The sequence below is a fragment of the Epinephelus lanceolatus genome, chromosome 19, assembly GCF_041903045.1.
Source record: "Epinephelus lanceolatus isolate andai-2023 chromosome 19, ASM4190304v1, whole genome shotgun sequence".
In the NCBI taxonomy this organism is placed as follows: Eukaryota; Metazoa; Chordata; class Actinopteri; order Perciformes; family Serranidae; genus Epinephelus; species Epinephelus lanceolatus.
Genome location: NC_135752.1, coordinates 15,504,827 through 15,649,005, shown reverse-complemented (window position 1 = coordinate 15,649,005; position 144,179 = coordinate 15,504,827). Strand labels below are relative to the sequence as shown.

The window sequence follows — 144,179 nt, the reverse complement described above, 5'->3', positions numbered from 1 at the left end:
TAGTGTAGTACACAACCGTAAACACCAAATTAAACTCAACTTTACCTCCTGGGCTTTACCTAAAAGAATATTTTTTTTAATCTGTAGAAACAACAGTGTGGAAACTAAACAACGGTTCGGTGGCTCCCCTTCTTCAAAGGCACATGTTTGGTTTTAATATTTAACTGGGGAGATTATTTTAGCCCCTCAGTGAAAAGCAATTTAATCCCACAGGGAACAACCAGGTGCTTCAGGGAATTTCTATTGGATTTTCAAATACAGCATGTGCCTGTCACCCAGTCGATCGGGTCGGTCATGTCAGCCGTGGTTTCAAGGAAAGACGCTCAGAAAATGGGTTCTTAAGATAAAAGAAAAAGGACATCTTTAAATAAACCATACAGGGAATAGGCAATGATGTCATGGCACATTGCATCTATACTTTAGGATACGCTTCTTTAACGAGGACAGAAAAAACAAGTATGGACTGGTCAAAGTGCAAGTGCAACATTCCCTGAGAGAGAAGCTGAACAAGGAAGCAAAGGAGCGCTACTTTGCAAAAATAAAGGAAATAAACAGCCCCATCCTTACAAACTAGTGACATGGTCAGGCAGTTTGGGTAAGCTTGTTAGAAAATATAACGGGTTTAGAGCGGGCAGGTCATAAAGTGACAAGCATCTCTCTGTCCACACTGAATTTGTTAAATACAATCAACAGCCTAGTGTGCTGGTACCAGGTTGGACCCCTTTTGCCATCAGAACTGCCTTAATTCTTCGAGGCATAGATTCAACAAGGTGCTGGGAACATTCCTCACAGATTTTGGTCCATATTGACATGATAGCATCACACAGTTGCTGCAGATTTGTCGGCTGCACATCCATGATGTGAATCTCCCGTTCCACCACATCCCAAAGGTGCTCTATTGGATTGAGATCTGGTGACTGTGGAGGCCATCGGAGTACAGTGAACTCTGTCATGTTCAAGAAACCAGTTTGAGATGATTTGAGCTTTGTGACATGGCGCGTTATCCTGCTGGAAGTAGCCATTAGAAGATGGGTACACTGTGGTCATAAAGGGATGGACACAGTCAGCAACAATACTCAGGTAGGCTGTGGTGTTTAAACCATGCTCAGTTGGTACTAAGGGGCCCAAAGTGTGCCAAGAAAATATCCCCCACACCATTACTCCACCACCACCAGCCTGAACCACTGATACAAGGCAGGATGGATCCATGCTTTCATATTGTTTACGCCAAATTCTGACCCTACCATCTGAATGTAGCAGCAGAAAACGAGACTCATCAGACTAGGCAACATTTTTCCAATCTTCTATTGTCCAGTTTTGGTGAGTCAGTGCAAACTGTAGCCTCAGTTTCCTGTTGTTAGCTGACAGGAGTGGCACCTGGTGTGGTCTTCTGCTGCTGTAGCCCATCTGCTTCAAGGGTTGACATGTTGTTCGGTCAGAGATGGTCTTCTGTATATCTTGGTTGTAACGAGTGGTTATTTCAGTTACTGCTGCCTTTCTATCAGGCGCGCTGGATTCATTTCAGAAGTGGGGGGGCCAAAAAGTACTGTGCGTCTGGGGTTTGTCACCGTGTGGGCGTGGCTACCTGTGTAATGTCCAGTTAATAATAGGGACTAGTTAAAGGTGCATAGTGATCAGGGAAGTACAGCCTGAGTTGAGTGTGAGCTTACGCAACAGCGGCAGCAGTGTGTTTTAGCAAAAGCAGCAGTATCTTGCAGCAAGTTACACGCTCGTCCTCTCTCATTAAAAAGATGGTGAAGAAAGACAAAGAGTCAGGTAATGTATTTAATCACGAACTTTATCTTGGGAGGAAAAAAGCAAACAGTTTATTTCTTAACAGTGTTGGCATGAAACCTGAACACTCTGAACCCTTTATGGATAGGGCTGTACCCAAATATTTGGATATTCGAATATTCGTTTCTATGGGTAGGTATTCCTTATGAAAATTTAGTATTCGATATATATTTTTTTTTACATATTTTTATATAGCTGTTTTTTCGTTATCTTTTGAATTTAATATGAATTATGGAACCGTTTTTGTCAGCGTTTGTTTCCCCTGTTTTGTACAATAAATTATTGTTTAAAGTTTCAACAAGTTTCTGGAGTGCGTGACACAAGTGTGTTTTGAAAACGACCGCGGACTGTCACCTGCTCAACACATCAGTACCTTCAGATGCCGTGACAGTAATAGCCTAATGATTATAATAATAATAATAATAATAATAATGTTAAACTATCATTTACAGACCGATTTAACAGACGATCACTGCTGCCCGACCCGCAGGTCCATTTGCGGGTCCCGCAGGTTACGGGTCGAGTGCACAACACTGCTGATTAACCATTTTATTGCAGCACAGAGTGTCTGCCAGCAACCAATTACTTGCAGAGGCTTCCTACAACTTGTTTCAACGGTTCCGATTTAATCAGAAGACAAATTGAACAGGATGACTAGCCAATGTGAAAATCAAAAGAAAGCATAGAATAATGTACTGAAGAAGACTGTTGTGCCATCACATTTTTTTGTGGTTTGAGAGCAAAGATCTGGTCGCCACTGTGCAAAACTCCGCAATACAATTCTCAAACTTGACTGAAAATCAATTTCGGAGTGGGGCTGGTTCGGAACGGTGGTGTTTTGGAATGGAGGGCTGTCCCTGTTGGAACATTGTGCATGCACAGCCCTTCACCACCTGGATCCTAAAATAAACACCTGTTTTATTACATAATCATGCTTCCGTGTTGCGGATCCTATATTTCTGTCATTCAAATAACAAGAATTGTGGTTTAATACTCTTAATTATAACAGCCAACTTATTAAATAAAATTACAGGTTTAAATCATAATTTAAATCCCGTCCCTGACATAACGTGCACGGGCTCGGGCCGGGTCGGGCTGGATTTTTTGGGACCGATCTAAGCTCTATTAGCCGCTCTCGTTTCCCCTGAGCCGCCTCAAGAAGTGCCTGCTCTCGCCCTGCAGCTACACGGAGTCCCTCCTGATCAAAACACAGCTCCACCTCTGAGCGCAGCAGGTCCAGGGCCTCTGTAGCCTATGTTGTCAGGCAGACTGCATATTACATCAAAAGCATAGATCTATGCATTCATGATATGAAAGAGATAAATGTACGTCAGACAAATAGAGTTTAAATTCAGATTATTTATTGTTTGTTTTATGTTTGTGTACTACGGAGCCATTGAGAAAAAAATAAAACACACCAGTGCTAGAAATGTTTGATTGCGAACCAGATAGGCCTACAATTTGGCTTGCTTTTTGATTTATTTCTATTTTTTATAACTGGGGAGTTGTTACAATACAATGCCAGGGTTAGTGGGGATTACTGCTAGGTGCTGTTGGATAGAGCCAGACGGCTGAGATTCTACCCGGAGCCTGCCAAGTACGCTCGAGGCTTTACCAGGCTGGTGAGGCAGTAACAGGCAGGAAGGAGTCCGTGCGCACAATTGAGTGCCTGCTGGAGGCTGTATCTTTCTCTCTATGGCCCCTCTCTGTATTTTACCTAACGTATGAGTGGAAGTGAAGAGTGAAAGTCTTTTTCACCGTAAGTAATGTAATATAATATAGGGACCTTTGATTTGGCTTAAAAATAATGTGGCAGGAGGGTAAAAGTGGGCGGGCCAATGGCCCCCTGGCCCCCCCACTTTCCGGCGCCATTGCTTTCTATCATCTTGAGCCAATCTGGCCATTCTCCTCTGACCTCTTAAGCTGAAAATCCAGATGCCCTGTTCCTAGCAAATTCGAATTTGCTCTGCACGGGGATCTGGCCCCGACGAGCAGAGCCCAGTGAATCGCCATCGGACCAATCAGATCAGTCTATCTGACAGAGGCGGACTCTGGGCGGGCGTAACATGATGAGGACAGCGCTGCGCCATAGGAGTCTAAAAGTAAACAGCCAAGATGGCAGCTGACGAAGGACCGCGTCCATTCAATTTAGCTTAGGAAGAAACACTAAGCCAACTACACTTATCTTTTTCCTTGAGAGAGGAACAGAAGACTGCCCTAGAAGCCTTCGTTTCCAGGAATGATGTTTTTGCCGGTTTGCCAACGGGATACTGCAAAAGCATAATAAATCAGTTAGCCCCACTGGTTGGCAAACCAATGGGGATAGTGTAATGAATACGTCATCTTGTTTTTTGCTCTGATTGGCTATTGTGCTACCCAATTGCGTGTGGCTGCATTTAATATGCCTCAGTTAGTGCCGCCCCTTGTGTAGGAAGGGTGTATCAGTGAGGGCCAGACTCAAAATCTTTCTAGATTTGAGTCTGGATTTGCAGGCTACTGACCTCTGGCAACAACAAGGCATTTTCACCCAGAGAACTGCTGCTCACTGGATATTTTCTCTTTTTCAGATCATCCTCTGTAAACCCTTGAAATGGTTGTGCGTGAAAATCCCAGTAGATCAGCAGTTTCTGAAATACTAAGACCAGCCAGTCTGGCACCAACAACCATGCCACATTCATTCTCCCCCATTCTGATGCTCAGTTTGAACTTCAGCAGGTCGTCTTGACCATGTCTACATGCCTAAATGCAATGAGATACTGCCACGTGATTGGCTGGTTAGCTATTTGCGTTAACCAGCAGTTGAACAGGTGTACCTAATAAAGTGGCCAGTGAGTGTAAGCACAACTGTGTCATCATGTAGATAAAACCACGTAGGTTATAAGTTGTGTAACAGGGATTATACTTAAGGTGTAACCACCTCAAAGACTGGTGAGTATTTGCCGTCTTCCCACATTGGTACTTTTTTAAACAGAAAACTCATTTTATATTGTGATATTTACTGAATATGACATTCAATATAACCAAGTAGGTTGTCAGTGATGGTCATTACAAGAAACTTTCAGCTCCAGTTTCTCTATTCTCTATAGTCTTGCTAAAGGAAAGTCTCCCATAAAAGGATACTTTTACGACATAACTACTTTTTGTTTTTTAATTCAGATCCATTAATGTGGTTTTTACTTCCTGAAATGCAACTTCTGAAGACACGAAATATTGATCCTAATAATAGAGAAGAGTGCTAGTCTGCTCAGCTAGCTGCTAGGCTGCCCACTCATCTTTTACCCTCACACATGCGCACACACACACACACTCACTCACACCTCCACAGTCTCCTCTGCTTCCTGTTCTCTCACAGGCTGTCGCCCTCACAAGTTGTGGCGTAGAGAGGGGGAGGTGACATGGACACACCCGCACACACACTCACCACTTCATTTCTCACCAGGCTTTTTCTGTCGCTCCCACACCATCACCACCTCCTCCTCTTCCTCCTCCTCCTCCTCCTCCTCCTCTTGTCTCTCACACTCTCAGTCACACTCAGGGTTCAGTTGTGGGTTAGCTGGCACAGTCTCCACATATTGGATTTCATGTTGACTGTCCGCCTGATTTCTCCATTTGTTTTCATCAGCGTTGGCATATTTCGTTAGAGTTTCACATGATGTAAGAAGCAAACACCGTATCATTTTTCAACAGGCCTCTTCTTCGTGTACAGATAATGCCTGTTGCACACTAAAGGATTTTCAAGTTTTAAAGTCCCCCTCCAGACATGTTTTAAAAATTAGGGCTGTAGTCTCCTGGTCGACTAGTCGATTATTTGGTCGCTATGCTCTCGTCCGACCAAATTCTCATTAGTCGAATAATCGCCGTGTTACTTTCATAAGGAGAAAAGTGCTACATCAACAGCTTTCCAGGATTAATCCATTATTTCATGCGGCGAGGGGACAGGCTAAGTTACCTGTGAAAATGGGGGTGAAAGTAGGACTCACCCGCCCTCATGCTCAGCGTCGCGGTGACGCAGACCTCCTGTCTGTTTCTGTAAGCTGAAACCATTTCCCTCAGTGGAAACAAAGCTTGTATTTACTTATATTTCACAGATAAGAAATCTCTGCTGGTCGCTAGGCTAATGTATACCATGTAAAATGCCATAGGCGGGCGCTAATAACATTAGCATGTTGTATTCGCTTGGAAAACGTGTTTAGTATAAGAGAGTTGTTTTGTCAGTGAATTTTGTGAGTTGTAATGGAGCAAAATTATGTACCGTTACCTTTGTTACATGTTGCTGTTGTCCCTGGTTTTATATGAGACAAGGGAAAGATCGCTAGACACTAGGCTAATTTATACAATATAAAACGCCATAGACTTGTGCTAATAACGTTAGCATGTTGTATTGGTGGGGGAAATGTGTCCAGATAAAGACAAGTGTTTGTCTGTCAGTTCTGCGATTCATAGTGAACAAGGGGGGGGGGGGGGGCATATCTCGTCTTTCTCCCTCATTGAGAAATTCTGGATCTGTCCTCTGCCCCGCCCACCGCCGCTGCTTGCTGTAGTTCCCACTTTCTGCTTTCTCTTGCACTAAAGCGAAGTGTGGAGATAATCCTGGCTATGTTAGACTGCTAAGTTGACCAGTGACAGAGCAGTGCACATTAAGATGGCAAGCATTTGAGGAAACATCAGAGAGATTCAGCCATACATGTGAGAGCCTCAGTCAGAGCCCCATAGATATGTGTTTCTTGTATTAGAGAGCAATTGGCTTTCATATAAGTGACGTACCTAATCTATCTTGGCCAGAGTACATTTGAATCTCAGATTTTGGGTAATGGAATGTGATAACACCTCTCTAGCAATAAACTTTGCACAGATACAAGTCAGTTTAGTCAAGGTCAGACATTTTAGGGGACGTAAACATAGAAAATGAGTGAAAGGGGACATTCACTGATTTAAAAAATGTGGGAGATCACAGACATAACAGATTTAACCAGTTTTTAATATTTTAATTGTAAGAATGCACTCACCAGACAATCAGTTGGGTACACACACTTAATATTTATACTAAATTATTTCAGAGTGGCGATTCCAGGGATTGGGATCTCAAATATCTCGCGTGAACAAATGTGACTTCAGAAAAAAATAAAAAAACATGGAGGCGGACTGTCATCAGCTGGTTGCACTTGTTAATGCTACGTTTTGCACTGAAAAACAAATAAAGAGCAAAAAACTGTAGATAAAGTCATGGCGGCAAAGACAGAATCAGTTGGAAATAAAGTTTTATTCTTCATCTCAAACGGGGCCAGTACGCAACATCTGGTTGGTAACACTTCCTGGTTAGCGCGCTCTGATTGGCTATTGCAGGTTTCTGCTCATATTCCATCACTGTTCCTTTCACACAGCAGGAATATCTGCATAAATATCAAAAATGTTTGATATTTAGGATTTGAAATGAGGAAAACTTCAATCCAGTTGGTCAGATTTTGTCTGAACCCCTCTCACTCCAGGTTCATTTAGGCAGATAATCTGTTCAGACCAGCCTCAAATTGGCAACACCTCCACAGTTGTCAGGAGAGGTGAATCAGACACAAAATTTACCCATTTTATAAATAAATGCTAATTTTTGTCTCTTTCACAAACAAAAACCGATGGAGTGAAAAGACCTTGCATCAATGAAGTGATAATGATTCCCCATCTGCACCTTTTTTTATAATTTCATGGCTCCTCTTAACATCTTTTGTGCCAAAATGATCAGCGAGGACACATGAGACGAGTGAAGGTACCAATCAGTGTCGTTTTGGCACAAACACAGCCTTTGCTCCTCCAACTATTCAAACCCAGTCTCAGCACAGACAGTCAGAAATGCTGTGAAAACAGCTTTCCTTAGCAAAGACACTCCCACATACAGCTCTCCAAAAAACACATCAATGCTTCCCTTTGTCAGTATGACATAAATTCTTCAACCAGTAGACACGACTCCATACACATCAGTAGGTGATTAAGGCCATAACGCCAGTGAGGCTGAGTCTGTTCTATGGTCGAGAGGTATCTGTCATCCACAGCTGTTTGTATGCTGTGTGAGACTCATCACTTTCAGGTGATTAAATCCCCACAGTCATCTTATCTGAAGGCAGCAGGACAGGTAAGTGCACTCCACTGGCAGCCGTTTATTTGAGGGATGTGCTGCACATTTTCAAAGAGCCGCCTCAATTATACACACCACTTCCTGTGTGGGTGATTTGGTTAAATGTTGCAGAACCAGACTTAACTTAACTCTACTGTTGTCTACACTACCCTGGTTGTCTTGGGTCTGCACACCTTACAATTTACAGATATAGTGCAAAATATGATTTCTGTGGATACTCAAATTCACATGGAAGCCAAATGGAGTGCTTCTATACCCACACTTTCGATCCTGAACCCTTAGAAACAAGTTGTGAACACAACACTGACATATTATTACCTTTTAAAAAACATTTTGTGTTTTTTGGGGTTTTTTTGCATTACTATATCTATTCTGTTCCCTCAAAGGTTAGCATTGACAAGATTGCCTCCTATTGATCAATGGTTACTTCATTAAAATATCACAAAAGGCTTTCTTTACATTGCAAAGAAAACAAACCAACCACCACAATAAAGACTCATTTTCACCAAGGAAACCAGTTCAGTTCAGTTTGCTACACATTAAAATGCTCATTTTTGAGTTTTCATTGGGAAAAGTTGAGGATGGTACAAGTAGAACCACTCCATTCTGTCCCTTTTTTTCGTTAGCATTGAGGTACCTAGCACACTGATCCAATACTAAAGTGTGTAGCTGGAAACACTGCAATCATTTGGTTATGAAACAGTTTTGCTTTACAAGGATTCTATACATAAACTGCAAACCCTCTATTTTTAAAAAACCCACAGATTGCGACACAGACTCTAAAGACTGTTCTGTTCTTTTTGTTCTGACGATGTCATCATGCCACCCTTTTCAATGGACGATCAAAGAGGTGCAGATGTTCCTCTGCATTGTCAGTGAAGAGGAAGTACAGCAAGAACTAGATAGAGCAGGGGGGTTTTTAACCATCCGGTAATGACCCCATTTACATTTCAGAGTAGTGTCTGCAGCGGAAACACAAAACAGATCTAGGGTTTAGGTATATTTCCGTACAGGTTACGTAACGGTTCTAAGGGTACTAACAGCTGACAGTATTTGGTGGAAACAAAGCTTGACACATCCAGCTGTCATGGAGCAACATTTTTTTTTGTTTGGTGTTTTGGCCACCTGGCGAACATGAGTTCACTATTTGCTCTCTTTTATCAATGTTTTTGGCCTTTACCAACTCCTGAGGAAAATATCTATCTGTGTCAACCAGCTGGTCACTACTATCTGCCCTTTGGTGTTAAGCAGGTAGTGTACAGTTGGGCTTTTAGAGATTTTCTTTTTTTTTTCACTGAATACAGCTGCCAGCTGTTGCCCAAAAACAACACTATTACCCCCTTTCCACCAACATGGAAGTGGTTCCGTTCCGGTTCCTGCACCTCTTCTTGAACCATTCAGAGCATTTTGACCAAAAATAAATTGGAACCCGAAAACTTTGCTGCACCTGGTTCCAAAAAATAGCAGCTTTTTCTTAACCCTGATGTCATCAGTGGGTGTGTCATATTCTACAGGTTGGAAAGAGAGGATGGAGGAGGCAACAATGGAGAAGTGAGAAATCATCAGAAAAAAAGACCTTGCAGTGGTCTCATTAATAGTTGGTCCATGCTTGTTTTTTGAATAAAAACAAATATCTGTAATAACAGAACAAAAGCCCACACGTAACCAATGTGATTTGCCATCTTGCTACTACTGTTCACTTTGGTTGTGCATTGTGCAATGCCCTCGGTCATGACACATCCTTAATTACCTTGGTTCTGCTTAAAATTGGTGGAAACGTGGTCGGTTCTGTAGACAGCACGAAGGATTCCATAATTCCTGACTGGAACCGGTTTGAGCTAATTTTGTGGAAAAGGGGCATATGAGAGCTGCGAGGGTGAACCAAAACAATCAAGTTGCATCCCAGACGGCTAATATGACAAGTCTTAACAGATGTTTTTGATTCTATTTAGCTGTCACCATTGGAATCCATTGTAACTAACATATATTTATATGGGCCAAAGTCTCTATTGGCCTAGGGTGCGTCCAACAGACACGTAAATTACCACGCAAACACTGAAAAAGAGCATGCCCAAATCAACATCAACACCTCCAAAGAAAACAAAAGAGCAGACTGCGCTAGTTGCTTAATTTCCGACATAGATGCCACACACGCCCATTTACACAGACCTGTGATCACAATAACAGAGCCACTAATGACATCCTTCATCATGCCGCGCCTATATTAACTTAAACCACAACACGACTAGCCAGAGAAAAGAAATGGAGGCTTTTGAACTGCAGCACACTCATCACCCCAGACTCAACCTCTCCCCAAGGCACAGAGCTTTGCCACTGTAATCTACTGTACTCTCCCTGGCCAGATGAGGGTATTAACAGCATGAATAATTAGGTCAGATGTCCTGTTCTGGGCCAGCAATACCCAGCTACTTCCCCAGAGTTCAATGCAGACACACAGAGGGAGTCCTCTTGAGAGGGAAGAGCAGGACGGTCAAAGGCAAAGCAAAGAGAGGTGCAGATGTGATGTCATGGCCACACAAACCACAAAATGGTGAAATATTATCAAAGAGAGGAGAAGACCTAGATATCACTGCAAGCCCCTGCAGTCATGTTTTTCAATGTCTGAACCACTTAGCGAATGAGAGAGAGCGAGACAGAAAGAGGGAGAGAGAGTGACACACACCACATCTTTCCAACACTAATGCAGCAGGGACAGCGGCAGCTCTGCTGAAAAGCACATGAAGCCCCAAGGCAGCTTTCTGGTCCTTGGTAATCTTCTTCAAATCTCATCCCTTAATGCTCACTCACACCCAAACACCCATCTGAAATGTTCCAAAAAAGGCAGACCAGCCGCCTGGATGACTGGATGGCGGGCTGGATGACTGACTGGCCGGCTAATTGACTGGGTGAGTGAAATCAATGTTGTGAACTGAATGTGCTTTTCAGCTCCACTAACAGTACACTGGTTCAGTAAGAGTTCAGCATGCCACAGTAAACGGTGGGGGATTTGTGTGTGGCTCAGCTGGTAGGACAGGAGGCAACGCAAGCCCCAGATGAACAAAAAGGAAATTCCAGTCCTGTTTTCCCATTATTAATCAGATCAACATACAAGCGGTTAAAAAGCTAAACCAGCTGGAGAGACAGCTAAGCACCGTAATTCAGTGTCTAGAGGAGTTCACTTTAATGGAGGTGTAACAGCAAGTCTTGTGTTTTTCATTCACCTCCACGCCTGTTGGAGAGTCTTATAGTGGAGACAAGGCCACTAGTCTTTGTACAGCACACACAGTAGTACACACACAGACTCAAACACTTGGCCTTGCTGCATTCAGCCTCCTCTTCCTTACGTTTCAGGGCTGCAGTGGGATTTTCTTTCACCCTATATACAAATCTATAAGCACACACTCACACACAGACTCATGCAAACATCTACACATTGAGACACACATAAACTGTTCAGGCGGGCTTCCACTCTTACGTCCAGGGCACCTCCGAGATGGGCGCGACGTTGAAATCGGTCCCCAGGAAAATTGGATCCCTTCCACTGTTTAAATTCCACAGACTTTGAGGCATGCAGTTGCTTAGCAACAGCAGAGCTGTATCCCCCTTTTAGTTTCTGCATATTCCAGCTTTGACTTAGACCCAAGTTGAGGATCTGAAATAATTCTGGTTCATGTAAATACACTTTCGAAGCATCAGACAAGCAAATAAACAACTTCATATTAAACAATTTCTTGTTATGATTTGTCATGTTTTTATTTATACTGCACTTGGAGAACATTTATACGAAATAGTTTGAATCGTAGATGGAAAGGAAGGCTATAAACAACATCTCAGAATACTTAGAGAATACCACAGAGATCTTAAAATGCACTAAAAATCTCTGATTCTAAATGTCAAGTGTAAGCTATTTTTTACAGCACCTATATAGACTCATTATATAGACTCATAATAAATCAATATTTTGATGTTGTGTCCTTCACTTGGCAAGGTTTGAAGACCTTGCAACTAGAAAAAGAGAAATAAACTATTTATTTGGAGCTTACCAGTGGGCAGACCTCCTCTGTGCCCTGCAGTGAAGTATTTTTTGTCTTGCACCTGAGTATTTTTGCCTGCATGTGCACACACTTGGTCCCTCTCCTGAACCTTTGCTTTGCTGAACATTTTGCTCCTTCCACAGTCCAACCATACACAAGAGCACAGTAAGCTGAGGACAGTGTGTTTCTGCTCTGACGGAAGTCGCTGCATGTTTTGATTTCATGTCTGATGGGACTGTAAAGCTTAAAGAAACTGTGTGTGCCCATGTGTGTGTGTGTCTACTGCACTAATCACTATAATAACTTCTGCTGAACATCACAGTCCCCAAGGGTGTTGTGTTTGTGCATGAGAGACTAGTGTAGGGTGTGGGTCATTTTCTGTTTGGAGGTCCCTGCACGTCCCTCTATCCATCCAACTGTTTTTTCTTCAATTCATCTCTCCATCGTGGTCACAGGAATCAAAGAAGCTCAGTCTGTTGTGTTGCCAAATATTTGATAAGGCTTCATACTGCCCAGATAGACCCTGGACCCGTGGACAAATTCCTCGGCTAACAAAGGGGATTTCATTACATGAACAGGATTTGCTCTGTGTGTGCACTGCGTCGAGTGAGGGACTGAATCAAGCCAAGATTGGCTGAGTAAATTCAATGTATTCTCATCCTCACCGCTCACTAATCTCACCATGTCTGCCTCTGCTGTTAAAGTTTTCATGCTCTGTTTTTGAGACGTCATCAGCTTCAGAGGTTTGCTCTTACTGTGCTCCTACCATGCCAGTGTTTCTGTCTTCCTTACAAATAGATTTCATCTGCACAGGCCTTTTTGTTCTCTATTTACAATCTTCTCCTTCAGCCTTTTCCTTCTCCATTGGATTATAGATAGCTGTAATTATGAAAGCATTCCAGTTCCTATTTGGATTGTGTCTCTATGGCCAAGGCACAAGTGTCTGTCGTGGCTTTAGACCTTTGATAGAGAAAATCCTAACCCCACATATACAGACTGAAATGGCAGAGAGACTACAGGATGCCTTTTATGTGGCGTGAACCTCTGAAAAAATGTGTGCCACGCCCATTACTGCTCAAAAGTTGTCCACCAACATGATGTAGGGAAGTTCAGAATGCTTCAACCATATGCAACCTGGAGACAACCAATCACATTCCTTCTTATTCCCTTGGGAGATGGAAGGAAATAATAGCTGTGTTCGAAACCGTCCACTCACTCACTACTCCCTATTTCGTGTTTACTATATAGTACACTACATGGGGAACGACTGAATGAGATTTCGGACACTAACTGAAATTTTCTGAACGTCTTTGTGTCAGTAGCTGCACCGCATACTCCTGTGACGCAAGTGGATGCGCCGAGCATCATGTAAACAAACCGGGTGCTTTGAGGATGATCGAACTGTATGGTGGTTGTACTTTTTGTCAATAAATTGTTGAAATGTCAATGGTGTGGTCGTTTGGTTTTGTCAGCTACGGTTGTGTGTCTGCATTGTGATCTGTAAGCCCACGATAGTGCATGAGCTACAGGCTCGTGCGAGCTAAATGGCTATTGTTAGCTCGTGAGCTAACATTACTGGCTAGCATCCTATTCGTTTCTTTTCTTTTTGTGCCATCTTTGCGGTTGTTCTTCTTCTTCTCCTCTGGCAAAAGACGACCACATTGCATTGTGGTATACGGGAGTAAAATGTAGGGTACATCGTTTGTTCACTCACATTTGCTGTGCATTGTGGGCATTTTATAGTCCACTATATAGTGAATGAAATTAACCGCGGAGAATTCGAACAACACTACAAAATGGCGAACACACTATATAGTGCACTATATCCGGTGCTCCTGGCCCGTACTCTGAATTTGTATCTGAATTCTCAGAGTTTTTATCCAGTTTAGTTCTTCAATCAGATAAAGTTATTATTGTAGGCGATTTTAACAATCATGTTGACGTTGATAATGACTCCCTGGCTACCGCGTTTATCTCATTATTAGACTCCACTGGCTTCAGTCAGGGTGTGCATGAACCCACTCACTGTTTTAACCATACCCTTGATCTAGTTCTGATATATGGAATTGAAATTGATAACCCAACAGTCTTTCCACAGAATCCCTCGCTATCGGATCATTATTTGATTACTTTTGATTTCTTTTTACTCGATTACATGCCACTCAGCAACAGTTACTATACTAGATGTTTATCAGATAGTGCTGTCGCAAAATTTAAGGAAATGATTACTCCATCGTTAAATTCAATACCGAGTCCTTCAGTAACAGAGGTTTCCCGTGCCGACTTTAACCTCTCCCGAATTGATCATCTTGTCGATAGCGCCGTAGGCTCGCTGTGAACAACACTCGACTCCGTAGCTCCTCTTAAAAAGAAGTTAACAAAGCAAAGAAAGTTCGCTCCTTGGTATAACTCTCAAACCCGTAAGTTAAAACAAATATCGCGAAAATTTGAAAGGAATTGGCGATTAACCAAACTGGAAGAATCTCGTTTAATCTGGGCAGACAGTCTCAAAACGTATAAGAGGGGCCTCCGCAATGCCAGAGCAAACTATTACTCAGCATTAATAGAAGAAAACAAGAAAAACCCCAGGTTTCTTTTCCTTTAACCCTTAGCAGTAATGATTTTATGAGCTTTTTTAATGACAAAATTCTAACTATTAGAGGCAAAATTCATGACCTCCTGTCCTCAGATAGTACCTATCTAACCTCAAACACAGCTGTAAGACCTAATATATATTTAGATTGCTTCACCCCGATTTCTCTTCAAGAATTGACCGCAGTGATTTCTTCATCTAAATCATCAACGTGTCTCTTAGACCCCATCCCAACTAGGCTACTTAAGGAGGTCTTACATTTAGTTAACACTCATATATTAGATATGATCAATACATCCTTATTAACAGGCTATGTACCACAGTCTTTTAAGGTAGCTGTAATTAAACCTCTCCTAAAAACCCCACCCTGGATCCAGAGGTGTTAGCCAACTATAGACCAATGTCTAATCTTCCCTTTCTTTCAAAGATCCTTGAGAAAGTAGTCGCAGACCAGCTGTGTGATTTTCTCCATGATAATAATTTATTTGAGGAATTTCAGCCAGGATTTAGAGTGCATCATAGCACTGAGACAGCACTAGTTAAAATTACAAATGATCTTCTGATTGCTTCAGACAAAGGACTCGTCTCTGTACTTGTTTTATTAGATCTTAGTGCGGCGTTTTACACAATTGACCATCAAATTCTGCTACAGAGACTGGAACACTTAATTGGCCTAAAAGGTTCTGCACTAAGCTGGTTTAAATCTTATTTATCTGATCGTTTTCAGTTTGTTCACGTTCATAATGAGTCATCCTTATGTACTAAAGTTTGTTTTGGAGTTCCGCAAAGTTCTGTGCTCGGACCAATCCTATTTACTCTATATATGCTTCCTTTAGGTAACATCATTAGAAATCACTCTGTAAATTTCCATTGTTATGCGGATGATACACAGTTATATTTATCTATGAAGCCAGAAGAAAGTAATCAATTAACTAAACTTCATAATTGCCTTAAAGACATAAAAACCTGGATGAGCACCAATTTCCTGATGTTAAATTTAGACAAAACTGAAGTTATTGTTCTTGGCCCGAAACAACTCAGAGACTCTTTATCTGATGACATAGTTTCTCTAGATGGCATTGCTCTGGCCTCTAGCACTACTGTAAGAAACCTCAGAGTAAAATTTGATCAAGATTTGTCTTTTAATTCTCATTTAAAACAAACCTCACAGACTGCATTTTTTCATCTGCGTAATATTGCGAAAATCAGGCCTATCCTGACCCGAAAAGATGCAGAAAAATTGGTCCACGCTTTTGTTACCTCAAGGCTGGATTACTGTAACTCTCTATTATCAGGTAGCTCTAGTAAGTCCTTAAAAACTCTCCAGCTAATTCAGAATGCAGCAGCACATGTACTAACAGTGTCTAAGAAATGAGATCATATTTCTCCTGTTTTAGCTTCTCTGCACTGGCTCCCTGTAAAATCCAGAATTGAATTTAAAATCCTACTGTTAACTTATAAAGCTCTAAATGGTCAAGCTCCGTCATATCTTAGAGAGCTCATAGTGCCATATTATCCCACCAGAACACTGCGCTCTGAGAACGCAGGGTTACTCGTGGTCCCTAAAGTCTCCAAAAGTAGATCAGGAGCCAGAGCGTTCAGCTATCAGGCTCCTCTCCTGTGGAATCATCTTCCTGTTACGGTCCGGGAGGCAGACACTGTCTCCACATTTAGGACTAGACTTAAGACTTTCCTCTTTGATAAAGCTTATAGTTAGGGCTGGCTCAGGCTTGCCTTGTACCAGCCCCTAGTTTGGCTGACTTAGGCCTAGTCTGCCGGAGGACCCCCTATAATACACCGGGCACCTTCTCTCTCTCTCTCTCTCTCATTGTGTCATACGGATTACTGTTAATTTATTATGTTGATCTGTTCTGTACGACATCTATTGCACGTCTGTCTGTCCTGGAAGAGGGATCCCTCCTCAGTTGCTCTTCCTGAGGTTTCTACCGTTTTTTTTCCCCGTTAAAAGGTTTTTTTGGGGGGGAATTTTTCCTTATCCGCTGTGAGGGTCCAAAGGACAGAGGGATGTCGTATGCTGTAAAGCCCTGTGAGGCAAATTGTGATTTGTGATATTGGACTTTATAAATAAAATTGAATTGAATTGAATTGAATAAAGCCAAAAATGTGGAGGAAAAAAAAATCAGGTTCACAAGGAAACATCATCTGGAAACCATGAATGAACAAAACATTGTGCCAGTGCATTTGGTAGACATTAAGTTATACCACTGGGTAAGTGAAAACTATGACCTACAAACTGCTATTAGATTTAAATATATATCTATAGCCTAATCAGTAAATAAAAAGGTTAGCAAACAAGACGCTCCATAAAACACAACTGGTCTTTAATGACTAGGAGTCAGCAAATTTTGGGTGATAGTTGGTACTGTGTTTTATATGTGCAGCACAGTGGTGAGAATTTAAACTCTTCACTGATGGAGCTGTTCGTATCCTCCGCTCCTCCGCTCAAAATCATTCCACTCAGATTTCATCCTGCTCCACTCAAATCATTCATAGCTCGCTCCAACAAAAGAAAAAGGGGGACTGTTAATGCTAATTTTAGCCTTAACACTAGTCGTCATCTGTTAGTTACAGGAATAGTACACCTATATAACTTCTCAGTTTCCTTTTGAAAGTACTTTGTAAACTCCATTGTCGAGCTCACAGCAGCCGATTTTTGACAGAAAATAGTGTGTGCACATTACACAGACACATTCTGGGTCGGGCATGCTTTTAACTCATGGTGTGAGCGGTACCAGAACAAAATTGGAGTGGGATGGAGTGGGAGATAAGGCAATGGTCCATCTTTTTTTTTTTTTTGCTCTGCTTTGCTTCCAAAAACCTTCTGCTTGTGCTACTGCTCCACTTACATGGTGTGGTGTGCAGCCACAGTTTATGCTACCACGTGGTCGCCATCATTCATCAACTCCTCATGTATATTCCTTTCAGACTAAACAGGGAGCAACCCGCAACACGATCAGCAACTACTGTCCCATATTCTTACAACAAAGAATTGCCATCAGTTACAGGTCAACAAGAGAACAACATTTTCAGCTCCACCACAAACAGCTCAATGAAGTTTCCATCTATTTGTCAAGTGAGTCAGCGGAACTGTCTGAGCTATTCCCCTAAAGGATGGCTCAGACAGTCCTACTGGGAGTTGGACCAAAGGATCAATATTAATTTCATATCTGTGCACACAGTTCAGAGACAGGTCTGAGAACATATTTAGCCTAGCTTAGCTCAAAGAGTGGAAGCAGTCAAAGGTTTCCTCCAACATCTCCAAAGCTCAAGTATCATCTCAGTACTGTACTTAGCACAATGTATACAAATACAGAGTTATCTAAAGGTCAACTGTGTAGGATTACAAGGTATATATTTGCAGAAATGGAATATGATATACTAAGCATTTCTTCTTATGTCTATAATCACTTGAAAATAAGAATTATTGTGTTCTGTTACCTTAGAATAAGTCATTTATATCTACATTGGAAGCAGAGATAACCATGTTGCACCATGTTTCTACAATAGCCCAGGACAGATGATACAGCCATTTGCATTTTTGCTTTTTTTGCATCAGTTTGCAACCCTCTATTCGTCCCCACATCTCCGCGAGAACTTATCTGCTTAGACAAACTTTGATTTGGAACGTGAAACTGCTTTAATCAGTGTTTTTACTGGTTCAAATCACCTGGTCTATTTCCTTTAAGGACGCATTCACACTGGCGCTATTTGTTCCACTTTAGATGAACCCTGGTCTGCTTCCACGGATAGTTTGGTCCACTTGTGTGAATGCTCATTCGAACTCTGGTCTCGGTTCACTTGCAAGCAAACTCTGGTGCGGTTTGCTTACAGTGGGAGATGCAAACGGACTATCCAACGAGCCAAAGAGAGGAAGTGAACCAAAGAGAGGAAATGAAGTAGAGCGCAGTGCATTTTGGGTAGAAAAAAAAAACAAAGCCAACAGCATGAACCGGGAGAAGCAGAGGTAAAAAAAGAAAAAGTTGGAAAATGTCTCATGGGCAGACATGGAGTAGTGAGGAGGTGCAGGCGCTTACCCCAAGATGGCATAAATTTGGCTTTGCTCCATTGTTTTTGTGGTGACCAAGCCGGTTGAAGGGGATGGATTTCCATTTTTAGTCCTGGCCAATCAATGAGCCGGGTTTTCTTCTTCCTCTGCTTTTTTTCTTCCTGGTCAGTGGTTGTTTCGGGCAATACCACCCCTAAACGAGCAGCTGTTGTTACTGCGTGACGTTGCCCAGGCGGTTTGGTCCACCTAAAAAGTGCAGTGTGAAAGTGAACCGAACCAAATGAAAGTGTGGAAGTTTTCCGCATTCCGTGCCCAATCGAACTGGGTCCCTCGGACTATCGTGGTGTGAATACGCCCTAAAATCTCTGGCTCCTCTGGAGGAGGAGACTTCTGCGGATCATTTGGTTCACAGTAAAAACCTCCTCAGCGTCTGGATCAAAAAAAAAAGGTGAGCACACATCAGCAGGTCCTGGGTGAGCGGCCAAGCTGTGACATGCTTAACAGTGTCAGAGAAACACTAATTTCTGACGTGAAACTGCTTTATTGAGTGTTTTGACCGGTTTTAATCACCTGGTCCATTTGTTTTGGAGAGGAAGAGACCACTGTGGATAACTCAGTTCTCAGTAAAAATCTCCTTGTGAGAGATCCCAACCCATGAGTTCACACTTGGCACATGTGAGAAGTTTCAGCTGTTTGCAATCGGCAGTCCTCACTGCTAGATGCCACTAAATCCTGCACACTGCTCTTTTAATTCTAAGTCGATGTGAAAACTGTTCCTAAATGGGGCTTTACCATAGGAAGTTTCTCTAAAACATCCTAAAGGATCCAGCCATTCCAAATCTATGCATCCTCCCTCTAGATATTCCAGATATTTCAGTACTTCAGTTGATGTAAAATATTATTTGACTGCCTTAAAGTTTTGCTTTTTACAGCAGACCTACTGTATGTATTTATCTTATTTGGCTTTCCAATAAAATGTCTACTTTCCCGTAACGTGAGAGCTTGTAGTAAGGAACAGTGGCAGAAAGCTGGAATGAAAAACATTTTCTCAGGCTCTCTCCACAAGGAGACCTACACATCATCATGCGTATAAAGCTTGTCAGCACACTTCTCCCTCCGTCTGTGATTGTTCTCAATAGCCCCTGTTGCCCAGATGAATAATGGCAGGTACTGGATGAAAGCCAGCATCTGCTTCACTTCAGCTAAAAGTCTCTCTCCAACATTTCATTCAGTACCGTTCAATATCAGGCATCGCTACACAAACCAAAGAGTGATGTGTAATAGAGAGAGAAAATGGTTTAAGATAAAAGAGCACGCAGTTGCTCACGTATGATTAGCTCCATCAAGTGTGACCAAGGCAATCTAAAGTGAGGCCTTTGTCAATATGCCGCTCAAAAGCAGACAAAGACTTTGAGAGTGCGTGGCAACTTCTTATGTGAGCTTCTGAAAGCAGATTCAGATTCAGAAACACTTATCTTGAACAATGATCAAAAAGGACAATGATTTTCATTTTAACTAAATGTGTCAATGCAAAACTTGCAGTGAAGCTCTGGCTGACTTGAAATTCAAGGCTGCAGCACAGTTACACAGATGCATAACACTGAAGGAGATTCTCAGGAATGAAAATCAAGTTATTCTGCTACGATTTAATATAAGAAACTTTGGGGAAACATCCATTTATTCTGCTGATAGTGTAGCTTAATATCCACCACAGTATTTCTATCTACTGTCTGTGTAGCACAGTGCATACAGCTCAGCTAAATCAAACTGTCTTTTTCTTTCTCTAGTATCTCATTTTGACAGTCTGTGCCTGGTGGACATTTTTTTTCCCCTCGTTATCTTGATCTTCTTTCTGCCAATGTATCTCCATCGGCCCCAGTGTGTTTGTTTGGAGACTACAGTTCGCCCAGTGCGACATGGAAATACGTCAGCATCGTTGGCTCGCGCTTAGAAAAAGGCAACAGGAAGAGACCACTCAGAGAGAAAGGAGACAGGAGGGGAGGTGAAGGAGAGATGAGTGAAGGGAGGAGGGAGACTGAGAGGAACAGTACAGGACATTGTTAACTTATTACATCTTAAAGCCTTTTTGTTTTGCGTTTATTGAGTGTTCCTCCAGGCCCCTCTTGAACAGACTCTGTCTCTTTTTATAAGCAGCCCACACAGTGAATGTGGGTGACCACATGTCTAAAAGACTGGTTCACCCAAATCACAGAAACATGTTTGATATTGGCCCAAAAGTCAGATGACCCTCCCTTTTCTAATACCTGTTTTCAGAAAAATACTTTTTAAAGATACTCAGATACCAGAGGTGTGGACGCGAGTCATGTGACTTGAACTTGAGTTACAAATTTGATCACTTTAGACTTGACTTGACCAAATCAAAAAAGACCTACAACCTGACCTGGACTTTAACATCAATGAGCGCGTTTACATGGACAGTTTAATTCCCTTTTCATTCGGAATGAAAGTTCATTCCTATTAAAAGTGATCTTGTAAACCTCCTAATTCGGAATGAAAATGGCCAATGCAATTGAAAATTCAATCCGATGTAAGGGGCTGGAATATTCCATTTCTAATTCCGAATGAAAGAATTTCTCACACTTGTATACACTCATTCCTCTTTAAGTTCATTCTGCGTTCATTCTGTCGATTCGCCAAAGCACAGTCTTCTATCTCCCTTCTTTGTCCTTCTACCTCTCTTCTCCTCCTCAACAGACGAAGCATTAGCAGAACAAGGTTGTTATCGTACTGCTGCTTCAAGAATATAAGCAAAACAAGCTCCAAAAAGGCACTAAGAACAGCATCGTAAAGCATCTTGTTATCCGGAGCGAGGACTACAGTGTTTTCTTCCAGTAAACGTAAACACGTAACATCCGCCCCGCCCCCTATCCAATCAGAAACATTCCCTGCCCCAAACCTTGCGCGGACCCGAATGCAGGTGATTAAAAGGCGATTAAACTGATGTCCCGTGTAAACCCTCATTCGGAATGAATATTTCCCATGTAAACTACCTGGAAAGACTTTAATTCTGAATGATTTCATTCAGATTTATTTAATTCTGAATGAGAAGCCATCATGTAACCTTTCTTTTTGACTTGAAAATACTTGATACCTTCATCCAAGCAAATTTGTGAAGAGAAAGTTCTTCGAAAATAAAATGACATAAAGACATAATTCATTCTGGTGTAATAACAATTAATAGTGCTATTATGCTATGAAAGTGCAATGTCAGCATTAGCTTTTTTCTTATTAAGTTTGGTCACACTTGTTTTTAAAATGGCATTTTTGATCAAAAGATCAAAGAGAGCATTTTGACTTGTTTGAGTTGCAAAACGACACCCGCACACTGTCTAACTTGCAATATATAATTTATTTGTGACGTTTCGGTGCTAGACCTTCATCAGGCAAAGCCTGACCTTGGCAAGACTTGTTCGAGTTGAAACTTGAAACTCAAAGTTTAGGACTTGGGACTTGATTTAAGACTTTTCAGTCTTGACTTGAGACTTGACTCTGGGCTTGAATGCAAAGATTCGACACATACTTTTGACTTGCAAATTAATGACTTGGTCCCACCTCTGGTAATTACTGAATAGATACTTTCAGAAGGTTTCCCCATGATACTGTAAGACCAAGGAGAAGACTCTTCATCCTTGAGGTCTTTTCACTTTTAGAAGTGAAACAATATAATTTCCTACTTTCATGCTGGCTAACTCTAAAAGGCATACTGTAAACAAAGTTGTAGAAACTTGCTAGCCTAGCAACATTAAGGCTACAAACGGAACTACCTCCAGGAGAAAGAGTTACACTCGCTCCATTCAGAAATAATAGCCTATCTGTTGTTGTTAATACGTATCAATTAATCTGTTTGACACATGGAATTTTCCAAGGTACAATTGCAGTGAAATGTAATTTGCCTCCTTTATTATAATGCCAGTTGTTGCTGCTTCCATTTTTCCAGACTGGCTGCAGTGTGTATGTTTATATTATCATGGATGGTTCTGGTAGTCCATGGTTTTTGGCTGTGGAATGATTTAACCACTTTTTTGGGCAAAGTTGCTTCTGTTGTTTTACAAATTAAATTCACCCAAGACTCAGTGATAATTTTATTTTTGAAGTTGCAGGCGAATCTGCTCCAGTCTGCATCATGTGTTGGAGACTGTAAAGCCGCCTTTGATTGGCCTGACCAAATCCTGACCTTCCGCATCACTGTGGGCTTGCATTTTACTTTGTTTAAATAGCTTGACCCCAGCTAGATGGCAACATGGCCACTCTCCCCAAATGCTGACAGCAACTTCGCTCTGCAGTGATCCACAATGGCGCAGAGCGAGCAGAACAGGACAGCATTCATTTATTCCTACTGTCACACCAATCCGTATTCACCATAAAGCACACGCCACCCGTTTTCTCACCAGAGTCATCCATTCTGTTAGATCGGCATTCAGAAAACAATCACCCGGTTAGATTGCATTTCCATAAAACACAGGATATTACAGTTCCTAATATCCAACTGATACAGGTACGGCAGCCATCCAGTTAATTACCCAACGCCTAAACACAATGCTTAGCCGAAAAGATCCATGTGGTCAGGATTGCATCCAGTGTTTAATTCTTCCATGCTTGCCACAGTGCCTCTGATGTTGAGATGGATGATGGATGGATGGTTTTACTTGTTTATGTGGTCTGGATCGTAGATGGTGCCCATCTTCTCCATTGTTTTCTTGATGTTTACATTTGAAAACCTCTAGCGGCCTGGTGGTAGAGTTGGCAGGAGGAGAGTGATGAGTTGATTTCCCTATCCTGAGGCATTACTCACAGGCATATGCCATCACCATCCGACGCCAATCACAAAAGCTGACACCTTCTAGAATATACAGTACAGGCCAAAAGTTTGGACACACCTTCTCATTCAATGTGTTTTCTTTATTTTCATGACTATTTACATTGTAGATTCTCACTGAAGGCATCAAAACTATGAATGAACACATGTGGAGTTATGTACTTAACAAAAAAAGGTGAAATAACTGAAAACATGTTTTATATTCTAGTTTCTTCAAAATAGCCACCCTTTGCTCTGATTACTGCTTTGCACACTCTTGGCATTCTCTCCATGAGCTTCAAGAGGTAGTCACCTGAAATGGTTTCCACTTCACAGGTGTGCCTTATCAGGGTTAATTAGTGGAATTTCTTGCTTTATCAATGGGGTTGGGACCATCAGTTGTGTTGTGCAGAAGTCAGGTTAATACACAGCCGACAGCCCTATTGGACAACTGTTAAAATTCATATTATGGCAAGAACCAATCAGCTAACTAAAGAAAAACGAGTGGCCATCATTACTTTAAGAAATGAAGGTCAGTCAGTCCGGAAAATTGCAAAAACTTTAAATGTGTCCCCAAGTGGAGTCGCAAAAACCATCAAGCGCTACAACGAAACTGGCACACATGAGGACCGACCCAGGAAAGGAAGACCAAGAGTCACCTCTGCTTCTGAGGATAAGTTCATCCGAGTCACCAGCCTCAGAAATCGCAAGTTAACAGCAGCTCAGATCAGAGACCAGATGAATGCCACACAGAGTTCTAGCAGCAGACCCATCTCTAGAACAACTGTTAAGAGGAGACTGCGCCAATCAGGCCTTCATGGTCAAATAGCTGCTAGGAAACCACTGCTAAGGAGAGGCAACAAGCAGAAGAGATTTGTTTGGGCCAAGAAACACAAGGAATGGACATTAGACCAGTGGAAATCTGTGCTTTGGTCTGATGAGTCCAAATTTGAGATCTTTGGTTCCAACCGCCGTGTCTTTGTGAAACGCAGAATAGGTGAACGAATGGATTCCACATGCCTGGTTCCCACTGTGAAGCATGGAGGAGGAGGTGTGATGGTGTGGGGGTGTTTTGCTGGTGACACTGTTGGGGATTTATTCAAAATTGAAGGCACACTGAACCAGCATGGCTACCACAGCATCCTGCAGCGACATGCCATCCCATCCGGTTTGCGTTTAGTTGGATGATCATTTGTTTTTCAACAGGACAATGACCCCAAACACACCTCCAGGCTGTGTAAGGGCTATTTGACCAAGAAGGAGAGTGATGGAGTGCTGCGGCAGATGACCTGGCCTCCACAGTCACCGGACCTGAACCCAATCGAGATGGTTTGGGGTGAGCTGGACCGCAGAGTGAAGGCAAAGGGGCCAACAAGTGCTAAACACCTCTGGGAACTCCTTCAAGACTGTTGGAAAACCATTTCAGGTGACTACCTCTTGAAGCTCATCGAGAGAATGCCAAGAGTGTGCAAAGCAGTAATCAGAGCAAAGGGTGGCTATTTTGAAGAAACTAGAATATAAAACATGTTTTCAGTTATTTCACCTTTTTTTTTGTTAAGTACATAACTCCACATGTGTTCATTCATAGTTTTGATGCCTTCAGTGAGAATCTACAATGTAAATAGTCATGAAAATAAAGAAAACGCATTGAATGAGAAGGTGTGTCCAAACTTTTGGCCTGTACTGTATATATACAACCTCCACTTTTTCAGATGTAATTTTCAGAAGAAGATATCATCTTATATTCCGGTCAGTGCTGAATATCAGTAGTATGTAGCCACGCAGACGGTTTTGATTTGGTGAGGTTCTGAGAAATCTGTCTTTGAGATTTCTGCCTTCACCCTGACACAATGAAGCTGAATGAAATGTCACTGTGGTCCTCAAGCATTTAAACATTTAAGTATTTAATTTTGAAAATTCAACCACTTTTTTCTATGCGTTCTTGTCACCCTGGATGAGCTACAGAAATCGCTCACAGTTTTCAAAGAAACTATTTTTTCTTTCTCTTCCAATGAAAACTGGTCACAGCGAGGTCTGTGGATTAGCTAAAGTATCAAGGACACTGTTTCTGGAAAGAGATGTTGCTTTTGAATTTTTTAAATGTTAAGTGTCAATAATGTGAGCCAGGGCCTCAAAAGAAAATTCATTCAGCTTCCACTGTATCGGGTTGAGGGCAGAAAGCTCAAAACCTAAACTGTCTTCATGTCTAGAACCCACAGTGGCAAGTCTGTATTGTCTGTAAAATGATGACTGAGTCAGTAGCACAAGAAAAACTGGATCGTTACCAGGCTCTCAGTTGAGTGGTAAGGATGAATAGACAGCAGTTTCTGTTTCTGTTACTTGTGTTCTTCTGGCATTGAGCGAGGAGATAATTAGAGTAAAAGCAGAAGTTAGAGCCGTCTCCACATTAATCCCAGGATGTTCATTCTTTCTCTCTCTCTTTGTATCTACTTCTCTTTATCTCTTTCTCCGGCCTGGATCAGCACTCTTGCTTTGATCTTGCTCTTCACATAACAAGGCCCCAGGGTCTACTGTACGAGACCGTAGAAAAAGTCCAAACTACAGTGTGTGTGCATGTGCCCATGCACATATGTGTATGAGTACACATACTTAAAAGTATGTGGTGAATATCTTCTTGCTTGTGTCAGACACTCTCCAAATTTTCCCTCAGGGATTAATTCTTCTCGAGGGTTTTTTTCTTTTCCTTAAACGCTCACTCCCCTTTTATTAGTGGAGGATATCGCGGTCTATTAGTGATGCTGCCTGGGTGATTTTTTTTATTTTTTTTCCTGTTCAGTTCTGTGGATCCCTAATTGGCATGAAAGTGGGATACTCTAAAGTGCCATTGCAGAAGGTGATTAATTTACTGTCATTATGTTTCTGTACATTAACTGTAGAAAAGTAACCATGATACTGGGGCGGATCTGATTATAAAAAGTGGTCATTCAGTATTTTTTGCTAATTGTCATTGCTTTGTTGTCATAATCAGCAGATTTTATAACTGTACATGACCTTTTCAGTGTTTTAAAGTTGGGGAACGTCGATTAAAGGCATGAAAGGTACAGTGTTTTTTATGAATAATGAGAAGATGCAAGGAAAGTGTAAAGTTGCAAAACAAGGACAGTATGTTCTCCAGTAATTGGAGCTAGAGCTACTGTTTCTGCTCAGATTTTGTGTTCCTCTTTTCTAGTGTAAATGACATCATAAACCCCATCTTGTTTGTATCTCTCTCTCTCTCTCTCTGGTCAGACAGGATGTTTTGAGGAGGAAGACAGCAGGGTCACGGTCTGATCCAGAAAGTATGATAAAGATCAACCATTTCCTTTGCATCATATGTGTGTGTGTGTCTGTGAGTCTGTGTGTCTGTGCGTGTGTGTTCATTCCTGTGTATATCCTCCTCAATCCAAATGTTTTTGCTTGCATAAGGCTTATTACTAATCTATAAAGCATTGATAACTGATATGTTTATGAGAGAAGAAGCACTTACTTACAAGTTATAAAGCCCTTATAATGACCACCTCATTACGAAGTGGTACTTGTCTAAATGACATTATTTAATTTACAAACAGGTAATAATGCCACATCCAGTTTATGCTCTTATCACATATAATGCAATACTTGAAAAACAAGAATCTCAGTAAAAGTTGAAGTATACAAAAAGATACTCAAGCTGGAATCATTTAATACAGCAAAGAAAAAAACACAAACCTACTTCAATTAAACTGGAAGTGACTACATTACTGGATGTGATGTTTGGACCTCTCGCTGCAAGTTATGGCAGCTTAGACATTGGCCACGCTTGCCTAGTCAGCTGTGCCACTTTTCATATTTTTCTCAACATACTCACAAAAATCATCTTGAATCATATCCAAGTGATAAAACAACAATGCTGCATTGTGCTGAGCACTAGCCTGAGTGTCAGACTGAAGCTCCCAGAACCTTCAGTCTGACATGGCTTCCACTGAAGGCGATTTACAAGGGGGAGGGAATTTGATTTTTCCCTAACCAATCAGTAGAGATCAACGACTCACCCAGAATCTGACGTCATTAGTATCCATGCCTCGGGGGTGCCGAAAACAAGCGAGCATTGCCCGTTTAAAATGTCTCCGTCGTCGTGCACGCCCAGCTGCATCGCCGTTAAATCCAGTTTAGCAGCTTCCTTAATTTGGTCCTCCATTAACGCGAGTAGTGGCGAAATACCTCAATAGCATCGTTAATGTGGTCTGTAGGATCTGTAGCGGTCGCCATTGTTGCTGTCCTTACCAGTTACCCACCTGCGTACAGCTTGACATCAGCGTGGCGCTGATTGGCTAATCGCTAGACCCCCGGCGTTCATTGGTCCATCCATCGTTTGGACGAGAAAAATCACAAATTCATTGAAGTATGGCAGACCAGAGATGCAAGCCTACTCAGTTGAGTGGGCAGGGTCTATGGTCTGGAACCAGGCTAGCTGAGAACTGCACATTTGCTGTTTTTTGCTTTTTGAGAGTTGAAAAAAATTTTCAACTATGGCTACCCATCACTGTCACTTTCTTCCTACCCGTCCGTTTACAATGGAAGAGGGGCTGGACAATACCACTAAGACCAACTGTCACATCACTGACTGACAACAACAATGGAGCAGAAATAAATACTGAATCCACACTTGGGTTCCTCCTCTCCCCCTAAAGATCCAGACATACCAAACCGACATCAAAGAAGTAGCAGCAACAGAAGCCCACTGTTGCATTGCGTCATGTTGCCTGCGTCTGGCCAAAAAGTTGCACTTGAACACACCACAAAGACCACAGCCAACAGCAAACCAGCACATTTACCTTGTACCTGCAGGAGATGAACTAACACTGCACCACGGCAGGCAGCGGCAGCCTGTATTCGTCATTAAAAAAGGGAAACTGGAAGACCAACAGGATGTACTCTAGACACTAGTTAGCCAGTTAACACCTTTACAACACAACCCAGTGTTGAAAGAACAAAGCATATTTACCGTGCACTAGTGAACAATAACACAATTACAAACCGTTTCTGCAAAAGAGCTCAATGGCTAAAAAAAAAAAAAAAAATCATACCTTACATAACAATTTTGTTTCGATCTCATGCCCTCTTGACTTCAGGCGTTTGTTTGCTTTCCTCACTTCCGTTTCTCTTCTCGTGCACTGAATTGAACTGCCAATCAGACTGATTTCATTAAATGAACCATCTCCAACACCAAGTCTACACACTGAATCGGCCAAAAACACCTGACAAGGGCCGATAGTGCAGAACCCACCGCAAAAACTAGGGCGACAGGCGCTTACCACCAGCCCACCACTGACAAACAGTCAACCACCAGCTTGGTGTGTTGAGGCCCTTGGTGCTTCAGGCTTCCCTTCACCCAGAGCAAGTATTCTACCTTGTGCTGACATATTTACTTCTGTGGACATTCTGTACCATCGCATCAGATGCAACCAAAGTGTCTCAGCTGAAGAAACACTGCGCCCCTTACTGTGTCTCATTGCCCCTCTGTATTCTGCATTTAACAATGAAAAAGTATTTGTTTTAAAACTGTGTAGTCTGTGTCATTTAAAATGCAACAATATACCTAATTATAGCCCAACAATTACCTCACTGAAAAAGCCCTACACTCATGTGGTATTACATAAGTGTAATTTGCAAAGTAGGAAAGCAGCAGGAAGTGTTATGAACTAGAACACTTTATAGGCATTGTTCTGCCCAAGCCTATGAGCAGTAACATGTCGGGCTGCGCCAACGATTATTTTCATTATCAGTTCATCTGCTGTTTATTTTCTACATTACTTGATTATCATATGACCTAATATGAAAAATATCCGTCACAACTTTCTAAAAGTTCAGGATGATGTCTTTAAATGTCTTGTTTGGCCTGAACAACAGTCCAAAACCCAGAGGTATTCAGATTAGGTATTTTTCCTTAAATGTTACAATAACAATTCATTTTTTTTAATTAGTCAAAGACTTATTTCCTTTCAAGCAGCTAATCAATTAATTTCCTAACTGTTTCAGTTTGAGAGCCTGCTTTTTAGGGGTAGTAAACACACTAAACGAAACAAGGACAAGCAGACAAAAAGGAGTTGTTTGGACTGAAGATGAGAGGCTGGACACTAAGGGCCAGGTTGGGGTTAAAGGAGGGGGGAGGTTTTAAGGTCCCAGCCAAAGTGTCTCCTGCAGGAGGTGGTCTGCCGGCATGGAGGGATTCCCGCTCCTCTGAAGTCTGGCAGTCAGTATCTGGTTACTCCTGTAGGTCTGCCATGATTACTCTCCACTCACATTCCACAGCCCTCATTTACTCCAATCCACACAGGAATCTTACAGAGTCTGCATTACAGACAGAACAAATACACACAGACACACACATAAACACAGGGACCAACAAACCCAACAGATCTCCAGTCAAACGTTCAACCGACTTTTAACTCAAAACATTCGTCTCAAATTACCACATTCGTCGCCCCCACTTCTCCAAATTTCCTCTTCCTTCTCTCTCTGTCACAAACTCTTTGTCAAATGCAACACAACTTGAGTTTAGACAATGACTTGGACTGCGGCTGAGGTTTGTGTTGCCGCCGTAGTGCTAACCTGGTTGTAAAATGCCAGAAATGCTGTAATCCACATGGAGGCGTTTGTCACCTCACACCAAACTGTGAGGGGAGCAGCGGTAATGTGGTGGTTTAGCCCTCGGCCTCCTCTGTTACCCTCCTGCTGGAAGGAATGCTGTTACAGACGGCCGACTAAACGCCAAATCAGCTGCTCATATGGCTGCATGCTGCAAAGTTCTTCTGTGATACTGCAACGGGACGTTATGTACTCTCACAGAGAGCATCCAATTTATGACATCAGTGTTTGTACACATTTCTGTGTGCTCATGTGTATGTGAGTAGGAGCAGGGATGCATGCTGCCCTGTGTGCGTAACCGTGCCTACAGCCTTGTATTTGAGAATCTTGTTGTCTCCACGCGCTGCTTCCTTCCTTTGAAAATGAATTTCCCATTGCTTTATTAAAGTCAGCTCTCTGTCAGTGAGTCTGACATCAACATTGTTCCTCCATGGGGGCTTTTGGCCTCTGGGAGGAAGGCCCAATAGGACAGAGGACAGTGCGATTCATAATCAAGAGGAAGGCAAGGAAATGGCTCTTCTTGTGTAACGTAATTGCAAAAGAAAAGCAAAAGGATATTGTAGTCATCTCCAGCTTGTCTCATGCTGATATTGCACCTATCAATCATTTTTCATAGGGTATGTTGAACGTGTTCACTGACATTTCTCTTGATTTATCATAGTAATAATACGTACTGTATGTATAAATATACAGAAAGAGAAGGGCCATCGGAGAGGGAGCTGTAGATGATGATTTAATGTGATGTGATGTGTGTGTGGGGGTGTTGAGTGTGGAATATATATAAAATAAGGGCAGAAGAATGTGGACATTCAAACACCAGTGGTTTTTTATCTAAAGACCAAGCAAGATTTAAGGCTGTAAAACCTAAAGAGGGAAAGTATTTTGATATTTGGGTGGAGTATCATTCTCTTTCATTCATAAAAGAAAGAGCCAGCTTCTGATAAAACTTAAATTGCTTTAATAAAACACAAATTATTGAGTTGGATGGGGTTGTTTATATATTAGGTTCACATATGACAGCAGCTTTACAGACTTCAAAGTCAATACTGTGGATGTTGCAGCTGCTTCAATTAACAATGAAATTTAGATATTGTATGAGGTCTCATCCTCAGGGTGATATATCTGATAAACATTTATCATTAGATGAAGACAGAAGAGAACGTCTTGTCTCTTTCAGCAGAGATATGTAAGGTTTGTGGTGCCTCAGTCTGAGCTGGCAGAGATTATCCACGTTACTAACAGTAGCAATTCTGTCACAAGTGAGTCACCTTTTGGCTGATGTACATGCTGCATAATATATCCAGCTTTTAAGGTGGAAATAGACAAGTTTTTTGCTGTGTTTCATGCTGTTTGCAATGTTGCAAAATTTGCATTTACATTTTCTTTAGACATGTACACCCTGTTTGCATTTATTTAGATATTCATCCTTTATATTTTCCAGCATTCCTTATTTAATAGTCTTTACTTTTTACTTTTAAGCAACTTCTACAAAGATAAAATAAAATGAAATGAAATAAACTGAAAATAAAAATTCTGCATCTGCACTTGTATCTGTACATTTATCTTCAATTGCATTTATGTCATCCATAGCAAAGTATTCATTACTTCTGCACTGATCTTACACACACTGCTGTGTGTTTTTATTCTTTTTACATATTTTTTCTATCTATATATGTATCTGTCTTTTTCTATCTATCCATCCATCTGTTTATGAAAATAACTTTGTGTCATATTTGCTGGAATGTTGTATTCTGAAGTAAGTACATGAAACAAAACTCATGTCCCTCCTCCCCTCCTACAGCCTCTTATGGCATTTGCTAGAATCAGACTGTGTCAGTGAGCAACAACCAGAGACAGGAGCCTCTAACACACCTGTCAATCACGACTCGTGAACTGCGGTCAAACTAGGCAGCGCTGATCAAATATGAATTAGTCATATCAATCAATATGCAATTCTGTTAGTACAATCTCCTGAGAAAAGGAGGCTCCATTTACAGCACAAAGGAGTCAACCATTGCCCATCCAAAGTTGAAAAGTTGTCTGTTTCTTCTTTAAAAAGTCACTGAAAGACGAGAGATAGAGCTGAAATGATCTGCTGATTAATCAGTCTATAGAAAAATGATAAGCAACTACTCTGAAAATGGATTAATTGTTTAAGTCATTTGTCAAGCAACTCTCTACCAGCTTCTCAGTTTGGAGGATTTGCTGCTTTTCTTCGTCTTCAGTGATAAAAAACTGAACATTTCTGTGGTTTTGACTGTTGATCGGAAAAAGGAAATTGTGATTTTTCACTATTTTCTGAAATTATACAGCCCAAACTTCGGTAGTTAAAGCCCTATCTAAATGTAAATCTGAGCTAATGACCTGTTGAAAATGACGACAACCATGTTTGTGCTCATCTCAATGTTTGTTTTTTCTAAGCAAGCTATTGTCAGTTGATCTAAAGGCAGAATGGTCACATAGTGTTAAAAGAAAGAACATCTCCATGTCTTCCTGAACTCAATAATGCATGAAATTCTACCTATATCAGTCAAAAGGTGTGGGTCCATCAACATCACCACTGACATTCTCAACTCTACACTTAGTGAGGTGGTTTCTGTTATTTGACAGCAACCATAAAAGGTTTTGTATTTTGCAAGGAGGCATGTCATTCAGGCACCAATAGCTAAGAACAAGATAGAGGAGTGCAGCAAAGCAAACTTCAGACTTCCAAACATTAAAGATGCTGCATCTATGTTTTTCCACATCGCAGACACGTGCGGTGGCACAGTAGCAGCTGGCATGGAGATCGATAAATCCTGGCACATAGACTCACAAATCCTAATTACAACTGCAAACAGTGCTTACAAAAGCAGTCTTGTGCACGACTGTTCCCAGCAACAGATCAATGTTGGCTCAATATTCATCACACGGAAAAAGAAAAATGACTTGAAACATTTTTCTAATGATGATGGCGAGCTGTGTTTTTGCTTCTGTCAGCTGATTCTGATGGCGGTGGATAATATAACATCAGAATCTTTTAATTAGCGGCGATGGAGTTTTCACTGACTACCTATAAAAACTTTGATATAAGAGTGACTGTTATTGTAGCAGAGATTAAAGACAGTTGAGCATGCCTACTCTAAGCGTGCATGTGTGTGTGTGTGTGTGTGTGTGTGTGTGCATTTGTTTAAGCCACTCTGTGTGTGTGTTTTGTGTTTGATATTTTTCTGTGATTCACTGAGGTTAGAAAAAAACATGACTGCAGGCCATGCTGGGGCTAAATAAGCATAAGAATGCCAGAAGTGACTGTCCCCTTCTTTAAACCCCCAACCGACACATCCAGCCAGTAAATACGACTAGACTGTCCCCACCCCACCACCTCCATAACCTCCCATCATGGGCCCCAGCCCCCCTCCTGCTGGGAGCACGCAGATAGACAGACTGTCTTATCTCCCCCCAGGGAAGAGGAAGAGGAAGAGGGGGGAGGGGGGGTCTGGCTTTGTGTCTACCGGCACGGATGAGGACTTTGTGTTGCATCCCTACATGCATGCATGCAGGCACGTGTGCAGGAATACATGGACATATATACACATGAGAACACACATATGGGCGAGCAAATCATATATGACACACAGCACGCAAATGCAAGGACAAAGCATACAGAATCCTTTGATCTATATATACTGCATATATAGGATGTCTCAAACAACAATGCGGTTTAAGATGAGTCACATTCCTGACAAATCTACGGCACATTATTTAAACAATCCGGAGGATGCTTACATCAGAGTCGATGTCAGATGACATAGTAATTAGAAAAATGAAATAATTCCTGAAGTGAAAAGGTCAGGGAACGTTCACACACAAAGAACAGGCCAAAGCAACCCCCCACTAACCCCACCTAGACAGGCCCCACCTACACACCACAACGCTGTTCATCCTCCCAACCCCCAGGTCTGAACACACACACACATATATAAATATACATACAAACACACACGCGCAGTGGCTAACCTGCTATAGACTGCATGGGTGTGTTAGCCACACACAAACCGCATGTTGCTTTGATTCTTACAAACAACTGTCCAGCATGTAGGCTGTTAGTATTTCATTATAATGTGGAATAAGATGGTGGAACAAACATGGCATTTTTGTCTACATATGGAGAAAGTGTAAAAGCATAGGTTGGAAAATGTTCCATTGCACATTGTCTGTTTTGGAGTACATCAGGGCCTTAAAGGAATAGATCACCAAAAAAAAAAAACCCATTTGTGCATCAATTAGTCATGTCGTGTTACTTTGACATCATGAAGAAAACTTTGTATTTCCTGCATGTCACCATGGAAAACAGCAAACAGATTGATTTACTGATTGTTTGGGCGCCACTTTTAAAAACAGCAAAACTGTATCAAAACACCCATTTTCAAACTCTTACTCAACTTGTGCAGTATAATCCAAGTCTCATTTAGGCTCAGTACTTCCCTAACATATGCATTTTTATGTTAAATAAATAAATAAAGACAGTATTGGAGTCTGGCTTAGAAACCTGGTCTTGCTCCGAAGTTGTCAAATACCAGCGCTTGAACAGTGACTTCCGTGTCACATACTGATGAAAAAAGCCATCCTGTCACGTAGGCATTATATGCGGCCAGGCGCCATCAGTGTGTAACAGCTCCCAACAATGTCAGGGGGGAAACGTGGCCGGACAAAAACATAAGTAAGGCGGGCAAAAACTTCCAGTAGGATGGTTTAGTCCAATAATCACCAACTTCCGGTGGCCAGTGTTCACTTCCTGTGTGAATGTAAAGCCATCCCTGTTACTTTTTCTAATCCTAACCACGTACTTTTCTTGCCTAAACCTAACTACGTACATTTACATGGCTAACCATATCCACCTGGTTCATTGTTGAAGGAAAAAAACATCAATCTGTGAACCTACACAGTATATTTATTTTGAAAGAGACTGTACATTTCCTGTGAAAACGGAAGTGTACTTTGAAAAGACACAATGTATGTAACAGGCTGAAGTTGACACGGAGTCCCAGAACGTCAACAACAGACGCACCCAGGTTACCTTGCATGTTACACGTCAACATGGAAAGTCCACGACCAGAGAGTGTAGATTTCACTTTCAGTTCAGTTTTAAATTGTAAGATTTTACCAATAATGCATGTGTTTGGAAAGTACTGAGCAAACGACTGGATAAATGAGACTGGGATTATACTGCACAAGTTGTGTGAGTTAACATGTTTTGATATGTTGTTAAAGATGGCTCCCAATTAATCAATAAATCAATATGTCTGCCATTTTCTGTGGAGGTATGTGAGAAAAACAATGTTTTCTTCAAGAATTCAATAACAAGACATGACTAATTGATTTACCAATGGTCATTTTATGGTTGAAACATTCCTTTAATTTTGGAATATACCCTCATGATTTGTGTAGCTCAGACTGCTGAAGGCTCATATTGGCTTTATCAGAACTTTCAAAATGAAATAAAATGTGGATTTTGTCCTCCGTCTTATGTAAGGTAGTTATGTCCGGAAGGAACCAATTCACAGCCGATATGCAATGAATAAGAGGAATAATTACAGTATCCAATACCTCATATGGTCATGTGTAGCTGAAACCATTGTTTACTTTCACTGATAATTCCTTTGCAACCGTTTCAATGATGAATTTATTGTCATTTTTAAAGTCACAATGCCAAAAATTTATTAGAAACAGCTTCTCAAATTTGCTGGTTTTCTTCTGTATCTTTGGATTTTGGACTATTTCTTGGTCAACACAATGAGTTTGAACATATCAGTGAGGGAATTGTGACATGATTTTATCACTAATTCACTGACATATAAGAGACCCATTAAAACAACCAGTTCATAGCAGCCTTGGTAATGCAAGTATCATATTAAGATAGGGCTCCAATAAATCTAAACAAATCATTGAAATCCTTTAAGGATGGACAAATACTCCAGCTAGGCATTCCACACAAATATCACCAGATTACTTACTACTTATGCAACATAAAACACCACTTAAGGACAAAACCAAGAGACCCAAGCATCAACCAGGCCATCTGCACTGGCTGCAAACAACCACATAGAGCCAACAGGTGACTTAACAGCCAATAAATGCAAACTCCCTGCTCACACAGTGTCTGTCTGTCTGTCTGTCTGTCTGTGCCACACAGCAAGTAGTTACATACATTTACGCAGCAGTAGCCTACAGCCAGCAGCAGACACACAAACAGAGAGGGTGTATTTGACTCACCTTACCTGACCGACACATGCTCCTGTCCCCCCTGCAGGTGAAGTGGTCATTATCCAGGTGATAGCCATGTCCCGCTGCCCTGGCTGTGGTGTTACATTTTTGTTTGGTTAGTAAGAGAGCTCGTTTTTTTACTCCATCGCTAATATAAAGTGTTATATTTGTTAATAAAAGCATGCCAGCTTCACCTGGCTGCGTCCCTTTGATACACTCGAGTACATCCTTCACTGTGGGAGCGTCACAATAACACGTGCAAGCAATTACAACCAGGAGGGGCGCTGTTTCACCAATATGAGGAAACTCAATTAAAAGAGATAGACACCACAAAAAAATAAGGGTCTGTTATGGGGCAAATATTATCATTGTATCTCTTTATGAGAAAGAAAACAACCATGGTTAGTTAGAATAATAAGGGAGACTTAGTTACTGAGCTAAACTGCTTTTAAGAAGGGCACAGGAACGACTGCAGCCAGGATTTCAGAATAAAAGTCGGGTTTATTTTTTTAACTCTTTCACTTTTTTCATGGTTTCTTTATTCAGTTAAGAGTGAAATTATACTTATATACTAATTACATACTATAACTATACTATATTCTTTACACACTTATTTATTTATTTATTTACTTGGATGGTCGAATTTAAAGGGGAGCTACGCCAATTTGCAAAATTCAAATACATGTTATTCTTATGGTGTAAGACAGTACAAAAATATTAGTAAATGTCAACAACTCTCACCTAAATCCAAAAACAAGAGTGCAATAACTCAAACTTGTGATGTCATCAGGTATAAAGTGTGGAGCTGCCCCATAGACGATGAGCAGTGAAGGATGTTGTAAAAGTAATCTGTGAACTGAGTCAGCTGATGTTCAGTAGGAGGCTGTTCCAAAGACGAAGAGCAAGAACTGAAAAGGCTCGATCACCCTTTGTCTTTCACCTGGACTCTGGAGCAATTAGAGGACCCAGACTAGCAGACCTGAGGGGCCTGTTTGGACGGTACGATGTGAGAAGCTCAATTAAATATTCCAGATCATTGAAAGCCTTGTGTGTGATTAAAATAACTTTAAAATGAATGAATGAATTCTAAAAGAGACAAGAAGCCAGTGCAGGGAGGTCAAAATAGGTGTAAGGATCGTTTTGTTTTGGCTCCCATTCATCGTCTAAGGATATCTCCCCCTTAATATTTAGAGCATGTGGATTTGCCCCAATAAAAACAGTGAAATTGCAGGACTTTTACGTCAACAAAATCCCCAACATTTACACCATTATTTGACACAGAAAAGGCATTTTGTTTCATAAAAAAGTCACCAGAATGCATTTTGATGCTTGAAATTTTCTGGCAGAGGACCCCAAAACTCCCCGTTTCATATGTGTCCTCCCGATACTGAAACTAAGCCTAGGTCCTTGGTTTATACTCTATGACATCGCAAGTTTGAAACTTGCTTCTTTGGTTTCTGGCTTTGAGACAGAGTAGCTCATGCTCACAGATATCAATTAAACTTTCCTGAACCATGCTAGTGACATATTGGAATTCTTCATTTCGATGGTGTCCTCCTGTCAGGGGGGCACAAGGGAACTATAATAGAGGGAAACTTCATTTTGTCAGTGACAGCGTTTGAATTTTGCATAGGAGCCAAAATTTGGTGCCACTTCTATTTAAGTCATTGGGGCACTGCAAATCACACTATAATCCATCATATCTTTGTTGTTTCACTTTGGACTGAAAATTGTTTCCACAAAATTAAAAAAAATACAGAATGCATGACGTCAGCTGATGTTTTATATCTAAATGTGCAAGACCATTTCCATTGTTTATGGTCTAGGAACAGATCATGGCTCTGTCTGATATTAAAAGGGGAGGAATAAAACCACCAAAATCTGGCTCCAATGCAAAATTCAAACGCTGCCACTGGTCATGACCTTTCTTCTTGTTTCCTCACAGGAAACACTGTAGCCAGGATTTCATAATAAAGGTCTAGTTCTTTTTTAAATTCTTTAGTTTTTTTCATATTGTATTTATTCAGTTAAATGTTTAATTAAACTTTCTGTACATGTGGTCAAACAGTGATTCAATGCCTTCTACACACAGCCTGAAAAGATACAACTTTTATTTATTTTTGTATTTATTTGGCTGAGAAATAGATTAATTTAATTCTAATAACACTGGAGCCAGCTTACAAAATAATATTTCTTAGAAGCTGCTCACTAAAACAGCTTTCATGTGTTGTGCACATGTTCGTGCTGACGAGACACGCTGGTGAAATCTGTAATAGTTATAATGGAATTATTGCTGGGCAGAATCAGGGTCATCCTGTCTGAGAGAAGTCATGGATATTACGCCATCCCTCTAGCTCTGTCTCTATTTCTCTGTCTGTGTCTGTGTCTCTGTCTGTTCTCTGTCTCTGTCTCTGTCTCCGCCTGTCTCTGTCTCTCTGTCTCGATTTCTGTCTCTTTGTCTCTCTGTCTCTTGCACACACACACACACACACACACACACACACACACATACACACTCACAAAGCTTCGAGCCGCTTTAGTTGTATTAGCAGGGTTAGGGATTATTGTTGCGAAGGCATGCAGGCAGCCATGAGTTTAAAGTGCATGATGTCAAGGAACAGGGTCCCACCGTGTAGCTCCGCCCTCCCGGTGGACTATATTCAAATGTTTTTGGTGTAAATTATATTATTTGTCGATAAAGTTTTTTTCCCGGGGCTTTATATTAGATACAATGATAAAAAAAAAAGTGACGTCTGCACAGGGCCCAGTCACTTATACAACAGAAGGGAAAGAAAATAAATATGTATCCTTGGAGAAGTATTTACTCAGCAATACTTTCAACATACTGGCTGCCATATTTATCAGTGTGCATTAATGTTTATTCTGAGTCTGTATTATAATGTGTGTCAGCTAATATCATGCAAATATGTGTGTTACATACTGTCTTTTTTGTGATTACTGATACAAGCAATAAACATTTTGAATTATGCAGTGGAAAATCTATTTCTGGGACAAGAAGATTATTTTGTTCTTTAAATTGTTATTCAGCTCTTTCACAAGAGGGGTTAAAGGGACCGGAAGGAAATACACATACATGCTTCATTTCAGTCATGCCTCCATCACTTAGTCACTATCACTTATGTTGTTGTGTATTTCATATTCTAAATAAAATTCAAGGTTTTCTAAAGCTGTGTTGAACAGAGCGGAGGATGGGGGTTGGATGGCATGGAAAGTGGGTCTTGTGAATGTAGGTCTTTGAGACAGTGTGTGTGGGTAAAGCAGGCTTACAGTAGTAATCCTCTTCACAGACACCCATCTGACTAGCAACAGGACGCGGCCCAGACAGAATCCATGCAGGCACACACACACGCACACACATAGAAAGGTTTTGTTAGAAGGAAATCTATTTTGTTTTGTCTTGCTTTTACAAATACAATAGGTCAAAAATAGGCCATCGCCTCTAATCGCATATTCAGGCCATATTCTGATAGCTAAAATATCCAAATGAAGTTGTAATCTTTGAGCATATTTTCCAGTGTACGTTCACTTCCTCAGGTGTGGCAACGAATTCTTTGCGTGATTGTCTAATACGTAACATTCCTTTTGTCTTTATCAACCCTTAAAATAAACAGGACTCCTCCAGGAAGCCGGACCCTCTGTTGTCTTTATTGGTTCCTGAAATTTGTCATTACTGCTTCCTGGCTGTGATGTCATCAGTCGGTTAATGACAGAGGGGAAGAGGGACATTCGTCCGAAAATAACTCAGAAAAAACAGACTGTTTTACAAGGCGTAATGAGCCTGTAAGGACAGGGACAATGAGTTATGACTCTGTCACAGTCTGACTCATGTTGTCTCAAAGGAAAATGCTTTTATGAGCCACAACATGACATCAAAGTCCTTCAGTGGCACAAAGTTGAGCCAGTGTTGACTTTGGTAATAACGAAGAGACAATATTCTTCACCGAAACTGAATTACAAGAGTTTAGGAGAAATAATCAAATTTGGAGTATGAACAAAACCAAAAAAAACCAAACTGAAAACCTGAATGAAACCACCAAAAATCCCAGGATAAAACATAGACTGGGCAAGAAATGTTATTTGTATTTTTTTTATTTTATTTTGGCATTTCTTTGTTTTGCATTTATATTAAGCAAAGTGCATCTTATTTTCTTTTTCTCATCAACACATTGCACAATACATAAATAATGATGCATATAAAACGTCTTCATATTTACAATTAATAATATATTTATATATAACATAAAATACATTTTTCGCTTCTTATTTTAATTAAATCTTAGTCATTTATTAAACAAAGTCCGTCAAAGTTGTATACTTTCTTCTTCTTCTTTTAAAACTTTTTTCTCTCTGTTTGAACCTCTGGAACAAAAAAAGGAAAAGTGGGCGTAGTCTGTTTGTGAGGGGGGGCAGAGGACGCGAGGAAGGTGAAGAAGAGGAAAGCTGCTGCTATCGGGTGTTGAAGATGACTTCCAACCAACACGGGCAGCTACTGATGAACTGTCTGGTGTAGCACTGTCCCCAGCCTTTTACAAAGCTTATCTGCACCGTGAAGCCCGTGCGAGGCTGCTGCGTGAACTCGTGGTCGTTCGGCCTCTGCAGGCTGCCGGCTTTGTCGTGGTCGAAAGCTTTGATGGAGAAACCGGGGAACACCTTGTGCACCAGCAGCGTGCGCGAGTCTGGGTTGTCCAGTGTGGCCGACTTAATGAAGATGGGGTAGCAGCTGCGGTTGTAGACCCACACCCCGTCTGGCTCACGCGTCAGCTGGATGCCATAGCCAATCTTGGCCCGCACCATTTGCACCAGCTGGGACTTGTTGTCGGAGCAGAGCTGGCCCAGGCAGAAGCCGTTCCCCTGAGGTAGATCATAGAAGATGTCCAGAGAGGGCTCCTGGACTGAGTAGAGGCGCCCGACACGTGTCTTCTCCTCCCAGTATGCCACCACGCACCAATGGGCCCGGTCGCCAGACTCCTGCAGCGCCAGGGAGTCTGAAGGAAACACAGAGAGAGAAGGAGATGGTTAGACCTGTGGGAAAGTGCTCAGTAATGACATCTGAGAGTAAAATATAATGATCAAGAAGTAAAGAAAATGAGAGGAGAGGAGGAAAAGATAATGAGGCAAAGGCTTCATCGAATATCTCAAACATTGCTTCTCCTTCACAACTTCTTCCTCATCCCCGTTTTGGGAATCAGAGAATTTGCTTTAGTCAAGAGCCAAAACTAAACTGTCATCCTCAATTTCTGCCACACAGGAAAACCATGTTGGAATTCCTGGACTTCAGACAAGAGAAGCAACTCAGAGTCGCTGGCAGGCAAGTGTCCACACGCAGTACAATATTTGTCTAAGCATTAAATGCTTATCTTCTGTCTGGCTCGCTGTATTTTTGTAGCGGCGTGGCCAACAATGTAGTGACGTCAGCCGACTGCCCTGATCATCTCCTCACAGCATGCTTCACCCCACTGGAGGAAATTATTATCTCTGAATTCATGCTGAAAGATGCGAGCCCGCAGCAACTGAGCAACAAGACGAGCGACTTTCACATAAACACATAAACCATTCCCTGTCCACGGCGAAGCACATGGTGTTTAGCTGACGAGCACGGCGGGCCGTTAACTCTCAAACCCTGGTGTCTGAATCGTTGACAAGCTAGGCCTCTCCAGTCTAAAGTTTCCCCTGAGCGTAAAAGAAGTGTAGCATTGGCCATGCTCCAGTTTCCAACCCCCCCTCCTCCCTCTGTCGTCTCCCTTTAGTGTGCCTCCTGCGCCATCCCTCTCCCCCCTTCATATCTCTATTCCACAGAAATCTGGCTCCCAGCTACTCCCAGCTAGAAAAGTGGGAGCCAGTCAGGCGCAAGGGAAATAGAGGGAGACAGAGTGAGCGCAAGAGGAAAGAAAGAGGGGGTGGGGTGGGGAAGAGAAGGAATGCTTTTCACATATTTTGACTGTTACTTTTACAACTTTGATTCCTCTCCTGATTTTTTTAAATGTCTCTGGTGCCGTTAGGGTCATCACCTAATTGCTGCAACTCCTATCAACTGCTAAGCAATCTCTTATACTTCCTCTCTTCACTCACACACACAGACACACACACTTTACACACACTTAAATCCAGCCGTGATGAAAGACACATTCAAGGGTTAAGAAATCTCACAGAGGGGAAATATATGTGAGGGAAAAAAAATTAACAGAGCCCCTCTCAGAGCCATTTCAGTCGCCCCCATCCTTCCCAGTCTCCCCCTCCTCCCTTCCTCGTTTCATCTGGCGGTAGCTGTGAATGTAACCGGTAATTTGGAAGGTCCCGTCTGAGACAAACTGCAATGTTAATGCGGCAGGATCTCTGCCGGCCTGAGTGGACTCACCTCGGCCTGTCATTAGCCTTCATTAGACGCAGGGAGGGGAAAAAAAAGGGAAGAAAAAGACAACACTGGGAGAAGAGAGACAGAAACACAGAGGAGGGGAGGGAAGGGGGAGAGAAAAACTGAAAGCATGCCTTCCATAAAACAAGAGGGGCTGTGTTCTTTGAAGTTGGTCAGAGCCGAGCCTCGGGGAGTTTATCATAAATCCCTCCTCATGGGGTGCTGGGGGAAACTAAGTACCCAGCTATCTACCTCAGACTAAATGGAGGGAAAAAAGAGCATTTATCTTTGAGATAAGAGACAGAAAGTGTCTTTTGAGTCTCAGGCTGATGTCACACAGAGTCTCCGATCCTGACTGAGCTTTGCTCTCACGTCTGATTTACATGTACGTACAGGAACAGCCGGGGTTGATAAGAAGAAGGATGCGTTGGACTTTCTTAACAGCTGACAGAGGGCCTGCTGGCGGAGCTCACCTGTGGGGCCCTGTGTGTGTGTTTGTTATTGCTGGGAGAGACAGGGCCTGGCGTCAGAGGTCATTAGAGCGGCTGCCTGTCTGAGCCTGTCATTGCAGCCTGAAAACACCCTGCTATTCAGGACTACACTAACTGCCCCGCTTCCCCTCCCTTGTCGCCTCTCCTCTCCTCTCTTCTCCTCTCTTCTCCTCTATTCTCCTCTCAGTAACTGACTGGTAGAAGCAAGTGAGAGCCACAGAGGAGAGAAAAGCAAGGGAAGGATGAAAGGAAAGGGTTGAAGAGACACAAAAACACAACAGAGGGAAACATGAAGGGCAACAGAGAGAGTCAGCCAGTAAAGCAGTGCTGTAACAAGTATTCTTATGTAAAAGTTGCAATACAACAATGTAGAAATAATACATTATAAGCCCCGTCTTGCCAGGGACAGATTAAAAAAGAATGCTTAAAGTCTATAATCCGCCACGATATCCTGTTCCTAGTATGGGGCAAGCTACGTTAAAAAAACAAAACAAAACGCTAAAGCCTACACTTCCCACAATGCAACTCCATTGCCTCTTTTGTTAAGACCTTCTCTAACTGATCAATGTCCACGTCTTTCCAACTCTGAGCCCCCGGTTTAAAGTCTCCCAGACCAAACTGAGATAACCATGAAGACATCACTATGACATCATCAGGGGTTATTTCCTTAGACTTTGGTAAACTTCCTGAAGAGCTACAAAGGATATTATACAACTGTTTTCACATGCCAAGAACAAAAAATGAGTAAAACTTTAGTGCAAAGCAGCACAGCAACAGTTAAGATAAGAGAGCGACTGGAAGGTAATTTGAGAGAGAGATAAATAACACAAAAATAGTCACAGTATTCTGTCTGCATCAAACTATGCTTTCAGGTAAACAAACCCCAACTTATTCTGTTCAGTGTATCAGCAGAGAGAAAGCCAGACAGGCAGACTCCTCCATCTGTGGGGCGCAGCCTCGTGAAGACTATGTTCACAGCTTGTCCTGACAGCAGATGAGCTTACACCTCATGAGTAATGCTGCCGAACACAGAACCACACACACACACACACACACACACACACATACACTGTATATACACACACACACCAGTGTGAGTGGTCCGGTATCGACACACTCCGCTCCAAGCGCAAGGCTCATTTAACTGAATTTTAATTTTTCAACACGTCATGTGTTTGCGTGCGAGGTGTCCGCCGGTCACGCTCCTCATGTTACGCCTCGACACTATTTCAGGTGCTTCTTACATAGGTGTGTGTGTCAGACGGTGTCGTCAGAGTGTCTGCGCCAACTCCGTCTGTCCTTGGAGCGGCGTGTTTCCGTCAGCTCCAGCCCCTGAACGCTTACTGTCTGCAGTCTCTGTCTGTACATCTGTCTTTCTGCTTTCTGGACGTCTGCCTATCGGAGCATTAGTCCGTCTATCTGTCTGCCGCCCCCACCTGCTCGTCTGCTCTGCGGCCTTTCAGCCTGTGTGTCTCTGGCTTCTCCTCGCTGGAGATAAGCAGGCTAGCTGGCAGCCTGAGGCCATCTGTCACCCCAGCCCTTTCCGCTCTGCCCCAGTCAGATGTCTGCTGCTGGTCTGTCCCAGTCTGGTTTGTCCCATGGGGCCCACACATAAACCCTGTCCAAAAAATAAAAAGACTTTCTCTGCTGGTTCACTATGACGCAAGATGAGAGCTACAATGTTGAAAGATCATTACTGAAGATAGTTAAGTCACATGATTGTGGATGATAAGAATGATAACACGCCTTGTTAGAGGCAATTTTTTGCAATTTAAGAAAGCAGCTGGTGAGCGCTAATGTGGATGTTAGCTATTAGCAAAACCGTGCAATCAAAAACAGCATATTGCTCCCATGTTTTCTAGGTATTTAATGGATGATCAGCTTATGTCTGTGAGGTCGGGGGGGGCGGGGGGGAACACTGTAAATATCTGTGATTAAATAAACCCCCTGCGCAATCCAAAATATTTAAACCGCAGCACAGAGAGGCCAAAGACACACACCGCTAGCTCCCATGTGGATTTTAATGGTCCAAGGTCTTAAAGACTGGATGCCACGCTAGCTGAGACAATTGGACTTGGTGGAAGGGAGGAGGGGCAGCTGAGAGAGGAGGGGGAGGGGCGACGACAGACTGGGTGCTTCTCCCAGGGCCAGTCTGGAAAGGTTAATCATTACCTCTGTCTGACTCCACACACACACACACACACACACACAGACAAGCACTCACACACACACCAGGTCCCTGCTATACTTTAAGAAGTCAACACAGTCACACACCTATACCCTCACACACACTCAATTTTCAACCTTCACTTCTGGACACAACACTATCAACATCGGTAAACAGTAAGGAGGCTCCTGTGAACGAGTCTCGTATCGATCCCTGAGAGCCCTGTGTACGTGCGTGGGTGTGTGTTTGAGTGTGTGCCCCGCTCTCCTCAGACATGTAATGACCCTGTCGTCATCTGACACACACACAGCGGCTGAGGAAAGGAATGGGGAAGACATGAAGGAAACAGCTCCAGGGGGAAGGAAGGACTCTTCATGGTGCCTTATTTTCTAAGTCAACACCCTCTCTTGAGCTGGGGAAAGTCTATTCCAAAGGTCAAGGGTCACCCCGGAGGCATTCCTTTTGTTCTCTCTTCCACGCTGTATATGTTCAGTCCTGTGTGTGTGTGTTTCTGTAATGAAAGCCTGTGCATTTCTTTCTCTCTCGCTCTTGCTGTGTTCACCAAAATATTTGGTCGCATTGATTTTTTTGAGTTAATAAAAGTTAGAGTCCTCAACAGCAGGCTTGTTGCCTGTTGTGTTTACTTCACTTTCTTCGTATTCGCTGACAGACGACCCCTTCAGAAAGGGAAAGGTCAGATGTTCTATGCAGCAAAGGCAGAGGAGTGTCCTTGTCTCACATCCAAACAGCAACACAGCTGTGAAGTTTAAGGGCCCTGACACACCAAGCCAATGGTTGGCAGTGTGTCTCGCACTATTGGCACTAGTTGGCCATTGGTGGCCCTTATCAGCTATTAATTGACTGATTCAGTGTGTCGCATTGGCTTTTAAGGCGGCAGAGCTCGTCACTGAATGAGGTTACTCTGATTGGCAGTTCAGTTCAGTGTACGAGAAAAGAAATGGAAGTGAGGAAAGTAAACGAACGGCTAGAGTTAAGAGTGTGAGATCAAAACAACAATGACATTTTGCCTCTTTAACAGAAACAGCTTTCTATTATTGTTCCCTAACACATGATAAATATCCCACATTTTTTCAACATTGTTTTGTGTTGCTAACATGCTAACTGGCTAACTGTCCATCCTGTCAGTCTCCTGGTTTCCCCTTTTTGAATGACGACTATAGACTACAGCCTCCTGCTGCTATGGAGAGTTCTTCCCGCTCACGCAGGCACAAAACACAAGTGCTAGTTGGCTTTAGTCTTTGAGGTGTGTTCAAGCGTAACTTTTTGGCCAAGACACAGGCGATGGCAGCCTTTGTCGCTACTTGTTCTTTGATGTCGTTTTGGTGTGTCTTTGGTTATTTGTCATGCAGAGGAGCATGCAACTTGTAAACTCTAAACTGTGTTAATAATCTTCTGGACTGCACTGTTTGTCCTAAAGGAGTACTTGTCAAACGCTGGTGTTAACCACAATGCAACCCAATCACCAAAGGTTTGGATGGACATTCAGCTGCATTATGCAAGTAGCAGCTAATATAGCCTCCAACTGCCTTCAAATACTATCTTCTTTCCAAAGCCACAGTGATCTAGAAAGTGTACAAGGTGCAACTAATTTGCTTTATTAAAGTGCATCCTTTGCAAAGCAACAATTTTGAAGAAATGCAAGGTTGGAAATTAGCACCAGCCAAGTAAAACATGTAAGTGGCTGCTGGATTTGCTTCACTCACCACCCAAAAAAACAACAACAACAATGTTTATCTATTGAGTGGCTGGTAGATTTTGAAATTCGCCAGCTACAGTGGCAGGTGGACCAAAAAGTTAATTTCCAACCCCGAAAGTTGACACGTTGATCAGCCCTAGAAGGTAGATAAATAGAAAAGACGTAGCTGACAGAGGAAGCACCTCTTTACGGTGGCAGGTGACGTAAGCAGATGTGAAGTCCCCCCCCCTCGACTTCAGGAAACCTAAATAAGCCTTGATGGCAGGAAAACCACACAGGGGAGTGGCACAGTTTCACTATCTCTAAGATCTGACTCCTCGCAGAAACACAGATAGAGAGAGAATGAGTTGCAGACACGGCATCTCTAACACGAACCATCCGGCCACGACCGGGAGGAGATAAGGAGAAGAAATGGCGCATGTTTTCCTTAAGCCTCCATCTACAGTATAATTTTCTCTGAGTGGAAGTCTCCACTATAATTACATGATCCACATATCTTGATGCCGCTCGGAGCACGGTGTTTATCTCTGTTTGAGATAAAATACAGGGACGTTTCATAATTAATTGGGTAGCATCTTCCATTTGGATCCACATTATCATAAAACTACAGCACGATACGTTTTTTTCCTCACTGAAGGACATTTTATTCCCCTGTAACACCTCCTTCCTACTCCTGTGGAGTTATTATTCCAACACTTCATCATGCTGCCCCTCACACACACACACACACACACACACACACACACACACACACACACAACGATCCCCTGCAGCCCAGCTTTCCCAGGGTGACAGGACAAATAAACACTAGTTGGATGTAAGGTGCCAGGCAGGCTGTGATGATGTCATCAGCTCACTTCTGCAAACACACAAGTCAGAGGATCACCGGCTACGGACAGATGGACAGACAAGCCGAACAATCACCTACATTGTTGTCACGCTAAAACACCGTGGGAACCAAATAATACCAACGCCGCAAACACAGAGGCAGACAACCAGCAGAGCCAGTTGTGTGTGCGGTTGCAGCTTTTGTTGTTGTTATTGATAATTATGCACCTCTGTATGTCTGTGTGTGTGTGTGTGATTACACCAGCACTGTGGTCTGTGATAGAGATGTGGCTACTGACAGGGCTGAGTCTGTCGCTGAGATAAAGACACACACGCACCCCTCCAGTCTGAGTACACAAAAGACAAACTGACTACATGAATGAGCAGGCGGGAGGGTGGAGACAGCAGGACTGTGTGTCACACTAGAAATCTGACACACACACACACACACACACACACACACACACACACACACACACAGGTTTACAGGAATGTGTCTCCACTTATTTCCATTTCCGTCTTTATCCTACTAAAGGGGGGTTCTCTCCCTCCCTTCCTCTTTCTCCTTCACGCACACACACACACACACACGCTGTCTCTCTTTCATATCTTCATACATTGAGGTAATGTCAAAATCCACTTCCACAGAGTGACTGCAAACCAAAACAATGTTCATCTTGTTCTGGGCTTCCCTCCAGCTCTGGCTCACGGCCAAATCTGCATAGCCCACCTTTCAATCAACGGGCTGATGCTAAAGTAGGCTAATGTTTTCAACTGTAACTGCTGTTTTGATGCTACGCCGCGAACGATGCAGCACAGAGGATCTCAATCTGAGAGAAATCTTCAGCACAAACCCAAACAAGCTAGGCACACTTTCCTCTCTCCTCTCTCTCCCCCCTTCCGTCTCTCCATCCTCCACTGTCTCCGCGTGCTGTTTTTTCGATTTGTGCAGCATAATGACACAGGGTGGGGAACAGAGGACGGCCAAAACCAAAATTAAGTCCCTTGCCAAGAGGCGGCTTGGCTGCCGCGCAAGGAGAGGAAGTGGGGAGTAATGAGAGATCCTGGCCCCGGCACGGAGCGGCCCGGCTCAACTCGCTGGCTGAACACACAGCCTCCAAATTACAGAGAACAGAGCAGAGCTGCCGGCCATCTCTCCCTCCACCCAAAGCCGCCATCTTCTCTCCCTACTTCATTCCTTCTTACTGCTCAAGCAAAAGGAGAAGACTTCACCAAAGCACAGTTTTACTGGGTTCATTTTCTTTTAAACTAGTTTCCATAGCAAGTGGTAACAGGCTTCATGTACATTTCTATCTTTGCAGAAATCTTTCTTTCTTCTCTGTTTGACTCCCTCCTTCTTTCTGGTTGGTGCACTCCAGTGTTTGTTTTCCGTCAAGAAGAGGCCTCGGCTGCCTCCCTGTCCGCTCTCCTTTTCCTCAAAGACATGAGGTCATATCCTGCGCAGCCCTTTCCTTTACCCGCTAACCCAAACAAGGCAGGAATGCCGAGAGAGAGGAGGGAGACTGAGGGCGCTCTGTTTCTGACTTCGATTGCTGGAAGTTAGCCTCTGAAAAGATTGTGTCTTAGGTATAACATAGGTGATATGCAATTTTAACCTCACTTCCTGTAAATAATTCTTAAAAAAAAAAATCACAACAAGGTGCAGGCCCTTTCTCTCGCTGCATTTGCACCAAAAATGGGCTGTTTCTTCAGGGCCTTCCGTATGACAGCAGAACTAGTTTGATTTAATGAGCCGAGGTGCCAGGACTAAATTTAATCTCTGTCAGAGCCCCTGATGAAGGTTATACCTCCAGCCGATTCACTGGATGACTAATTGACTGACTGAAGGGCTGGCCGACTGTCTGTCGAGTGAGGTGACTGGCTGGTGGTATAAGAATACAACTCGGCCTAAATTTAACCTGCAGTGGGAGGAAGCGCCTGTGTGACAGTCGGCCGTGCGCCAGGGCTCGCACCAGGTCATTCTATCTGCCCGTCTGTGTGTATGTGTGAAAATGCGCGGGTGTGTGCGTACATGTCACCGCAGCCCAACTGGATCCTCTTACACGCAGGCACTCCGCGTGAGTCCCCGATGGCACCAGCAGGCACGCCACTGACATACACACACCGATGCTTCACATCCAATAAGAGCTAGGCACGAACAGACGTCTATAACTCATCTTTAAAGAAGATTAAATGCAGGTGCACAGAATGGCTGGGTATTGATCGTCAACACTTCTTTGGACTGACTAAAATGTGTCATTGATTATCAAACACTGTCAGTCAGATTCATAATCCAGATGACTTCATCTTTGGTCAGATTGTTCCAGACCAATTGAAAATTTTGCCAATTTCAGACAATTCTATGTACGGCTGCTTTTGATTAGACAATATCTAACACGTGAGAGCATTTGGATTCTTTCTTCAAGTGAAAAACAGTCTGATTTCAAAGTATAACAGTCTAATAGTCAAAGTATTGATTTGGTATTGGTACCAAAACTCAGCTATCATAGCAACACTAGCATAGAAATTTCTTTAAATGATAATGATGATTTCCACACTTCGTCCCACAGCCTATACCTCCATCTTGTCAAACTCACAGAGGTCTTTTATTAAAGACAACTTGTTCCAGACATCTCCGAGCCTGACAACACCGATGTTTGGCTGCGTGGGTGCCACCAGAGCTGCTCATAAACGATCTAGTCTCTAACAAGTTTAAATATTACTTAACACTCTGCAGATTCATAACCAACAATCCAGCGCCCTCTTAACCCTGACCCGATCTCCCATTTCCAAATCTCCCTCTTGATCTCTCTCTGGGTGAACCTAAACCTCTGAGCTAAGCCCTCACGCCAGCTCAAACCAAGATCAGCACCCTGACTCCCAGCTCCAGGCCTCCAGCCATCAAACCACCCCCCCCCCCACCTCCTCTCCTCTCCTCTCCGACTCCTCTTCCCTCCTCTCTGCTCTGTTCCAAGCTGATGACGTGAGCCAGCGAGAGGAGCTTTGGAGCTGGTAGCCTGGCAGGCAGCCTAGTTTGCATTTGCGCTTGTCGCTGTCGCAGCTCACTTAACTCCTTCTAGCCTGGATGGTCTCTGGGTTTTTTCAAGATGGATAAACAAGGAGAATAAAAAAAAAAATAAGGGAGAGATGGGAGGTGAGGATGTTGGATCTCTGACCTAATCTCATCAGCTCTGTCTCAGCTGGGTTTTGTAGATGAATGGGGATCTGTTTTGGCCTTTTTTCTCTTGCTAATGCACAGCTCTGTAGTATGGCTACAGCAGCTTCTCAAATCCAATCTAGCTTTTTCTAATCAAGCACTTACTTATTCTACTACTATGCAAATAAAAAAGTAACAGTACAGCGCTCGCTGACTTCAAGTCTTTGCCACCCTCCTTCCCTCAAAGCCACCCTCCTCTCTCTTCCTTCTTCCTCTCTGTAAATATGTCTGGAGAAGAACATAAAAAGGGCAGAGTGAGTGAATTAGAAGGTCAGCAGCGGGCCTCTGGGAGAGCCATGTTTCTTTTGTCAGGGCCCCAGAGGGAGGGAGCAAAGGAGGGAAGCAGGGAGAGAGGGAGTATGAGAGGAGGGGAGGAGGGGGAATGGAGCAGCCTTTTTTTTTCTTAGCTTGCCAGGGAAATCATGAGGGCAGAGCGCTTCGGCCATCCCGCCCTGGCCTTTCTACCTCTACTGCTTTTACTGAGGAGGCCCATTCAGTGGAGTGCTGGCCGCCGCTGCCATGTCATCCTCGCCAGGAAGGAAAACAGAGGAGGAGGAGGAGGGTACGCCTTGCTAAGGGAGGGAAGGAGCAAGGGAGGGAGCGTGGGGGCGCCTGTTAAGACTCCGCTTCTAGGGTTTCACAGTTTGAACTGGGTCTAAAATGTGTCTTTAGTTAATGCACACAGGGAGGACTTTGGTGTCCATCTGAAGGTGAGGAGGAGAGGAGAGGAAGAAGGAGAGGAGAGACTGATTTTTTAGTTCCTCTGTTCTTGTAAGCACTGCTCCAATCTCTTCCCCCATCTAAGGACACACACATATGCAGGCAGTCAAGCTAACCCCCCTACCACCAAACAAAGGAGGGGGGGAAAATGGGAAGCGAACACCAACTGACATAAAACAGGCTTTAAAGGCCCAGTAATGAGAACCATCTGAGGCAGAGGGAAGCAGAGAACAGCACAGAGCAGTCTCAGGGAGAGTAGAGCAAACTCCCTCTCTCTCCCTCCTGTGAACACCATCTTATTCTGTAGCCTGCGGACAGGGCGCTGGGTAAGGAAGGCAAGGCTGCCAAAGGGGATTATGGGAGAAAAGCTGAGGAAGCCCGAAACACGTCCTGCATGAGAGATGGAAGAAAGAAAGGCGCCTGTGTCTCACTCTTATCCGCACACAGAGCCCAGAGGAGAGTTAACTGTCCACAAAGACGTCCCCTGTACGCACAAACACACCCAAACAAACACTCGCATGTCAGTTGAAGCCTCTTTTTTTTTTGCTGCTATTTTTTCCCACAATACCGCACGCACAGAGCATATTCTTCTCCAAACAACGGTCCAGCGTGTTTGTCTTCCATTACAACATAACACGGAAAGGGAGAAGAGGAAGAGGAGAAGAGAGGGAGCGTTGTTCAAAGAGCCAGGAGGGAGGAATTTATGTGGATGTGGGAGAAATACACCACTCTCCTTCACTGGCTTTTTTTTTTATTTTATTATAGAGGGGAAGCAGGGGCCTCCACAATCACTGCCTGATCATCACAAGTATGGAGGGGAGATGAGAGTGTGTGTTGAGAGGAATGCATATGAGAAGGAAAAGAAAACAGAGGAGGAAAATAATATAACTTTCAAAAGAGAGAGATGACAGAAAAAGAAATCTATTTGAAGGAATATTTACCTGAAAGCCCCACAGGGGCCGAGTATGTCGTTCCCCCAGTATCACTGGATGAAGGTCCAGAGTCTGGAGAATCTAATAGAGAAGAAAGAGAGACTTTGAATTAGCACTGTGTGTGTTCCTGTGTGTGCATGTGTGTATGTGTGTGAGGGGAGAAGCAGCAGCTGTGAGACCGTCAATCACTCCGGTGAAATCAATGCCTAATGAAGACGCTGACGACGAAGCTCACACTCTCACACACACAGAGAGGACTTACAGAGGAGAGTTTCTTACACCCCTGATAATCCCCCATAATCCACTGCTTCAGGAGGAACGTTAGGCCCTGCATCTCTGCATAGACGAGCTGCTGATCTGGAAGGAGCCGTATCCTTCCTGCTAACGACTGAGGCGAGGGTTCGGGCTGGAGACCTCTGATCTCCGCTCAACACTTCAATGTGTTCTAGGTCTCCTCTTTTAATAGAGATCCAAACTAGACTGCTAGTTGTCTCTTGGTGTTATTCCTGCTCCTGCTGTTCTCTAGGGACGTAGCAATATGAGTATTAACACCAACGGCAAAGGCTTATCAGAAATGTTTCTCCATTAAGTTATATATGTTTGTGGCGGCCTTGGCAGAAAGAGCTCAGAAAGGCCTTGAAAGTTGTTGGCCATAGATGTACGGCGCACTTAAAGGCAGACAAGAAAGGAAAACTACTCATTCTCTCTCCCTCTCTTTGACTTTGAATGCTTACCTCCCACTAAGACTTGTAATGTAGACTAGTTTCAACATGACACCTGAATGGAGCTTTAACAAAAACCGCTGTGTGTGTTGAGCGGAGCAGCACGCCATTGCGAGCGAGCTAGCTCTGCTGCAGAGCTGCTGCTGCTGCTGGTAGCTTAGTATTCACCAATGATAGATTCCTCTTGCTGTGCGTCAACGCTGCGCTACACCTTCTATCCATTGAACCACAGTGTGTGGTGGTGATCGCCTCTACTGTGACTGAATTATGACTCAAAAGTGCAATTTTCTGCATTGCAAGTCATGCACGTTACTAAGTATGTTGCTAAAGAGGCATAAACGACCATTTATCTGCCTAATCTGAGGTGTTTTAAACACTTGCAGCCTGAGGAAATACAGTGAGAAGGGGTTCAGTGTGTGAGGAGGAAGGTATAAGTGTTGAATACTTCCACTCTCCAGCCAACAGATCGTCTCACTGGCTCATCCTGTTTGACCGAGCAGGCTGCAGTAGCTATGAAGTAATAAAGAGACAGCGACCAGAGCGGTTTCCCCCACGAGCCCTCCTCCCTGCCACCCTTCCCCGTCCGGACGTGGCCCGTGCTGCTTGTGGTCACAGTAACGAGATGCACGGGCATAGCCCAAGCCTGCCTCGCTTTCATTGGCTGCCAGCAGCCTTTGCCCTGGTCTCCCGGGCAACAGTTCACAGCTGACCACAGGGCTGAGGGGGCATCAGAGAGAAAGAGCTAAACAGTGTGTGATTTATATTCCCCAGAGCTGAAACAAGGTAGCGTTTTTACGTCTCGGCTGCTTTCATACTGACCGCCGCTGCTAGAGCGGACAGGCGCCCTGACACATATAACCCAGGACTTCCTGCTCACTGGAATCATAAAACCATCATCATAAAATCCAGCACTCTTCCGCTTCATGCAGATTTTTTACAACGTCTGACTGCCTTCTAAAAGTTATCTATGCAGATTTTCTAAATGTCATGATGATTTAACACAGCCTAATGTAAAGCAAATACAGAGAGGGGTATAGAAAATTGTAATGGCCTCCAGTAATGAGAAGGAGTGGATGATTGACAGCTCCCCGAGGCCACTGGGGTAAAACCCCCCGTCTTTCTGCATGATAAGCTCATCTGTCCTCTGTGTGTGTGTGTGTGTGTGTGTCTGTACCCTCCAGCCTGCTCCATTGTCCTATTAATACATGTTGTCTTTCACCCTCCTTCGCCAATAGAGAGACAGCCAGACAGCCAGCCAGACAGACAGAGTCTACTTTGATTAACCACAACTGCAGCTGCACTGACTGAATGAGGAAACAGCATGACAGGTGACCTAGAGACTGCTGCACTCAGATACTGACAAAAATATTACTTTAAAGAAAGTTATATTAAAACTTTTTGTAAAAAAAAAAAGTCTCTACTTGGGAGAAACCTGGTGATTTTTTTTCTCGCCTTGTTCTTTTCTTGTTGGCAACATTTAATTCCCACACAGTCAAACCAATTCAAGTTTGCTCTGAGAGGGGAAACAGGGTGGTAACATGGGTTGTATAATCATTTCCTTTGTCTGCATCCAGCTTGCATTTCTTATTTACTTTCTTATTTCCTTTCATCACTGGAATGTTTCCAACTGAATTCATACAAAGACACGAAGCTGGGGACAGATATCATGCATCATGAAGTGGATTTCACTATGGCGATCATTTTCGATATCAATGCTGCTTGTATTTAAGGTTCTTGGAAATGCTTTTCAGATAAAACACTATCACAACAGCCTGGTTAATAAAGACAGAGGGAAGGAGGGGGGGTCTTTGAAGAACCTCAGCTGCAGCTGCAATGACTTCCTATTGTTTCCACTCACTGAAAGCCACTTTCTCCTTCTCCTGACTAACTGGCCGGCGGACCGGTCATTGTTCAGCTCTGAGCTTTTCCTGCACTGACAGATGGCAAGATGGAGGTAAATGAGCAAAGAAGCGAGGGACAGATTCTGAATATTAAAAACTATATGCTGCGCTTTATATCTTTGCCGTCCTCTCTGTGACACGGTGTGAGACTAACCTCATTTCCTTCTCTTCCTCCCTTGTCTCGCACTATTCTGGTTATAGCCTGAAATCTAACACACTTCAAAACTGACTTAATAGGTGATGACATAACCCGATGCCACTTTCCTGCACGGGGGAATAGGATGACAACCACGGCAGCACATAAGAGTCTGGCGCAGGTGGAGGGAGAAAACAATTAAGCAAGACCAAAGCATGCTGAGGCAAAAAAAAAAAAGTTGGAAGAAATAAAATGGTGCATGCATACACTCTCTCACGTTCCCAAAAACAAACAGAGATGTGGGACGATGACACACACCCCCACACACAAGTCCTAAACCTTAATCTGATGATTGATTCAGCTGATAAAGGCAGACTGGCTCCAGAGACGTCACTGTCTGTGCTGCAATTCACAATAGATAGATGGACACACAAACAAACACCCATACAACTACCCTGCCCTCCTCCCATCAGACACACACGCGCACACACACGCACACACACACTATGCCCCTGGTGAGCCAGTCAGTCTATAGCTGGTATCTCAACTTTGTGCTGCTTTGCCCTGGCTGCCAGCCATGCTAGAACTGCCCAGCCAGGCAGGCGTGCCACTCCACTGCTATCATAAATCACAACATAACATGGAGCTGTTTCCTACACACACACACACACACACACACACACACACACACACACAGCGGGGGAAGTGTGTCAGACCATATGCATATGTAATGTCAGACAGCACATAAACATTCATGAATACAAGATGGCCTTTAAGATGTGTATGTTTTGCATGAAAATCAAAAAACAGGCATTAATGTATGTGTGCATCCAGCTCACCTGGTGGTTTAAGATAGTCCATGGGATAGCGCGAATATGGAGGAGGAGGAGACTCTGCATGGAGTGAGAAAAAAAAGAAGCAAGAGCATGAGAAAAAAAAAACAAGGGAGAGATCTAAACTTTATGATAAGAGCTGTCATTCTTCTGGGAAAAAGGTTTTGTGTCTGTCAGCTCAGCCTGGAGAGGCAGGCGGTGAGGCCGGCCGGGCGGCTATTGCCTTTCATTGGCAGGCAGATAAACAGGGGGCCGCCTGGCGCCAGGAGGGCCACTATCAGCGTCTAGGACAAACTGAGATACGGGCCTCTTTTGGCCCGGGACGCCAAGCAAGCAAGCAAGCACACACACACACATACACATACACACACACATACAGGCCCTGGAAACTTCACCGTGGAAAGACTGTAAAGCCCTGGATGAGTCGCTTTGCACTTTGGAAATGCCAATTGTGAAATGTTGAAATACCAGATGGGCTGTTTGTTTAAAAAGCGGGGCTTTGATGAAGTTGAAAATAGGATATCCTGATTTAAGGTGGAATAAACAGCTCTGGCACCTTTAAAGCGCCAAAAAACACATGGTTAAAGTCGGGATGTCTAATTAAGAAATAAACATATTTGGCGTTTAAAAACACATCCAAGCAAAATATAATCATTATAGTAATTGGGTGAGGAAGAAAATGACTATCTCACTTTAATGTGCCAAATTCAAATTAAATGGCACCTTACTGCCACAAAAGATGAAGAGGACCACTTGGCACGCTTTCCACATCGGTCAAGTTTGACCTTATGGAAACTCAAGACAACTGTGCCAAGAGAGGTGATGTCATTTGAATTAGGCTAATTATCCCTTTAAGAGCCTGGTAATTCTTTGACATAATGACACGGTGTCTGAGTGTGTGTGCTTGATTCAAAATGAGGCCCAGCCACCAGAGAATTAAACGCAATTTCAGAACTTTTTTGTTGTGAGTGTGGAGGTTATTATAATAATCCAGCTCACCGAGTTCACAAAGTCTGCTCATGTGGTGCGGGTTGCAGCAAACGAGCTCTGGGTTGATTTTCCCGTAGGATTCACAGCAAGACAGCCTCTTCAGCTCCGAGGAATGCCTGAGGTCCGGCCACCTGAACACTTTGTAGAGCAGCATGGGGAGAGAGTAAGACTGTTGACCCACTTTGGCGTCCACTTTGCTGGGCAGGAGCAAGCAGGGGCTTCGGGCACCCCCCTTGGACTCCACCGCCTGCAAAAGCACCTCTAATTGTTTCTCTTTGATCTTTTTCAGTATCGAGTGGGTCAACGCCTTCAATTCAGCCTCCGACCCGGCGTTGGACTTGGCCACCTTTGTCGTTTTGCCCATGCAGCAGCCCCCGGAGCCATGCGTCCCTCTATCCGCCTCCCCGTCGCCCTCCACGGGCGCACGGCTCCTCCAGAGTCGCCGGACGAGCCCCGATCGTTTGGTCCTAAACATGCGGGACGAAAAGAGGGTTCCCCGGCTAAAAAACGAGCATGGTGTCCGCAAATCATGAAGATTCCGGGATCCGAGTCCAGGCAATGACAAGCAGCCTGAGAAAATACGGTGGAAAAACTGGGAGCTGGATAAGCAGAGGAAATCTGTAGCATACGCCAGTCTTTGTTGCCGTCTCCTGCAGACTTGATCACCGAAAAGCAGTCGAGGTTCACGGGACAGTCAGCTGTTCCTCCGGGGATAAATAACCATCACTTCCAGGCGTTTAAGACGAGCCTATAAAAATGAATCTAGCAGCTTATCAACCTCTGCTACAGCACAGCAGCATGTAGCCTGAGCGTGTTACAATTACTCACTTGGTGATGTGCAGCCTACAGCGCTGAGGTCTGACCCCTTTAAAACACTCTCTGTGCCGATTTTCAGCCTTAAAAAACAATGTCAAAACATCTTTTTATATGCGCATTAGCTGCAGTGGTGATGAGACAAACTGGGGCCTAATTAAGCCTAAACGCTATCACAATTATCCCATGAAAACTGAAGCTCGCCGCCGTGTCTTCAAGAGCATTAATCCACAAAATCCTTGATCCGACTGCACAGAGTAGGGCTCTCCAGCAGACTCGCACGGGCTTTTTTTATCCGTTATCGTCTAAATATGCCACTCGTCTGCAGAGGATGTGGTCTGCTGGCAAGAATGAGCCTCGTCCAAAGAGTCAGGGAGCAAAAAATCCAGGACTGAATCTCTCACCCCGAGTTGAGTTGCGTTTGAAAAGCGAGAGAGAGAGAGAAAGCGAGAGAGAGACAGAGACCCTCGGGTTTGCGTCCACGCACCGAGCCTCGTAACCTATTTTAGTAGGCGAATCCTTTAAGATAAAATAATCCAACCTCGTATCTCACACGAAGTTTCCGAGTCTGAGTGTGGAAAGAAAGCGAGCCGACGAGTGATCTCGAGGGGGGTTAGAAGGCTCTCTGTCTGTAAATGAGGCGGATGGTTTAGGTGCCCTTGCTCCGTCTCCAGTCTCCAGTGCGCATTGACGCGCCCGGTCACGTGTGTGTCTAGACACCCTGTCGCTTAAAAGAAATGTGATTGTGTAGCGCAAACAACACCAAGCAGAGCCCACAGCGCGCGCGCGCACACACACACACACACACACACACACACACACACACACACACACACACAAGGAGTAGGAAAGTTAACATTTTCCCAGAAAAAGTTGACAAAGTGTAACGCAGGGAATACGAGGGCGAGGTTGGGAAAGCAGTTTGGTCAAAAATTACAAACTCAAAATCAACTCATTTCTGTTATGAATGTTAAATAAGAGTTACAATTTAATAAGTTAAGATTATAAATGCGTATTTGTGGCGTGTATACTTTATTGAAGGAGCTTTAATGACGTGAAAATTAAGAATAAAGGACAAAACTTGTCAATAATGTCATTAATATCTGATGTTTCTGTTGTCTGACGTGTCTGATCAGTGTTTTATTAGCAGTATATTCCTATTAAATAACGCATGTATGCTGTGAGTGTGTATTTATGATGCTGGGAAACAATAAGATGTATATATTTACTGTCTCATAAACATCTTACTGTCATGTTGATCTATCAGGATAGTTTCCCCTTATTTTATGGGTTGTAGTTGGACACTGCTCAGCTGTGGTTTAAAGGACTCTACTTGGGGTCTTCTGCCACAAGCACCAGAACCAGGAGAGTGAATTTGTGCCTGCGAGCCTTTACTTAGGGCAGTGAGGATAAGAAGCCAACATGTCCGAAACCCAGATGAGAGCGCGCTGCTGCCGCCCTCTGGACGTTTTCATCCCTCAGGCGGGACAAACACAAGTGTCCTTTGAGTTTGTTTGTCTTCGTTATCAACACAACAGTTCCCACCCTGCTTTATTTATCCAGTAAAGATGGTCCATCGGCTGAGGATCAATTTCCTTTCATGCCTGACAGTAGATCTGCAACAGGATCTGCCCATTTTATTTACTGTCTGTATCAGCTAAATCCATATTTATTATGACAGCTTAATAGTTTGATTTGATCAATTTACGACATTATGAGCAGTGGAGGAGACGGAGACAGACACAAACAAACAGTGAGGCTGTTTATTTAGTTCTTCCTTTTTTACAGAAAGCCAATATAATAATAAAATTAGAGAAAAGACAAGATAGGTTGATAAAGGCTGCATTATTCTACTATTCAACTTATTTGCAATGCTGCATAATGAGTGTGCAACCTGTAAAACGCACCAAACTCTGTTGAAATTTATTCTAAACAGCTGAGGAGACCTACAGCATCGGTGGCTGCAGAGGACTTCAGACACACTGAGCTGCATTAGCATGACTGCCTTTTTCTCTGACATGTATGCGTGTGTCTCCTCCGAAGCCTAATTGTGTTCCCTAGACAGACAGACAGTAGTCCAGGGGAGGAGGTGCAGGCAGCAGTATGTTAATGTGTCAGTGAGCCAGTGTCGCTGCAGGGCAGGAGGGGGGAGGCTGATAATGATGATATGTGCGGGGTTGGACGGCGGAGGGGTGTGTGTGTGTGTGTGTGTGTGTGTGTGTGTGTGTGTGTGCTGATGGGGGTAGTCAATAGCTCATCCCCACATTGTCCCAGGATCCCCCACTGGCGCCACGCAAGAGCGCAACGCAAAGAGCCCAAACGGTTCAGAGGACCGCGCCGCTCTTTAAGGTAGTCTGGAAGTAATCAGTCAGGGGGAAAAGGTCTGTCACAGGGACTGTGTGTGGAAGTGGCTGCAGACTCACATTGTCCCCTCCTCTCTCTCTCTCTCTCTACATCTCCCTGCCCTTCCTTTTGTGTGTATGTGTGTGACTATTCTCCAGACTCCAGGAAGTAGCCAATTTTATCTAACCGTTTTCCATTTCAGTCTGGCTGGGAGACGCTGTCTGCATTCTGGCCTGCATAAAAGGTGCAGGACAGAGTTTTGTTTAATGTTTTGCATCACCATGTTTGAACCACAGCACATGCACTCAATAGAAATAACAGAATGTAATGGTGCAATCAGCTGCATGGGTCGATCTTGTAGTCTAGTGTTGCTGAAATTATATCTCCTGACCCAAAAGGGGTTGTGGACCCCTTATTATGGGTCCTGATACACATAGACATAGTAGGGAGTGTATGGAAGTTACTGGGGTTGTGAGGGGGCTGAACATTATGTTTCACCTCAACATGGTTATCAGTGTTTTCTTTGAACTTTCCTCTTGACTGAGACAAAAAAAAAGATACAACATCCTTCACAAAACATGTCAAAGCATAACAGTGTAAAATAATATGACATATTAAATCATGTACCTGGATTTAAACTGTAATATCTTAAAGGAATTGTTAATTGTGCATATAAAACAATGATGCAGGGACAGAACTGTCGTCCTCTGTATACCTCTGACCACTGTTGGACAGTAATGTTACAGTTATAAAACGACTCTTCCCAGTAACAAGTAGCATAACAAACTATTGATAAAATTCAAGTGTTAATATTACATTTACTCCATAAACATGGACTAAACTCTTTACAACCTTTTGTTGTTAAGTCCCTACTAATTTAAAATCCAGCAATCAGTCACATTCATTTTTGTAACCGTTGCATATTTACGGCACAAAGCAATGAGGTGGCTTGGAGGATGACAACGCTTACCTTCAACAGCTGGAAATATTCCCTTTACTTTGATGGGAGGACAGATGATAAGAGAGCATTGTTATTCTAGGTAGTGGTACTAATGTTGTGTTCACACTTCATGTGATGCAACATTTTGCATCACATTACTTGTGCAAATTTGAATGCTAGAATCGTTTGTGTTGACTTGCTTCATACACACCAATAACTCATGTCATACGCGTGTGAAATCGCTGAATCGATGAATGGTCTTTCTCTGGTACATCCTTGGCATCATACGCCCCTGGAGGATCTCAATCCTAATTGATTATTGCAGCACAAATTGGTTGCTGAATTTTCACTTCAGATTTTTCAACTCTTGCAAAAAAGTGTATGACGCAAAATTGCGCTACTCCATTCGTGCCACTTAATTCGAGTATTTTGCGTTGTGTCCATTGCGCTGCCCTGTGTGATTTCACGACTAATGTTGCTTTTACATTGACTACTTGCACAAATAGTTTTATTCACTACCATTGTGAACACATAATAAGACTCTTTCCAATGCGAAAAACAGGACCTCAAACCTCCTGAAATAAACACTGTGACTGACAGAACGTTAATGTGAATCACTTCGAAATACACCCCACCAAAGGGGAGCCTTCCTTGGCCACTGTGGCCCGCTACAGGTTATGAGTGACAAATAACTAATGAAGCAAGTGGCTGGATATGTGGTGGATGCAATTTTGCTCCATGATTGACTCCATCTTTCAGGCACATCCTTGAGAAAATATCGGTCACAGGCAACAGAGGACCCCCAGGTAAAAAATAATTTACGAGCTATCTAGCCTTAGCTGCGCTTACCTAAGATACCGTGACAGTCGCACAGAGGAGCACATGCAAAGTCTGAATTTTGAGGAGAAAGGACACAATTATTTTGTGGGGTGTAACGGAAAAGTATTAAGACTGTAACAGATTACTGTTGGCTTGTAGTAATAAGTAAAGTAATAATGTGGCTTTTCCAAAGTGTAACAAGTCAAGAGTAACAAATTACAGTTTTTGAGTGATGAGCCCAACACTGCCTCTGACCTGCTCTCTCTTACTAATAATTTACATACAGTCCCTGAAGCCTGAACTATGTTTAAATGTCCTGTAAGATGATATAAATAAGTCAGTGGTCAGAGATTTTATCATATCGTTTATATCACCGTATCTCATTCTCTCCCTTTAATATGTTGTAGAAGGTTACAGAACATAATGGGCAATGTTACAAGTCAATGAGCAGCACTGCTTTGTGGCTTTATTGGCTTTTTATATGATTATTGTATGAATGTGATGAAGTATGTTGAGAAATGGTCATTTCTTTTCTGATTATTTTGTCCAAAAGCTATTCCTCAATTGTGTTTTTCATGATACACATTGATATATCACAGTATAAAATTACAGTCATATTATATGTGCTACTGGGACTTTTACCCCATCAAATAAAAAAATGCCACTTACTTTCTAGCAATTTGAATATTTTGAGTAAAAAAATAATAATTTTGGGCTCCAGCATATGATGTTTAATTGCTCCAGTTGTAGTCTAACATGTGGCGCACAGAGCTGATTCAAAAGAGGGCATGCAATGCGGTAAAACAGCCTTAGCGGAAGTAGGATGATTAATATTCTAGATAGCAGTCCTGGCCTTTACTATAATTTATTGACACAGTGACTGCTTTCAGACAAGGGGTCATGCATATGCAATTAAAGAGGCTTATTCTGTCTGAACCACAGTGCTCAGAATAGGCCGGAGATGGCACACAGGGAGCTCGTCATTGCTAAGATAAGAACAATAAAAATAAGACAAGTTTAATTAAAAAGATAGAGGAGACTTTTTTTCACTACTTGCACATCTGATATCTTGTCAGGAAAGCACAAAAACACCCACATTGGTAAATGTCACTGCATAATTAAAAAATTAAAAAAATCCTGGGGTGAAAAGGGAGAGGCTAGACGTGCTTTTGCTCTCGTTTTATTCTGTTGAAAAAAATCTCCTAATGTCTCCAGCTGTGGTTACACCATAATGAAAGAGGGGATGATGTGATATCCTGTCATCAAACATGCAGTCGCACCAAAAACCCAGAAATAAAAAATTAGATGTAGATTTACCTTCCTTACACTCGTTTTAGCTGACCTTTTGTGAATGATTAGAGGTCAAAGGTCACGTCACATTGTCCTCTCCTCTCTTTATCTTAAAGGAAATTAAAGGAATAATTCAACCCCCAAATGACCACTTGTATATCAATTACTCACCCCCTGTTACATTAAAATTGTGGTGAAAACTTTTTTTTTCTCGCATGCCTCCACGGGAAATGAAAAATCCAGAAATGGAGAAAATTCTTGATGAATTGATGTCGTAGGGATCCACATTTATCAATAGCAAAACTATATTAAAATGTCCATCCACAAACGCTCACACAACTTTTGCAGTGTAATCCTAGTCTCATTTCTCCAGTCGTATGCTAAGTAGTTCCCAAACAGACAGCCCTTTCTGACGGGGAACTGCTATGCTCTCTTCAAACCCAGACTCCATTGACAAAAACAGTCTTTTTACCTCACTGAACACAGGAGCTGCTGGTCTACCACTGCCTTGGTTGGTAGTTTGTTTGTGTTATTGTGTTACTTTGCTGAATCTGAATTATCCCTTTAAAACACCAACGTCACACAATAAGACAAACAAACTAGATGACCGAGGCAGTGATAGACCAGCAGCTCCTGTTTTCAGTAATATAGAATTACTGTTTTTGTAAATGGAGTCTTTGGAGAGAGCATTGATATGTTTCAATTTTTGTTCAGTCCCCCCTTGGCAAGGACTGTCTGTTTGGGAAGTACTGAGCACAACTGGATAAATGAGACTGGGTTACACTGAAGGAGTTATGTGAGAGCTTGTAAACAGATGTTTTAATATAGTTTTGGTGCCGTTACACACGGACCCCTATGACTTCAATTCATCACACATTTTCTCTGTTTTTGGATTCTTTGTCCATGAGGCATGCGAGAAAAACAACATTTTCTTCATGAATTCAATGTAGCATGGGGTGAGTAACTGATATACAAATGTTCATTTAGGGGGGTTAAGTCTTCCTTTAATGACTTTTATTTCTAAGTCAGAAAATGTTGTAATTGAGTTTCCCCCCCCTGAAATGAAAATGAGTAAAATTTAACGCCACATCGCAATAACGAGCTGCCACTGACAGAAAAGCTCATTTCATGACTCCACAAAGTGAAACATTATGATGTCAAGTGAACAGAAAAGCTCCGGAAAATATTGGTCAATGATATTACACCTCAGGGCGCAGGGAGAGACAGATACTATAGCTACAAATCACAGGCATTATCTCAACAGCAGGGGAGGGCATTAAAAGAGGAGCAGTAGGGCAAGCGATTTTTTTCATCATCGATTAATGATTTGGTCTGAAAAAATGTCAGAAAATAGCCTAGTTAAGAAAAAAGCCCATTGCAATTTCCAAAAGCCCAATGGGATAACACCAAGTTGCTTCTATTATCAGTTGAAGACTCCAAAACCTGAATATATTTAATCCAACAGCAATTTGAGAATTCTTAAAAATTCTTTCAATGGTACAGCATCTTTCTGACGATTCATTTTTAATAAGCTTTGGATCTTCCAAAGTGTATTACATCTCTACACATGTATATTTTAAAAAAACTTACTAAACTGAATAAGTCAATCGAATTAAACACATATGAGACTTCATGTTCAAAACAACAGCTCAGTATCCCAGTGTTCAGTGAGAGATGGAAAGTGGAACAGAAACACATCACAGCCTGCAGACAGCAGTCAATCAATAAAAAGAAACACCTTAATACAATATTAATCACTTTTAATCGATCCAAACTTTTCAAATGGATCAAATTCAGACTGATGCATTGTGATGCATCAATGGTTTTTTTACACCCCTATGTACCCCCATCATACATTTACATTCTTGTTAAAAATTTATATGTAGCAAACCATCACAAGCAATTACAAAGTGCATTGAAGTGGCTGGCTGAGAGAGGCATGAACATACCAAATGCTTATATCAGAGGATTCACTGAGACCTTTTGCTGAAGTCCATATAGACTAAAATTGTGTTTTATTCATATCTCCCTCTCTACGAAAACATTTCTTTACCTCATGTTTTGTGTGTTGGGTTTTGTCATTCTCGAGGGGTTTTGTTAAAACATGTTTTCAATATGGGATTCATGTCTATTTGCTGTTGTTTGATCAAAGTTTTTTACCCAGTGGAGGACGCCATATAGAACAGGTCATTTTACATTCACATTCCTTTAGTCTGGTTTTTGTTCAAGGATTCAATTTGTGACATTTTATCAAAGTAGCTGGAGGCCTCAGTGACCCAGTTCTCTTTATAGGCCATTAATGTGAAACAATTTGGAAGATCTGCATACGTGTAATTGGTCCACATACAAGCGTGCCGAGGCCAAATGGATGGAACAAGATATGTCAAAACTAATGACGAGATTGATTTTAAATGTGGTCTGGATGTTCATGGATCCCATGAAGTATGGTATCAGTGTTTTGGGTGACCTCTTTAATATTCCCCTGGCTCCAGCACCATGCCAAAATATCTTGTTGTACGCAGGAAACATCAAAATGTACTTGGTAGGTTGCCATGAAATGTAATGAGAACATTCATGTTCCCCAGAGGACAAACCTTTTCCATTTTTTATAGGCTTCCACAATTTCCTCTTACATCCCTCTCTGGAAAAAATGTCAGCTTTGCAAAAAAGACATAATAAAGTCCTTTTACTGTTCATGCTTTAAAAATTAAATGTCAGTGTGTTTGCTCAGTTTTGGGGAAACAGAATCTGAAGCATTATTGGTCAGGCATGTGTATACGTATAAAGAATTTGACTGCATTTTTGCTCTGAATTTACCAACACAGAAATACAAATACAGCTTCAAACTAGTAACATCAGCACTAAACACAAAGTACAACTGATGTGAAAGGCATTAGTTTTGTAGGTATTGGACAAGTATGAATTTTGATCAAACCACAAATGATAGTGCCTGGGGAAAAGTCAGGAATTTACCAAAAGCATTAGGGTAAACCTTTTGAGAACCATGAATGTACCTACAAAAGTTTGTGCCAATCCATTGAGTATGTGTTAACTTCAAAGGAAAAGTAAAAACCTTGACCTGCTGGTGCTGCTACATGTGAAGTAAAGGCCCAGACACACCAAAGTGACATCAAAGAAATAATGGCGATGAAGGCCGACTGTTGCGTTGCCTTATGTTGCCTGTGATCTGGCCAAAACATGCACTTGAACGCACCTCAAGCCTACAGATAACAACCAACTAGCATGTATGTTCTGCACCTGCATGAGAGGAAATAACTCTCCATACCAGCAGGCGGTGGTAGTCAGGTTTTATCATTCATAAAAGGAAACCTGACGACGCGTTCAAGAGGTTTGTCAGCCAGTTAGCACAGTAACAACACAACACAGTGTTGGAAGAACAAGTTATATTTACCACGCTAGCAAACAATAACCCCAAAGATTATGAAGCATTACTGCTAAAGAGCTCAATGCAACAAAAAAAACAACATATCTAATATAACAACTTTGTTTTGATCTCACGCCCTCTTTAGGCATTTGTTTACTTTCCTCACTTCCATTTCTCTTCACGTGCGCTGAGCTGAACTGCTTATCAGAGTAATTTCAATCACTGACCAGCTCTGTCATGTCCGCTGCCGATTCAATGTGTTGAATCAGCTAAAAAAACAGCCGACAAGGGGCGACTATTGCCACCAGTGCAGGACACACCGCTAAAACTAGGGCAACAGATGCTCATTGACGGCACTGACTGATGGTTGAATGTCAGATTGGTGTGTCAGGGCCCCAACGGGATCACCAACGTCGGTAGGATTCTTAACCTCTGGGGACCAAGAATATTTGTACAAAGTTTCATGGTAATTCAGCCAACAGTGGTTGAGAAATTTGGTCTGGACCAAAATGATGGACCAACTGGTCAAGAGACCAGAGAGACCAAGAGAACATTGTCATCTGTAAAGCCACATCGCTAACATAGCTTAAAGACAAAACAAAACCATCTTTTACTCCTGGTGTAGCTTCTTTCAATGTGTTAGGCATGTCGAAAGGTCAGTGACCGGTGACTCAACAACAAGAAATGTCTCCTAGGGTGAGGTGACCAGATATTGTTCACTCTTTGTATCCTGTGACTGCTAAACTTAGGTTTGCTGGTATCTTGCAGACATCAAGAGCATCACACAGCCGCCTGTCTCATCGTCATATCTCTTTCTGTATTTTGTTTTTCCATTGTCGGTCCAGCTCGTTGAGACTGTTGTCATTCCATTGAAGATTTGTAGGAAGGAATGACAGTGGGTGTTATCAGTGTTTATTTTTATATTTATATCTCTTGGTGCTGTTCTCATGCTGTGAATGAGCTTCCCCTTTACTGTGACCTAATCCTAAAACTGTTGAGCCTAACGACCTTCCATCGTTACCGTGGTAATCTGTCATATTAATGAGCTCCGTGTCACTAGGGGCAACCAGTGCTTAGTACAGAGCCACTTCAGCAAACTGGTCTCCAGTGCCCTACTTTTTACATCACTCAATAGACGCTGATCTGGGTACGACCTCTGCATCTGGAGCCACGCTGCACTGGTTCATTGCAACATGCCCTCACCTAGACCTTGAGGAAAATGTACCAGCCTGTAAAGATAAATAAATAAATAAAATGAACTACCCATCCCAGAATCCCATGCCCCATCCATCTTCCCGCTGTCACCTGAAACGGGAGCCCATGGTAAGGTGACCCCAACGCCATGATGGAACAAGGAGGGCCATGTCACTTTGTGAAAACCTCCCCTCAACCATCTGGCACTGCGATAATAGAGCTGGAAGCAGGTGAGCGTTGGTGCAGAGAGGAAAGAGTCTGGATAATTTGTCCTCGAGCACACAGCCTCACTGTAACCTACCGACGACCCCGTGTTGAAAATGGGCCATTCTTTGCATCAAATTGCATCCATTATATTGTCCTTGAGAATGAGGGAATTTCAGGCATGAAAATCAATACAATAGAGACGAAAGGCATGAAATTCTCTTGGGAAGTGGGAGCTCCGGCGACACAGTGGGTGCCATTGTGCCATAAACTTTTCCCCCCAAAGTGGTTTCATGCCTCCGTTTCTGCTGCCTCTGCAGCTATGACCACAACAGGCAACAACGAGACATGAGAGACACATGCAGCGCTAACGTTTATTGATATTCTGTGATGGAGATATAAACAGCATGTGACAGTCCGGGTTTCAGGCTGATTTTTCTTTTGTGTTGTTTGCTGTGCAGAATTAGGAAAAGCACTGAAGCCAAAGAAGCACTTATGAAGTCCAAAAAGGAAAAAATAGTTATATGTACAAACTTTGTTCTGGTTACTGCACCTAAAAGTCAATGTCAATATCTTAAAGATTTAACATACAGTTTGAAGCTGTCTACAGTTGCAGTTCACAACCAGGGGAGGTTTCAAGTCAAGTTTGGGGGGTTACAAGATGATTAATAAAGGACAGCTGAAAAATATCTTTTTCTGGCCTGTACTGTCTTGATCTAACATTACCCTTTTTATTGTAGGTTTTATCTCTTCAGATGTCTTAAACCTTTTCAAAAGAGACAATCTGTGATGGGAACATCAAATTGGTTAAGCCATATGCAACTTAGGGCCCTGACACACCAAGCCAATGGTCAGCCATTGGTCAATGTCGGGCCAGCGCGCTGGTGAGCGTCTGTCGCCCTAGTTTTTGTGAGATGTCCTGCTCTGTTGGCACTAGTCAGCCCTTGTCAGCCAATTCAGCATGTGACTCGGCATCGGACCTGGCAGAACCCGTCAGTGAATGAAATCTAAGTGGTGGTTCAACTCAGTAAACAAGACAAGAACTGGAAGTGAGGGGGTGTTGGTGGCTTAGTGGGTAGTGCAGGCGCCCCCTATACAAGGCTGTTGCCGCAGCAGCCCAGGTTTGAGTCCTGCCTGTGGCCCCTCGCTGCATGTCATCCCCCCTCTCTAACTTACCTGTCCTGTCTATTAAGGGAAAAATGCCCTAAAAAATATCTTTTAAAAAAAGGGCGTGAGATTGAAACAAAATTGTGATATCAGGCAAGATTATTTCTTTAGCCACTGAGGTCTTTAGCAGAAATGGTTTGTAGTTGTTTTCATTATTGTTCGCTAGCACACGATAAATATTCTTTGTTCTTTTAACATTAGGCTGTGTTGTTATTGTGCTAACTGGCTAACTATTACCATGACGGTCTTCTGGTTTCCCATTTTGAATGACAAATACAGACTTGGCATAACACTTGCTAGTTGGCTGTTGTCTTCGTGGTGTATTTAAGCACAACTTTTTGGTGAAGACACAGGCAACGTCAGGCAACCCAACAGCCGGCTTTCGTCTCAGCTAGTTCTCCGACATCAGTTTGGTGGCGGCCTTTAAAACTAGGAGTCAGAAAAGAAGGTTTTGCATTGCTTTTACATTTCAGAACATAAACATCTGCACTTTCTTAGAGGGTTAGATGAGAAGATCGATACCACTCTTATGTCTCTATACTTCATGAATCTAATGCCAACAGCTTGTGAGCTTAGCATAAAGAAAGCTAGTCTGCTGAATCCTCCTAGCAGCACCTCTTAAACTAACTGAACTGCATTTGATTTATTGTTTATTTAATGTTATATAAAAATGTAAAAACATCATGATTTTACTGTGAATTATGTAGTGGAGTATTTCTTAGCCAGGTGCAGTGACTTGAGGAAGTTTCCACTGGTTGCCTGGCAACCTTGGGGTAAACTCAACATGACATGATGGATTCAAATGGGGTCGTTTTTATTGTGATCACAAGAAGAGTCCATTTGATGTTTTTGCTGACGTTTTCAGAAACGGCACAGGCCTAGAACTGGACATGGATGGTAAATTAATGTATTGTAATTTTAGTTGTGTAGAATTTTATATGTCTGAGGAAAATGTTGATATTCCCAATGGCCTCACCTTTTTCCTCTGACGGTACACCATTGCATTACCAGCATTACATGACTCACTCGCTTGCTTGCTAAACTGTTAGACTTGGCAGGTTTCCGATGTAGCATCCATGTTGCTGTTGCCTAGCAGTTGTTCTCTCACAACTTAACCACTTGAACACCAAGCATGTCGTGTGCACCGCTTCCCATGTCGTAACTATGAACTCATGAGTTCCATTTAAATGCAGCAATAAAACCACATCCAGTTGTTTTTCAGTACACATTAAACCAATGAGACACAACATGTTAATGAGCTTTAGTAGTGCTTGTAAGATTCGGTTATCTTTAGACAGAGCCAGGCCAGTTGTCTTGCGCTAAGCTAACAGTCTCCGTCCATGTTTTTCTGTGAATGGTACAGTATTTGACTCTGCTTAATAATATATATATGTGACACTTTGGTTGCTTCAATTTCATATTTTTATTTAAACTCCTATTTTCAAAGTAATATTTGCCACAAAATGACAGCTGTTGTCATATTATATGTAATAATATAAAGCCAGTTTCCCACCTGGGAAAAAATCAAAGTATAGTACCACCATTTTTCTTTCATAAGCAAAAGTCACTTCAGTCCTACTACCATTTACATTTTGAGGGGTGCTGAATATAAAAAAAAAACAAAACAAACAAAAAAAAAAACAGTATACATGAAAATAAATAATTTAATACAAAGTCTCTATTTAAACATGCAAATAAAGTGACAAATCAAAGAGACAACTGTAATTACGCACAATAGGACAGGAGGTTTAATGACTTGTCCTAGTTTAAGTACTTGCCTTGGGTTACCATCAGGAAAAATGGAAACGACAAAGACTGAGTAAAGTCAAATAAACGGGCTGGAAGCAACAATGAAGTCACACTAATCAGAGCAATGCGGACTGCTAATATTATCCAGGGACTGAAATTAAGCATTAATTATACTGTAATTCAAAGTGGTCTACTGGAGGTGGCCACCAAGCAACAGTGGTGGACTCAAATATGAAAACCATGCATGTTACAAAACAGAGGACTTTCTGTTGATGATCGTTCTTTCTCTGACCTTTTTTTTTTTTTAAACTTTATTTCACAAACACAAATCTTTTATACAAACCCCTTGTATCCAGAGAACATTGGTCAAAATAAAATGCTAATTATATGATATTGAGTTTTAAGTATCTCATAAAGTTATTACTAAATGTGTGTTGTATGCCTTCCAGGTCTTTAATATGAAGTCTATTTCTTAGCATTCAGTGCAGCAGTAAATGAACCAGAGCAGTTTAACTCTTAGGTGCATGTTTTTTAATTGACCTTTTCTTTGTAAGCAAGAAAAAAAAAAGTAGGATTATCCATCGCCAGTGTCCTGAGCTCCTCACATTAACAGAACATTTAACAGAAGAGATGTAACTCGACGTGTGCTGTGGAACCAGCTGAAGCTGCTCAGGTGTTCTAGGTACTCCCTACAGGACTGACCGACATAAGTGGGCGCTACTGTGTGAACTGTTAACCAGTAAAGATGAAGCTTCACAGTGTAGAAGCAGAGAAATTCTTATGATATGAGGAGGAAAAAAAAAACAGGTTGTGCTGCATAAAAAGAAACACCAGTCTGTACAAGGTCGAGGCACTTTCAAAGCAGCGTGCACATACTATAAAGGGCAATGCGCGCGCGCACACACACACACACACACACACACACACACACACACACTTGTACATGCCGTCAGTCTTTTTTTTTATACTGAACGGGGATGATGACACACTCAAGTCTGCTGCAGCAGGTGCTTCAGCCAGAGTCCATGCTGAACAGCTCGATGCCGTGCGGGCTCCAGTGGAGGCCGACTCCAGAGTTGAAGACCAGGGACCAGACATAGGGGATGAAGAAGTCCTCGGGCTGGTCTTCCTCTACGTACTTAAACTTGAGCTCTGGAAACTTCTGTTAACACAAAAAGAGAAAGAGATGCAAATAAATTTTGCGAGTTGCACTACCAAGATAGATTTGTGTTTCCTTCAGTAACAAAATATGATATTCCAGAATCTGAAATGGTAATATACAAAATGGGGGCAGGGTGGAGGTTGGGGAACCTTCTGGAGACAGCAGTTTGATCAAGACAGGATTTTATAAGTCTGGAAAATGAACATAGTAATAAACATTTTATTCTCTGTCATGATGATTGCCAGGTAACTCATCTACCAGGAATGTGTACTCAACATTTGCGCTGTTTGCATCTCCCGATGAGCAAAATTGACCAACCAGAGTTGGTGATTGTAAGAACAGTGGAAAGACTAAGGTTGAATGAAGTGTGTTTTTCGATAAGTTCACAAGGCAGTTAAGCTACATTAGTCTTAGTTTGGTGAAAGAGATAACCTTGGATTGGCGTACGGCTGTATTTTCTGCTTAATAAGAAAAAAAGATGTAAGAATAACACAAAATGGAGTTCTCAAACTAGTGAATGTGACACGCTTCACGGCCCCACTGACGTGTGTTGTCACCATAACAACTGACGATAATTGCCATCATTAGTCGAATGACCATGGCAAACACTTCAATGTCCTTTCTATTCATTCTGTTTCTATGCTTGTAACAGAAGTTAAATAGAGTTCAACCATTTGTGCTGGAAGACCCTGTGTTTTATTTCTATACATCTATCTGCATCTTATTGAAATGAATGAGGCCGCTGCAGTTTTACATACAGTGCTGTTGTTGGTCTGAACATGGCCTGACATCAACACCATCCAAACATTTCCTCCAGCCACATTGGATATTTATAAAGTGCTGTGACCAACACAGTGACATCCCTGCTGCTACACAGGTAGGTTAACTTGTGTTGGCCTCTTGGTAATCAGTCTTCATCAGGTACAGTAGCTCACTGGCAGGTGTAATTCCATCTGTCTGTAAGGTAAAATTGCTTACAGCTGCCTGCAGGACAGGTATCACTCCGCAGTCCCACCAATGACCTCTTAACGGGCCAACTAATGTGCCAATGTCATTTCAAGAGTGAAGCGGGGGACTGGATATTGACAGATACACTCCGACTGTCACTCAGGGTTTGTTCAGAAAACTACCCTGAGATAAATGAGACCTTAATACACAACAAAAAATAAATAACGAACAAACAAAAGCTAATCTAATAAACTGAAGTGAAACATAAGGGTGTAACTTTACAGTGCAGTCTGTCAGCCAATGTGACCTTATTGTTTGGACCTGTGGAGAAGTGCTGAGTAACCTGATTACTTGGTAATAGCCACTCGACCCTTCAAGCTTCAGCTTGTCATGACATGGCTTGTTAATGGACAAAACACTCACTGAGCTGGACAGGGAGAGGTTATCAAGTTCATACTGTAGGGCCTCAGTGGTGATTATGTCCAAAGCTAATCCACTGGGAAAAAAGTGACATACACACGTGGATGTAGACTATAGGGCTGTGCCGAATGTCATTTTGTTTACAACCGAAGCTTCTATTGAGGTTTATGAATGAAGCTTTAAATGTCTGTCATCATATCTTATGACAACATCACCATAAAGATAAATAAATAAATAAATCCTCAAAAGAATCATCAAATTAAATGAAGTGAATCATTGGATTAAGTGAGTTTTTTAAATTAAATCCGCTTTTTTTAATGAATAAATGAAATTTATGGTGCTGATAGATTGCTGCCAGACTGCCCAGTTAATTCAGGTGCATGCCTCCCTTTGTGTTGTTTTTGAAAAGCTAAACACCACCAAATATAGATCAAAGCACAATATGTTGTGTCTGTCTGGAAACAACTGTACACAACTACCGTTGAAATGAAATTCTTCAAATAGTACAGTACTAATAATATAAATGTAGCCTAATCTTCATCTGTAGCTGTGCAAACAATGGGTTTAAACAGAATGAAGAGACAAATTTAAAAAAAATTTGCGTAGCATTCAAATGTCGATTTAGAATTTGAATGATGCACTGAAGCTTTGAACATGCATACTTATTACGAATTTCTGAGTTGAAACAGTTAGTCGATAAGGCAATTAATTGATCTGCAGGAAATTAATCAGCAACTATTTCGATAATCGACTAATTGCTTTCATATTTTAAGCAGAAATGTGAAAATTCACAAGTTCCAGTTTCTCAAATTGGAGATACTTAAGTGTTTTCTCTGTTTCTTTCTTTCTTTCTTTTTTTTAAAGATATTTTTTGGGGCATTTTTTAGCCTTTATTTGATAGGACAGACAAGTGTGAAAGAGGGAGAGAGAGAGGGAGTGACATGCAGCAAAGGGCCACAGGCTGGAGTCGAACCTGGGCCGCTGCGGCAACAGCCTTGTACATGGGGCGCCTGCTCTACCACTAAGCCACCAACGTCCCCTTGAGTGTTTTCTATGTCTTCTATGATACTCAGTTAAATATCTTTGGGTTTTGGGTTGCTGTAAATCGCAAACTGCAGGGCTAAAAATTGAAGCCAACAAAGAAGTGCCAAAGGATGCAGTTCCTCTAATGACCACTTGAGGCTGGCTCCAGAAGTGAGTCAATCCTCATAGACCCCCATGTTAAAATGCACGACTTCAAAGCAGAAAATAAAAATGTGTACAGTGTGGTATAAGAAACGATTTTGGCCTCTATAGTGAATTTTGCCCTTCAGGACAACTGTACTGAGGGAGATTTTTTTTCTTATATTACTCACCTGTTTACATTTTATTAAGGCTTAACATTATGCATATACAAGGGCAGGGCTTCTTAAGTGACAGGCTATCTGCAAGGCGTCACTACAATCCATGAGTCAGATTCACCTCTCGCTCCTCCACAGCTCTACCCTCTGGTCACTACTGGCTCCAAAAAACTATGATGGCTATGGCCAAAATGCCGAATTCAAAATGGGAGTCCACAAACTAATAGGTGACGTCACAGTAGCTTGGTCAATTACTATACAGTCTATACTACAGTCAGTGGTTGCTTGTTGGGCAAAACAAGGGATTCAAATGAGCAGCTTGGGCTCCGGGGAACTGTGATAGATATATTTTATTATTTTGTGTCATTTATGGACCAAACAACTAATTGGTAAATCAATTATTTTCACTATGTAATGTATAACAAGAATATAGAGAAAAATACCAATCATATCTTGTTTTATTCACAATGATGAAAAACAGAGGAAAAGAAAATCCTCACGTGACAAGCAAGAATACGATAATAGTAAACATACTTGTTTGAAAAGTGACTACAGATCCTTACAGTTCAGTTCGACACAATCTCCTTTTATTACAGGATGTGCTGCTCCTCTCTTAAGTGTCTACGTAGGAAATACTGGATGTTCACGTCTTTTTCCAAACCTACTTGAAGCCAACACAAACCCACCTAACAGCAGGTAGGCAGCAAGAGAAGAGAAGAGCATCAATAATACAAGGGTACCTCATTAAATCCTCCTGTCTACACACGCATGTATATGCACACACGCAGCCAGTAATCAGTCTGCGGTGAAAGACAGACGCGGAGGGCCTTTATGTGATGGTCCCAGTCCAGTCTATTGAGTCCTGGCTGGCTCTATTCACAGCCACACTATCAGTATCATAATGACACAGACAGAGGGGCTACGGGGGTCACAGGCCATATGCCAGGCTACTGAGGCCAGACCACACACACCACCGCCATTGTGATGGCGAGACACAATGCAGGAGCTGTATTATCTGGCTGGTATTTGTGTGTAGGTGACTGTCTCGTAGGCAAGCTTACCAACTCATCAAATGTTCATATGACACTGATGGTGAAGGTTACTCAACCCAGGCTCACATTTACTTGCCAGTACAGAGGATGTGGTGTAGTTTTTAACTTTGAGATGGAAATGATTTTGTTTTTTTAGCAACTTTGTTGACTCTTGAGCACAAACAAACCAAAAACAGGAGGCAGTCGAGCTGATTAATGTCTGCCGTAATCATCTTGATAAATGAAACATAACTACTTATGCTAATTATGTCATTAAGATAATTAAAGCATTAATCTGCAAACACTGCTATGTCAACAAACGTGTGGTATTAACATTGTTTCTATTCTAAAGCATTATAGAATCAAAACTCCCCCCTCATTAAATTGCAAATATATGGGAAAAGTGCTGCAAAAACTAAACAGATCATCCATATGAGGAACATGTGGTGTAAGCAGTAACTGTCGTGTAATGTCTTTAAGTTATTGTTTTCATAAGAACATGTCTATACACAGACATAAAGCCTCTGTGGCTACATAATGTCACATACTGCAGGTTTCTGTAGAAGCAGGACATTAAAAGAACAATATTTCAGTTTATATGTTCTCTCAAACCTCCACTGGATTGCAGCTTAATATGAGGAGCACTTGATCATGACCTCTGCATGCAGCATGTTCAGTTTACAGGAACAAGTGAAACAAATCAGAGCTCGACTGTAAGCACACAAATGGTCCTTTCTCAGCCACAGCTGTGTACATTTGAATGCTTTGTGCCTTTGTATCCATTGTTGTAATTGGCCTAACATCAACAATAAAGGCAGAGCATTCCTTTCAACCCCTGCGTTATCCAAGGGTTAGGGGTAGGGGTAGGGTTACGATTTCACAATTATCGCGATAACGGAAATTCACCACAACCAACTTATTCATGTATCGTTCCATCCCTAATCCAAAGGTTACCATATCTGTAGCTCCTTTTACACTGCCAGACTTTCGGCAAATCTTGGGCCATTTTGCAGGCAAGCTGCAAGCGTTTAGACACACAGAGCCGGATTGGCGAGTTGATCCGAGGTGCCCAATTTTCCACCGCGTAGGGGTAAACATGCTGGCGGAACCTTTTTGATTTGAAAAAGAACTTGGCGCCCTTCCTCCATGGGAGGGGCTGCTGATGACTTGTGGGAGGAGCTATTGATGACGCCGCACGTGCCACCAACTGTCGGTGGACTAACAAGAAACAGCTGATAGCAGGAATGAGCAGCTAGTAGCAAGAGGGAAACGCAAACCTGAAAGACACTGTAAAAATGAGCAACTGGGGAGACAAGGAATTGCGCGCCCTCCTTGCCCTCACAAACGAAGAGGCTATTAACTGTCAAATGACGGGGACGGTGAAGGATGGGCCAACTTATGAGAGAATCGCCGAAGGACTGACCAGCCGCGGCTTCCCTCGGAGTACGTCACTGTTTATGTCACACACTGCGCTACACGTTTTGTTACATGCTCACGCCCCCCCATTGCCCCGAAAAAGGCGCATTCTGTATGAACAAAAGTAGGCAGGCGGCATTTCGCTGCACTCCCTGATTTTGTTTTTATACTGCCAATGCTGAACGAAGACTGATTGGGCTTTACTGCAAATTTGCACAATTCCTATTTAAAAAGGGCTTGTGTAACACCACCTCTAAAATTCACTTGGTAACACCTTATATCTCCCAGCTAAGAAAAAGTCCCGCACATAAACTCTTGTAAAACCACAAATTGTTATTTATACACTTCCGTTTTTTAGCAAACATAACCAGGCTAGCTGTTTTACTGTTTTCGGTCTATATGCTAGGTTAAACTAAATGTCTCTACCTTGATATTTAGCATACTGCTATGAGAGGGTTTTTTATTTTCTCATTTAACCAAGCACGAAAGCGAATAAGCATATTTCCCAAAATGTCAAACATCTGTTCGTGTGGTGTCACATAAGTAAAGCAGACAGTATATAATCTTATGAGCTGTCGAGAGACTAAGAAGTATTTAAGATGATGCACCTTGAGCTACTAAAACAAACATCTTCAATCCAAATGAGAGTTCAATGAGACAAGTGCCTACTGGAGAACAAATTATAAACCTAAACTGCAGGGATACAGAGTCTTCCCGCACACATCCGACCACTTCCACAAGCACAAAATGAAAAAAAGAAAAAAAAAAAGAAAAATGATCCTTGAATCACAATGGGCAACATTTTTCCTCCTACTTCTATATTGGACAGAACCACCAAGGGATTTGGTGCAAAGGGAAGTCTTGGATATCACTACATCTCTCACAGCAAAAATATCCCTGATTTTTCTAGGGGAAGAAAAAAAATTAAAGCATCCCCAAACTGCCACATCCCATGCTTAATATTATCTCTGTCCTTTATTTTTCCTATACTGTGGCTTCCTCTCTGTGCATATCTCATCTGGCTCTCTGTTGCCTTCCCTCCCTCCTCCCCTCCTCTGTTTTGTTCTCAGTCTGGCAGCTGTCTGGGCCCACTTGGCCCGGGCTCATATCAGTTAGTTATGGGTCCTGGCGGGTCAGGCCCTCGCCCCTGAACACAGACTGACTGGCTGGCCTCATATCTTCACTCAGGACTCGGTGTTCCCTTCCCGCCTCTGCACGCTGCTGTGCTGTCAGAGCTCGGTCAGACAGAGAAGAATGCGGCTAGGGAGCAAATATGAACTCACACAAACACACACACACACACACACACACACACTCACACACACACACTTACGTGCAGGTACAAACACAAGCACTGAAAGGTTTTAAAAAGTAAAATATTGATACTGCTAATTTCAAACCATATTTCACACAGTGGTGATACAGAAAATCCACCCTGAGGTTTGTTAAAGGTCCACTGCCCTAATTTCCTGTCCACGCTTACATAATGTAGATGTGGTTATGTTGATGTGGTCATTGAAATATTTACACTGTCAACACAACATAGTGGTGTGTTCCAGCCTCTTAAATGTGAGGTTATGTTACCTTATCTGTTTTCTATAAATGCAAATTGAGTTACTATGATCAATCCACTAGCGACATCACAACAGTAAGAAGAGCTCCTGTGTTTGTTGTTTCCAACACCACTTGGCTGTCTTTGTATTCCTTTTAAGATGATTTATAGAGGTGTCGGTAACAGTCGATCTCACACAACCGTGTACAATCTCTACAAAACAAACATCCATTTTATTGTCTCCTTCTTGGCAAAGCAGATAGAGGTGCAAACGCCACCAACTGGACTGGAATGTGGAACAAGAGATACATGTATAAACTTTTTGTAGCTGGGGCATACGCAGTTGGTGTGCTTGCTATGCGTACATTCTGTGCAGTCACAAATTTTTGGCTGCATGCGGACGCTTGTGTACATGGGCTGGTGAAAACATTTACAACACGTGGACCAAAGCGGAACCTCGCGGACATGTGGACGCAGAAAGTATGAAGCGGGAATTAGTCTTAGTGTTAAACAATTAATTGAGTTTGAATTAAAATAGTCGCAGGCCTAATGTTCATAAATATGTCTCTTGATATGGTTAATTTATGAAATGTTGATGCAACAACTGAAACTCTAAAATCATGTTCAAGTTTTGAAGATTGATAGGAGCCACCTTTATAGTTAAGGGAGATACAAGGTGCTAGTAACTTAAGATTAACTCTACAGAAACCCTGTTATTATTGCAGAAAGCACTATGCACCTTAAATTTGAGTTGTTTCAGATCTGTGATTAACCCAGAAAAGAGGATCAATTGTTTAATAAACCTAATTTTCTAAAGTGACTCCATTGTTCTGAGGCTTTACAGCGAGAAAATGCATTTACCCTCTGTTGTCAGTGTGTGGGAAAGTAGTGCTGGCCAGCCATAGGAGCCATAAAGGCCCAGGTACCAACTAACAGCTGGTAAGCCTCCCCACCCCCTCCGTCCCGTCCTGAGGAGCCAGAGAGTCTGTGGGCTATCACTGCTCAATAAGGCAGATTTCAGCCAGTCAGGCTAAACAACACATTCCTCAGGCACTGCCCATGAGAGCCACTCAGCCTCACACACCCTGAAACAACAAGCATACACAAAGAATGAGAGGGAGACGGTTGAGTGACGAGGTGCTGAGGGTCGTCCCAGGGGTATTAACCACCTTCTTTTAACCTTTTCTGTCAGTTGGGACCTGATTTCCATGTCTACGCCTTTGTGTAAATGCTTTAATATCACTTAGGTAAACAGGTTTTTTGAAGTCTGTGTCTACAATGTTCCTCTCACCTTAGGCAAGGTTCGGTTTTGTGAGTAAAATCTACACAAATTATTTACTTTGCAACTGTCAGCTCCTCCCAACAAACAGATTTCAAGGCAGCAAATTTAAGCCATGTCCACAGTAAAGTGGAAAAATGTGAAATGGCTGTTTATATGCTAAAATTACCTGCGTCCACACTGATGTTTTCTGGTTGTGTTTTTGAAACATCTGTCTACTCTGAAATGAAAAAATAGCAGGTCTTGTCTTCTTCCTTATCTTTACATTGGTACATAAACGTGAAAGTAGAAGTGTCTTGGCCTGTGACCTTCTGAAGTTTGATTCTTTAGTCAAAAAACTGAGGGTTAAATATGACACTGATGTTTTAAACATGTCCACACTGAGGTACGTAACTTTCTAAATTAATATTTATTTGTTTTTGAAACTTCTGTCCACTCTGAAATGCAAAAATAATAGAAAATTGTTTTCTTTCTTACCTTTATATTGGCACCTAAACTGAAGAGTCTTGGCCTTTGGCCTTTTTATCTATGTTTGATTCTTCATACAAAAAACTTGAGGTTAAATAATTTGGTCAAGACCCATGACTTTCACCTGTTGACACTGACATTTGAAATACATCCACACTATGGTACGCAACTTTGTAAACGCATCTTTTTCTTTTTTCTTTGCCTCAGTCCCCTTCAGACTAAAATGGTATCTTTCTTACCCAATAACTGTCTTCAGAGTGTGAAAACCTGTCTGTGCACAGGACAAACAAAGCTTTTGCAAAATAATGAGGGCCAGGGGCCATGTGGCAGTAAAGTTTAGAAGGATTTTCTGTCACCTCTAGACTTTTTCTGTGATTGATTATTTTAAATGTCAATATAGCCGAGCACACGGTGCAGCTGCTGTCATTAACCTATATGACTTCTTCATGGCAGCTCAGCAGCTTGAAAATGACAGCTGGTTAACAGGTAGTATTTATGAGCAGCGGTTATTCTTATTTTACTCATTCCACTGACAACAGAAACAAAAAAAAATATGTAAATGAGAGCAACTATATTGTGAATTAGAGCAGGAGGACAGTGAACGGAGGTGTAACAGGCTGTCTCGAGCTGCGTAGTGACAATCAGCTATGAGGCAGCGAAGTTACACAACTATTCTTTATCTCTAACTTTTATCTCTCTTTTCTTGAGATTGCCCATTAAAATGTCAATATATGAAACAGCGCAGATGCTGTCATCAACCTGTATTTAAGACATTTTTATCAGACGACCATAAAATAATAATTTAAGTTGAGCTGCCTGGTTGCTGTGGTGCAGTTTGATGTTTAGATCTGAAAAGAAGACGTGTTTCACTGAGGACAGATGTCTCTACTCAAAAAATCTGGATACACAAATGTGGATGCAAATCATTTTCCCATGAAATAAGAGTTCTGAAATTCAGTCGGCCTAATATAGACATCATCTTAGTGATGCTGCATACTTGCCAAAAAATGTTGGAACTTGACGTTGCTGGGTAATTTTATCTATTTGTTGATGGAATTTTATTGCGTATGAACCTCGTGTTTTCATTTGATCATGCCAAGTTATTTTATATATTTGTATTTAAGTATATTTATGTATGCATCCGTTAACTAACTGTCTGTGCCAAAACACTGCAATGCAACACTGGCACTTTCAGACTTCTCTACTCTGCAGAGTTCTCAGAAAGCTCTGGTTTTGGTTGGGGAGGACAGGAGGCAAAAAAAGAAATTTTCTTTAGCCAGCTTAGTGTCGACATGGCTTCAACTTCAGGAATTCAAATTTCAACACAGCAGATTAACCATTTGTTGACTTACACAGCATCCACTGACATGCACTGTGCTACAATTAAATGTACAATTGTAGCAAATGTAAGTGACCACAGGATAGAGTAACTCTCCTAATTAAGGAAAAGCCCAGCTGAATATCATGCTCAGACTCACCTTGTGTTTGTTTTTTAGAGAGGAATCCTGACATCTCTTCCTTGTCAGCCCTCTCCATGCACACACACACTGAGACAGGGATTGAGACACCAATACTCTTTCTGAGAGCTTTTACTGAGTAATTACCAACTTATCGATGATTCCACACAACATTAATCCAACCAATGGATTTTCGCGTTGGGAGCTGTATAGCAGAATGAGCTCATAAAGAGGATGGGAAGCGAGAGGTAGAGGGACAGCGGTATGTTTGAGCGATGGTACCATCAAGCGACGGAGACTTCTCCCCAAGGAGACATCGCCCAGATATACTCTTCGCTTCATGTCACCCTGTGGAGCTGGAAAGCACTCAGGTGGTGGAGAGTCAATGTGGGACTCAACAACACTTTTGCACAGAGACAAAGACTGGCACACATGGCTGCACACTCATCGACACACAGAGCCTACCACACACACACCCAAGCAGTCAGCTGTAAACACCAGTGGTGGAATGTAACTAAGGCCACATCCACCTTCTTATTTTAAAAAAATTTAAATGAAAAACAATCAAACAATCAATGTGATTGGTTGCTTAGTTAAAGAAAGAAAATGTTATGGAGATGACCGAAAAATTGGACAAGAGATTTTTTACTTAGACCGACGCTGATGTGAAACTGTTAGAAAGTACCACATTAGTATAAAGTGATGTAAAACAGACTGGTAACATATTATATATCGTAAAATTGTAATATGGTAATATATTAGAGCGGTACCAGGCGCGTTGTCCATCGCGAGAGGAAGCCATGGCAATGGGAAAGGTGCGCCCACACAGGAATAAGGTCACAAAAATTGCGTATATGCAGCTATTATGTTTAGGCTTGAAACGTCATGAATGCTAAAACTCAATCGGGAACTGAACATGGGTGTCCACGTCCTTGTTTTTAATAGTCTGCCAATCCAGACTAAAACGCAAAGTAAAACGGGGTCAGCAGCATTTTCAAAGGTCTCCGTTTTAGGCCTTCCAAAATGCTGCAGTAGTGTGGATGCTAGGCGGAAACACAGCAATCATTATGCATTTTAAAATGAAAATGTATTAGTGTGGACGTGGCGAAGTACATTCCCTCAAGTACTGTATTGAAGTACAATTTTGAGGTACATTTTCTGCTACTTTATACTTCTACACACCTCTATCTCAGAGGGAAATACAGGAAAAGACAGCTTTAGTGGCTTTGCGGAATCAGATTAATTACACAATGTAATTAACACATAAATTATGATGTATTATTATGGAAGACTTGACTGCACCCGGTCAGTGTATAGAGTAGAACATAGGCTCCACACACACTAAAGCATCAATAATTAAAATACAATGATAAAATATACAGTATTAGGGCTGAACGATATGGAGAAAATTTCATATCTCGATATTTATGCCAGATATCCCGATACCAATACGATACAATATGACTATGGGTTCAGTGAAAACTAAGCATTCTTTATAAAAAATTAAAAAAAAAAAAAAAAAAAAAAACGAGTCCGAACCATTTTCTGGAAGCCCTGGAAGTGACTGAATACACGGGAATCATGTGTAGCAATATGGTACGTTATAGCATTTGTAATGTCTTTGTGCCTGCTGGACGTCGATTGGTATGGCATTATGCTACTGAATGCATCGGCAATCCGACCTTGCTTGGGCTTGACACAGGAGGACCCAGATGTCCCTGCCGTGTCTTTTAATGCAAGGCACTGTTCATACAGTCCTCGGTAGTGTTGTCACGGTACCAAAATTGGGACCCATGGTACGATACCAGTGAAAGTATCACGGTTCTGAGTAGTATCAGGATACCACAGCCAAAATGAGGCAGATGTGCCTTTTGTCATTTATAAAAAGATAAATCACTTTTCTATAATACATCAATGATATTTCAATGGAATAAATTACTTATTGACTTATTCATACTTCAAAAACAGCATCAATCAGTGATTAACACAGGGGGGATCAAAATAAAATAAATAAATAAATAAAATAAAAATCAACCAGCCACCCTCCTCCCCTGACAATTAAAGAACAGTCCCTTCATAAGTAAAGAACAGTCCCTAAAGTGCGGTGAGGTTTGTGGAAATGTTAACGGCTCGTTTCTCCTCTGACACGTCACATACCTGTGTGCCGCTACGGCTCGGCTGTTCCGGTACTACTGGGCAGTCATGACACCAACTTATTCACCTGGAGCCGGGCTTCTCGGTCGCCGGTAGCCTCGCGTCACCAGGCTCTTCACGTACGGCGAAACGCCGGTAAACCACGTTATCTTGCGGCGGCCATAGCGCTCTGCCGTATTCCCGTCTGTGACCCCCGTTCAACCCACAACCGGTAAGTTTTGCCTTTTGTTTCTGATGCTGGTTGAAATCTGTACTCACACAGCGTGCTGAATGATTTAATTTGCTCGAACAAAACTATTTTTAGTCGCAAATGTGTTGTGTGTACTAGCAAGTTGCTAGCAGTAGCACGTCTCCTTCCCTCAAGGGGATGTTTGTGATTGGCTGGCTTTGTTGTCGATCCAAGGCAAGCAGGAAATGAGGTTTGTGATTGGCTGGCCGTAGCTGTACATTTAGGGCAAGCGTAAAAAGGATGTTTGTGATTGGCTGAGCTGTACATGCAGGTCAAGCTGGGGAAACTCATGGGGAAATTATATCGTCAATATCGTTGCCTTTTGGGATATTAATATCTTGCATGTTCATATCTCGGTATAGATACGATAACGATATATCGTTCAGCCCTATACAGTATTCTGAAATTAGCCATTATGCATAATGAGTACTTTTAGTTTTTGGACTTAAAGTATATTTTGATGCTAGTACTTTTGTACTTTAACTTAATTAAAATGTAGAATGCAGGCCTTTTTCTATTAATCAAGTTTTTCTACACTCTGGTATTGGTGCTTTTACTTGATTAAAAGACCTGCGTATACACACCACTGGTTAACACACACACAGATAAAAAGGTTGACACACCCTTACACACCCCATACATACATGTTCCAGCCACAGCTGACTGCATGAGTGTGTGCTACAGGTACAGCCCTCCTTGCTGAAGGACATGGCAGGGTTATCCACATGGCTCCATGTGTAATTCGACGGCTCTATGGTCGATCGCTACATTAGCGCTCCAAGGTGCCGAATGAGAGCGAGACACACAGAGAGAGCACATGGACTCGTGGCCACGCACCATCCCTCTTCCACAACGGCAAGCGAGACAAATGCCTTGCAGCCAGCCGCCAAGTATAGAACATGAAACACATGATGAAACATGCAATTAAGAGCTTCTGTGCTGGTGAGGAGCGGAGTGGGGAGACCGCTGGTTACATATTTCCTCACTGATTAATGGAGGAGCGCTGGGAAGGGCGGGGGTTAGCGAACCCGCCAGGAGTGTTGGGAGTGTTGGGTAACGAGGCGCGGTGGCAGATTTATGCCCCCCCCCCCCCTCCCCCCAATCTTATGTGCCCGTGACAAAGTGCCCCCTAGCCCCCCATCCCATCTCCTTGAAATACCATTACATGTTCGCATGCAGCAGGCCAGCGGAGATGGAATGAAGATGGGCATTAATGCTAATGAGAATTGGGCTTTAGCCTTTTGTCTCATGTCCCAGTGGCTCTTTCCATCTTTCCTTCGCCCCAGTCCATATCCCCATCACACGCCTCTCCCTCTCTCACCTGTCCAGACAAACTAATTCTCTTTCCCTCACCTCCCCAGCACCAATCCACCATAACTCGCAGCCTCTGACAACACACTGCACCCTCTGCACATGCACCTTGATGTCCAATACGTCCCACTTCTTTTCTCTTCAGCCAGTCTCATATTTCATTGCACTTCGTCTCCAGGCTCACCCATTATGTCCGTCCCCCTGCTGTGTATCTGTGTGTGTGTGAGAGAGATTTACCTTCAGTCTGTCTGTGGGCAGGGCCTGGGCTCCTTTCATAATGACTTCCTGAACCCTCTCAACAGACAGGTCACTTCCCGCCTGCTCCAGACGCTGACTGAAGAAGCCGATCACCTAAAAGGTCACATGAGAGGAAACGGTCAATCACAATGCAGAACCTAAATTTGCCAGAGATACATTTGGTCTAATAGAGATGATTTCTAATGCATACAATTCAACATATATGAAAATATGCTCACTTGCTTTCATGGTGAGAGTTTGATAAGAAAATACCACTCTCATATCTGTTCAGTTAATATGAAGGTACAGCCAGGAGACAGTTAGCTTAGCATAACGACTGGAAGCAGGGGGAAACAGCTCGCATCGTTCTGTCCAAAAGGAACAAAATCTGCCTACCAGCGCCTCTAGAGCTTGCTTAGTACCATTTTGAATCTCATTGAAAATTTAAACAAAAAAATGTAAACATACTTAAGACCACAACCTGTTGTACAATTTGATTTTGAGATACCTGATTTTATCATGGACACACCTGTATTAGCGTGTTCTTGGTACATACATATGTAAAGAGTGCATACCAGTAAAAAATGTGTATAGCCGAGTTAAATTTTCCTCAATTCAAGTTCAACTATCTTTGATTTGTATGTTTTTATTTAAGTATTTTGAAGCTCAAAATGAACAGTACATATATCCCCCTTTTTCAAAAATTACCCCATTTATGCATTGGTTTTTTATGCAGGAAAACTTGCTAAAAATAGGCGACAGACCACATATACCACTGTGTACACGACTCTGCAGTAGATGAATATGCCTTTCTTTTTGTTTTTTGTTTTCTTTCTGGTGTGTCACGTCACGTCACAAACACTCCAGAAAACAGGTGAGTAAACAGTAGAAAGCAGCATGGTGGTCAGTGGAAAACATCACCGTGGTAACGTGATTAAAACTTGGCACTGACTAATTTGGAACAATGTTCGAGCACTGCTTGGATGGAGATGGACAGAGTCTGTGGCTGGAAAAAGGATGAGAATTAGCACGTCCCCCCCGGGTGTCCATTTCCATCACTGCTAATTGGAACTGGTGCCGATAAATACTTTTGACTACTGCAGAGAAATTCGTCCTGGGAATAAATTCAGATAGTAACCTTTCCCACTGAATGCCTTACTGTTTTTTTTTCTTATTATGTGTCACGTTCAACGGCACAAACATGCTGGAAAACAGGTTAGTAAACAGTAGAAAGCAGCATGGAGGCCAGTGGAAAACAACACAGTGATTACTTCTTCAAAACTTGGCACTGACTAATTGGAACAACATTCAAGTGCTGCTGGGATGGAGGTGGACAGAGTTTGTGGCTGGAAAAAGGCCGAAAATTAGCACTTCACCCCAGGTGTCCATTTCCATCACTGCTGACTGGAGCTGGAGCCGATAAATACTTGTGACTACTGAAGAGAAATTTGTCTCAGGAATGAAATCAGATAGAAACCTTTCCCCCAAAGACAAAAGGCCAGTAGTTAGTGGGTTTATTGTCCAGTGGGAAAGGGGCTCCATAATAACTGTCAACTGTAAAATATCTTCATCACAAAATGTTTGTATTGGTCTGAGTTTATGTAAGAAAACAAAAATATTAGCTGATATACCATTATATTACTGCTACAGTTCTCAAGTATCAGTGTTGGCCTCAGTACTCCAGTATCTGCCCGCACTCTAATCTAAATCTTCCACCATTAAATCCTGTTCCTGTTTCTTGGCACACAGGATCTCATGTAATCTTGATCCCACCGAGGTTTAATATCAACTCCCAGTTCCGTCATGAAGCTCTTTGACTCTTTTAATCCCTCTGTTTGGAGCTGTCACATGTTGATGTTGCAGCAGCCACACCCTATATGATGACACTGGGTGCAATATGGAGATCTAAGTTAGAACAAAGTGGCATCACGCTACATATAGAGGGCTCCGTTCTGTAAACACTAACACTGGCAAATGTTCCAACTTGTAACAATACATGTTAACAGAAAAACAAGCTTTCTGCTGCTTTTGCATCAACACCCAACAAAACGGGTTGTCATGTTTCCTAGCAACAGTAAGTTGCTCCAAAAATGGGTCTATATTATGCAGGGATACAGAGCTACATATAGCATAATTTAAATGGCAATTATATGACATTACTGATTGCAAGTATTTGCAAATAATTGCAAATAATTGGATAAAAGTTGAGAAATTGGCTATAAAACTGCATGAGTTCTGCTTTAGAAAGTGAGAAACCTCTAAAACAAATTGAAAATGCTATGGACATAGGCTCAGCTAATATGCCTGTAGGCTACATGCTCAGAAAGTACATACATGCAGTATTTCAGATTACAAATTCACCATAGGGTTTGAGCATGTTTCATCCCACTTAAAATGAACACTTCACTGGAGCTCAAATTATCTGATGCCTTCTGGGTTTAAGCCCAAAAAGAGATCAAGGAAACTGTATTTTGCGTTTCCACTGCTGTGCTAGCCTCTTCCCCGGAGAAATGTTTGATATTTGATCATTAAAAAAAACTCTAGGTATTACTGATTCTTTTTAATGCTCTTTTTTGTCAAACCAACAGTGAAAAATGCATCTACAGGCAATGTTTTCTCTGCTCACGCTCTGTGGTTGCTTTAGAGTTCAAACACACCAGAGCTTACATGAGCACTGTATGTGTGTGTGTATGTGTGTGTCTATCTAATACTAATCTCTTCATTAACTCCGAAGGCCTCCCATATGGGGTTAATTTAGAGGAGCAAAAAAACGGCCCCTCATCCTGAATCTCATGCTCACATACACGGATTTGCAAGCGCAGGGAAGGCTTCGGAGAATAGCCTCGGGGAGACTGACTTAACTGAGGGATTCTAGATAGCATGCTTCCCTCATACTTATGGATAACAGCAAAACCCATGGCTATGTATGCAGCAACCCCCATCCCTCACACATACGCACTCATACACACCAAAGCTTCCTTTGCTCCTCTATATGACAAATACAACTCTGAATGACAGCTTTCTCTCACACTCTTCCTTCCTCCCCCAACACTCAATGAATATTTGACACAGCCTCTCGACACAAGGGGACTGATTAATTCATCAATACTACTTAAGCTCACAGGGCTCGGCGTGCCGTACAGTCCAACTGCACACTATGTTAACGATGCAGTTCGCATATGTTCCAGCGCTGCCTGGCTTTTTGAAACTTTCCCTGCAGACTGAGAGGACATTCAGGGGAAAATCTGTGTAACCTTGATCTATGGAATAATTACCACAAATCAGCCATGAGGCAAAGCGCTCTCAGGCTTGAGCTTCTCTTAATTCACTTCTGATATGAAAACTTCGACTGACCGTGTCCAGGTTCTGCATGATGTCCTGGAAGGATGGGTGTGTCCTAAACTGCTCAAAGAGCTCCCTCTTGTAGAGCAGCGCGTACACCAGGTTGGGGTTGTGGTGTAGAGAGTTGCACAAGCAAGAGTTGATGATTTCCAACATCATGCGGATCACCTCCTCAATCACATTCAGGTCCTGTGCCTGGGGGGAGAGGGAGGATGTAAAGGTTAATTGGTTTCCCACTACACTGGTTTCACTTATAATGGTGTTTTTTAAATGATTGCTTCCTGATAGATTGATCAGCAGGGGGGAACAGAGAGGTGGAGGAAACGGCAGAAGGAGGGAAAGAAGGATGAAAGTTGACAGCCAAGGTCTAAGTGAGGGACAGATAGGTGACCTTGTGCGCCACAGATCAGGTCATGTCACAGCAGGTTTCCTCTTGGGGCAAAGACAACTGTCGGTAAGTGACAGGTGACAGTATGAGAGGAGAAGGGTGTGGGAATGATGCGGTTTAGTGGCTGACGTGATATGTTACTTACAAAGTTCTTCAAGCAAGGTAGGCTTGTCACAACTCAAAGTAAAAGCAATGACATTCAGAAATACAGATATCAAGCAGAGAAAACTACACATCACAGAGCTGTAAAAGGCAGGAGCTTGTATGTATGAGTGTACTGCAGTTACAGGAGCTCAAGCTCCGTTAAAGGAGTAGTTTGACATTTTGGGAAATACAACTTCTCAATTTCTGGGTGAAATGAGAGGACAGATACCATGGAGAGTCGGCGTAGCTTAGCATAAAGACTGGAAACATCATCCCATCTAGCCACTTGCATCCAATCAAGTATTGGAGTTCTAACACACCAAGCTGAGGGTCGGCTGTTGGTCAGTGTCGGGCCGTTGATGAGTGTCTGTTGCCCTAGTTTTTGTGTTTTGTGCAGCACTGTTGGCACTAGTTGGCCCTTGACATTTTGTTTTCTGGCTGAATCTGCATCAGAGACGGCGGTGCCCATCAGTGAATGAAATCACTGTTATTGGCAGTTCAGCTCAGCGCATGAGAAGAGAAAAAGAAGTGAGGAAAGTAAACAACTACAGTCATTGCCATTGATTTCTTTAGCAGAACCAGTCCGTAATTGTTTGTGTTATTATTCGCGAGCGTGCAGTAGATATTCTTTGTTCTTACAATGTCCTTTCAACCCTACCCAATCCCACTTCTCTTGCCTTAACCTAACCAATACAACTAACTAAGGCAACAAGTACTTGCCAATCATAAGAAGAGTAGAGCAAGTCAATCTTTCCCTATCCTCTGATTTTCAAATTTGTGTCCTGACAGTCCTCTGATTTCCCTTTTCGAATGACTAATACAGACTACCGCCGCCTGCTGGTATGGAAAATTATTTCCTCTCGTGCAGGTGCAGAACATATGTGCTAGTTGGCTATTGGCTGTAGTCTTTGCGGCGTGTCCAAGTAAAGAGACACAGACAATGTGGGGCGACACAACAGTCAGCCTTTGTTGCCACAAGTTCTTTACATATTAACACACATACCAAGATGCGCAGCAATATAACAGGACACCATGCAACCCAATTAGACTGAATATAATTCCAAACCTGCCCTGATTTCTTGGTTTGAGAATAGTCAGGAGAACACATTAAGCTACCAGTTTATTAGGTACATCTGAGCCATTTAAATACTCCTACATTTGGAAAGCTTCAGCTTATTTGAGACTGTGAGCGTTTTGGTGCTATAAAACTTTTGACCTTTGTACCACCAACTGTAGCTCTTAAATATAGTTATCCCACAGCCACACATCACTACTTTGGTACTTTCAAGGAAATTGGTCTTCTCATTATTGTGGAAATCTAAGCAGCAAGGTAAAATCTAATCAGACGATCTGCTCTACTGTGGTTTAAGAACAGAGATTCTATCATGCATTGTTCTTCTGTTACTCTGCTCATAACAATGTGTCTACACAGACTCACAGACAGACAGACAGATAGACAGACGCCGCAGTGACGAGATAACGTCCCACACGGCTTGTACCATTGTGGCACAGAAAGGAAACGACAGAGAGACTGTGGGAAAACGAATAATCTTTTAAGAGATAAAAAAAACAGGCAGCGAGGAATTGGCGAATACAGTTCAAGACATGATGTATGATTTCCCGTGGTGTGACAACTGCGGGCAGAGCATTGCAAAATCTATCATGTACTGATGGTATTATAGATAAGATCCCTAGAAGATTCAGTCAGTTTCCAAACCAATCTAAAAATACAGAACAATGAATAGTAACATGCTTCATCTCAAGGAAAACAAACACGACTAGCAAAATGGACTTGAAGGAAGGCGTGCTGTTCTTTTACTTGCCAAAAAGCAAAAACAATAAATATATAGGACTTCGGTACAAGATCTTATAGCAAGTGTATTTGAAAAAAGTGTTCCATCAAATGCAGAGAAGCTGATTTGCCTGAGATGTATCTGCTCCCTAAACAGCATGTCTATGTCGGGCAGAACAAAGACAACTAAGAAGAAGCTAAGACAAAAATGCAGACTAAGAGAATGCAGGAGTCAAGAACATTCAAAGTAGCTTAGCTTAATGCGATCATGCACTAATGAAATAAGTCCAATTGCAGAATGACCAACACTGTAACACACACGGTAAAGATCCTCTAACCCTGATCCTGGGTCTGTATGATTAGCAGGAATAGCATGACCGAGTCGCACTGAAAAGCTGTATGATTTTCAGTAAATCTGATAATGAACAGGACCGCGAGGCCCCGCAAAGAGTGATTCCTTCAGCTGAACATACAATAGGCTCTGCTCTACCCTGCCTAAAGAATATTTATATCAAGCATTGCAAGACTGTCAGGATAATGTCGTTTTCTACCTGCTGAAGTCAGGAAGAAGGTACCAAATATACCAGGCCAGCACTGAGAGGCTCAGGAAGAGCTTCTACACTCAGGCCACTGACCAAAGTCCTTCTTTTTACAGAAACATTTTTATAAGAACGCCTTAAACTAGTTATTAAAAGATGGAGACCAGGATCTGATTCAGAGATGTACTGAGTGGGATACTTAACAGTTGAAAAATTAATGTGTAATGGCTTTAATGGTTCTAAATTACTAACACTGCTAAAATTACTTTTAATATTGGCCTATATATCCAATCTGTATTGGAAAAATAAACTCAATACAGGCATTTAACCCTAAAATACAAAGAAAAACTTTCATGGTATACACACTGAGTACTCACATCAGAATGACTGGACCGTCATGTCTGTATTAATCATCAATGGGCTATTCTACAGCAGACAGTTTGACTTGTTATATAAGCGCAGGCTTTACTGTTAATATATTAATGTTATTAGGCTCCGTTCCATTCAAGTGTCTTTCAATGTCTTCCTAACATGTTCACTACATGTCTACATAAAACAAATATAAGATTAATTCTACATGACAGCCTCTCTCCTCTGTTAACATGTGCCTCTACAGCAAGTATTCAGCAGATATGCATAGCTTTCCTTTTTTTTAAATTTTTTTTATTAAGATATTTTCCTGGGCATTTTAGCCTTTAATTGACAGGACAGGTGAGTGTGAAAGGGGGAGAGAGAGAGAGGGAGTGACATACAGCAAAGGGCCACAGGTTGGACTCAAACCCAGGCCGCAGCGGCAACAGCCTTGTACATGGGGCGCCTGCTCTATCCACGAAGCCACCGACACCCCATGCATAGCTTTCCTGCAGTGTGTGGGCATCAAGTCACATACAGACCACCACTCTTTAGCTATTACAAAAAAAGCAGCCTGTATAACAATCACGATGTGACAGTAGCCCAGAAAGCAACTAAATAGGTCTGTGACATTTAAAAAGTGACACCTGAACAAGAAAATAAGCAAAACATCTCAACTGCATGACTGTATCATTGCAACAATTGTAGGTTTCTGAAAAAGATAAATAATTGGTCCCAAAACTCGAATCACTATCTGGCCGTAGACAGATCTCATCAGAAACTTCCTCAGGTGTTACATCCTGCCTCATTTCAGATTTGAAATGAGATAAAAAAAAATATTCAGCTAAAGTACTGCAATTACTGTAAAATATATTACAGTAAGTTGCTGAGCAAGCTGGTTTAACCTCTAATGTGTAGATGTGTAAATAAGCAAAACTTTGTGGTAAAAAAGCTTGTTTTCTCTGTGCCATGAGACATTTAAAACCTAAGAAAGTGTAATAAAGAACATTTGTAAAGTCTGTTTAGCCACATGTTACCATGAAAAGCACAACTTCAAAAAGAATAGTGGCCTTTATGTTCTACAAAGTGAGACTTATCCTTAAGGAGTCATGACAACCATTATTGTTCTGATGACGACCTGTTTTGACCAAGAATTTGCTAATACCAGCTAAAACTAGATTCAAAACAGCAGCTCAGCGAGACTGCAACGGCAAGCTGATTGGAAGCTGAGATTCCACCTCCAATCTGGGCTAACCATCTGTAACAGAACTGCATGTGGTAGCATTTTATATTCCATCTTTGGTGCCCTGCTTCGGAAACAAGTCCTTATCTTATAAATAACTTTGCTTGCTGTGTGGCCCTTTTTTTTTTTGCTGTAACCACACATAAGCATACGCTCAGTCTTATGCACATTAACAAACACAATCACCCCCTGAAAGTAGCCAGAGGGATTAGGATGACTGTAAATAACTGTATTCTGTTGTGCGTTGACCATGAATCAGGCCGGCCACACAGATGCAATAATGCACTGCATTGATTTCCACAAACTGGCAGACAAAGGTGTGTGGCAGTGTGGAGCTTTAACAGGCAGACCTGAAGAGGCAAGTTGAAGGCAGGAGAGCCGGCTATAATGAGGATTGATTGTGCGTCTGGAAGCAGAGGGTGCTCTCTGGGCTCGACTCTACTGCCTAGCTAGACCTGCTCCACTCTGTTCTGCCGTGGCAGGCCATAATTAGACAGAAAGCAGGGACAGATATGGGAGACAACTGAGTGGGAGGAAGAGGAGGCAGAGGAAGGAAGACAGTAACAAAAATGGAAGCAGAGAAGAAGAGAGAAGGAGGGGGAGGTTGATGGAGAAAGTGAACACGATGAAGAGGAGACAAAAGGAGGAGAGGAAGGCAGAGTGGGAGTGAGGGATGCCTAGTGTGTTTGTTCTCTAGCTCTGCACCCAGCTTAATGAGATTAGCCTGGCAGGAAAAAAATGCCACACTGGGGAATTCAGGTCACATGAAAATAGGCTAGCTAGACGTCTGCCTGGCCCTATGTGTATGTTTGTCAAGTGGATGAGATTAAGAGGTCCATGGTCTACTTGAAACCCAGACAGGATTTAAATATATTGGCTCCTCCTCTTCTACTTCCCACTCTGTTCTCTTGCACTTGTTTTCCCAAAAATGTACCAGCTAGACAGCCCGAAAAACACCTGACATGTGTTTGTATGACTGCATGAAACCATTACAGCCTTCCCTTTCTTCACTCGCTCCCCTTCCTCATTTTTTTCCCTTCCCTCCCCTCCTCTTCTCTGCTCCTTCCTCTCCAGTCATGTGCTATTTTCCAGCCTCCTGCATTGTCATTTAGTCACAGCCACTCATGCCGCTATTTAATGTCTTCTCTCCACCCAGGAAAACACAGGCCTCAGACATGAGCTATATCATTAGTCTCAATGATCCTGCCCCAATTTTACTTGTTTCTCCGTTTACTCAAACCTTACAGGAAGGCTGTGAGTGTGCGTATATGCCTGCGCGTGTGTGCTTCCATCTGTCTTATTCTGCTGCTAATTCTTTAACATGCTGAGCACAAATGTGTTATGTCTGCAGGTACGTTTGACCTTTGCTATCTGTCTGACAAGGAAAATTATAGAGTTTGCAGATGCAATCAGTGACTGGGAAGGACATTGCTAGCACTACACTATCTATGTGTGTGTGTATATGTCTAGCCGTCCTATCATACCCATGCCTGTTTTTGTGCATGTTTGTGTGTGTGTGTGTGTGTGTGTGTGTGTGTGTGTGGACAGGGTGTTTAGAGACACAGACATGTAAATCCCTGTAAAGTAGGAGCTGGCATCATTAAACCAATAGCTTAGTGATTCCCTGGCTGGCCCCGCTGCTCACTGCAGGCTGTTGCAGGGCAGACAAACCAGACATATTAAGAAAGAGCACTGACAAAGACGAGGGCACGGAGAGATAAACACAGACAGATACAAACAGAGAAAGAGTTAAAAGCTGCACCTAATAGGCAGATGTTTTCACCGTGTCGGATTGCAAACCATTCAACTGAAATTTAAAGAATATTTGCATTTTTTATTCTTGATGCAATATCATAATGGAGGGAAAAAACAGGGAAGGCTTGAGTAAGAAAGACGGATGATGGAAAGCATGAAGAGAGGAAAAAAAAGCACCACGTATACAGACAGAGAGGGTCAGACGGGCTGAGTAGCAGCAGCCTACCCTGTCTTTTGGGAGTTTTTTGTTTTTTTTTAAAATAGGTCATTGTCTGACCTGCATTATGGTACCACGGCCATGTCATAATCACACCATTTTGTGGAGCACTGTGCCCAGGTCAGCCTCTTATTACCCCACAGCCTCACAAAACATCCTTTGTTGCACACACACGGCGCGCACACACACACACACACACACACACACACACACACACACACACACACACACACACACACACACAGTGTGAGGCAAAAGACAGTGTTTGCCTGCAGAACTACAACACCAACAACTGCCTGTCTAGGATCTATTTGTGAGAGACTGTTGGACAAGAGCTGCATCACTGTCTATGTGGAGGGGAAGTCCAACATATTTGCAGACAGACATCTTACTATGACTTTAAATAAGCACACTACCTCTTGGAGAAATGGCTAGCAGTAACAGCAGGGGGGCAAAACAGCAGTGATGTCGATGATGGCACGAGTGATAATGATAAAAAAGATGACGGCAACAGGTGCAACAGAACTCGAGCAGATAGGTGGGCAGTGCTAATTGATCCGCTGCTAGCTGTGCTCTGTTTTGCCGTGCCTCGATCAGGAAAAGACCAGGCCACAGCGGGGCTGCCCTAATTACCATTTGGAAGCAGACAATCATTAGGACCCCAGAACACCTGCTGCCTGCAGGAGTGGCACTCCTACTGCCCGCGAAAAAACGCAGAAAGGGTCGGAGGGAAAGAGGCAGAGAAGATAAGAGGCTGACAGATATATAGAGAGACAAGCTAACAAGTAAACTAACAACGAAGTCTGGCATCGTCTTCACTAGGCAGGTGAGGAAAAAAAAAATTCAGGAGATAAGAGACTACAAAGGGGGGGTCAGTGAGTAAGTCATCTCTCAGCAGGATATGAACTTAATGAGAGGAACACAAGGGGACAGACTTATATTGAGACTGAGAGGAGAACATAATGAGCAACATGAAGTGTGGCATCAGTCTAAGAGGTTACTAGAATTTGTAGAGCTTGACCTCATTATAGATTATTTTATTCAGTGTTAACATTTTGGAAAAGACCACCAAAGACTTGGCCATTTAAACCCTGAGTCTGGTTCAGTCAGTGCAGTTGAAAACACCTCTGTGGGCGTTTAGACTAAGAACAGCCTTGTGTTACCAACATGTAAAGGGCTGCATTTATGGGGGGGTGTTGCTTCGATAGTGGTGAGTCAAATGAAAGAGGATCCAGGGAGTCCAGTTTGATTCCTGAGTTTGAAGGCCTAAGAGACACCAAGGCCCAATACCAATATACCCCTCACCCCTACCACTTAGCCCTCATCCCTCCATTTTGCGTATTCATGTCTAGGGATAGGGTGTCTAGATTCTTGTGGGGATAGAGGGGTAGGGCAAAGTGTTAGGGTTACATGGCCCTCCAAACTGAGTTTTTTCAGAGGCACACTCCAAACAAACAGTGTGTTTACATGCACAGTTAAGTTGAGCAACTATTATAGCTCGACTGGCCATTTAACTGGACCACTGTCCTTGTCTCAGTATATAAGCAGGGTAGGGAATCGATTTATTGACCAAAGTATGTCCGACTTCCCTACAATAGGTGGCAATATGCCCCCTTTCAGCTTGTTAGTACTGGACCTTTTTCCAGTTGATCTATTATGTCACAGACCAAACACTCAAAAAACAAGTTAGCTACAGTTAGCTAGTGGCAAAGTGATACCATGGTGGACAACTTCACAGCTCTGTACACTTTGTCTGTCCAAAAATGCATGGCTCTGGATGTAGATTTCGCCATGTTGTTACCGCCTTCTTCATCTGTAAAGCATTTAATGCTATTCTACTTCCGGGGTCAAAGCCCAGGGCAGACACTGTGGAGCATGCGCCAGTTTGGCTCGAATTTACTGTTTACGTGCAATTCAAGTAGTAATTTGACTCCCAAACGTATTATCGGGGTATGTTAGTCCGACTTTGAGAAATTCAACATGTTTACATGTATTTTAAAAGTCCAGTTTTAATCGGACTAACACAATAAATCTATTTTCTCTAATGTCATGTAAACGTACTGAGAGTGTTATGAGAAACAATTGTCAAGATGGCTCCCAAATATATTTCCTTCTTTAATAAAGACTTAAAGATCACAATAAACACTGAATTATCTTAGTTTAATGTTGTTTTACTGTAAGATATTCCTATAACAAGCATAACAAAAAATTGCTAATGGTATGCTGATGTCTTGGTGGTTAAGTAGCTAGCTAACATGATACTGTTATTGCTGATGTGTGCATGACAGTCACAGATTTTGACATATTGCCATGTCACATTTCCCAAGCCTTGATAGCAAGTTGCTGCACTTGGTTCTTTTTTATTTGATGACTTGTTCGATTGACAGTGTGAAACTTATGCTACGAACAAACCGTGAGCATTCATGGTTTTCTATTTCCATCAGGTAAATGGCAAATGTCATTGTGATAATACTGTTATTGCTTTAGTTGCATCTGTTTACGTTAATGCTATCTACGACTATTGATGATAAATGATGGTCTTAAAAGGTAGTCCCATTTCACAGGGGAAGATTTCAACCACTACCCCTTGTAACCATGTTCCAAGGGGCAAAGGAGTACACGCAATAAGGGGTAGGGGTAAAAATGAGAAACAGGATCGGGCCCAAATGAAGATGAGGAAAATATTTTTGCTTCTCTGGAGAGCTACCATCGCAGCGATTGTTTTATCTTTTATTACGGCAGTCATGATGTAAACAGTACAAAACAAAACAAAAGCAAAAGTCAGACGAAAGATCCACACACTGTAGTGACAGCTCCCATTGTCTACAGTTGACGAAGATCTCTGTTAGACAGAGACATTGCTGATACCAGAAAAGTGAGTAAAATGCAACTTTGCCAGTTGCAAGCTGCTCCTCACTACATTACCAAACAAGATCAATTCAGAAGAACCTATTTGATAATCACAACAACAGACTACGATGACCAATCTTTAACTGTCGGGAAATACGCTCAAGGTGTGAAATGGTATGAAATTGTGCAAAGTTAAATATATAGGTGCCCTTTACCTTCCTCATTTCTCTCCCCATCTCTCCTCTCTGGGTATTTTCACTTGAAATGGCAAGACACTGCCAGGAGTGTGTGTGTGTGTGTGTGTGTGTGTGTGTGTGTGTGTGTGTGCCATGTAACCTCTGATTTCAAGGAAGGCGGTATGATAATGTGCATCAGTCTTCTGGGAGGGACTGGCTCTACATCAAAAGACTATAAGAAATGTGACAGGATAGTTCACACTTCAATCAATCAGTTCCTACTTTCAGGTAAACCGTGTATGAAGGGAGACACTGATCTCTGCCCTCACACATTATGTTGTCCCAGAGTCTCCATCAACACCGTGGAATTAGAAGAAATGGACATGGAAGAAAGTCAGCGCAAGCCTGGGCGATGAAACTGCCACATTTAACAATCTCAGAGACTGAGAGGGAGAAAATACATGAGATTCCCATTTGTGATTGAGCCAAGTGGAGGCTATGCTGAACACAGATAAAGTCATTTCATATAAAATATGCAGAGGGGACAAAGATCAGGAGAGGACAGAAAAGTATGGAAAAGGAGACTGGAAGTGCAGAACATTTTACTGCAGATACATCACTACATTTCCCACTTAATTTTTGAGCTAAGGCAAAACTTTACTTTAAGTCTGTGTATAGCATTTATAAGCAGTATATAGACATTTAAAATGCTTTATAACTCACCATAATGTTGCCGTAAGCAGATGCAAGTGTTTATTACTGTATTTGTCAAAAACTATAACTCCTCCTGTGGGCACCAGTAAGTGTAGGCGGCTGTATAAATACATCATGAATAACGACACAGTAAAACACAGTTGTAATAATATGAAATGTGTCTTCATAGTAGGAGTTGAAATTTTTGACAAATACTGTACATTATTAAACATTCAAAATGTTCTTATGGCTGCTTACATTATAAGATAATCCTTTATTAGTCCCACAGTGGGGAAATTTACAGTGTTAGAGCAGCAAAGTGCAAAAACCACTATAAACAACAAGCAGGATATAATAGAATAATAAATATGGGCACAGACTGAATGGTAGAATTCAAGTTATTGCATATAGGGCATGCTGTTACTGTACAATTTAATTTATACTGATATTGCACATGAGTGATGCCTGTCAGTTTTGGTGTGTGTGGTCTACTAGGAGCAGTGCTGATTGTGAAGTCTGACAGCAGAAGGAAGAAAAGACCTGCAGTGTCTCTCCTTCACACTCTGCAGGTGAAGCAGCCTGTCACTGAAGGAGCTGCCCATGTGCTGTCAGAGTGTCCTGCATGGGGTGGGACATGTTCTCCATCTGGGATGATAGTTAAGCTATCAATCCTAATATTCTCCTAACCCATATAACTACATTATAATAATAAACCATATTAACAATGTTTATACACTGCTTAAAAATGTTAAATAGTGTGACTTACAATAAGGATGCGGGGGTATATATTTTCTTACTTTTTCACCACTGGTGTGAGAGTATATCAGCATATTAGGACACAAATTCTTGTCCCATGTACAAGTGATTATAGCCTGACCTGGACACTGGAATTTTGGGGAGGATGCAATAAAAAAAAACCCTGATAACAATAAATAATTAATTTTTAACACAATCACATAACATGAACAAAAATCTTGATACAGATTCCTTAGTTTTTTTTTTTTTTAATTATGACCAAGACACATATGAAGCTCTTCATGGGGACTTGAAGGCTGCATGAATCTGTTAGCATGTTCGACTCAAAATAATGTAAAACACACTCAAGGCAATGATAAATTGCAACAACGACTTCAGAGACTGTACAGCAATCATCAAAGTACACAGTTTCTAGTCATCCAAGAGCTGCTGTAACATTAATGGAAAAAGTGTGGATTTTGCAAAACAATTTTGTAGCCTAAAAAGAAAGTGGCAAATTCCTGGAAGGGCTGATAACAAACAGAAGGCATAATGTTTATTATCTGTTGATATATCCTCAGGCTCTGCTTTTTTCCCTAAACAAGAGGAATGGTGCTACGGAGCTAATGCATGTGTCTACACTGGCTATTAAAAAGAGATCACAGATTGTGACTCAACCAGCGCACATAAACACATAGACAGGGTGGTCCAACATGCTCCTGGCTCTGTGTGTGTGTGTGTGTGTGTGTGTGTGTGTGTGTGTGTGTGCTTGTAGTCTCTTCCCAGAAATGTGCAACAGTAAACAGACGAAGAGGCACAGAAGTAACATTACCACTACCACTGGCTGGGAGCATAAACAGTGACACACAACGCAACGCAATGCAACACAGTGCATACTTCCTTCTTTTTATGTTTGCTTGTGTGTACGAGCGCACACTGCATGTCACTGCGCATATCTCAAAGGGCAAGAGAAAAAAAACAACATATGCAATCAGAGGTGCAGAGGCTGCAGAGAGCAACCACGGGGCCCCAAGAGAGCTGCCCTGCTTGGACTGGGAGCCTCTAGCTGTCCCCTGGGGGCTCAAGGGGCCCTTACCCTTCACTCTTTCTTCCATGACACTAACCAGACACAGCAGCACATACAAGGATGTGTGTGTGTGTGTGTGTGTGTGTGTGTGTGTGTGTGTAGGGGGGGTGCTTTGCGTGTATTTATATGAGAGAGCGAGGGACCAAGAGGCAGACATCAAGAGGGAGAGAGGGAGGAAAACGGAGGGGGAGACAGAGAAAAAAGAGGCAGACATTAACACATACGCAGAATGCGCCCAGCTTTAACCCACAGCTTAGAGCATTTGACGATGTTTTTTCATATCCTCCTCTCAGTCTCTCCCTTGTAAAAGAGAGCAATTACATGTCCAGGACAATCCCACATTAAACAAACATTAGTTCTCTCTCCAGAGCCAGACTCAGCCAAATTACATTGTTTCCAGATGCCCATCACAAACCCACCCTCTCTCCAAACCCCCCCTCATCTCTTCTGCTCGTTTCTACTCTTTCTATTGTTCGTCTTTTCTCCTCATGTTCTGCTCCTCTTTATTGCTCCCTGTAGTTCCCTAAACTTCAAGTTAAGATGAAGAGTTTGTGAATAACACAAAAGCAGGCTGCTTTCAATTACACTGCCACATGCACTACTACTAGAGGAAGAAAGGAGAGCCAGAGATGAAGAAAACAAAGGACTCAAAATGATTTCTTTTAGATGTCACATCTCCAAAACTAATGACGGACGTCAGCCTGTGTGTGTGTGAGGTCGTTAGAGCTGGCCTGATAAGAAAAGCTATGCATAGGTTTTTATGTAAATTTCAGTTTAAGGTTCATACTGCAGGTAGGCAGAAGATATAAATAATTGGCTGGTCACTAATGTTTAGCTTGTAGATAACGTTTGCAACCATTCACCTCACTTTGAATAACCTTCCTTTGTATTAAACACTGAACGACTTACTTTTCATCTATGATCTCACATTCCCATTGATAGGAACAAATGAGACAGATATTTGCTTAAAATGTAATCAGTATGCAAAGACAGTTAAAGGCCTCACTGCCACAGAAATGACACAGCCTTACCATCCAGAATACGTATGATGATCCTATATAAAATTCACTGCAGCATAATGGGTCAGTTTTGTTGTTTCTTTTGGTCTTTTATGAAATTATCTGATCAGTCTAGCAGAAATGATGGGCTCTAGACATTTTACAGATCAAACAGTTTTGATAAATGACTCGACAAATAAATTCTTAGTAGTATCCCTACTGATCAGGTCTACATTTGAAACGCTCTACGCCCCAATTCAAATCAGAATAAACAAGACTAACAGCTACACTAGCAGCTCTGTGAAACAGCGCTGCATCTGAAATCGCATTCTATGCACTGCAAACCCGGTATTTGCTCTATTGTGCAACATACTTTTGTGTATGTAACAGCAGTGTGTTACTTTATGGACGCACTAAGCTTTAATTACCACGTCTCTTTCTGACAGCCTCCTTGCCAGTTAGAGATGCATAGCAATGGTAGCCCATGCCAACCTCAGCTCTACTGGTTATTTAAAAGTAATCCAAAACTATATTGCATCTAGCAAAGTGAAATCACTGAAGCAAGTGTTACTGATGTTACGGAGCTGTCTTGGTTCATGTCTGCCATAATGTCTGTTACGAATGTTGTCATCTACTGTATTGCATTGTGGGGTATTAATGCTGGCGTAGTGTCAAGTTCACATACTAATGGTTTCATACTAAGGTTTCATACTTACTTATAAATCCCACAAACTGTTTTAGCGTAATAAATGTTATGTTAGATAGTAATTTATACTTACAATGTTAAAATGGAATTTCGGATGCAGCCCAGCAGGACAGCGGCACACTGAGCTAAACACTAACTTTAGCATCCTAACATGCTAATATAGACAATGCTAACATGTTAATCAGATGTGTCATCAGGTTAGCATACTAACATTTGCTAATTAGAACTTGACACAAAGTACAGCTGAGACTTAGGATATTATCATTAGTTTTTCAGGTATTTGGTCATAAACGAAAAATTAAAATATTTACTTCATATTATGAGGTATGCACTGATTTAGTTCAGATCGGATCTGGCAGAAAATAAGAGGACATTCATAGATGGCAGTGGCCGATGTTTTTCTATTGCGTCACATGCATTTTATGCAGGCTAAAAAGCAACACTGATGGCCACAAACTTTAATTAATGAGCAGGTACAAGGAGAATAAATTAACCCTTTGGCAAATAGGCTCCGAGATCTCACTGGTGTGTGACGAGATGGCTAGTAGCAGCCGTCATCCCGTCATCCCGAGGACAATAGCAAACGTGTTTTGGTGAACAGAGATCTTTCCTGAGGAGCCTTCGGGAATAAAGGACATAGTAAAATCACTATTGTCTTGTCAGAGGACACACTGTATTGTTTGCCAGATAGGCAATTCTACATTGTGAACAACGAATCTGTGATAAAATCTGCAGGAGGAGAGCTAGTTAATGGTAGCTACAACAGCTCACCGAGGTTTCACTGAGTTGCATTTTGATGCATTCAAGCTCTATTCAGTAAAAATGTGTAGAGGGGCAAAGATAGATTATAATATTCTCATGATGTGTTCAATGTTATCTTGTAAACGTGGTTTTTGTAAAGAAACTTGAATAAATACAGTTGTTTGAAGGAGAAATTTGTTGATGTTTTCACAACAATATAAAATAGATAATAGAGAAGTAAACATAGTAAAGCCATTTGAAGCTTTTTCAGTGCATCAGTGCATCCTTACATATTACAATTAATTCTGACCTCCCCCAACTGAACAGGGACCCTCCAGGCTTTACCAAACACTCAGAAACACCACTGACTACGACCAAGATGTTTACTACCAAATACGTGTGAAAAGCTGACTGTGCACTCTGCTGCCCAAGACACAATTAAATGGAATTTATATCTCTTGGTGTGTGTGTGTGTGTGTGTATGTGTGTGTGTGTGTGTGTGTGTGTGTGCACATGCTCACAAGGCAAACAATACAATATGTTCCTTTTAATCAAGAGATGTCACTAAAACTAAAAGTTGACTTCTAGCTGTGAACAGTAGGCCACGGGGACCCTTGCAGACATGGGAACCAATGTCACGTTGAGTTAGTATAGTCTAAGCTCAAGGATAAACAGCGTTATCAGAAAAGTTGACCAGCTCTGTCTTAAAGAGTCTATGACCCAGACTGGATGTCAGACACTCTTCTAGGAAAAAACCCTCGCCGCAAAATTCCCATGAAATAATCCGACTGGAAATGTGCCTTGTGCCCTTGAGCAACGCACTGGAACTCTACCAAAAGCAAGACCGCTGTTGTGCAGTCGACCTTACACTTTGACCTCTCACTGTGTGTGCGTGTGTTTGTTTTATTATTGTTGTCACTATTATTATATTCAGTCTGAGTGCACTCTCCTATGGAAACAGCTGGCTGGACTGATATCTTTAACAGAGAAGATTTAATCAAGGCAAAGTAATCTGTCTTTATGTTTTTCTTTTCCATATTTAGTCATGTATAGTGGGTGTTTATGCATGTGTGTAAATAAAACAGAACATTAAAATAAGCCCTGAAGGAAGGAAGCATCAAAACAAAGCAGGATAATTGCATTTTATATGTTTTTATGAGTGTGTGTGTGTGTGTGTGTGTTTATGTGTGTGCAGAGATGTCTGTCTGTAAAAGGGCCTCATCAGACAGTCGCTACATGGTTGAAGGAGCACTCAAATACACTCACGTTTCCACAACACCTCAGGGCATCTATGGGGACCTCCTAATACATCTCCAACCCCCAAACACACACACACACAAATATGTTTACGCAGACACACACTTATATAGGACCGTGTAAATCTAATGAGACAGCCAGACTGAGACGTATACAGACAAACCTGAAGGCAGAAGCGCCTGAACACAAACACTGATCGTTATACAGTCAATAGTCGACGGAGTGTACTCAGTGGTCAGGTGTGGTGTACTAACAAGATCCATAGATACTTGATTGCATTGCAACAACATCATTTTAAACGTATTGGTTTGTGCTCTGTCACTTAGTTACTGCTGTGGTGCTGTTAAGATTTCAATTTCAGATAAACACTGATGTTTCAGAGAAATTTCAATATTACTTTGGTGCCACACTGAATGACCGATTTTAACATCCAATTTTAAAAAACACTCAATACTTTCATCTAATATTATTCTACAAGTGGAGACTCAATTTCAGTACAAATTAAATGCGTGGGCTGGAAAAGTAATGTGAAGATGACAAAGGCTTGGAGTAGACGGAGCTGCATACTGCGACACCACTCTGGGCCTGCAGCAACAGGCCTTATATTCGATGCTTCCCAGCAGCTGAAAACGTAGCGACAGCATCAAACTGTGCACCACATCCCAAGTGAGTACCTAAACTGGTCGACAGAACCGGTGCCAGGAGCAAAATGTGGAGTTGTTTCAGTCTTTTACAGCAGACTAAGAGAGACTTCAAATAACATTTCAAACTCCATTATAAAGGAGATGCTACAAAGCAGCAAATGGCTAAATGTTCTTTTTTTGTTTACTTTAAAACATCAAATAATGCTGACACAAGAGCTGATATGGCTGATGTACTAAACATTTAGCATTTTAAAGTCACAGCTTTGAATTTAAATGCTATGATGACTGCTTGCATTTAAAACCATTATAGCATGTTAGGGGAAAAATAGTAATACTTGGGTTACTTTAGATGAGAGGATCAATACCACTCTGTATGCTGAATATGAAGCTTCAGCCAGCAGCTGGTTAGCTTAGTTTAGCATTAAGACTAGAAACCAGGGGGAGACAGTTGGCCTGGCTCTGTACACAGGAAACAGAATCCGACTTAAACGTGCCTCTAGAGCACACTAATTAAAATTGGGTATTTTGTTTGTTTAATCTGTTCAAAAACAAGGTGTAAAATGACAATTTGTGGTTTAATGTATGTCTTTGGTCATTGCCTATTTCCAATCTTTATGCTAAGCTAACCTACTCAGCTGTGGCTTTATATTTAAGGGGCAGATATGAGAGTGGTATTGATCTTCTCATTTGACTCTCTGCAAGGTAGGGCTGCAACTACTGATTTTTTTTCGTTATCGATTAATCTTCCCATTATTTTGTCAATAAAATGTCAGAAAATAGTTAAGCATGCCTGGTGTAATTTCCAAGAGCCTAAGGTGACGTCTTCAAATGGTATGTTTTATCCGACCAACAGTTCAAAAACCCAAAGTGATTCAGTTTATTATCATGTGTGACAAAGAAAAGCATCAAATTCTTACAATTACGAAGCATCAAACTAGCAACTATTTGGCTTTTTTTGCTTAAAAAATGACTAAAAACAATTATTTGATTATTGAAGTAGTTGTCCTTAAGACACATTTTTGGGCTGTGGTGACTGCTGATTTATTACAAACACTGTGGCTAAGATGTAGAGCAGGTCTTCCACCAATCCGAAGATTGGCGGTTTGATCCCTGGCTCCTCCAGTCCACATGCTGAAGTATTCTTGAATAAGATACTGAACCCCAAATTGCTCCTGATGGTGTGTGAATGCTTGCTGAGTAGCAGGTGGCACCATGTATGGTAGCGTCGGCCACCAGTGTGTGAATGGATGAATTTGACATAGTGTACAAAGCGCTTGGAGTGGGCAGAAGGCTAGAAAGGCGCTATACAAGTGCAGTCCATTTATCATTTAATTGACAATCATTTTCTAAAAAAGCCCAAATTCGTGAGACTTCAAGTACACATTCATGTAACATCACTAACGTCACTAAACCGTCACAAAATGACAATGTTAACCTCTGTGTCTTATCCAAGTAGACATAATTTGGCAGCTACAAATAAACTGATTGCAGACAGAGAGAGAGGGAGAGGGAGTGTGTTACTCACATAGTCGGGCAAGGCTGTGCTGTCTCCCTGTCTGCCTCTCAGTGACTGTGTTGCCTGCTCCAAAACCTTGTTGTGCTTCTTGGAAAGCAAAGCAAACAAACTGCGGGAGAGACACAGAGAGGGGGAAAAAGAGTGAGAGCAGCAACGACAAATGAAAGATACACTTCACCAAAAAACCCAAATACACAGTCGTCGTATTGCACACGTTGACCAGTAATTAATGTGCTGTAAATACTCACACAGTGGCCTTTAACTGAAGAGAGAGGCCTTTATTTAAAGACAGATTATTATTAGAGACGGGCCTGTTTTGCTTTCTAAATGAGGCCTTTAAAATATTGAATAATAATTAGTTCTGGAATAACAAAATAATCATGAAATTGGCAGGAGACAGTTTTAGAAATGATGTGTCAAAACACTAACAGTATGCCTAATTTACCGTCCATTTACAACTCCTTTTTCCTAACCTGGCTTTAATTTGGCCTACGTGGGTCACAGTCTCGGTTACCTTTCGAATATTTCCATTGTTTATACATGTGTGTGTGTTTGTTGCCCTTGTAGGTGACAGCCTGCCTTTTGACCTACAAGTTAACTGACTGGCTTTACCCTTTATATACCCTGTATGTGTGTGTACGGTTGTCTGGCTGGGACTGCATGATTGAATGTGATGGCTGGACATGGACATACATCAAGAGTATGCTTGGGCGACCTTGGGTAGCAATAGGGTGGGTCAGTACACACACACACACACACACACACACACCATTAATAGCAGTGTTGACGCCACAATAAACTGATTCACCCAACATGTGTGGTCACGCAAGGGACTTGAGAGAAAAACACTTTTTTCAAAGTGACTTTATGAGTAGCACCTGTGCAAAGAACAAAAACAAGATACGTTTCTGCTTAATCTCATCATTATAAAGTAAACCTTGATTGCACTATGTAATGGCTGTAGAGTAATGACACCATCAGCGTTTAGATTGGTTCCCTATATGTCTTTTCACTATGCAATTCTGTCTGCGAACCCTGGCACGATCTCCCAAGAAAATGAAGGCTCAATTTATGGCCAAAAGGAAATGCGTGAACCCTTGTGCAACCAAAACACAAGGAGGATAGCACTTTTGTCTTCCCTGGTAGCTATTGGTAGCGATCCCCAGTTACCAAAGAGCATCACTTTAAGTTCTCTGCAGTTACTATCCCCAGTAGCAGAAATGGCGGGTGGTAGAACAGCTGAGGTAATTGTGGAAACTCCACCTGGCAAAAGAAAAAGAGCCCCATTGCTAGGCTCTGAGGAGAATTTAAAAGGCCTTTGCAAACCAAGGCTGAAATTTTTGCATGTTTAAATATAAATATGACCTCATGTTGTGTCAATCATGTTTACACACAGAGTCTGAAACCTTTATCTGTCATTGTCATCTGTCAAGTTTTTGGAACAGGTTCGGTTTTCTGTGTTTTTTTGAATCCGTCAAAAAAGTTGTTTGACCAAGATGCAGTGAAGAAAATGTGGTGTAACCTACAAGACATATACATGTGCAACAAGAGACAGGAAGAGGGCAGACGTGGACAGTTAGCCAGGAAGAAAAAAAAAATGGAAACATAAAGGGCTGCCCCCATCTGATGTCAGCAAAAAGTTGGGTGCACATTTCCGATCCCTCGTTAGCGCCATTAGCTTGTTTACTATAAGTGAAATGACATCTTAAGTGAATGCCACTGTCATAGGTAAAAAAACAAAAAAAGATTAAGATTATAAAAGATTCATATCGAAAAGCAAAATCTGATTCGACTGACATAATTCTGAGTATGGTACAGACCTAAAAATATATGGGAGCAATTACTTTCTTGAAATCTTCCACAACAAAGAGCAGGTTTCATTAGCCTATCCAGAAATGCACGACAGTAATGATGATGCTTACAGCAGAGCGCAATTTAATAGCTGCACAATATCATTTTGTAACTCAGGTAGCCGCAATGCAAAATGTAAGATATGGGCAGAGTGTGGTGATAGCCAGGGAGAGAACTCCTGAGGAGAGACGTAAGGGAGCAAATGTCTTTACATTTTGCCATGTATTTTGAATTTTCACAACTAACAGAACAATAAAAAGCATCAAACTGAGGGTGCAAGGTTTCTGTGTGTAACAATTTTTACTGGATGACATTTAAAAAAACATTAATGTAAAAATATGAAGTTAGTGTGCAAAGGCCTTACCTCTAAAAAACATTAAAAATTAAATTTAAAAAACTTGATCTACTTTATTGATTGTCTAAAAATTAATCATTTTTCTGTTGTTAATCTCTTTTTTACATCTTATCTATCACGGTCCTATTTCTCAGAGTCTCATATCAAATTCATTGCAGTGTTTATCATCATAATTATTAGTGACCTTCTGTTTTAATTACAACTTTTTAATAGTCTTTCATGGCCCCCGAAGGCTGTTGAATGTTTAATTTGTGTGTCAATCAAGGAAAAAAATTGCAGAATAAATTAAATTCAATGACATTCAAGGGCTAGGGAAACTAAGATGCAGAGCTCAGCTAAGCCCCTCAGAGCTACACCTGTCTATCTGTCAGCACTGAAGAACACACACACACACAGAATCTCTCAGCATTCGTTATCCGGGCTAATTGGCCAAATGATAGCTGAATAGAGACATCTGAGCAGCTCTGAGGAGGTCTATTTGTTATCTACAGACCTAATGTCAAAGGCCCTATTAGCCATGACTACTTAATAGGACCTGTTGTACTATCAAGTCAGTTTTTTCTTTCTCAAATGAGAGACCACCAACCAAGTTCCACCTGGGACATTTGCCCACAATAACATCCCTCATTTGGGCCGAGGCAGTGACGGACACAGCCCGGAAAACCGCAACACGGAAGGATTTCTAAACTGCTGGCCTGATCCCAAAATCAGTTATGAGGCTGGGGTAATGACAGACGTGGTCCACGCAGACACACTAGAGATGTAAAGGTGCTTTGTCTCTACCTGTTCAAAGGATTCTTGTTTTATCTGGACACACAGTGTGTATTTGTGTGCTGTTAATCTAAATCTGTATGTGGACATTTGTGTGTACGTATGCATACACATTTGTTTTAGGGCTTGTATCACTGATCAAAATTATATTTCCATATAGATGCTGCTCAAGTTCTATGAGAATTTCCTGCAGTTTAGAAAAGTCAATTAGTGCATCAATCACCCTTAGTGAAATATATCCAAGAAGATGTAAGACAAAGATTACATAATCAACTCAGAAACAGTAACACTGATATATCATGACATTTATTTAGTGTTGACCACCAAAAATGGTATTTGTGTTCTTAAAATTAACTACTACGTCTCTTCTTTTCCATGCATACTTTGTTGTGTTTTATCAGCTTCTATGGTGATAGAGAGGGGAGGTGTCAAGGGCTCTCGTCTGGACTCAAAAGAGGGATGTTGCCATTACGTGTACCGTCAATCTCCAGCTCTATTTATTCTCTTTTATTTGGGATTTCTTGTGCAGTGGAGGTGTCCAATGGTGAACATTAGCACGGCCTGAATACTTTTTCTACATATTCAACTAACTACATTTTGTCCTAAAACATTTCTTTTATGCACTTTTTTTTTTTAAAGTGTGAAAATGGGTTAAAGTTAGTTAACTGATGACTAGAGCTCAAACCAATGTGGGCTACAGGTGTAAAGTGAGGGGCAATGGCCACTTCCCTACTTCCTACTCGCCTACTTGTGGTACACTTGCTCAGACCACACTCATCTTCATACTTGACCTTCATTTTTGTCTCAACTACACACCTGTAAAATGTCCTGACTGCCTCTTGCACAGTAAAAACTCAATTGCATTGAACAAAATCTGCCCACCGACAAGACAGACAGACATATAATCACCTGGCAAAATATGCAAAACAGCTTCTGTGGAGGTACCTGCTACAACTGGTGACACTAGGATCACATTTTGCCATGGTGACAGACACACACTCATAGACTCACAAGGCGAAAATAATACCAGCCACCATGACGTAGTCGCAGCTGGTAATAAATACATTATGCTAATAATGGGAAATAACCATGCTGGTATTTTGGTATAATTAGTCAATTTAGTCAATTTTAAGCAGAAAAAATAAGGCTCCAGCTTCTCGAATGTGAATATTCAGCTTTGGACTGTTGGTCAGACCAAACATGCCATTTTGAGGTGTCAACATGGGCTCTGGAAATTTACTAATGGGCATCTTTTGGTATTTGCTGACATTTTTTAGACCAAACATTTAATCAAGAGAGTAACTGGTGGATTAATCTGACACATGAGCATGTGTGGTGAGAGAAGAGACTGTGAAGAAGAGACCGATATGTGTGGAACAATGCAGCAGATAGAGAACACTGATGGTGAGGGAGGATGAATAGAAAATAATAAGGAAAGATGCGGGGTGGTGGTGGGGGTGGAGGCGATTCAAACCCACTGCTGCCTGTAAATAAACAGCACCAACTGTGATTCTCTCTGAGTGTCAATTACGGAGCAGAGTTCAGCACTGCCTGGCAGACATTTGGAAATTCCTGGCAGGAAATTCCCTTTATCTAGCCAGCCAGCCAGTCAGCCACTTTAGCCCAGCCCTGGCCATCACAGTCATCATCATTATCATTATCATCAGACATGGAGTCAGTTGCTCTACATCACTACAGGACAGACATGTACACATTCACAGACAGTGTTCCTCTCTGACTCAAAACACCAGAGAGTCACAGATATGGAGAGAGACAGCCGCAGCAAGATAAGAGGATCCTTGAGTGTGCGTGAATGTGTGCACGTCTACAGGGAAGGAAACATTCCTTCCTGTGTGTCTGGATTTAACAAACAGACATGAATGACTTGATGTGTGTGTGCGTGTGTGGTTTGGACCTTTTCCTCTCAAGTCTTCCGTCTCCTTGTAGGCCAAACTCTTTCCCTTAGTTACCTCATGTTACATAATGTTCCTCTGTACACAGGCACACCACTCTCTCAATATTTCATTTCTTAGTCTCTCCGGCTGCAGCCGCTGTCAAGTTACTATAACGATCATTAAAATGAATGAGTCTCTCTTCTGGCGTCTTTGCTTGCCTCACACAGATGAAGACTGTGTCGAGGCCTGCCACTTACTTGAAGCAGCTATTTAAAACAGATGAAATACACACCGGCTAAGTATGATGTACACTGCTTATGCTCTTGATTTCAGTTCATGAAACTACAAAAAATGTCAGAAAGCACGTTATCTCCTGTGCAATAACTCTAGTTTGTGCAGACTTCATTCACATTCATACCCTGAGGAAAGCCTCTGGCCGAAACACATTTACTGCTTTGATGGTGTGCCACCTTTTTCTACTTTATTAACTGATTTATATTGTTGAGCACACACTTTCTCTCTCTGTAATGCGTACATGATGTCTTTTTTATTCACACTCAGCACAGTTAAGATTTAGTGGGCCGATGCCATGTGACAATATTGTCTATTGTGAGAGATTTTGCCATACCATTTACACTGTAGTAATGTTTTATCATCCCTAGGTGTATTACACTGTTGTTGGAAATGATGCAGGTCAAAGAGCAGGACTGTCTTAAAGCAATAATGGACTTTTGTATGCATTTGGAATCATTGTAATGAAGTATTTTGATTTGTCATGTATTGAATTCTCTGAATATGCATCAATATTGACATATAACGGCAGCTATACTGAGAAGGATATAAAGACTGTCAAATATAAAGGTCAAGATCCAGATTCGAATTTAAATCAAGATACGATAGATATATTCAATGTTAAACAGGCGAAGTACATAATAAAAACAGACTTGGTTTCTTTGCCTCAGTATTTTGACACCTTTCCTTTTTGTTTCAAACCACTTTTAATATCCCTCTGAATCAAAGAGCAGAGAGCAACAGTAAGAACAGGGTGGATAAAAATGGATTCATGGAAGAAAGAAGCTACTGATTAACCTCTGTTTTACTCTGTCTGCTATGCAACACCTACAGTATGTCCTCACCTGATGATGCGCTGAGCGGCGTACTGGTGGAGACAACGGAACTGGGCTGACATGTTAGCAAGTGCAGCGAGACAGTTGGTGTGAAGGTACTTATCCTGGGGAGCATGCACACACAAACATGTTACCAGATGTTACATTTAAACAACAAATCATGCTGCTATTTCCATCTTTACAGTTTCATCATGACATATATGGATATAATTCATTATCTCAGGCAGGCATAAGCATGGAGGGGATCATACGTTCAGTTGTGTGAGTGTATCTATCTGTCAGCAGCTCTCTTGCATACTACTGGACCAATCAGCCTAATATTTCGTATGCACATTTATGACTATATGTCAAAGGGCCTCTCATTGTTGTTAACTGGCTGGTGGGGGCCACGAGGGATCAACAAAGTCATATAGCAAAAGCATAGACCAAAAGGCATTTCCGGACATGGTCTCTGATAGGATAAGTTTACCTACAGGGGTCAATAAGACAATAAGCCTCTTCTTGGATAGGTTTAGGAAAAAGATCATGGTTTGGGTTAAAATTAAAAGATATCTGCCAGAAGGGGCTTTCTAGCAGCACGTCCTAAAGGCAAAATCAAGAAACCTTCCAGTCTGTTGCAGGCCACATTTTGGCCTTTGTCATGGCTTAAAAATTAACAAGCATTGAAAAGTTTGGTCTGAACCAGAGCTGGAACCATTATTTTCAACCACAGCATCTACAGATTAATTCATTATCCAATATCTTATGATCCATTAAAGTTATGATACAAGATGAAAAAAAAATATATATATATTTGGTTTCTAAATGATTAATTTGCTTTGCAAGCACACAAACTGTATGCGTGTGAGTATGTGTTAAACTTACCCTTGTCCGGGTCATGTTGAATTGAATGGTGCGGATGACCACCAGGATGAGCAAACTACCAAGTGAGATCTCAGTCAGTGTTCTCTCTGTGTACCATGAAATGTTCTTCAACACCTGTGGGAGGGAGAAAGACACAGAAATGAGACAAAGCTGTTGAAAACATCAAGATTTGAGATTATCCCGACCATGTCCAGTGAAGGAAGGTTGCAGCGGCAATACCTGAAATGTGAACAATTTGTATTGTTAAACTGTGTCTACCCACCACCTCATGGATGGAGCGATTGAAGGCATCGTCCTCTGTCAGGATGAGGAGGATAATGAGGGCCATGTAGACATGATGAGAATTTCTGTCCTCGACGTGGTAAAGGATTTCGAGGATGGGCAACACCTGGGAGGAAGAGAGGGAGAGCAGGAGGAAGGGTTGAACATATACGTAGGTGTAGTCTCAGAAATGGCATATATTAAATTCTTGTTATAATATTTCACAATCAAACAGCCTGAAGGGACAAAAATATAAAATGTCAATCTTGCAGTTGCATAAGGTATGCACAATCAAAAATGTATTATTTGCATTATTCTATTCAGGGAAAGGAAGCTTTTGTTGTCTTGCCAGGGGGCTTTATTGAAGCTTAATCTATCAACTAGCCCGATACAATCATGTTGTTACTTGCACTACATAAAGCCCTGTTACTATAGTGGTGTTACCACCTGTGGGGCAAACTAAGCACCAAGTAAAAGAGACAATAAAACAAGAAAAGGAGCACTGCAGATGCTAGCTGAGAAAACATTAACATTTTTTACTAATTCATGGCTGCTAGACTATAGGTGGAGGCAGATGTGATATTCAGAAGTATGTAGAACAGATGGTAAAAGTGATCCACTAATGACAACAGTGTGCAAAGGATTTCATTCTCAGAACCACACTGTCAGAGTGAAAGCAGTTAGTAGCTAGCATGGTGAGCGATGAACCCACACAGATGCAGCGTTAGCTCATTACTCTGTCGTGCAGCGGTGCTTTATTGTGGCTAGACTCATTAGTAGCCCCCCCTACATAATAAGCTCAATCTGCTAATGAGGATGTTTTATTACAGCAGCTAAAAATAGGGGATATTACGGAAAGGTTGTACTGATAGATGTATAGGAATTTAATTGACCTGCATTTCAAAATATGATTGTACATTAAAGTAATTTCCTGCACAGATATGGCTACTGCAATGAATTTTCTGTAGTAATTTGCTTAGATGCTTAGTATTTTTAAAACTGATACAAACAGATATACACTACTTAAACTCCCACTCCCAGTCCAATAAAACCAAATTATTTAGTGTCACACTGTGTAGCAGAGCCTCATATGTGACTGTCTACCATGCTCATATGTGATACCATCTGACATGCTGAGTTGGAGATTGATTTTCATTCACTAAATGCCTCAGTACATTCATTCTGCTGTAAGGAATAACTGGCACTGTCCCACATGGACAGAATAGCACCAGCTGCCACTGCATACATCCTCGCTGTTTACTGAGGCATAGCATTGGTCCTAGATGAAACGATTTCATGGCCATAGCCATGTGTGTAAGGAAGGACTGCATAATGTGTTTTGTTAAGGATTACCCAATCACGCAGTGTTCTGTACTATTTCCTTGTCAATAACCTGCACACAAAATGTCAGACTGAGACAGGAATAATGAATGTATGTGCACGTGCATGAATCAACAACTGTCCTCACTGCAGTCCTACCCACCAGATTGTCCATGTCGGTTCTGGAGAGCATGTATGTCCTCATGTTGGCATTCTGGTGAAGGAGGGTGTACAGCAGAAGTGTGGCCTGGTCGGAGCGCTGCTGCTCACACAGCGCTGTGTACAGGCTGTTGAAATTGATCTGGAAAGTGTGAGGTTGCTCCACGGACATGGACGATGTGTCTATATGGGGAGAATTTAATATTTTATCACATCATGTCATTACCTTGGCACATTTCCTACACATAAACAACTCTCATACATGTATAACAGATAAAAATACACCAATGAATTACCCTGTGTGTTTCTGAAACAAGTGATAGCCTGGCGGTAGGGGTTGGGCCAGTCAGGCCCATCTGTCAGATTGGCTAGGACCAGCAGTAAAAGAAGGCTCTGATTGGATAAAGGTAAGGGGTTGTGTTCCTGGTCTATCCCAGCTTTGCTGCTGGCTCCACCCAATGTGAAGACACTCCACAGCCCACCTGGAGACAGATACACAAAGATGTAGTGAGTTTTTTGGATCAATTAATTACATTTTCATATAAATTCTAGACATTTTAAAGAAATACGTCACTCCCCAAACGACCATTTGAATATCATTTACTCAACCCATGTGACACTAAATTTGTTGAGTAAAATTTGTGAACAAAGAATCTCAAAACGGAGAGATTCTTGATGAATTGAAGTCATAGTGGTCTGCCTTTTACAACAGCAAAACAACATGAATACATCAGTTTACCAACTCTCACACAGCTCTTGTGATACAATACAAGTCTCATGTATTCAGTTGTGTGCTTAGTACTTCCCAAACAGACAGCCCTTTCTGATGGGGAGTTGAACTAAAACTGAAGTGCTCTCTTCAATGCCAGACTCTATTGACAAAAACATTAACTTTACCTTGCTGAACACAGGAGATGTTGCTCTATTACTGCCTCGATCGGCAGTTTGTTTGTCTTACTGTGTGACTTGCGTGTATCTTAACTAACCTTTTAAAACACCAAAGACACACAATCACACAGGGAAACTACCCATTGAGGCAGTCGTGGACTGTTCATTTTGCTAACATGCCTCTCCTGGTGCGCTCCACGTGGATTGCAGAACAGAGTGTCAAGACTCGCCTGAAAATTGCAGCTCTGTGTTTCAGTACAGATGGGTGGATGGATCCGTGCAGGACCCAGTTATGAAGAGCAGTCAGGTTGTGTATGTCAACCTTTTTATAGAAAGCAGCCTTATAACTGATTTACGCTTCACAGGGAAGTGAATGCCAAAGATTATGTGCAGTCAGACTGATGTAATCAAGGCCAAAATGGGAACAATGGAGTCACGCACGATGGTTTGCAGCACCTGAAATTTGAAACAACATAGACGGCGCCACAGAACAAAGAGAAACTGGAACTACTGGCCAACTGGAGTGGGGTTCGTTTTTCTTGTTGGGGGATGAGAGGGAGCTGAATTTCCTACAGAAGTGCTGGTGCTTTCAGGCGTCACCAGAAGCACGAGAAGCATGAACACCAAGGTACACAGATGACAGTCTCTGGCTCCTGCACGTCTAGCCACACAGAATGCACGGACCAAGCACTAGTGAGAGACAGTGTGTGAGTGTGTTGCAGGTCCACAATGATCAAGCTGAATTAGAGGAGAAGCCAAGTGGATTTGTTGCCATCTAGTGGCAGAGGATGGAAGAGCAGATAAATTTATCTGACAATTTGCACATACTCGCCTTGATGGGTGCATAATGTCGTTAAGTCGTCCTGATCCATCCAACTATGACACAGTCACATCATCAGTTCACTTGGTTACTGAACCGAGAAAGATTTAAGTCAAGCGGACAAGGAGACATTAGTTCAAAACATTACAGGGGTGAAATGCTTCATGTACACTGACATCCGACTACATTAAAAGATTAACTCAAGGAGAAAATGGGAGGTCACATCCCAGTGTCTTCTTTTTGTACTGTTCTGAAAGGAAGGAGGCCGAACAAAGCAACAACTTGTGACTGATGAAGACCCTGTGAGGTTGAGTTTTAAACCATAATGCATGACAAAATACTTGCTCTGCCTAAGGGTTTCGTTTCAACAACTTGTGACGGTGTAGGATTCTCAGTAACATCCATAAATTCACTAATGACCGGTAAAGAACCTCCAACACTTATTCTGACCTTGTGTGCATAAATGTGTGTGCAATTCCAGGGAGGAGGGGGAATTAATTTATTTATATTTGAGCAACAGGACATCAACAAACTGCATCCCCAATAAAAAGAAATCCCCAAGAGAGAAATGACACCATTTGTCAGTCTTTCTCTCCACACACGATACTCCTCTGTCCCTCTACAGCTCAGAAAGAGAAGTAAGTGTGAGCGAAAACAGGATCTTACGAGGGAGAGGGCCAAGTTGTGACGGAGCCCTGTTCATCTCATCACTGGCACCACAGTGACTGGCCCAGCAGTGTCAGAGAGCCTGGTCTGGCAGCCACATTTCCTGCACTCTCGTACACACACACGTACTCTCACACGCACATTCACAGGGCTCTATTTTACCTTAGTGGGTGCTGTTTGTTATCCGTCTGGCTCGGTTCCCTCTGCCTGTCTGCCTGCCCACCACATAAACCCAATAATGCTACACTGCTTGGGCCTGCTCCGGCCCTGGCCAGCCGCCCAGTGGAAAAAGAGGAGGAGGATAATGAAGAGGAGGAAAGGGAAGGGGAAAGTGAGGAAAAGAGAAGGTCACACACGGACACAGAGAAGGCTAGCACGCCGAAATCAGAATCTGGGCCTCAGGACTCGGGGGCAGCAAAGGCATCCTGCTGTGAGACACGCAACTCAACTGCACCCACAAAGTCTACACTCGAGCCTGTATCAGCAACAACCCACACATCTCTGGAAACTCTTCATTACCTAAAAATCTCTCCTGGTCTCCTCACAATATTTAAACAGGCTCAAAAACAAACCATAACGCAAGTTTGTGCAAGCAAAAAATGAGAACTTAATGTCTGACTAAGCCTTGGTTTTAGGACAGAAGGCTGTGTGCAGTCTTACATAATAACCAACACCATCAGACATGACTGCTGGCACAAAGTCAACTTCTATATTCAAACCAAAATATCATCCCTCAATCAAATATCTGCAGAGTCTTTCCAAATATTCAGATGCAGGCTGAAAACCATCTCTTCTAAATCCACATCTTCCCCCTGACATCTACTTCACCCGCCAATGACCCCTTACCAAATCCAGATTCATATCATGGCTATCATCAAACACACACACACACACACACACACACACACACACACACACACACACACACACACCAAGCTCCAGTGAGGTTCTTAATGGTGCCGCTGTTATTACACTGTTGATTGGGGGAATATCATTACCTTGCTTTCCTTAAACAGCACTGCAGAACTACTTTATTTCATTCTGACTTAAGTTGGTACATACCCCATTAATAATGGTAGGTGGGGGTGGAAGAGGAAAAATATGATGTCCAGAAGAGTAGATATATCTAGATGACTTTTGAAATAAGAAACAGAGGAAATAAGTGGAATTGCACACAAGTATTAAAACTTAATACAGCTCAGTTATCTGTTGTTGGTCAGGTGTTATGAATATAAATACAACCGTTAATTAACCAACTGTCACATTTGCTACATTGACGCAAACTGACACTACAGCGTTACAACAATAAGATGGATATTTTCCCCAAAATTACATTTAAATTAAATTATGAGTGGTCGTCAGGAGAGGACGAGGAAAAGGAAAGGACTCTGCTGTGCAGACCTCCAGGAGTGTTTGAATCCGACCGTGGCAACATCCAGGTTTGCCAACGTTTCATCAGCCGAACTGGACGAAGTTACACAGTTGCAGATCAATGTAAATACAAAGTAGCTTGTGAGTTCCTGGTGTGTGGGCTGCGTTGCCTGGCAACAGACTGGGGAGAACTGTTTTTTTTTCGCGGAGCTATATAACATACTTAAATAATTTATTTCATCACCTTTTGTTAACATTTCCTTACTCAGCATTGCTGTTTAAGCTGTTGTTGACCTGTTGTATAAAAGCAATATCACACTCGAGGTCGTAATGTTGTACTGTATATCGTCACGGCTGTAATTGTCTTTGGCACTCAGCCTGTGGCTTCGTGCCTATTACCAAATCACAGCTGTGACAATATACAGTACAACATCACTCCCTCTCATGTGATATTGCTTAACCATGTTCACCATCTTCGTTTAGCGTGCTAGCATTTGCTAATTAGCACTAAACACAAAGTATAACAGAGGTTAATGGGAGTGTCATTAGTTTGCACTTAGTTTGTCGAATTTAAACTTTCACCTGATGAAGGCGCTAAATGAAAAGTCACGGGATCACCAAAGGACGGTCAGGAGATCACGAGAATCTGTACAAAATTTCATTACAATTCAACAGTTTCAAAAGCTACTGCTATTTCAAGAAAATGGTGGACCAACTGACCAACACTGACATCAATACAGCCAAGCCACAAGCATGGCTAAAGATACATACCAGTATCATCAGTATACATACATCACCAATTAGACTAAATATTTGTGAAACAGGTTAAAAATGTGAATTTCCACTTCACTTGTGCTGCACACAACATACACTTGGACATTATTTGTGTCGAGAAGGGAGCTGAAGTGAGAACTATTTTCTCATAGTTACAGCTGAGAACAAACCCCTCAGTGCAGACAGAGATGTGAACGCCTGGTGAACAGAGACAGACAGAATGTGCTACTTACTTATTTACTTGCATAACAGTGAATGAAATATGACATCAGAGCTTTAGGCCAATGCCTTGGCCAAGCACGCAGATACACACACACACACACACACACACACACACACACAAGTATGCCAAACTCGTGATGATTATCCAAAAGTGCACATGGGGAAACATGCTGTACAGACAATAAACAAACACACTATTCTGATAATCTCATACAAATAAAAATATATGCGCAAAGCACTTTTACATGAACCCAATCCAAAACCCTGCTAACAAAAACAATATGTAAAAACATTCCACAGATTTACAACCATTCTGTAAGAAATTATCAGAGTCGTAATGAAAAGCCGGGGCTAAAATGCAGGATCTTCTAAAACCTGCTCCCAGAGAAACCAGAAAGAAATCCTCAGATGAGGACCTAACCCACATACATGTAGATATAACAAGGTGTCCATCACCAGTTGAGTAGAGTAGAGTAGAGTAGACTAGAATAGAGCAGGGTAGATTAGAGTAGAGTAGAGTAGAGTAGAGCAGGGTAGAGTAGAGCAGAGTAGAGTAGAGTAGAGTAGAGCAGGGTAGAGTAGAGTAGAGTGGAATAGAGCAGGGTAGAGTAGAGTAGAGTGGAATAGAGCAGGGTAGAGTAGAGTAGAGTAGAGCAGGGTAGAGTAGAGCAGGGTAGAGCAGGGTAGAGTAGAGCAGGGTAGAGTAGAGTGGAATAGAGCAGGGTAGAGTAGAATAGAGTGGAGTAGATTAGAGTAGAGTAGAGTAGAGTGGAATAGAGCAGGCTAGCGTAGAGTAGAGTAGAGCAGAGCGGAGTAGAGTGGGGTAGAGTAGGGTAGAGTAGAGTAGTATAGAGTGGAATAGAGAGTAGAGTAGAATGGAGCAGGGTAGAGTAGAGTAGAGTAGAATAGAGCAGGGTAGAGTAGAGTAGAGTGGAATAGAGCAGGGTAGAGTAGAGTAGAGTAGAGTAGAATAGAGCAGGGTAGGGTAGAGTAGAGTAGAATAGAGCAGGGTAGAGTAGAGTAGAGTAGAGTGGAATAGAGTAGAGTAGAGTAGAGTAGAGTAGAATAGAGCAGAGTAGAGTAGAGTAGAGTAGAGTGGAATAGAGCAGGGTAGAGTAGAATAGAGTAGAGTAGAGTAGAGTAGAGTGGAGTGGAATGGAATACAGCAGGCTAGAGTAGAGTAGAGTAGAGCAGAGTAGAGTAGGGTAGGGTAGGGTAGAGTTGAGTAGTATAGAGTGGAATAGAGAGTAGAGTAGAATAGAGCAGGGTAGAGTAGAGCAGGGTAGAGTAGGGTAGAGTAGAGTAGAGTAGAGTGGAATAGAGCAGGGTAGAGTAGAATAGAGTAGAGAAGAGTAGAGTAGAGTGGAATAGAGCAGGCTAGAGTAGAGTAGAGTAGAGTAGGGTTGGGTAGGGTAGAGTTGAGTAGTATAGAGTGGAATAGAGTAGAGTAGAGTAGAGCAGAGCAGATCAGAGTAGAGTAGAGCAGAGCAGGGTAGGGTAGAGTAGGGTAGAGTTGAGTAGTATAGAGTGGAATAGAGAGTAGAGTAGAGTAGAATAGAGCAGGGTAGAGTAGAGTAGAGTAGGGTAGGGTAGGATACGGTACGGTAGGGTAGAGTTGAGTAGTACATGGCAACAGAAATGAAGCATTGCTTTGCTTTGCCAATGACCAGTGTTTGTTACTGGGGACAGTCCAGACTGACTATGAACAAGTGTGTGTAAGCAAGAGTGATTTTACATGCTACTGACCTGAGGAACATGATTTCTGTAAAAAGCATTGTCATGTAAAGAAAGTTGTGGTAGTCTAGTCCAGAACACCATACATGGATTTACAGACTTTATAGAGTGTGTTTGAAAGGTTTAAGTCCTCAACTACACATTGTATATACATGACATTTTTGCAGGCCACCGTACAAGTAGAGTCTTAGAGGTTTGTCATGTTTTGCCTACAGCTCCAGGCAGCCACTAGTTTCCACTTACTTCTGTATGGCATCAATATTAAAGGGCCACTGTGTAAAATGGGTTGAAAACCGTTGAAAACAGTGACATCAGTGGTCAAATTCTAGATTGCAGGGCTCACTCGCTCACCCCTCCCGTCAGGTAAATGACAGTGGCCTCGTAGGGACAAAAAGCCTTGCGCAGACACAAGTTTTTCAGGAGTAGCTCTATCTAGCGACGAGGTGAATGTTATTTAGAAATCTAAACCATGTTACGATATTGTAATGAATCCCTCACGAGCAGGAGACCAGAGTAGCGTTCGGGAAAAAGGCCAGTTTATTTGAGCACTCCAAAAACTCCGGTAACACTCCAGGGGGTAAAAGACTCTGTCCCAAACCCTGACTCTTCTAGCGTAACACACACACTCCATACACACATTCTCGTTTACAATACCAAGCGGGTACCCCCTCCCCTCTCTGCTCCACCAATCTCCAGCCCGCACACTGACTGACAGCGTAGCCGGTAAACAGAGCTCAGCTGTTTATTTAGCTTAGCAATATCTCCGGACTATAGTATCTGCAATGGACGACTCTGAACGCGATTTTGAAGAGTTTCTTGTAGTGGACACAGACCCAGAGCCATACCTGTTTGAGCCGGAGCATACAGATGAGGAACTTGGATGCTGAGCGGGCGAGAGGAGAGGCTGAATCCTCCGCTCCCATTTGGCTGCACAGAATGGGATTCAGTGCTACTGCTGCCATTGTTGGGGAGATATCACCAGGAGGGAAAGTGCAGCAGAGAGTGCATCACAAGGAGTGAAGTTGCGTCTTCTTTTCCTCGCAGATGACGGTTCGGGTTCATTCTCTCCTGTTGCTTGGTAAGTGTGGTCCATTCGCAAACTTTATAACTAAAAAAACTTTTCACTACTCTCTGTCGACGAACTACTAACACTCTGCTGTTTCCTCCTCCTTCTTCCTTCCTTCCACTGTCTTCGTTGTCGTTTATTTTACACACGAAACGCGTTCTCTGGCTGGCTGGATTGTCCGTTCGGTCTGCGGTACATACATGGCGGCACAAGATGGCGATCTCTCTAAAGCAAGGCCCTTGCTATATATATATATATATATATATATATATATATATATATATATGTATATAGCCAAACGAATTTTATTTTATAGCGATTATACACTTATATAAACATATTAATTGGTAGAATATTCAGATTCAGATTCAGATTTGACAATAAACCATGCCAAATATTACACACTGGCCCTTTAATTAACTCTGGATTCCTTTTTGTCAAAAAGACATTATTGTTATGTGGTAATGGAATTTAAGCACAGACCAATTTTAAAGTTTTTAACGGCATCAATAATGTAACTTTGACAAAGATAAAAGACAATGTGATGCACATTGAGATGGATGACACAACTCAAGCAAGGTCTGTCATGATAACTACAAATACTAACTTATTGTGGTCAGCAAAAATAATCAAGGTCATTTCCATACATTGTATGACATTCCTCTTGTGTTTATGTGCATTACATGAGAATGTGACCATCACCTGAGCCAACAATGAACAGCAGGGTTTTCCCAACCATTAAAAGACTTGGGCGCAGCGCCTTAGCATTTTTTTCACAGCATCTAAACAGAGTGAACAGAAAAAACTTTGCTGAGACATGTTTTGCTGTCATTTCTGGTCACGCGGCTTCTGTCCCCTTGTCTGCTTTCTGTGTCAAAATTTCACCATGGACAGGGCTCAGATCCTCAACACGCAGACACACATTTATTTATGTTTGATTTATTTAGGATATATATATTTTTTCACATTCCAATTAAAATGTCTGAATATTTTTAAGTATTAAAACTTAATTTCCCTTTGAAAGTGTGTATTATTATGCTATTAGATTATCATCATATCTGCGGCATAAACTGGTCTCAAAAGGACAATAATATCATTTATCGCAATTATTTCTGGGACAAAATATTATCCAACAAAAACCGTTAACGTGACAGGCCTTACTCAAGCATGTTTTGGGGATTAAACATTTATTTTCACACCATAAAGTAATGGATATCTAGTGATTTTTAAGTGATTTTAGTGAGTAAAAAACAAACAAACCCTGATATGCACCTTGAAATGGGCCCTCTAGTGATTTTTTGTTGAACTGCAACAAGCAAATCAGAGAGCTGGGAGACTCACAAGAGACAGACGTGAAGAAAAGTGGTTAAAATTCAAGTAGAAAGTAGAGCTGCAATGATTTTTTGATTAGTTGTCAACTACTAAATCAATTGGCAATTAATTTGCTAATCTGTTTTGGTATTTTTTTGAAAAAAAAAAAAAAGAAAAAAAGTCAAAATTCTCTGATTCCAACTTCCTCAACGTGAGTATTTTCTGGTCTCTTTACCCCTCTATGACAGTCACTGAATTATCTTTGGGTTGTGGATGAAACACGATTTTTAGGTTATCATCCTGGGCTTTGGGAAACACTGACTGATGACACTTTATGGACCAAACAACTAATTGATTAAACGAGTAAACCTATCAACAGGTTAATCGACAATGAAAAGATTGATAGTTGCAGCCCTAGTAGAAAGTGTTCGCTATATCCTGGCTACATCCTGACTTTAAGCCCTAGGAAAAAAAATGAGTCGAGCTCTATAAAGTGCTGGATCCTTAGAATCTTTCTGTTAGACCTTCGTTGCCTGGTACATGCCCAGTTTGTAACACAGGCTCTCTGCAGAGATAACCCTGAAAATATTATAAGGGTTGTTTACTCAGACATGGAAAAGCTCCTCCAGAACCACAGAGGACATCATACAACTGTTTTCACAGGCGTTCAGATACCAATCCTGTCTGGTCAACTGACCCTTGTGTTAGATTGGTGGAGTTTCCCTTTAATTAAATGAAATTCAGCTGATATTTACTGTTACCATAGAACAACACCCGTGCCTACACCCATTTTCAACATTCAAATTAAAAAGCGTGTTCTGCCAATCCCCGATGACTGCGTGCATGTACGAGACAGAGAGACGGAGAAAGAAAACAAGTGTTGTTTCTGAGCTCGGAGTATAAGAGCGCTTGTGTCTTTGTTGGGTCTGTGCGTGTGTGTATAAGGGAGGCGGCTGCAGACAGACAGGCTCTAGGGGATTACAGAACAGGACAGGGCACCATAACTCATCGGGCCGATCGCTGGCCACAGACAGACAGGCTGGGTTGAATGCTGATGGCTCACTGATAGGAATCTGCCACCAACAACCGACAAAGAGCATTTATCTGCAGGGGAAACCCAGCCCTATTCTCACACTCAAACAAACATGCATTCAACACACATACGCACGGAGCACATTACCAGTCTGATACACACACACGCTGTTCATTTTTGACTCATCACTTTCATCCACACTACCACGGCTGTCAGCATGGCTCGCACTTTCATTTCTCAGATTAATCATATTTCTCACCCGTTTGCTCAGAGGAAAAAAGGAAGACACTGACACTCAATTCTCCCTTTTTTTCCACTGTCTGACTCTTATTTTTGTAATTTGAGCATCATTCCTATTATTCACCAGCTTCATTTTGATGTGTGGGATGTAGCAACATCACGACAACAAACTGCAATAGAGGCAAACAACATGACTGATCGAATGATGACAAAGGTAACATTCACATCCCTGAAGGGGGTCCAGAATAAATCAAAAGCCTGGTTTATGGTATGGCCTTTTAAAAACTCTCACTTGACATTTTCAATTGGTAACCATGGTAACCAATGGTAACCAGATGCTATCCAAAGCTGGATTGTTTACTTACATTATATCTTCCCAATCGGTATACATATCCTTCTGACATCTGTTTCTTTCCATCTATATTTGTGCTACTTTGCATCATTTTGTATTTTGATAATGGAGAAATTTGATAAAATCAGTGAGTTAATTGAAGAGGAAGACATTTTAAACTTATGAAAGGACAACGGTAGCGCAAGACAAGGAGTGGTCAGTGCGTCCATTGAGCTAAACAGGGGAGTTAAAGGTTGAATAGGTGATGTAATGGGACTACCCAATTATGTTGCAGGACAAAATATGACGGTGTCTGTGACATAACAAAATTCTCCAGGTGTGCGACATCAAAGGAAAGTGACAACTTTTCTGTTGAAAATACGTCATTTTTGTCAAGCAATATTCAGCATATATTTCTCTTCCACAATATTAGTTGTAATCATTCTAGATAATTCCACATCTTCAAAGCCTGTAAAAGTCATTTATCATTTTAATACAGCAATCTTAGAAGAAAAAAATCACTCTTTAATTGAACAACTGTTGCATTTCAGGGAGTCAAAATCCAAAAAGGTTGGGAACCACTGATATAAGTCATATAGTTTGATGCAAAACACACTTTGAGTGCACCCAAAATGTCCATTCGGCTTTCACATGTAATAAAAAAAAAAACCCAACATCAACAAAAAAAAATGGATGCTGACGGGTATAAATTAAAATAGGACGTAGCCTTGCAAACTTTATACAAAGCTCAGGTAATAATTTACTATGTTCAATATAGTTTTAAGCTTTAGAAAATAAACGCTGTGGATCTCACTACTTGTATCTCCTTTATTGTCATTTCTTTTTCTTTTGTTCGTGCGTGGATGTGTATACACGTACTTGCCACCCCTGACGCCAGGCCATAAAGCAGGCCTCCCTCCGCTTTCGGCTCAAAGATGTGGGTTGCTGGAGGTGGACATTTCTCCTGCCGGATGAAGTTATAGAGCAGGGTCTTCACCAGCCGACTGGTTAAAGACAAACTGGGGAAAAGAGAGACAAATGGAAAGAGAGGTTTAAAAAGACAGCTGGAAGCCAGGAAACCAGAGGGCACGCTTTCTGTGGAAGAGATAAAACATGTGGGGTCTTCAACATTTTAGGTATTCTCTATAGAACATTGAAAAATAGGCTGTTCCACAGGCCCAGCTGCAAATTTTTCAAAATAAAAGCCCTGAGGTTATCTAGTCCTGTGGCCTTAAAAGCTGTTACTCTCCTGCTTAACAGAAACATCAATTCTGTCTGACTTGGACAACTAAATAAATTATAAAGTATAAAGCATTTCATTTATCTAACCTGAAGAAAAAACCTTGTTCAGCTCAACTGCCATCTCTGCCTCATTATCTGCCTGACTGACAATCCAGTCATGTTGTAATAAAAAGAGCCCAAACACACGACTTGTTCTTACATGCACAAGCAGGTGTGTGTGTACAGCCGGACAGACTGAGATCCTATTCTCAGCCACAGGTGTCCATATCAGGTGTCAGGGATAGACTCGTCTCTTCCCTCATCACTTCAGCTCTCTCCCGGTGAGTGACATACATGTAATTGGCGGTGTACGATACCCCATATCACTGTTTTTCTGGTTACGCACAGCCTTGCTTTCTCAACTGACCAAATGGCAAAACCATTTTAGATGTGTTTTGCCAACATCAGCTACTTGGAAGCCTTTCTTCAGCTCAGTGGCAATTAATCCAAAGTGCTCTCATTTGGCTCTCATGCTGCGAGAGCCCTAAAAGAAAATTGCTTCCATCCTCTGTCCACCCATCTGAACTGCACTTCTTGACTTTAAAATGCATTCAGTGTTACAGCATTTATCTGCATTTATTACCATTAGAGATAATAATGGACTGAGGGAAATTGGGTTCAAAGCATTTAAGAGCGCAGGACAGCATCAGGCTGTTGATTTGATTTGACTTTTATTAACATTTAGTCAGTTATCTTATCACATATAACATATTACCTTTTTAATTCTAAAGTCTATGATTATTATCAGATTTAAAAAAGACTCACTGGTTCACTTTCCCTGAAAATTACAAACTATAACGTCACACAGCGTCCCCTTTAGTATCAGCTGAATGACGCATACAGACATTGTGTGGAACATGACGAGATTGTCTGGAAGCACAGAGAGTAACAGAGTCTGGGTAGATGAACAGTAGGCTGGATCAGACACTGCCACATTGGACTGGAGAAGATCCAAAGTGATCTGGGCCTGCGTTCAAAAAAAGTCGTTGACAGATTGTGGATGACCTAGTTACAGAGGCAAGTGAGAGTAAGAGCCCCGACACACCAAGCTGACGGTCGGCCGTCGGTCATTGCCGAGCCATCGGTGAGCGTCTGTCGCCCTAGTTTTTGCAGTGTGTCCCGCACCGTTGGCACAGGTCAGCCATTGTCGCCTATTTTTGGCCAATTCAGTATGCTGACTTTCACTTTCAGCACTTTCACTGGCAGTTCAGTTCAGTGCAGGCAAAGAGATAAGAAAGTGAGATGTTTGGGTTATTGCTCTCAAACACAGGTAAATCTCCTTTGTTCTTTCAACATGGGGTTGTATTGTCAATGTGCTACCTGGCTACCTAGTGTCTTGAATCCGTCTTGTCTGTCTTCTGGTTTCCCTTTTTCGAAAAAGACAAATACAGACCACCACTGTCTGCTGGTATGAAGATTTATCTCCTCTAATGCAGGCACAGAATGTACGTGCTAGTTGGCTGTTGGCTGTAGTCTTTGCAGTGTGTTCAAGTGCAACTTTCTGACCAAGACACAAGCGACATGAGGCGTCGCAACAGTTGGTGTTCATTGCCACTCTGTCTTTGAGGTCAGTTTGGTGCATCTGGGCATTATCTCATAGAGCAGTCAAAATTTTAGGACTTTATTCCACCTTTCTTTGTTTTACATTTGGTACTTCTACTTTCATGCAAACTTGGTTTGGGATTAAGGTTCGCGTCAATGTCTTGGTTAAGGTATAAGTTAAGTCGTGTAGTGTTTTTTTTTTTTTTAAAGATTTTTTTTTTTTAATTGGACAGGATAGCTTCAGAGTGAAGGGGGGAGAGAGAAGGGATGACATGCAGCAAAGGGCTGCAGGCTGGAATCAAACCTTTGGCCGCTGTGGCAAGAATATAGCCTCAGTAAATGGGGCACCCGCTCTACCAGGTGAGCTACTGGGCGCCAAAGTCGTGCAGTTTTAACAGATGCTGTTTGGTAAATTGAGTTGATGGCAGTCTTCACTAAAGTATAAACTTGTGCGTGGGTGTTTTCTCACCATCGTCCCTTCATGATGTGCTGGTAGATTAATCCATCTCGAAGGATGTCTTTGTGGAAGAGCTGATAGGAGAAGAATACCAGCAGCGTGGTCACTGCTTCAAACAGGATGCTATAGGTGATGTCACTGCAGAGAAAAGACAAATGCGTATAAGGTTAATAATATCTTACATCACATCTTTAATGTAGGTATTATATGTATATTAATTCAATGCTAAGAAGAACTGACGTCTATTTATTCTATTACATATTACATATTTATCACACCTTGCATTTTGTGAAACAGGGTATTTACAGCTGTGACAGGCATTCTGTATCTCACTTGCAATGTGGTTTACGATGACAATACAAGTGAAAAGTGACCCCACTTCAGACAAGTATCCTTCCATTGAAGCAAAACTTCACTGTTGCGTGCTTCCACTGACACCTTCACTCAAGTGGGCGGGGTTTTTCCTTTCACTTTCACACAGTCTTTACCCATTACATCTCAAACTGAACGATTATCACTTGACTCTGTGTGTGTGCGTGGATGCGCACAAATGTCAAATGCAGGGCTTCAACAAATATTTTCACCATGGCTAAATCTGGAATATTTTCTTTTGTGTATAAAAATTGTGAAAAATGCCCATCAAGATTCCACAAAGCCCGGGCTGACTACTTGAAATCGTCCGTTTTCATCCAACTAACAGTCCAGAAGAAAAGGTATTCAGTTTACTATCATAGGCCAGGAAAAAAATAAATGGAAATATTGACATTTCAGAGGCTAAAACCAGAGAATTTCTGACATTTTGCTTGAAAAAATCCTAAGTTAACACCAATAAGTTATCAAAAATGTAGATTTTTTTTGTTTACTGACCAATCAATTTATTGAATTATTGTTTCAGCTATACACTTGTCAGTGAAACAATGATACAGCTAAACATACAGGCTGTAAACAAATGTCTTTAAAGATAATCTTAACTATACCTGACCTTTGTCTTAACCAGTAAATTAGCTATCTGTGCCAAGGTTTTAATAAGGTTTTTTAACATACAGTCTCTGAACAATTTAATAGAGAAGCAGTTTGTCACAGAGTAATGTGTGGAAAAAACAAAGCGGGACTAATTCTGTTGCATTTGTCTTTCTTTTGAAGCCCCAAGAAGTGCAGAAATCAGGGATTTTGGGAAACTAAGATTTCCATCCAAACCAGGAGCGAGTACAGAGGAAATGGGATGACAGTCACAAAGTGGTGAAGGGAAGAAAAATAGGTAAAAGTCTTAAAGCTGGAAACAATGAATAACGTTGGAATGCTGAACGCATTTTACAAAAGAGCCAGGGTTTGATGTCCAGAGACAACAGAAGAGAAGGAGAGAGACAGAGAGAGGGAGAAAGTAGACTGGTTGGCAAAGAGACAAAGAGAGGAGGATCAAGACTGACACAATACAGACAAGGGAGAAGAGAGGAGAAGTGGAAGATGCTGCGTCAAGAAAATGGCAATTGTCAGTCATGTTTCTGTGAACTTGTTTTGACACTGCAGAGGAGGATTTTGCCCACAGAGATGCACATACTACTGTATCTTTGTCTCTATGTGACAGACTGAGTGGCAGGCAGGAGATAATTCCAGCATTGATGAGTAAACACACAGAAATATTCGCTCATTAAAGCAGAGAGTGTTAGCGTGCACGCCGCCCACGGGGAGTAAAGGATGATACCATTTTTCAATCATGATGTTCCCTCCTCTCCCACTCACTGGCACGGCTCCTAATCCAACTTTCATTTCAAGCCCTTTCTCTTCCTCCAAAACAACAAACATCTTTTAGTCATATCCCTTCCCTTTTTTTTTTCTTTTTAATTCTGTCCCTTTGCTCATCACATTGCCAGCTCAGTGCTCCGGCACGTCAGTCTGGCTGACGACTCTGGGAGTGAAACATATGGACATCCAAGCCTAACCTTGTTTTGTAATGGATTTCAGCTTCTCTTGGTTAGTGAATCAAGGAGCGGATGAGCCAGTGGAGCACGCAAGGGGAGAGTTACACATACAAACTTTTCACAAACTGCTTTTCATTAACTGCTCAATGACTAACATCCTACACACATTAACAACCAACAAACATGAATAAAAACAAAGGAGTCAAACTGAGAGATGGGCCGGGCTGAGAAACAGCACAGAAGTCACCAATACTTGATTTTTTTGTGTGAACATTATGCTGATAATATAACGTCAAACAAGTGATCTGATACAATTAGCAATGTGGAAAGATGCTGTGTGGGGGTGCAAAATCTCTCTTTACAGTTGTGTATTTAAATTAGTCCTGCATGTGTGACGTTAAGGATTTATGTAAGAAACTAGTGGTGGGAATCTCTCTGCAGCTCCTGATTTGATTATGATTCAGAGGTTACGATGCAAATATAAAACAATTATTTATGCATCTTAATTAGGGATGCCAAGGTGAAGGAATTTTCCCACTTGTTAATAAAGTTGTGACAACACCGGTGTTATCAATTACATTTTAACAGAAAAGATATTCTTCGATGATGCTCAATATCGGCAGAACGCACATTGAAACACATATTATAAGCATTTACCTGGCAAAACACGAGTTGACTTCAATTATAAAGTAGTCACAGGAAATACAATGTGTTTGTCAGAGATGTTAGCACTTAGCACTATCATTCATTAAAAATGTGCAAACAAAACAAAACATCAGTCAGTTTTGGCTGTTTTTGCCCGCGGATAAATTTGAAATGTTGAAAGCAGTAACGAACAAGACGGAGCAGCCACCATGAGCTTATGAAGAGCTGCAGGCATGTGGCTGCACACCTACAACTTCTTAGCATGTGACCAACTCCTGGTCCCTCATTAACATTATTAGGTTCCAAATTAGCATTGAGTTTAAATCCAAAATATTGCCAAACAGGCACCAAATCCTCCACCATCATCTTGTCGGTCTACTCTCCTAACATGACAAGTAGAATCTGACTCTTGCCAATCTGTGCTGTGACTTTGCTGCTGCTGTAGGGAACAGACACTTTCAGTTGATAACTGAAGCTTGCGTCATCTGACTAATTCATAAGAGAAGCACAATGACAGTGGTGGGCAGGTAATGTAATCGGCGTATGCCTGAACACCAAGTAACACCTGTAAAACCGGCTACCGCAGCAAGCCTAATCTTAATGCATCAACATTTTTGATTTTTATACATGATTTCTTTCTTTCTCACTGTGTGAGCGCTGGCTACATTTAAAACAAAGCATATTTCATCCATAATCGAAATAAAAATATATTTTTTTTTTCCATCATTTTTTTATTAAAACAATGCCAGTCGGACTGTACCCATCTGCGGCTGCTCATGCACAGCCATCCTCTCCAAAACTCAATAAGTAGCCTGGCTTAGAATGTAAACACAATGCACGTGTTTTACATCTGTTAGGTTTCACCATCGAATTGGTTCAGCCATGAGGAACGTACTGCCTGGTCTCGCATAACTGTTACATATGATTAAAATGTAAAGAATTGGGCTTTAAATTTCTGATTATTGACCTTTCTGTATCAAGTCATAATCTTTTGAGAGAGAATTGCGACGCATCTCAGAATGATATTTTCCCCCGGCTCTATAAGACACAACTGAGTGTTTAGGTCAACTCTCTATCACACACACATTCATGCACACTCGAATACACAAACAAGGTAGATACTTACAGCAGGGGCACTTCTACGATCAGGTGAATGAGGTTGGACAACAGCTCCTCGAGGAGGTCCTCTCTGCCTGTTTCTACACAAGGGGTCGAGGGAGTTATTATACAAGACATACATGGCAGCTCCCTGTTGATCATAGTCTCTCTTTGCTCCTTCCAACTCCCACTGCACCAATCCCATGAGAGGAATTAGCTGATTGGCATTAAAGGATTTCTACAGGGTTCGCCAAGTTAAATTTAAGACTTGTTAAGACGGTTTTAATACCACATAGAATGAAATTTAAGACCTGTTTCACGATGAAAGTATGATAAAGAACCAGGAGAGACGATATGGCTTAGAATTATTTATTATTAAATCAGAGTTTCAGTTCTTCTCAGCAGTGTAGAGCAATAATTCCTGATGATATAATTAATCAAATCAATGCGACCTGCTCGCAATTAAGCGTCAGAAATTGAATGAATGGATTAACCAAATTAAATTGATTAGTTAATTCAAGCTTTTACTAAAATTCACACTTGGCCAATACGGGACAATGAAGTTCCCTGCTACTGTAGCTAGCAGGCAGAGGTGCATGTCTGATGGTGCTGATTGAAATTCCACAAAAAAAGACTGAACAGCCTCCTGTGAACACAATCAACAGTGGCAGCAATCACCTCTTTTTGTTAATAGCTGTGAAGCATCTCCCGACAGCCCACAATCAAACACAAAGAAATGTCATAACTAACATTACTGCCTACAGAGGGTATGAGAAAATATCTAAGGCCTTTGTTAATTAAATTCAAAGCCTTTCTTTAAAGAAACTTGTACTCAATGCTTTTTAAGACTTTTCACAACCCTGCACATACCCTGGATTATTTTTCCTTTACCACTTTCAACAAGCTGTATTTAGCTTTGTGTCATTTTGCAGGAAGTCACAGAAAGATATTTCTATAACAATCATCCAACACAGCAGATAAGGTCTGCGGGGAGCTGCATGTGAGCAAGTGCATTTGTGAAAATGTCACAGTTCATGTTTGCAAGTGAATACTGGCAGCAGGGACAACAAACAGAGACGGCAGAATGATAAAAATGAAAAAGAAACTGAAATTTATATTTTTGTTTTTCCTTTTAATGATCATTTCATTGTCTTTGTAAGTGAGCACCAACAAAGTGTTATTATGTTATTAATGTTTATCAAGGTCATCAGGTGGGCACCCATTCGTAGAGTGTTTATTCTGAGACTTACCTCAGACAGAGCCCGTGTTTGAGGACAAATATGATGTGCAGTCAGTGGACACACATTCAGACTTTTATTAAAGGAGTCTCTCAGAGGCAGCTGATCCAGGTCAGTAACCAGGGGTATTTGTGCTCAATTAAAAAGTCAATTTCTTATCTCTCTTTTGGTGTGAAGGCAAGTGTTACACATTTGACCCTGGTGGCCATATCTAATAACTCACACCTTATGGGTCTACTGGGTGCAAAACACTTTTAAGAATGTTGCTCATAAGATTTTCCAGCAGATGATGTGGATTTATGTGTAAAGTGCACTAAAGTGTAGAAATTAAAGCACCTTCATTTCTGCCTCAGACAACACTGCCGCCATGTGTACAAAAGAGGAGGCGTTCACTCCAAACTGGTTGTTCAATCCTGTAAAGCTGATTTCTTTATGCAATTTGTGGCCCCACTTCAATCTCCCAGTGACACATTTCCCTTTTCAAAAACTGATCTGTGATGGAGCTCACCTCCACAGGAGCCTGGTGCCCTCTCCTGGTAGGAGAACTGCAGGTGCAGCTCCTCTTCGCTCATCTCCCTGATGAACACCTTGAGCAGGCAGCGAATCATGAACAGAGCGTTGTGGGCCTGCCAGATAAACAGCTGACTGCGGAAGAGAAACACATAAAAAAGGACATCACGTTCAAGGTCGGACACAGAAGCCGTGAGGGGAATAAAAGCTCTGAAGGGGCTGGCTACGTGCCATTGATAGTCTATGTCCTAAATTTACTAAAGAAAGTTTGGCTGACCCTGTACACAAAGGGGACAAATTAATGGAAAAACCTGAATAATAGGGTGGACAAACATGTCACATGCAGATGCTTCTGTGGACTTAGAATCACTGAATGGTTTGGTGAGTATAAAAAAAGATGTCAATAAAATTATACAGCTTTTTCAGTCACCAGATCTCGACCCAGTTAAATCACCATCACTATTAGACCAAAAAATCTAATATACATTTTATCTTCTTATCTATTTTGTAATGTGTGATTGTCTCTGGGGCTATATGTCATTTTTATCATGTCTAGCTATGTTTGTTTTTCTTTCTGTCTGCTGTGCCCACGTCTGTCTTGCAAAAGAGATCTTGATCTCTATGAAAATACCTGGTTAAATGAAGGATGTATATATAAATGAGTGAATACCTCATGGAGGAATGGTGTTCATCCCACTAATAGAGTTCCTCAGACTTGACAAGAAGCACTGAATCTGTTCTGGTGGCCTGAGTACATACCAAGACACTTAATTTGTCACCCATCTTTATGTTCTTCAGTAATATGGTCCTTCAAATGTTAACAGTTACACACTTTCATTCAAGAACTGCTCGGCACACTTGAGTCTGGGATTTAAGTCCTTGTGTATTTCGCCTACTCAAACTGGAAACTAGAGATGTTCTGATACCATTTTTTCCTATCCATTAAGAGCTGAAATGGCTGAATTTGCATAGCATCCAATACAAATAGCAATACCACTGCAAAAAGAAAAATAAACAGCTGTATGCTACTAACCTTGCATTGATGCGAAATGATTGTTAATATTGTTGTAGAGCTTGACTCAGGTTAAACACCAGATAAAACATGAACAAATACATACAGAGGATGAATGCCACAGAGTACCCTGGGGATGACGTTTTTCTGTAGGCTGACATGGAAGTTAGTGTTGCCCTGGTTCCCTTGTCAAAAAACAAATTGGATTATTCCAGTGCATTTTGGATTAGTGATTATCATGTTTTGTTCAGCAAGATAATCTTCATAAATGAACACCACTGTCATGATTACTGAAGCCCAAAGTAAAAAGCTAACCACAGATCTTATTTCAGGCGTCTAACCAAAAACCCATTGACTTTGAGAAAGGGGAACCATAACTAGTAAAATGCTAACTCATTTCTGGGTTCCAGGACTCATTCTTGAGGCACCCTATGGAAACTGACAAATTGCTGGCATTCTGCTAACGGCTAATCAATTTTTCGTCACTGCCTCTAACACAGCAGTTGGCAGTAGCTGCACAGCGCAACTTGCTGCATTGGGTACTATTTTAGAGCAACGAAGAAGAATTAATTTCTGGGAAAACTTCCATTTCATCCAGATGTGAAACTATTTCAAAGTTAATCAATAAATTAGGTGGTATTGGGTCGGTGCATAGACTCGCATATCTGATCCAGCATTTTAGCGCAGTATTGGGGGTGTTTCCAATACTGGTATCAGTATTGCAACAACTCTACTTGAAACTGGACAGCATCAGGTTATCACATTATTATCATCTTACACTGATGGCCATGGACTGAGCAGAGCCAGTGTAGCATACTTTGAGTGAGGGTCAAATTCAAAGAAGTGACCCTCTAGTCCTTCTCAAACACAATCCCTATCATCCCTTATGATTTTTGAGTTACTGTACATCATATTCATCTTCCTCTGTACTGACTAAAATGGTGACAGTGAACCGTTGTCTCATAACTGCATTACAACCGTAATTTTGACACCCAAGCAAACACCGTGAGAATACCATCATAGCATATAATGATACTACACAAGTTACTATATTTTCACACAGAGACAAATTTGGGACAAAGTTGGTGAGAAACAAATGAGGAGGAAAACAAGAAATGATTGGAACCATCCAGTGCAAGCCACAATGTTTCACAACCACTAAACACCAACTGGGGGTGTCTAATCAGTCCCACAAATTGACAATTTGCACATGCCAATTATTTTTGACACCAAAAATGTTGGTTTGTTTATGGGACAAAATCTGTTACGAAATGTGAGAAAAACAGATGGGAGTGGATTGGGAGCGATAACTCCAACCTCTAATGATGTTTAATAGAGAATGAAGAGTTCCACCCGAAGCATTTTGGGTGACTTAGGCAGGGTCAATCTCTATGGAAATGGATCTTGGCAGCCGGTGCAGAATAATGCCACATGTGTTGATGGTTATACCTCAGCAGTTTTCTCATGGGAAACTGTAACCACTTCAGTGTTTCTCCCCTGTAAAAACATAAGGATTCGCTGACTGCCTGTGATCAAACAATAAGTTGCCAGCACTCCCGCGCAGCGAACACTGACATGCATGGGGTCTATCATTACTGACGCATTCATCTGAGTTTATCATCTCCTCTGAGGTTCCCATACTCACTCTTGGCATTCTGTAGAGATTTTCAGCTCTTTGGTTCTTCCCAGGAAAATTCTCACAAGAGTGCCAAAGTTCCCCGTTCTGGGATTGTTTTCAACTTGGAAAAAAAAAAGAGGAGAGAACTTAATCAGAAGCATTACATAAGATAACAAAACCTTCTAATCTGATAATTTGGCATGCAAACAACAAGAAAAAAACAGTGATTATTTTTTTAATTTGAACTCTTGAAAAGCTGACACACATTGTGACAACCTGACCAGGGTATTGACCAGTAAAACATTTTTAAATATCACATATGAAGCATATTTATATCACAGGCAACATACTGAGGATCTTGGCGAGGGGGATGACAGCCTCTTCCAGTAACTTGGAGTCTCCACTATTTTGAAAGAAAAACAGAGAAGAAGAGATTTATACAGAAAAGGAGAAAACACTTATGGTAATAACCTAAAAATCTTTGAGTTAAGGACTGTTGGTCAAAGAGGACAAGCAATCTAAATATGTAGACTTTGACTTTTGGAACCTGTGATGAACATTTTGAACAATTAGCGATCATGAAAATAATCGCCGCAGCAGTGACTTTAAGGTATATTGTTTTCCTTGAATGCCTCCATTGAAAACGGCAAACACGTTGGTTTATTAAGTGATTTGGGGGCCGCATTTAACAATAGCGAAACTATATCAAGACATCCAGTTACAAACGCTCACACAACTCGTGCAATATAATCCAAGTCTCATTTATCGTTGTATGCTCAGTTCTTCACAAACACACATTGGAGTCTAGATTTGAAGGGAGCATGGAAAAGTTTCGCTTTCAGTTCAGTTTTGAATTGTAAGGTTTTACCAAAAATGCATGTGTTTGTGAAGAACTAAGCATGAGACTGGCTAAATGAGACTTGGACTTTACTGCACAAGTTGTGTGAGAGTTTGCAAATGGATGTTTTGATATAGATTTGCTGCTGTTAAACGTGGTCCCCAATCAATAAATCAACCCGTTTGCCGTTTTGAAGGTAACACTGCGTACCTAGCTGATATACAAATGGACATTTTGTGAGTGAAGTATTCCTTTAAACCACTCAAACAGTCCTCTTTCCTGTGTTGTCCCCAGTGCTCATATTATGTTCACTTTATATCTTGAGTTTGTGTTAAAATAAAATGATTTTCAAAATTATTTAAAGAAAGATAGCACAATAACGAGCAGGATTAGTACACAAGTGTATATGCACTGTTAACATTTCAAAGGTGAATGAATGATGAGTATGTAAAATCAGTCAGTCTGATGGGAGGTGAGGCGGTGTCTTTCCCTCTCAACACTATTTACAATGGAACTACATGTCAATCTATTCTCAGTCAAGCAGGACAATAACCCTGTTAAATGATTACTGAGGTGAGCTCTGCAAACATCCTGTCCACAGTTGTTGGATCCTGGTTGGGAATCTTTAAGGTCTTCCTCATTGGAAAGGTTGTGTGTCAAATGTCTTTTGGAATGTTGGAAGAGAGTACTACTACTCTTGAGTAGATGCTTGAGGAGATTTATCCAAAACGGAGGAATTTGCAAGAAGCTGTTGGAGGAGTCACTAATAGCTTGTTGCCTACTAAATTTTTAAACACACCAGCTATAAAATTTTGATGAGAAACACTTCCAGGAGATATATTTTCCACCAAGGCCCTGAGGGTTTACAGTTCAGGAAATGTTGCCACTGTCACAATCAATTTTAACTCCAATTTGTTTCCCTTCCTGGCTGGCTTCTTGTTTTTTTCTGCATGCAGGAATTTCATCTAGAGCTGGAACTAACAATTATTCTGATTATTGCCATCATGTTTTTCAGTGTCAAGTTATTTTTATTCTTATTCTGATGATTTAGTCTATATGCTCTTGACAGGATGGCCTGACAATCACAAGTAATGAAAGCAAAAACAGACATTTTTAAATGTACTTTATCAATAACTCATGAGTGTGAAATGTTTTGACCTAAGATATAGTAGTTTAGCTGGAAATTCTTAACACAAGGTCCATTTACTAACTTTCCCCTGACCTTTCCACGGCATCTTATGTCGTCAGCATCATAGGAATAAGCTGAAAGTACAGAGGAAAGCTATTAAGTGGACTGTGTCTTAAGATTTTATTGCCAAGTATTGTCTTTATAATGACACCAAGACAGAGAAAAGAATGCAACACTTTTTCATGTGAAGCTGCAACCAAGTTTCATCCTGAAACTAATAATCATTGAATTTTGAACCATGCTAGCACATAATCAGTCACATGTCTGACAGAACAGCACCTTTCTATATGTGTGTTTTTTTACCTGCTAGTGGGACTGATGAAGGTGAAGGAGATGAGCTGGTTCCAGAAAGGGTCATTCTCTGATATAGACTCCGTGCCTACCAGGGACTTGAGGCTGGGGTTATCGGACAGGTCACTGACCTGGCTGGTGTTGGCTCCCATCTCTACTGGCTCCAGTCAGCCAGACTCACCGCTCTTCACTGCTTTTTCACCAGGCATATGCCAAATCCTGTGGCAGAGGAAATGCTCTTAAGTTTGGTGCCATCACAAATAATGATCAACTCTGTTTGTCCTAAACTATGTGAAGAATGTCTTATGCCACTTCACAGAATGTTATGCTTTTAAGGCAACATAAAAATAAACGACCATTCGAAAGTCAGGAAGTCATGCTGCTTTTCTTGTTTATCTTGAATACAAGGTGGTGATGTATTCCTGTAAGACTTTATTAGTCAAGTCAAGTCAAGTCAATTTTTATTTATAGAGTGTGTAATTGGCATAAAATATTAAAACAGATACAAAAGCAATCAACAATAGACATAATAGAGCAAATTGGAACACAACAGAGGATTAGGTTCAGTTAGATTCAGTTTAGGTTGTCAGTCTCGAATCAGTTGTACGCCAGTGAAAAGAGGTGGGTCTTTAGTGGCGACCTAAAGGTTTCTAATGTTGGAGCAGTTTTTATTTGTAAAGGTAAGCTGTTCCATAGCTTAGGGACAGCCACTGCAAAGGTTCAATCGCTTGCTTTCCTTTTCCAGTTAGAAGATAAGTGGCTGCAGATCTACTGATCTACACACACATACAAAGAATTACAATAACCTAACCAAGAGGTAATAAAAGCATAGATAACTCTCTTGAAATTTTTGGCGGGGAGATAGGGCTTTATTCTGACAAAGTCAAAGTCTTCATTGAAAAATGCTAGTTTTGACAACTGAACTAATTTGTTTATCAAATTAGAAGGAACTGTCAAAACTTACACCAAGATTTTTAACAAAAGGTGAATTGTGTGATACTAAAGGGCCAAGAAAAACCAGCAGTCAACCAATAGGTCTGGTCTTCCAAACCTAACAATCTCTGTCTTATATGAAAAACATTGAGAAAGTTTAAATTCATCCAAGTCTTGATATCATATAAACACTTCAGCAAAAGCTGTGTAGAATTTGTACTATTTGTTTTTAATTGTAAACAGATCTGGACATCATCAGCAAAGCAATGAAACTAAATGTTATGTTTATCAAAAATGGACCCCACAGGCAGCATATACAGTGAGAAGAGGACAGGGCCCAAAATGGAGCCTTGAGGAACCCCACAAGTAAGTCGAGCCACCACGGAGGAGTGCTCGCTGAGGAAAACTGAAAAGCTCCAATCAGTCAGGTATGAGTGGACCATTTGAGGGCTGTTTTGAGGTGAGCAGCTAATATTTGACACAGCGCTATTACATTTCTCTATATGCAGTCAAATTTGAAATTATTAAGTGAACACCCTGCTACCCCTGGGGTTTAAGGAGCTGACCCTATAATCAGTGTTTCCAGTTCAGCCTGAGGACCTTTGTTTATTGCATGCCATTCCCCATTTCTCTCTCCCTTTGTTTCCTGTCTGTATTGTCTACTCTCTAATAAAAAACATAAATCTGCCCCTCTGAAAAATGCTTGAATGCTGGAAAGTAACTTACAAAACTAGATTAATTATGAACTCAACACGGAGAATATCTGCCAAGAGTTATTTTTACAGAAAAAGTCCAGTTAGCTAAGAAAAAACATGCAGCCACAGTATATCCAAGTCAAGCTGGTGACGACACTTCAGCAATATCTGCCTTACTGAATTTTTTTTTTTTTATCAGGCACCCAGAGTTTGGCTTCTCCCTTAAATACAGGGACCTTTGGCCCTCACAAACATCAATGTGCAGCAGAAAGGCCAGTGGGGATGTAACTGGCACATAATTGAGACACATTATATTCTTTTAGCACTAGTAAACATAAATACAATTCAGACTACACATCACTTCTAAATTAGTTTCACTATCCATAACAAAGATGTAACACAAAACTCCAGGAGCCAATCAAAAATGCAAAGAAGACATGCTGCCACTGGGACTGATAGTGTGGATCTCTAGTCTTCCTATCCATGTTTTTCAAATCAAATCCTTGATTTGACTAATTATATGCAAGAAAAATCACCTGTCCTTACCAAGTCCAATGCCTTCATTTGAAAGGCAGGCCAAGTCATTACAGGATGACATAGACGGAACCAGGACGTAAGTTTTGTTTTTTTGGATTGACACACCTTAAGCACACAAGTGTAGCCAGCCAGCCAAGTAAACTGGAGCATACTGGAAGCACACAGTTGTGGTAAACCACTGGAGAATAGTTTATACTTATTAGTATTTATAGCAATACATAAAAGGTATAAATGCCATTTGACACATGCCATTTTATTATGTTCTTGTTGCCATTGGCTAACGGGCTTTTGTGACCTTGCCTGAGCAATACCCAGTTACCAGATTCAGTGTGCTATTTAATACGCCTTTAGCTGTATCTGCTCATAACGTCACTAATGTTGCATCTGCTGTGTTAATGACCCAACTTGCATGACGTTAGCTAGCTCATCCTGTTTCAAGTGCAAGAAAATAACTCCGCAATTTTGGCTGTCAACACGTTGTACAAACGGTCACACATTAGCATGAAATCATAGCTAGGTAAATTATTTATTCATGGGTGTCAAGTTAACCGGCGGGTTAATAGTCAGTGTCCAGAAAACAGCTAACGTCCACGGCTTGTTTGCTATCAGCTGACCGCTTACCTGTCATAAATGCTGCTCGCAGTCTCCGCGGCTCTCTCGGCGCCCAGGACCGTTAATGGCGGCTGTTTTTTAAGCTAATTAACAGTTTTGTCCAATGTTTTCATTAACTGTAATTTCCAAAGGCGAATACTTGAATTTGTAGCTAATTTGAAGCAATTAAGTTTACTCTACATACTCCTTTCCTCCATGTTTTCCACGTCGCCACCCCTTGCGTGATGACGACATATGGGCGTTGATTACGTCTGTGACGCTGCAGATAGAAATAGGGCCAATAGATAGACACTTTTCTAGAGTAGATTTCTAGATCTAGTTCTATTTCACAAGATCATTTCTTATACCTCATATCTTAGATAATTCTACACAGGCTATCACATTTAAACTGTCTGAATATAATCAAAAGGAACGTCAAATGCTCTTTTAAATGATAAATCAGAAAAAATAGTTGAGGTCTAATGAAATTTGTCAGCAAGCTATAGGACAGAGGTGGGACCAAGTCATTGTTTTGCAAGTCACAATCAAGTCTCAAGTCTTTGCACTCAAGTCCCAAGTCATGTCACTCTTCACCAAACGTAATGCCACTTTAACAAGAGTAATAATATGCAAAATTTACAAAAAATCATCAATGTTTTTTAAATTTGTACTTGTTTGTTCACACGCTTGCTGGAGGTTGCTGCATCTCTATCTGTAATTTTTCACCCTGCATGTTTTGGGTACTGCAGTTCCTTCTTTTTTATGACCACCACACTGTTTTTTGTACACAAACAATATTATCTTTGTTGTATTTTTTTTTACAACTGGCACTCAGTAACTTAAAAACAGTTCTTCATTGTTTCTGTCCTGCAACTTGATAGGATGTTGTCAGAGAGGTTTGCAGTAAATCTGGGGAAATAAGTGTCGACTTGCTGGAAATCAAGTGTTAATGTTGGTTAATACAGGAAACAAACTGGTTTGTGGCACACTTTCAACACTTTCAACATACCCTTTATTGTTTGGGCTTGGGGGGAAGGTATCATGTATTTTCATGTCAAAAGGCTCAAGTCCAAGTGAGGTCATGAGTCACTGATGTTATAATTGTAGTTGGGTTGTTTTGGTTTTGTCAAGACATGTCTTAAGTCTTCAAATTTGTGACTTGAGTCTGATGTGAGTCCAATTAATGTGACTCAAGTCCACACCTCTGGTATAGGATAAATGAGATACATGTATATTAAGAGAGAGAGGCGGGAAGACTATTCCACTAAGAGTGAGTACACACAAAAACAGAAATACATGCTGGAAAAGTATATGTGTGTGTGTCTGGGCTAAATTATTCATTTCCACTTACTTACTGTT

General features: G+C 41.7%; 2 protein-coding genes across 2 annotated transcripts; both read right to left on the bottom strand.

The window, feature by feature from the left end:
- Window positions 1-40,423: 40,423 nt before the first annotated feature.
- Window positions 40,424-58,730, bottom strand: smad7 (SMAD family member 7). Its single transcript, XM_033646851.2, has 4 exons — window positions 57,295-58,730; window positions 56,302-56,355; window positions 52,713-52,784; window positions 40,424-41,264 (listed from the first exon to the last, which is right to left on the bottom strand). Exons 1-4 carry the CDS (start codon window positions 57,758-57,760, stop codon window positions 40,726-40,728), a joined length of 1,131 nt encoding a protein of 376 aa, XP_033502742.1. The 5' UTR covers window positions 57,761-58,730; the 3' UTR covers window positions 40,424-40,725.
- Window positions 58,731-71,708: 12,978 nt separating this feature from the next.
- On the bottom strand, window positions 71,709-143,062 carry dym (dymeclin). The gene is made up of 17 exons (XM_033647402.2): window positions 142,851-143,062; window positions 140,077-140,283; window positions 138,097-138,149; window positions 137,774-137,867; window positions 135,115-135,251; window positions 133,397-133,469; window positions 129,719-129,844; window positions 127,306-127,445; window positions 116,267-116,452; window positions 115,975-116,153; window positions 114,493-114,618; window positions 114,231-114,344; window positions 113,376-113,470; window positions 107,377-107,476; window positions 89,548-89,730; window positions 86,194-86,307; window positions 71,709-72,351 (listed from the first exon to the last, which is right to left on the bottom strand). The coding sequence occupies exons 2-17, from the start codon at window positions 140,214-140,216 to the stop codon at window positions 72,202-72,204; spliced, it is 2,010 nt and encodes a 669-aa protein (XP_033503293.2). The 5' UTR covers window positions 140,217-140,283; window positions 142,851-143,062; the 3' UTR covers window positions 71,709-72,201.
- Between the last annotated feature and the right edge of the window lie 1,117 nt (window positions 143,063-144,179).

Excerpts from the sequence above, each read along its gene's own strand:
- smad7 (XM_033646851.2), bottom strand. The coding sequence starts at position 57,760 with ATGTTTAGGACCAAACGATCGGGGCTCGTCCGGCGACTCTGGAGGAGC. Across the intron at positions 52,785-56,301 it reads GGACTATCTTAAACCACCAG|ATTCTCCAGACTCTGGACCT; the intron begins GTGAGCTGGATG and ends CTTCTCTATTAG. Across the intron at positions 41,265-52,712 it reads GGCCCCTGTGGGGCTTTCAG|ACTCCCTGGCGCTGCAGGAG; the intron begins GTAAATATTCCT and ends TGTTTCCTTCAG.
- dym (XM_033647402.2), bottom strand. The coding sequence starts at position 140,216 with ATGGGAGCCAACACCAGCCAGGTCAGTGACCTGTCCGATAACCCCAGC. Across the intron at positions 116,154-116,266 it reads TTGTTTCAGAAACACACAGG|ACACATCGTCCATGTCCGTG; the intron begins GTAATTCATTGG and ends CTCCCCATATAG. Across the intron at positions 114,619-115,974 it reads GAACCGACATGGACAATCTG|GTGTTGCCCATCCTCGAAAT; the intron begins GTGGGTAGGACT and ends TCTTCCTCCCAG.